This window comes from Zootoca vivipara, chromosome 7, assembly GCF_963506605.1.
Source record: "Zootoca vivipara chromosome 7, rZooViv1.1, whole genome shotgun sequence".
Taxonomy (NCBI): domain Eukaryota; kingdom Metazoa; phylum Chordata; class Lepidosauria; order Squamata; family Lacertidae; genus Zootoca; species Zootoca vivipara.
In genome coordinates this window covers 74,204,887-74,349,065 of record NC_083282.1, presented here as the reverse complement: position 1 = coordinate 74,349,065, position 144,179 = coordinate 74,204,887, and the positions used below count along the sequence as shown (strand labels likewise).

General features: G+C 45.2%; 2 protein-coding genes across 3 annotated transcripts; one reads left to right on the top strand and one right to left on the bottom strand.

Moving 5' to 3' along the window:
* Positions 1–33,646: 33,646 nt before the first annotated feature.
* MATN4 (matrilin 4) lies at positions 33,647–78,068 on the bottom strand. The gene is made up of 11 exons (XM_035121696.2): positions 77,997–78,068; positions 47,363–47,484; positions 46,204–46,776; positions 45,415–45,537; positions 43,678–43,800; positions 42,935–43,057; positions 42,016–42,138; positions 40,134–40,547; positions 37,256–37,408; positions 36,330–36,434; positions 33,647–34,541 (listed from the first exon to the last, which is right to left on the bottom strand). Exons 2-11 carry the CDS (start codon positions 47,436–47,438, stop codon positions 34,486–34,488), a joined length of 1,869 nt encoding a protein of 622 aa, XP_034977587.2. The 5' UTR covers positions 47,439–47,484; positions 77,997–78,068; the 3' UTR covers positions 33,647–34,485.
* RBPJL (recombination signal binding protein for immunoglobulin kappa J region like) lies at positions 62,422–103,908 on the top strand. 2 transcript variants are annotated; one of them, XM_035121697.2, is made up of 13 exons: positions 62,422–62,542; positions 77,965–78,082; positions 81,364–81,405; positions 84,813–84,938; positions 87,266–87,336; positions 89,256–89,365; positions 95,314–95,488; positions 97,308–97,445; positions 98,322–98,425; positions 98,990–99,130; positions 100,325–100,480; positions 102,031–102,134; positions 102,678–103,908. In XM_035121697.2, exons 1-13 carry the CDS (start codon positions 62,533–62,535, stop codon positions 102,949–102,951), a joined length of 1,569 nt encoding a protein of 522 aa, XP_034977588.2. In that variant the 5' UTR covers positions 62,422–62,532; the 3' UTR covers positions 102,952–103,908. The 2 variants fall into 2 exon arrangements, with proteins under 2 accessions (XP_034977588.2, XP_034977589.2); XM_035121698.2 differs by lacking the exon at positions 81,364–81,405.
* The last annotated feature ends 40,271 nt before the right edge of the window (positions 103,909–144,179 follow it).

Genomic DNA, 144,179 nt, shown 5'->3' with positions numbered 1-144,179 from the left:
TCCAGCTCCATGCGGCATGGGGCTCCCTCTATCTGTACCTCTATATAAATTTTCTCTGTGCTGGGATGGGGCAACTGGAATACCTGGTAGTCCGTGATCTCCGTCGAGTTGCCTTGGTGCATGGTGCCGTGTGACCTGGGGCTCCTGGGTCGGTCATCTGATGCTTGTCGACGGGTGAGTCGAGCCCGACACACCCGGGCGATGTGTCCCAATTTTCTGCACTGCCTGCACTCTGCGTTGCGGAAACGACAGGTCCTCCTCTCGTGGTTCTCCCCGCAGCTTGCACAGTTCCCTCCTTCTCGTCGAGGCTGCTGTGGTGTGTGTGCTGCTTGAGTGCGCCGCTGTACTCGGTGTACTTCCTCCCTGTCAGATTCGGATTCGTCGGTGAGGTCTTCGTGGTAGACCCTCGGTTGGGATGGCGGGGCCGGTCGTGCCTCTTGCGTTGACCTCTCGGCGGCTTCGGTTGCCAGGGCTTCCTCCAGAGCAATCTGGAACGTGAGGTCTTTTTTGGCGTAGAGGCGTCGTTGCAACATCTCGTCCCTCAGGCCACCGACGAGGCGGTCACGAAGCATGTTCTCCAATTCTGAGAAGTTGCATAACCGGGCGGCTTGGCGGAGGGAGGTCACAAACCCAGTTATGGTTTCCCCCGGGGCTTGCCGCTTTGCGTAGAAGGCATTTCGGCAAGCTACCACCGAGGGCTGTGGTGAAAAGTGCTCCTTCAGCCGTTCCATTATTGTTTTGTAAGAGACGGTAGCGACATCTCTAGGTGCAAGGAGAGCCCGGGCGATTTCAAACGTCTCCTCTCCACAGACGCTGAAGAATGTCGCCCTCTTCATGGCATCGTTGGTGACTTCTTTCGCTTGCAGGAGGAAGTTGAAACGGGCGGCGTACCCTTCCCAGTCTCCTGATGCTGGTTTGAATGGCAAGAAGCTGCTGTCGGTTGCCATTCTGGGTTCCTTGGGTCCTGGAGCTGAAGCCTGGATGCACGGTGCGATGCAGCGGTGCAGCGGTGCAGCAGGTGGCGGTGCTGCGGTGCAGTGCGTGGTGGCGGTCAGCTCAGCAGGATCCCACCTTCGTCGCCAGTGAAATATACTCGGAGTCGAGAGTGAATTTCATGCTCTTTATTCAGCTCATATTCATCAAGGAGAAGAACAGAAGACGAATCCCTCTTTTACCAAAACCATCTGCTTATATACAGTATTTACACAATGGGCCTTGCGTGATTGGCTACTTCAGGGCTACACCTGTGGGCCAATTATATTGTGGATTGACTTCTGCCTGCAGCCTGATTGGCTGCTCCTACAGGCCAATCAGGTAGCAGATTCACTTCTGCCAGCCGCCTGATTGGCTGCTCCAGCAGGCCAATCAGGTTGCGGATTCACTTCCACCTGGAGTTGGATTGGGTAGCTCCCGCTGATTCTGAATCCTATTGTTCTAGGATTCAGCTCAGTACATAACACTTTTATAAAGACTTTTTTCTCTTTTTCTCTTTGTTTTGTATAATAGGTAAGGTAAGATTGTATGTTATATTGTGTGTTGTATGATTGTATGTCTGATTTTTAAATAATAAAAGAATTTTTCAAGAAGAAGAAGAAGAAGCCGGAAGGGTCTGTCATGTGTATCTTTGCACAAACCAGATTCAGATCTTGCCATGTTGAAAAGTAGACAGAGCTACTATAGTAGGAGGAAGTGAAAAAAGTCAGACACAAATCAGGGCCTTCTAATAGAGGAGCATCTTCAAATAAGTTGGACGCATGGCTCCCTATAGAGCCCTCTCATGATCTAATGAGGTTTATTAGAATTTAGGTAAACAAGGGTTCATTTTAGTCACCTTTTCAGCCTTAGGAATCTTGAAATCAATTTCTGGCTAATACTTTTTATGACTATTTTGTTTAAAGAGTTAAAAGAAATAAATCTAAACCTGGCTCTGTAATCTGTTCTGCTTTTCCATAAATCAGTTCCATGTTTGCCAAAGAAAGCAGGGGAGAGGACAGCAACTGATAATTGGATTTCGTTGTACTGTCCTGGACTGTACTCACACAAATGGGTTTGCAGGTGGGATTTAATCTCCTACTGGCAAATGCAGTTTAAACGGATTTGGCATTATTGCGGGGGGAAACGCAGTTTCAGGAAAAACCCAACTGTTTGTAGAGAGGTAGGTGATGGAGAAATGTGCTGGGAAATTGCTTAGCAGGACCACCCTATAATAAATCTGAATGACTGCTCAATAAACAGTTGGGTTGGGTAAGTTTCACAAATCTAGCCAATAGTTCTTGTCTGCCCTCTGGTGGTGGTAATTACGGACTGAAGTTTTATCCACACTTCCATTTGTGCTTTGTTTTCTTCTGCTTGTCAAACTGCAGATGAGTTTTGTCCTGGGCCATCCACAAGTTTTGTCCAGGATTCTACGTCCTCATACCACACCTTACTGCTCACTATTTCAAGGAGGAATCCCTGAAAACATGTGGTACTCTGTCCATCACTTCTGTTTTTCTTCCTTCTTGCCCTACCCTTCCTCTGCTTGCTCCCTCACACCACAGCGTAGCTGCGCATGCCCTCCTTTTCTCTTGCTCTTTTTCGGGGGTTCTTGCAGTCCATTGTGTTCCTGCACACAAACAAACAATGCCATGTTGTCACTTCTCCAGGACCACCCCCCCCGGGTCAAACAGGCACAAGTTAAAAATGGACCGTGATTTTATTGCCATTAAAGGAGGACCATCCACACAGCTCAGAATGTCAAATTTTTGAGGTGGCAGCGGCATGAGCTGCTGACCGCCCCAATTCACACACAGGCATCTTCCAAAACCCCACCCCAAACCCCAAAATTCCCATGGCGACCAGCAAATGGTAGCGGGGGCACGACTGTGAAATCTGGATGCCCCTAGTCATGAACTGGCACATGGGTGGTGGATACAGATTCAGTTGCTCTGACTCAAGGAATGAGGCATTTGAGCAGCTCGGCAACTGTATCCATGACTGAGCTGTCCTATTTAGGATCCATTCTGCTCACCCTGAAAAGAGGGAGGGGCTAGAAATTACCCTAAACATAGTCTGCCTCCCTTTCCCCCTGACTGGATTACCACGCCCAGTGGGGCCACCACCCAGCGGTTGTAAAAGACCATTGAACTTGGGAGCATGGAATATATAAACACCAACAACTGGGAAACACTGGCCTGAGAGCGCTCCAATTGGAGAACAGCCTTTACCAAAGGTGTCATGGGCTTTGAAGACACTAGAACTCTGGACAAAACGGAGAAACGAGCTAAGAGAAAGGCACGCTTGGCAAATCCTTACCATGATCAACTTCCACCTGGAAACCAATGTCCCCACTGCGGTCCAGTGTGGATCCAGAATTGGCCTCCAAGTCACTTACAGACTCACTGTTAATACCGTGTTTATGGAATACAATCTTACTCGGCTATGAGTGAAGAAGAAGAGGAAGAGGAAGAGGAAGAGGAAGAGGAGGAGGAGGAGGAAGAAGAAGAAGAAGAAGAAGAAGAAGAAGAAGAAGAAGAAGAAGAAGAACAACAACAACAACAACAACAACAACAACAACACACTGCACCACAAGGGAAAGTGTATGCTTTTTCCATTCAAGAATCTGAAATAAAGATCGGATCAGGAGGGGAACAAATTTCTATTTGGGTTTTAAGGGATTTTTCATTTGTTCTGATACAGTGGCTTTTCCTATTTCTGTGCCGCACCATAAATGAAAAGCTTTTGGGCCAGTGCTACTGATCTGATGCAAATCCCAAGAAAGTGCAAGACAAATGAAAGTGTGTACAGGCCCCAAGATTCTCTCCATTGAGATCTAGCAACTTGCAAGGTCAGCCTACCAGGAATTTTCACCTGGCAGAACTGGTTGTGTGGTTCCTGCTCTGTAACAGATGGGCTGCTATTTTGGGAAAATAATATAGATTGCAGCTCTTTCACACTGTATTAACAATTTGCATATACAATTTGAACCATATAGGTACATTTATTTCTTCTCCAAGTAGAATTGTATGACTTTTCCATTTATAGTTTCAAAGAGAGAGAGAGAGAGAGAGAGAGAGAGAGAGAGAGAGAGAGAGAGAGAGAGAGAGAGAGAGAGAGAGAGAGAGAGAGATGAGTCCTGGATCCACAAGAGAAAAGCTTCCTATTTTGTGATGACGGTGTTTGTAAATACTGGTGTTGCAAGGTGATTTCTTGTTGCATAAACATTTCCCAGGTTAATGCAGGAACTGGAAATAAACTAAAAAAATTCCTTCAGTAGCACCTTAAAGACCAACTAAGTTTATATTTTGGTATGAGCTTTCGTGTGCATGCACACTTCTTCAGATACACTAGACTGACTTCTGTTTCTAGTGTATCTGAAGAAGTGTGCATGCACACGAAAGCTCATACCAAAATATAAACTTAGTTGGTCTTTAAGGTGCTACTGAAGGAATTTTTTTATTTTGCTTCAACTCAGACCAACACGGCTACCTACCTGTAACTGGAAATAAACTGTCAGAGTTATAACTGCAAGGAGTTTCTCACCCACTGGGATGAATCTGGAAGCTTGCTCTGTGTTAGAAGTTGTATATTCAATTTAAACAACCAATAACCTACTATGTAACACATTTTGCTGCAGATTTTGACTTCTTCACTGTCAACCACAAGAGCAAGGTCCTTTTTTATAGTCCAATAGATTAATGTACAGAAATGCTCCTGTTTCATCTGAGCTTCTTGGTCAATATGTGGCCCATGCAAGAAAATCTCCAAGGAGACGTTATAGCTGACCACCAATATTTTAAGCAACGAGTAAAAACATCTTCCTTCACTTCTGTTCTCCTCCCACATGATGTCCTGAGACTCAGATGAGAAATGCCGACAACAAAAACAAAAGACTATTGGTGGTATCCAACTAAGTCATACTCAGAACGGACCCACAAAAATAATTTGATTTACTAATAAAAGTCAGTTGGGTTCAATGGATCTACTCTGATTATGACTCAGTCAGATAAACCCTTTATTCGCATTCAGTTGGGTAGAAAGTGGTTTCCCTGCATGATGAATAATTGGGCGAATTTCAGGCACAGGTATTGCATCTCAGGTGTTTTGGGTTTTCTTTGGCATGATGCTCCAACAGGATGTTATTCTGGATGGGAAAAGGAGACGGAAAACAACAAGATTGGTGACGGAGAACAAAATAATCCTGGTCAATTGTACCTCCTCACTCCCAGTCATTTCCTAAAATGTTCTCGCCTGTTGTTGTCCTTACCTCCCTGGAAGAGAGAACTCAGAGTAGGTCCCTCCTACTAAATCCTTATAATTGGGAATCTTAGCATTTTGAATATCTTACCATGTTTTTTCTTCATTTGTCAGACATATAAGTGTCCCTTTGAAGCCCAGAGCTTAGCCCTTTCTGGTGTCCTAGAGAGAAGTGCCCTGCACTGGTGCTCAGTAGCCAAATTCTGATAAATTTGTCAGATCAAAATAAAATCCAAACTGATAGGGTGATATCTTTGAGTGGACCAATTCCTGTTGGTATAGGGCAGGCATCCCCAAACTCGGCCCTCCAGCTGTTTTGGGACTACAGTTCCCACCATCCCTGACCACTGGTCCTGTTAGCTAGGGATGATGGGAGTTGTAGTCCCAAAACACCTGGAGGGCCGAGTTTGGGGGTGCCTGGTATAGGGATAACTTCCCATGGCTCCCAGCTTCTCTGATTGCACAAGGCCCATCATAAGTCTCTGAACACAGGAAAAGACGAAGAGCCTGCAGGATCAGAACAACGGCCTGTCTAGTTCTTCATGCTGCTCTCACGGGGCCACCCAGATGCCTGTGGGGAACCAACAAGCAAGTCTCAAGCATCTATCTTATTCAGGCTCTCCCCTCCTGTGGTTTCCAGCAACTTGCATTCGGAAACATACTGTCTCTGTGGATACAGAGCATTGTCCTCCATGACTTTGCCCGCTCCTCCTTCAAAGCCAACCAAGTTGGCAGAGGTGCCAGCTTGCGAGGGTGTCATTGGGCCCAGGGTTGTGCGTGTGATGCCAGGACGTCAGGAGGAGCCTGGGGCAGAGCTAAATGCAGTGGCCATGCGGCTTCAATGGCCAGCAGCTGCTCCTCCTCCTGGCACAGCCACGGAGGAGAAGGGGAAGGAGCCGGCCGCTGTGCCAAGCTTGGACCCGCGGTCGGCCTCCTCTGCCCCCTAAACATCGGGAGTCGCCCGGCCCCTTCCCAAAATATATTGTGGGGCCCCAAAACAGCTCGCCCCCCCCAGGAACAGGCGCCCCTGCAAGTTGGTAGCCATCGCTGACCCTTGTGGGAGTGGGATCCATAGCTTAACAATGCACTGGTTTTATCTGTCTTGAATCTTCCAACATTCCGCTTTTATGGATGTGAAAAAAGTTCTTGGCTTGTTAGAAAGGGAGCAAATATTTCTCCATGCCGTGCATCATTTAATAAACTTCTATCGCAAGCATCCCCAAACTTCGGCCCTCCAGATGTTTTTGACTACAATTCCCATCTTCCCCGACCACTGCTCCTGTTAGCTAGGGATCATGGGAGTTGTAGGCCAAAACATCTGGAGGGCCACAGTTTGGGGATGCCTGTTCTATCGTGTTGCCGCTTACTAATCTTTTCTCTAAACTAAAACATTCCAAATGCTGCAACCTCTCCTCCCATCATACCCTCCAACTCCTGGATTGAAAAATCCAGGATCAGCAGCGGCGCGGCACCGGAAGTCGCTTCTACGCATGTCCAGACTTCCGGTGCCGGCGCTGCCCGATTTCCGGTGCCCAGATATGGGCAGAGCGGCACCAGAAGTCACTTCTACGCAGCCGGGAGCTGGGACATGGTTAAATCCGGGGGATTTACGGGATATTAATCAATTTGGGATGACAGTGGGAAACGGTAACAAAATACGGGGGTTTCCCGTGAAAAACGGGAGACTTGGCAGCTATGGCTCACATGCTCCATCCCCTTGATTATTTGGGCTGCCTGCATTTATCAAGATGATGTCCATTGGATGTCCTTAGCCGTCGATGGTTATACCTTATCTGCAGGACCTGCCACAAATATAGTAGCAACACCTTTGTCTTCCTGGGCAGTCATTGTCAGTTCTGCAACTATCAATTTCTAGGACAATGCACCTAAATGGATTTCGTGGGCAATACGAAGATATCACTGGGGAGGAAAAACAATGGGTGCATCATTAACCAATGTTCAGACACTAATGAATGCATTCTAATATTTCTTTTGACTGTTGTGCAGCCCTATTGGCTGTACCAAAAGCCACATTTTAATGAGTAATCAGCGAATTCGTAGCCTGAGCTGCAAGACCTGACAATCTGGTTCAACTTTCTATGTGTACTTTACAGACTCGGCGTCTCTTCAAATATGTGGTAGTACCATTGCTCTGAAGTGAGCCAGAGTCAGAGCAGTAATGCTAGCTCCCCCCCCCCATGCACCTCTGGGTGGGCAGATGGGTGGGGGAAATCTCACGCTTGGACTACTGCAATGCGTTCCACGTGGGGCTACCTTTGAAGGTCACCCGGAAGCACAACTAATCCAGAATGCGGCAGCTAGACTGGTGATTGGAAAGCTCATACCAAGAACAAACTTAGTTGGTTTCTAAAGTGCTACTGGACATTTTAAAAAAATATTTCTACAAGATCTATTGTTGAACTACCAAAGACTACTTTCAAGCACAACCAGTGGACTAGTCTTATCCGATTTCAGGTGCTTTGTAAGCACACCAAACAATAAGAAATGGGGTTTCCTTTAAACTTCAAAAATATTGTTGCATGCCCCACCAATCTTTGAGTGGTACAAGATCCAGTGGGGCTTGCTCCCAAGGAAATGGATATAGGACTGCTGCCTACCTCCTAACATCACCTGGCTTTCCTGTTTCTTGCTCCAGCTGATTATGCAGGATTCAGAACTCCTTCCATTAACTGACCACATGGAAGGAAGTGCTTTAGCTACTTTCAGTGGTTTTCCCATCTAATTCCCATTTCAAGCAGAAGCTGATTTTATGCCTCACCTGTTGGAATGTTCTGACAAGCTGTGAAAGGTAGTTCCACCCAAAGGGCTAGAAGTCCCACAAGGGCAAAAGTCGCCAGTGTCTTCATGGCTCGTCCAGCAATCAAGCACTACTGCTCAGAACTGAAAAAGGCTGGTATTTATGGAGTTGCAAGGCTACAGTTGAGTTGGAAAATTACCGTACATTTGCTAATCTTCCTCTAGTGTCACCTGCCCTGCAGGAGTTTTTTTTTTAGAAAAGTAAAGAAAAAAAGAAAAGCAACAACGGAAAATTCTAAGGCATTCCTTTGCACTGCCATCACAGACCGCTTGTAGTGTGGCAACAATAGCAAGTACAGTGGTGCCTCGCTAGACGAAATTAATTGGTTCCACGGGTCTATTCGTGTAACGAATTTTTCATCTAGCGAGTCCCAGTTTCCCTTAGGAATGCATTGAAACTTAATCAATGCGTTCCTATAGGCTCTGGGGGACTGGCAGTGGCATGCACCGGGGCTTCGGAGAAGGTCTGTTGGATTTAGAAGGAGGGCTCTATGTAAAAGAAGGAGGGCTCTATGTAAAAAAGATCCATTTTCCTTATTACACCTCCAGCATACAGATGATTTGTTTTTATAGAAGCAAACAACTCAGAAGGAATGGAGGATGTTTAAAGAGTATCTAACAAATAATGGCATAAATGGAATCCTAATGGCAGACTTAGACTGAACACAAAATAGAAAGGAAAAGGAAAAATTTAAGTAAAAAAACAGAAGTATAGAACTGTGCAATATAATATTGTTAAAAATCAAAATACAGTGAAAATAATTGGAAGTTTTTTTAAATATGTTGATACTTTATGTAATTATGGAGAAGTATAAAGATAAAGATGTATAAAGAACTGCCAACCTAGCTGTTCAAAAGCACGTCAAAGTGCAAGTAGATAAATAGGTACAGCGGGAAGGTAAACGGCGTTTCCGCGTTATGCTCTGGTTTGCCAGAAGCAGCTTTCTCATGCTGGCCACATGACCCGGAAGCTGTACGCCGTCTCCCTCGGCCAATAACGCGAGATGATTGCCGCAACCCCAGAGTCGGTCATGACTGGACCTAATGGTCAGGGGTCCCTTTACCTTTTATAAAGATTTATTTCTCTCTTTCTTTTCTTTTTTCTCTTTTTTCTCTTTTTGTTTTGTATAATAGGTAAGGCAAGATTGTATGTTATATTGTGTGTTGTATGATTGTATGCCTGATTTTAAAAAAATAAAAGAATTTTTCAAGAAGCCAAAAGGGTCTGTCATGTGTATCTTTGCACAAAAAAACTTCAGATATTGCCATGCTGAAAAGTAGACAGAGCTACTATAGTAGGAGGAAGTGAAAAAAGTCAGACACAAATCAGGGCCTTCTAATAGAGGAGCGTCTTCAATAAAGTTGGACGCATGGCTCCCTATTGAGCCCTCTCATGCTCTAATGAGGTATATTAGAATATAGGTAAACAAGGGTTCATTTTAGTCACCTTTTCAGCCTTAGGTACCTTGAAATCAATTTCTGGCTAATATTTTTTATGACTATTTTGTTTAAAGAGTTAAAAGAAATAAATCTAAACCTGGCTCTGTAATCTGTTCTGCTTTTCCATAAATCAGTTCCATGTTTGCCAAAGAAAGCAGGGGAGAGGACAGCAACTGATAATTGGATTTAGTTGTACTAAAGAATTGGGTTGGGTAAGTTTCACAAATCTAGCCAATAGTTCTTGTCTGCCCTCTGGTGGTGGTAATTATGGACTGAAGGTTTATCCACACTTCCATTTGTGCTTTGTTTTCTTCTGCTTGTCAAGCTGCAGATGAGTTTTGTCCTGAGCCATCCACAAGTTTTGTCCAGGATTCTAGGTCCTCATACCACAGCGCATAGCTGCGCATGCCCTCCTTTTCTCTTGCTCTTTTTCGGGGGGGGGGGGCGTTTCTTGCGGTCCATTGCGTTCCTACACACAAGCACACAATGACATGTTGTTGCTTCTCCAGGAAACCCCCCCCCCGGGTCAAACAGGCACAAGTTAAAAATGGACCGTGATTTTATTGCCATTAAAGGAAGACCACCCACACAGCTCAGAATGTCAAATTTTATTTTATTTTTAAAAATTTTAAGAAACTTTATTGGTTGTTGCAAATCGTTACACAAAATCTACAAATGTACAAAAGAAAAAATGAGATAAAAAAGAACAAAAAAACACACGGAAAACACATATATATCCATTCAGTTAATCAACATTTAAAATACATCAGATCCTTACCAATTTATTTTATTAATTTCCCCCCACCCCCCCACCCCTTCCCCTTCTTCTCAACCTTCACTAAACTGCCTTATCAATTTTTCTTCTTATTTATATCTACACCTTTTAATTTCTTTTCCAACAACATACCATTTATTTTGCTGATCTTCTACAACTTTTTGTACATTCTTTCTATCCTATTTTCCTATTTCTTTCCTTTTATGTCCTGTTCCTTTCTCTTCTCTTTTTCCTCTCTCTCTGCCATGTTATCATTTGAGCGTTTAACAGTCTTGTAATAGGTTTGGTTTTTCCGCCTGGCACTTAATATAGTCCATGAATGATTTCCAATTTTTCGCACTATCTTCTTTCTTTATTCCCTTTACTTCTTCATATTTCTTAGCCAAATTGCAATAATTCATTACTTTAATTTGCCATTCCTCCTTGGTTGGTACCTTTTGAGACTTCCAGTCTTTTGCAATTAGTAGTCTTGCTGCTGCTGTGGCATAACTTATCAAACATCTATCCTGTGGCCTGATATCTTCCCCTAACATGCCTAATAGGAAGATCTCCGGTTTTTTCTTAAATGAGTATTTCACTATTTTTTTTAATCCCCTGTAAACTTCCTCCCAGAACACCCTGATGTGTTTGCATCCCCACCACATGTGAATATAGGAGCCTGTCTCATTTTGACATCTCCAACATTGGTTGCTAACACCCGGATACATCTTTGCCAATTTGTCCGGGGTTAAATGCCATCTATTCTGCATTTTTAGCAGGTTTTCTATTATATCATAATTGGGTGTAAATTTTGAGTCCCTATCCCATAAGCTTTCCCATTTATTCATCGTTATTATCTTCCCCAAATCTTGACCCCATCTAATCATTGAATTTTTTGTTAATTCTTCTTCTGTTTCCCATGTCAATAAAATTTGGTATACATTTTTTATATGATTTTCCTTAGACCCTAATAGTATTTCCTCCAATTTTGATTTTTCTTTCTCGAATCCAATTTTTTTTATCTTGTTGGAACCTTTGGTTTACTTGGAAATGTTGCAACCAGCTGCTAAAATGGCTTTTGACTTCTGTATAATCTTTTAATTTTAATATCCCTTCTTTTTCCTCTAAGAGGGTTTTGTAGGTTGGCCACCTGCCTTCCATGTTGCGTCTTTTAACGACCACGATTTCTAGTGGGGATACCCACCAGGGGGTTCTGGGTTCGAAATATCTTCTATATTTCTGCCACACTTTATATAAAGATTTTCTTATAATATTAAACATAAAGGTATTTTTTTTGCTTACTTTGTCTCTCAAAAGGTACCAATGCCATCCTGAACGTATTCCTTCTCCTTCTAAATCCAACAGGTCATTATTTTCTAAATCCATCCAATCTTTGAGCCAAGTCAGGGCTGCCGCATCATGATATAACTCTATATCTGGTAGTCCGACCCCCCCCCCTCTTTCTGTGGTCTATCATAATTTTGTACTTTATTCTTGGTTTTCTCCCATTCCAAATGAAATTCGATATGTCTTTTTTCCAATCCTTAAAATAAATATAATTTATTTTAATCCTTAAAATAAGGATTATAATCCTTAAAATAAAAATAATTTACTTGGTTTATTGGCCCATTCGAAATTTTTATATTTCCAAAATTGGATTTGTTGTTCTATTTCATTATCGACCAGATTTTCATATTCTCCCCTCAAAATTTTTATTTCATGCATAATCTCTTTCTTATTTGTTTTGTACCAAAGTTTTTCTTTTCTCTTTATTTCTTCTTTTAGATCTTCCATCTTTTTATTTCTTAACTTTCTTATGTTCGAATTTGCTTGTATAAAGTAGCCCCTTACTACTGCCTTTCCGGCATCCCACACCACTTGAGGGTCAACATCTCCGTTGTTATTATCCACAAAGTATTCTTTCATCACTCTATTTACCTCTTGGATTCTTTTTTCATTGTTCAAAAGGAACACATTTAGCCTCCATCTTCTATCTTTAAGTTCGTCTTTTAAGATCATTTCTACAGGGCTATGATCGAAAATTCTTTGTGCTTTGATCACTACTTTTTGAATTTTTAATAAAGTCTCCTTTGGGACCCATATTGTATCGATCCTGCTCGCCGTTTGGTGGCGCATTGAGAAAAAGGTGAATTCTTTCTGAATTGGATTTTTATGTCTCCATGCATCAACCAGTTCTAGGCTTTCCATCATCCCTAAAAAAAAAATTAGGCAATCTATTCACTTTTTTGTTATGTTTGGCTATTGATTTGTCCAATTCCGGGTTGGTTACACCATTTAGGTCCCCCATTATTATAAATTTCCCTCCTATATGATTCATTAGTTGAGTTTCTACTTTTTTGAAAAAATTCACCTTTCCTCCATTAGGCGCATATAGTCCCACCAAAAACCACTGAGCCCCCTCTATTGTTGTCTTTACTATTATTATTCTCCCCTCTTTATCTCTCCAAATTAATTCTGTATTCCATTTGCTCTTTATATACATTACTACTCCCCTTTTTTTCTTTTCGCCTGCTGTAATAAATTCCATTCCTAGCTTTTCATTTTCTAGTACCCTTTCATGTTTGATGTTAACATGGGTCTCTTGGAGACATATTATATCCCAACTTTGTTTCCTTAAAATATGGCCTACTTTATTTCTGTTCTTTTTGTTGTTCAATCCGTTTACATTCCACGAAATAATTTTGAGATTCATATTTATTTTATCTTATACTATAACCCCTTTTTGATGTTGTTGTTTTGCTTTGTTATTCTTGTTAATATACTGTAATTGTCGTTAATACTATTTCGATTATAGTATTATTATTTTTTAAAAAGAATTTTATTGAATTCAAAAGGTCAAGTAAAATAATGTCTCGTTGATATAATATCAAGTTTAGACAAAGCCTGGAGGGAGAACGTAGGTAAGGGATAGATCAAGGACTAGAGAGAAAGGTAGAGGGAAAACAACAGCAATTAGTGATCATCAAATCAAACCCTCAAATTTTTGAGGGGGCAGCGGCATTCGCTGCTGACCGCGCCAATTCACTCACAGGCATCTTCCAAAACCCCATCCCAAACCCCCAAATTCCCATGGCAAATGGTAACGGGGGCAGGACTGTGAAATCTGGATGCCCCTAGTCATGAACTGGCACATGGGTGGTGGATACAGATTCAGTTGCTCTGACTCAAGGAATGAGGCAGTTGAGCAGCTCGGCAGCTGTATCCATGACTGAGCTGTCCTATTTAGGATCCACTCTGCTCACCCTGAAAAGAGGGAGGGGCTAGAAAAGGTACCCTAAACATAGTCTGCCTCCCTTTCCCCCTGACTGGATTACCACGCCCAGTGGGGCCACCACCCAGTGGTTGTAAAAGACCATTGAACTTTGGAACAAGGAATATATAAACACCGGCAACTGGGAAGCACTGGCATGAGAGTGCTCCAATTGGAGAACAGCCTTTACCAAAGGTGTCATGGGCTTTGAAGACACTCGAATTCTGGACACAAGGGAGAAACGTGCTAAGAGGAAGGCACGCTTGGCAAATCCTCACCATGATCAACTTCCACCCGGAAACCAATGTCCCCACTGCGGTCCAGTGTGGATCCAGAATTAGCCTCCAAGTCACTTACATACTCACTGTTAATACCGTGTTCATGGAATACAATCTTACTTGGCTACGAGTGAAGAATAAGAACAGCAACAACAACAACACAATGCACCACGAGGGAAAGTGTATGCTTTTTTCATTCAAGAATCTGAAAAAGGATTGCATCAGGAGGGGAACAAATTTCTATTTGGGTTTTAAGGGATTTTTCATTTGTTCTGATACAGTGGTTTTTCCTATTTCTGCGTCACACTATAAATGAAAAGCTTTTGGGCCAGTTCTACTGATCTGATGCAAATCCTAAGAAAGTGCAAGACAAATGAAAGTGTGTACAGGCCCCAAGATTCTCTCCATTGAGATCTTGCAGCTTGCAAGGTCAGCCTACCTGGAATTTTCACCTGATAGAACTGGCTGTGTAGTTCCTGCTCTGCAACAGATGGGCTGCTGTTTTGGGGAAATCTCCAATTGAAATAGAGCAATATAAAATAATATAGACTGCAGCTCTTCCACACTGGAATAACAATTTGCATATACAATTTGAACCATTTATTTCTTCTGCAAGTGGAATTGTATGACTTTTCCATTTACAGTTTCAAAAAGAGAAAGAGAGAGATAAATAAGTCCTGGATCCACAGGAGGAAAGCTTCCTATTTTGTGATGACGGTGTTTGTAAATACTGGTGTTGCAAGGTGATTTCTTGTTGCATAAACATTTCCCAGGTTAATGCAGGAACTGGAAATAAACTGTCAGAGTTATAACTGCAAGGAGTTTCTCACCCACTGGGATGAATCTGGAAGCTTGCTCTGTGTTAGAAGTTGTATATTCAATTTAAACAACCAATAACCTACTATGTAACACATTTTGCTGCAGATTTTGACTTCTTCACTGTCAACCACAAGAGCAAGGTCCTTTTTTATAGTCCAATAGATTAATGTACAGAAATGCTCCTGTTTCATCTGAGCTTCTTGGTCAATATGTGGCCCATGCAAGAAAATCTCCAAGGAGACGTTATAGCTGACCACCAATATTTTAAGCAACGAGTAAAAACATCTTCTTTCACTTCTGTTCTCCTCCCACATGATGTCCTGAGACTCAGATGAGAAATGCCGACAACAAAAACAAAAGACTATTGGTGGTATCCAACTAAGTCATACTCAGAACGGACCCACAAAAATAATTTGATTTACTAACAAAAGTCAATGGGTTTCAATGGATCTACTCTGATTATGACTCAGTCAGATAAACCCTTTATTCGCATTCAGTTGGGTAGAAAGTGGTTTCCCTGCATGATGAAATGATGAATAATTGGGCGAATTTCAGGCACAGGTATTGCATCTCAGGTGTTTTGGGTTTTCTTTGGCATGATGCTCCAACAGGATGTTATTCTGGATGGGAAAAGGAGACGGAAAACAACAAGGTTGGTGACAGAGAACAAAATAATCCTGATCGATTGTACCTCCTCACTCCCAGCCTCGGAGTCATTTCCTAAAATGTTCCCGCCTGTTGTTGTCCTTACCTCCCTGGAAGAGAGAATTCAGAGTAGGTCCCTCCTACTAAATCCTTATAATTGGGAATCTTAGCATTTTGAATATCTTACCATGTTTCCCCCCCTCATTTGTCAGACATATAAGCCCAGAGCGTAGCCCTTTCTGGTGTCCTAGAGAGAAGTGCCCTGCACTGGTGCTCAGTAGCCAAATCTGATAACTTTTTCAGATCAAAATAAAATCCAAACTGACAGGGTGATATCTTTGAGTGGACCAATTCCTGTTGGTATAGGGATAACCTCCCATGGCTCCCAGCTTCTCCGATTGCACCAGGCCCATCATAAGTCTCTGAACACAGGAAAAGACGAAGAGCCTGCAGGATCAGAACTACGGCCCGTCTAGTTCTTCATCCTGCTGTCACGGTGCCCACCCAGATGCCTGTGGGGAACCAACAAGCAAGACTCAAGCATCTATCTTATTCAGGCTCTCCCCTCCTGTGGTTTCCAGCAACTTGCATTCGGAAGCATACTGTCTCTGTGGATACAGAGCATTGTCCTCCATGAATTTACCCGCTCCTCTTTCAAAGCCTTCCAAGTTGGCAGAGGTGCCAGCTGGTGAAGGCGTCGTTGGGCCCAGCGTTGTGCGTGTGATGCCAGGATGTTGGGAGGAGTCGGGGGCAGAGCTGAATGCAGTGGCCATGTGGCTTCAATGCCCAGCAGCTGCTCCTCCTCCTGGCACAGCTACGGGTAGGAGGCTGCTTTGACCCTCCTTCCCCTCCATCTGTCCACTTTCGGATTTGAAAATAAGGGATCAGCAGCCTCACCTGTCCTGGGAACAGTCTACGGTATATCTAACAATCCAGGATAGCAGCGGGAAACGGCGCTGGAATAAGGGAATTTCCAGCAAAAAAAGAGAGGGTTGGCAGCTATGAGAAGGGGAAGGAGCCAGTCACTGGAGCTGTGCCAAGCTTGGACCCACAGTCGGCCTCCTCTGCCCCCTCAACATCGGGAGTCCCCCAGCCCCTTCCCAAAAGGTATTGAGGGGCCCCAAAACAGCTCGGCCCCCAGGAACTGGCACCCCTGCAAGTTGGTACCCATCACTGCCCCTTGGGGGAGTGGGTTCCATAGTTTAACAATGCACTGCTTTTATCTGTCCCGAATCTTCCAACATTCAGCTTTCATGGATGTGAAAAAAGTTCTCATGTTGTTAGGGAGCAGATCTTTCTCCATGCTGTGCATAATTTTATAAACTTCTATCGTGTTACCTCTTACTAATCTTTTCTCTAAACTAAAATGCTCTAAATGCTGCAAGCTCTCCTCAGGTGCTCCATCCCCTTGATCATTTGGGCTGCCTGCATCTATCAAGATGATGTCCATGGGATGTCCTTAGCCATTGATGGTGATACCTTATCTGCAGGACCTGCCACAATTGTAGTAGCAACACCTTTGTCTTCCTGGGCAGTCATAGTCAGATCTGCACCGATCAATTCCTGGGACAGTGCACCTAAATGGATTTCGTGGGCAATACCAAGATATCACTGGGAAGGGAAAACAATAGGAGCACCGTTAACCAATGTTCAGACACTAATGAATGCATTCTAATATTTCTTTTGACTATTGTGCAGCCCTATTGGCTGTACCAAAAGCCACATTTTAATGAGTAAGCAGCGAGTTCGCAGCCTGAGCTGCAAGACCTGACAATCTGGTTCAACTTTCTATGTGTACTTTACAGACTTGGCGTCTCTTCAAACATGTGGTAGTACCATTGCTCTGAAGTGAACCAGAGTCAGAGCAGTAATGCTAGCTCCCCCCCCCCATGCACCTCTGGGTGGGCAGATGGGTGGGGGAAATGGTGGCTGTTCTTTTGTACTTCCTTGAAATGGCCATCAAGTTGACATCCTACAAATGGGTGGTGAAATATTGACTGTCCCTCTAGGCACAAGTGTGCACAGGAAAACCAAGAGGTAACAAATGAATGCTGCTCCCTATCTCAGGGGTTGGCAACCTAAGGCTTGGGGGACAGATCCGGCCCAATTGCCTTCTCAAACCGGCCTGCAGAAAGTCCGGGAATCAGCATATTTTTACATGAGTAGAATGTGTCCTTTTATCTAAAGTGCATCTCTGGGTTATTTGTGAGGCATAGAAATTCGTTCATATTTTTTCCCAAACTATAGGCCAGCCCTCCACATGGTCTGAGGGACGGTGGACAGGCCCACGGCTGAAAAAGGTTGCTGAACCCTGCCCTATCTCCTTGCTCTTATCATTGTGTGCATGGTAAGAGAGGGCATTTGTTTGAATGAGCAGTGAGGAGCTGCCCAAGTGGCAGCAACAACAAGGAGTAGGGGGTGCAGAGCAAGGGGTCTCCAGGTATTGGCAATGTGCCCTCTGCAAGGGGTGGGCCTTGGCAGGTGCCCAGCAATGCCAGCTCCAGAATTACACATCTCTCAGAGGGGTAAAGGGAAGGTGAATTGATGCAGTTCATTATTAAAAAGACACACACACTTTATTCCTACTCACAGCCAAACACATCTGCTTCATAGAGAGGACTCTGAGTAGGTGCCTCCCACCTGGCCCCTAGAAAAGGGCTGGATGCAGAGGAATGGTGGCATCAGCTGGGGAACTCCCAGAGGAAGAAGGTTCAGAGCCAGGGGATTGATGGTGGAACACTGGTATGTGGTCAGAGGAACAAGGAGCAGGCTGGGAGGAGGAGGTGTTGGGAGCAGAAGAGGGAACAGGTCTTAGTGAACAGGAAGAGGCTGGAGCAGGGAGCAGTCCAGACTCAGAGGCGGGTGAGGAGGGGGGCAAGGAGACAGAGATGAGACAGGCTGCTGAAGAAACCCAGGGCTGTCTTAAGCAGTGTTTCTCAACCTTTTTTGGGCCAAGGCACACTTGTTCCATGAAAAAAATCACGAGGCACACCACCATTAAAAAAGTTAAAAAATTTAACTCTGTGCCGCCCTATATTGACTATATAATTATGACTGTAAGAAACACTTGCCAATTGCTGTGTTGGTTGCAATCTCCTGTAATAAGGCTTCACAAGCCGCTGATTTCTCTGCCAGCACAATCCTTTGCTCAGCAAGTTTCAGGTTGAGCTCATCCAGCCAGCTTCTTTAAGTTTGTCTAAAACCACCCTCCCGTGGTGGTGGCTGTTGAGAGCTGCGCTCGCCCTGCGTCGTGACCCAGCCGGCTTCTTTCCGGCGGGTCAGTGTTGTTTATTGGCGGCCACCAGGCACGTGACAATGCAAATCGCCCTTCTCGTCGCCGCACGTCGCGGCACACTAGCCGTGTGCCGCGGAACAGCGGTTGAGAAACACTGGTCTTAAGCATATGCGGCACCGGGGTGCAAAGATCTGCCCGACGCCCCCCCAGGTTGCCCAGTCCCAGGCACGCAGGAGGGCGGAGCCAGCCGGCCACCTCAGCGTCTCACTGGTTCGGCCGCCCCCGAACTCACGGTGCACAGCCACCTGCAGCAGAAGAGCCTGCCGCGGCGCTCCAACCAATGGGCGGGCTCTTCCCCGGACTCAACTCTCGGGCCCTGGACTCTCGGCCTGGTGCCCCTGAAAGCCCAACACCCAGGTGCCCTGCACCCCTAGCACCTATGGGTAAGACGGCCCTGCAGAAACCACAGAGTTTCCCCTTTCTGCTGTGATCCGCTCCCCTTCCTTCTGGTCTCCAAGAACACTGGGAGGAATGAAGAGGGCAGAGCAGAGACAAGACGAAGGCTTGGGCTGCTGGGGAAGGAACTGGGGGAGGAATCTTAGAGAGGGGTGGGAAGGCAGGGACCTCCAGTCCTTGCAACTGCCTCCTTGGGGCAAGACCTACAATACTGGGAAGAGTTCCTGTGATCACAAGGCCTGTTTTGGTTTCTTTGAATAAAGAGTTGACTTCGCTGACACTGGGTGTTTTATTACTGACCCACTCCTGACACAAGTTCATATTTTATTGAATATATTGTTGCACCTATACATTTGCACCCATTAATATCCTTTTCAATGGCAGATCTTAGCTGCCCCAGAGAATAAGGTGGACAATGGCGGCACATCTTGCACAAACTGGTTTCCCCCTTCCCTGTTCCCACTAATATGCATGCCCTAAGAAATTGTACCTTGAAATGTCAGTCATTGATGAATGAATATACCTGGTTGTGGAGCTCTGCAGACCCTGGCACAACTGTAGTTGCAGCACTGGAGGTTACGTGGGCAGTCATAGTTACTCCTGCAACGACTAATTCCTGGCATGGAGCACCGAAATGGATTTCCTGGGCACATCCCTGAAATATTGTTATTGTTATTGTTATTATTATTACTACTACCCACCTTTTTCATTGACAGGGAAAAGTGTGGGAGAGGAGAAACTCTCATTAAAAACAGTTAATCATTAATATAATTACAATTTTATACGTGTTTGTGTGTATGAATGAAATCAATCAAAACATACTAATAATTACAATAAAAAGAGCACAAAAATAAAAAAGAACAGCATCTGAACATCGAAATATGAACTTTCATGTATTTTAAAATTCTATTGACTATAGTACAACCATGTTGTCTGTAGCAAAATTTGCATTTGAATTTATAATTAGGAAGCTCACATTTTAGGCATGCAAGAGCTCACTATCCTACATTCTCTCCACACGTATTTTATAGGTTCCCCATCTATCCAACTTGAAGCTACAAACATGAGTTTGACCAAACTGCGGGAGGCAGTGCAAGACAGGAGTGCCTGGCATGCTCTGGTCCATGGGGTCACCAAGAGTCGGACACGACTAAACGACTAAACAACAACAACAACCTATCCAAATCTTATGTAGGCCAGAAACCCTGGAAAATGCTGCTAAATGACAACTTTCCAGTAGAATTTTCCAACATGTTTCTCCCCTCCATTTTTTGCAGTTAGAAAAGTGATGGGACGCCAGCCAAATCTGTGTTAATAAACAGCACGTCCGAAAGTCCCCAATTTTTCAGAATCAGCAACTTAATCTGTAAGTCAGGGGAATCCTTCAACTCACTATGATTTTGTGAAGATAAATGAGACACACAAAGGAATTTGCAATTTAAGTTCTATATAAACAAAGAATGGTTTGTTAATCTCTTTTAAGATGTTTCCAGCTAAACATTTCATTTGTAAGAAAAAGAAATTACAATTGTCATTGTGATCAGCTGATTCTCCCAAGATGTGAGAATCAAAAAAAAAAAATGTTGCCTATCTCTAAAGATGCAAAGTTGCCAGCAGGCATGGTAAGCTATGGTAGAAAGAAAGAAAGAAAGAAAGAAAGAAAGAAAGAAAGAAAGAAGAAGAAAGAAAGAAAGAAAGAAAGAAAGAAAGAAGGAAAGAGTAGATAGATATTGATATTGATATGTGGTTTGTTCAGCTCTTCTATTTGTTTAAAGCATATGTCAAAGCAGTCTAAAAATACTAAAATTAAAAAAATATAAAAATAAACAACATAAACAATTATTTCGCATTTAAAAACAATCCATCACTTTTGGCGACTTGAGTCTTTGTCACATATGCTCTGCTGCACTGCTACCTTTTTCACAACATTCCAATCTGTATTGTATACTTGAATACTGTAAATGGAATTCAATCATGTCCTCACTCACACACACAAAAATACAGTCTAGCTTTAGAGAGAATTAATAATTGCTCTTGGATTTCTGTATCCCTTATGCAAACTACAAAACTCTGTCCATGCCCACTGGCAGCCTTCTCCAGAGTGCCTAAGACACCACCAGCTCTGTTTAATTGAAGGTAGCCTGAATTTATTTATTTATATTAGTAGTACTGTAGTAGTAATAATATTATTATTAATATTGTTAGTATTGCAATGCTGTCCTAAATACATGCTTGCTCTAACTCCCACTATGCTCAATGCAACTTACTTCTCAGGCTACAATATTTCACACACTCTTGGGAATTGTTGTTGTTTAGTCGTTTAGTCGTGTCCGACTCTTCGTGACCCCATGGACCATAGCACGCCAGGCACTCCTGTCTCGCACTGCCTCCCGCAGTTTGGTCAAACTCATGTTCGTAGCTTCGATAACACTATCCAACCATCTCATCCTCTGTCGTCCCCTTCTCCTAGTTCCCTCAATCTTTCCCAACATCAGGGCCTTTTCCAAGGATTCTTCTCTTCTCATGAGAATTCTCTTGGGAATTAGTCTCATTCAACTCAACTTCTGGGTATAGACAAACATATGTTTGCCCTTAAAAGGCTGCAGCTCTAAGCACATTTACTACCTGGAAATAAGTCCCATTGGACTCACAGAGTTCAGGAACATAGAGCTGCAAAGCAAGCATGTGCAGAATTATAGTGGGGGCTGCCGTCTCTGTTAATGACTCGCTTGCCATTCCTGCTCTGCTTGCTCATGCTGCAGCTCACATTGCCGCTTGCTGGCAGTCACACAAACTACACCATGGCAACTTTTTCCCTTACAAAAATATTATATAGCAAGACAGCATGAATTCCATTTCTCTCTTCTGCAGGACAAAGTCCTGTTTATCTCAGGACAAAGTTACTTGCCCTGAAATGGCTTTGTGGATATAACTACCGATAACCGAGCCTTAGCTACTCCAAATGTTTTTTTCCCCTGTCCTGTATTCCAGAATCGCCTTTCAACTTTTTCGCATCTTACCTACCTATTCTGTAACAAGTTGCAGGGGGTAATTCTGTCCAAAGGGCCAGAAGCCCCACAAGGAGAAGGACAGTCGGTGTCTTCATGGTGCCTTCAGGAATCGGGTGTGAACACTTAGAATAGAACAAGACTTGTATTTAAACAGATGCGTGGGTAGGGTTAAGATTATATGTCTCCCCATCTACCTCATACTTAATATCAGCAGCATCACACTTTTCAGGCCCTTGGAAATAATTGCATTGCAGCATCTTTATAGATTGCATGCGTTGTTGTAGCAGCAGGGCCTGAAACCTGTGGGTGTTGACACCTGTAATGCGCCTGCATAAACACCCAAACTTCAAAGAATTCTCCTGAGTCACACCCTGATTATAGCTCCTTCCAGCACGTGAGGAAAACTCAATCACCCCTGGGAATGGTACCAGGGCAGGGCTCATGTTGTAAAAGAACCAGGACTTCCTATATTCGAGTTAATACCTGGTGATTGTGATGTTTTCAAAAAGACAGACAGAGAGAGAACTAAACAGCTCAATAGCACAGCACATGCTTTTTTATTTTTTTCTGAAGAAGCATGTGAATCACTATGTGGCATTTCTAATTAAAATGATCCTCAGATCTAGAGTGAAATGGTCAGCTCATTACTACATGGTGCATAGTGTTCAGTGGGGTTTGCTGAGAGACCCTTGGGGGGTCCAAGGCCCTCAGACCTGAAGAAAAACCCTGTTTGTGTCCTAAAAGCTGGGAGTGGATGGTGAGAGTGAGTGGTTGTCTGAATACTGTACTGTAGTGTGTTTTATTTTGTACATTCTGCTGCCTTGCAATGCTCTCTGACTTCATGTTGGTATTGTCAATATGAATATTGCTTATGTATCTTTAATTTTTTTTAATGCAAATTATTTGACATTGGTTTTATTTTACCTTGTGTATGTGTGTGTATCATCATCAATAATATTTATACACTGTTCAAAATCCAAAAGTGATTTACATAAAACATGGTAAGATAATTTAATTTTAAAAAGTAAAAAATGCATACGCAACATTTAAAACCAAAAAAATACAAAGAAACATATCAGCAAAACTACAGAAGCCATCAATAAAAAGTCAGTTAAATGCCAATAAATAATAAAACAGAACAATGTGGTGAATCTTAGGAGGGTGGGAATGCCTGCTTACAGGGGTGCCAACTTGAATAAAATATGGTGGGGGGCAGGTAAGGCCTGCCCCGTATAATCAATCACATGATGTGGCACACGCACACCATTTGAATGGCAATGCCCATCAACTCGGGGGGGGCATGCTCCCCTCAAATATTGTATTGGGGAGGCCGAAGGGACCTTGGCCCTTACGAGTTGGCTCCTATGCCTGCTTAAATAAAGAGGTGTAGTGTTTAAAGCATGTTTCTGCCTCATGAACAGCACATGGAAGGGTGTTTGACCACTGGCCATGTTGACTGAGGCAGATGAGAGTCCAAAAATAGCTGGTCACAGGTTCCTCATCCTTGTATATTATAGGTATACTACAATATACACCAGGGGTCAGCAAACTTTTTCAGCAGGGGGCTGGTCCACTGTCCCTCAGACCAGTGTTTCTCAACCGCTGTTCCCCGGCACACTACTGTGCCGCGGGACGCTGGCTGGTGTGCCGTGACGTGAGAAGGGCAATTTTGCAGCATCGTGGTCCCCTTTCGCTCTAGCTGCAGGAAGCCGGCCAGAGCCTCCCCCTTTTTTTTGCAAATAAATTTTGGGAGGGAAAACCCCCCGAGAGAGAGCAGCACCGCCGTACAGCGCCCAGGCTCCTTCCTCTCCCAAGGTAAAGGGATCCGGCGCCGAGAGTGGGAGGGGGAGGGGGGAGGGGGGAAGGAGGAGCGCAGGCGAGAGCTGGTGGGCAGAAAAGTTGGCCAAGTCGCGGCAAGGCAGCGGAGAGCTAGAGCGCGCGAGGAGGGAGCCCGCGCAGGCGCCGCCACCGCTCTTCCAGCCCAGCTGCCATTCTCCCAACACTAAGCGCTCCCCTCTCCCCTCCTTCCTTTTATCCCACACCCCCATCTTTGCCTCGCTTTCTCCCGCCCTGCCCGTGGCCGCAATGAGCTTGACTCACCGGAAAGCAATATTTGGCAAGTGTTTCTTACAGTCATAATTATAATATAGGGCGGCAAAGAGTTAATTTTTAAAACTTTTTTAATGGTGGTGTGCCTTGTGATTTTTTTCATGGAACAAGTGTGCCGTGGCCCAAAAAAGGTTGAGAAACACTGCCTCAGACTATATTTTGAAGAAGAAAAAGAACAAATTCCTATGCCCCACAAATAACCCAGAGATGCATTTTAAATAAAAGGACACATTCTACTCATGTAAAAACAAACTGATTCCCGGACTGTCCGCAGGCCAGATTTAGAAGGCTATTGGGCTGGATCCGGCCCCCGGGCCTTAGTTTGCCTACCTATGATATACACGTACACTACTGTAAAGTGCTTTGAGATCTACAGATAGTAAGCTATCTATAAATGGAATTCATAATAAGAACAATTATAGGACCATCACACACACACCCAACACAAAATCCACTCGCGGTGTCCTGGGTTTCTTTGAAGGCAGGCTTCTATAGTTCATAGTCATGTGGTCTTGCCAGGAATGTCTGCAGGCTGGAATCCTTTCTTCATTGTGTGCTGTGACGCTGCAAGTGGAAGCAGGATGTTGTAAACCTGCCTTAAAAGGATGAGTGGAGTCCCACAGCCACCTCATTACTTACACCAGGTAGTCACAAGCACATGCAAATTTCTTTTCTTTTCAAAAAAACATTTACTTTGTTCCCAACTTTTCTCAAATGGTCCAAAGAAAGACCACATTTGAAAGCTGAAACAGTGAGAATTTGTTGGAAAAGATGGACCACATGGTCTTTTTAGGGTCCACCAAGAAATTTTCACTCAGGCCCCATGAAGGGCCACCAGCCGTAGCCTCCACCATTAACTCAAGGTGGGAGAGAAGGTGGCTGCACAGAGGGAACTAAGGCTAGTTCCAGGTGGTAGAAGCCCCATCTCCCTGCAAACCATCCCAGCTAAAGACTCAGTACGTTCCCTCTTCACATTCCATCCAAAAGTGGGAAGCAAATTCCTCCCCATTTGCGCCAGTAGCGATGGGGCTTGAGCGAACAGGCCTTCAGACCAAGCGCTGATTCCCTATTCCCAGGAATGCCGATTGGTGTAGATACCTACACAGTTTGAGGCAGAACAACGAGCAGCCTAGAATCTTCATGACCCAAGGAATCAGGCAGTCCCTGAACACCAATCACATGCCACTGCTACTATAATGCCCCCCCACATTTGCTGCACTGTTTCAGTATTGTTAGGGGCAGCCACCAGGCCGCTAGACCACAGTGCTTTCTGTAACACATTGGGTGACTAGGTGACAGCCAAGCCAGGTCAGCAACAAGCCAGCATCAGCACCCCCAGGACACTAGCTCAGGTGGGTGTGAATGCCCTGTGCTGAAGGGCAACAGCTAGGGAAGTGTAAATACTGCCTCCAAAGTATCTGCCACCTGGGGCAGCTGCCTCACTTTACCTAATGGTAGAGCCAGTCTTGGAAAGAATCAGTTTTTGTTTTTATTTTAAAGCACATAACATGCATGGCCCTAAATATGGAAGTTCTTCATCCTTATCTGCACCTGGCCATTTGCCTGCATAGATGACAGACCTGTTTGGTACCTCCTTGAACAGAGTCAAGCACAGCAAGATGCCACATCAGGGACGGGGGAAGGGGGTTGCGGTGGGGGCAGTCCGCCCTGGGTATCACCACTAAGGGGGGTGACAAAATGCCGGGTGCCACTCACTGCAGGAACCTGCAGCGCGCCTTAGCCATGCATCTCTCCTGGGAGGGATGCAGTGGCTTGGGCGCCTGCAGGCTCCATGCTGCCCCAAACAGTCCACCTGCTGCCTCCCCCTCAGCTGCCTCCCCCCTCAGGAGCATCCTGCCCTGGCTGTCCCCACCTCCGTGGGCAGCTGTCCCCGCCCCTGGGTGCAGGGCATGTGCACTGCCCCAGGCGCCCGATCAGCTTGGTCTGTCACTGCGCCAAATGTCATAGAATCATAGAGTTGGAAGAGACCACAAGGGCCATCCAGTCCAACCCCCTGCCAAGCAGGAAACACTATCAAAGCATTCCTGACATATGCCTGTCAAGCCTCTGCTTAAAGACCTCCAAAGAAGGAGACTCCACCACACTCCTTGGTAGCAATTTCCACTGCCAAACAGCTCTTACTGTCAGGAAGTTCTTCCTAATGTTTAGGTGGAATCTTCTTTCTTGTAGTTTGAATCCATTGCTCCGTGTCCGCTTTTCTGGAGCAGCAGAAAACAATCTTTCTCCCTCCTCCATATGACATCCTTTCATATATTTGAACATGGCTATCATATCACCCCTTAACCTTCTCTTCTCCAGGCTAAACATACCCAGCTCCCTAAGCCGTTCCTCATAAGGCATTGTTTCCAGGCCTTTGACCATTTTGAACTCCCTTCCCTTTTAGTATTTCTGTCCATGGGATCTCACCCAGCGTTTCCCTAAGTTTTCTGAAGTCGGCTTTCTTAAGGTCTAGGATTTGAGTCTTAGTATGCTTGGTTGCTCCTTTCCGCTGAACAATAAACTCCAGAAGAGCATGATCACTCCCACCTAATGATCCTGCCACTTCTACCCCACTAACCAGGTCATCACTATTGGTTAGGACCAGATCTAAAATGGCTGATCCTCTTGTTGCTTCTCCTACTTTCTGGACAATGAAATTGTCTGCAAGGCCAGTGAGGAATCTGTTCGACCTTATGCTCTTGGCTGAGTTTGACATCCAACGAATATCAGGATAGTTGAAATCCCCCATTACTACTATCTCACCTCCTTTTGAATGCCTGGTCATCTGTTCCAGGAAGGCATCATCTGTGTCCTCAGTTTGGCTTGGGGATCTATAGTAAACTCCCACAATGAGATCAGTGTTATTTTTCTCTCCCTTCATTTTGACCCAGATACTCTCAACTTGGCTTTGAAGTTTTAAATCCTGGATCTCTTCACAGGTATACACATCCCTGACATATAACGCTACTTCTCCTCCTTTCCTGTTTGGTCTATTTCTCTGAAATAGATTGTATCCCTCTATTTCTACATTCCAATCATGAGACTCATCCCACCAGGTTTCAGTGATGCCTATTATGTCGTATTTAGTTTGCTGTACCAAGAGCTCAAGTTCATCTTGTTTATTTCCCATACTCTGTGCATTAGTATACAGACATTGAAGACCGTTGATCATTCCCCCATGTCTCTTATTTAAGGATATTTTCCTCCCATCACTAGGTCTGCGTGCTTTTTGCTCCATTTGGTCCTTGACATTTGGATGATCATCTTCAGAACTTGATAGACTCCTACCATCAGGACCACTGTCTCCCTCCCCCACATAAGTCAGTTTAAAGCCCTCCTGATGAGGTTTTTGAGTTTCACAGCAAAAACATTCCTCCCAACTTTTGTGAGGTGCAGCCCATCACTTGCCAGAAGTCCATCTTCAAGAAACTGCAGGCCGTGATTTAAGAATCCACACCTGTTTGCACCATTTGCGAAGCCAGTTGTTCACTTCCCCTATTTCTGGGCTGTGTTTCCCCTACTGAATCATCTGCTCCATATTCTTCAAGTCGGGCTAATACTAATGTCCATACTAAGTGTTACGCCAGGCTTGGATTAAAAGTTTCCTGTCACTAATGATGGGAAAACAGAGATGGAATTCTGACTGTGTTCCTGCTAATGCTCTGATCTTCCAGAATCACCCAATTATTATATGTATCTCTCCATCTGGACCTCGTGTCATTTCTGTTGCTTGCACGAGACCTTTACATTGGTCATTGAGTCTGTGCTCTTAATTAAATGCTGGGCATTCCCCATGTTGCTCAATGAAAGCGTTGTTGGCGTGCCATGTTTTCGTTCTTTTGGATGTACTTGAAAGCCACAGTCACATCAGTGTCTGTGACAAAATACTTTGGGTGTGCTCTTATAGATGTGCTCATATATATGTATTTATGCACTCACACAGAGAGACGCACATTGGTATTTATCTATTGTAAAATGTTTGAGATATTTCAGATAGTAAGTGGTCAATAAATATAAACAATGAGCAAACAAATGAACAAATGAATAAAGAAAAATGGTTTGGTGCATACAGATTCGTAGTATCTAAGTCTCAGAAACCTGGAAACCCTTTTTAGAGCAGATATCCACGCAGTCTCACCACCATGTGAGAAGCTGGCCATGGGTCCCACCTGACGTCATGTCTCATGTGGCTCCAAAATGCATCAAATAGGTTTTAATGAGTGTGGTTTGCCTTTGTGCTAGCTCTGATGCTGATTGCATCAGCTGCATTTTGGGAGTCAGGAAGCAGCTTGTCAACTTGGATCTGCTGCTGAGTGAGAAGCGGAGCGTTTGTTGTCTTCCAAAAAGTGCCCTGCCCTTCTTTGACACACCTATGTAATACTTCCGTTTCCCTCCACCTTTCCAGGGAATACAGGAGATGTTTTTGATACTCCCAGTGTTATCACTCCAGGTTGTTTGGAGCCCCAAATGAAATGTGATTTGGTACTATCAGGTGTGCTCGATTTGTATTGAAATAATTTTATTTTTAAATGCTTGCACATTAACAATATTAATTTAAATAGAGTGGTACTTCAGAAGTTGAACAGAATCCATTCCAGAAGTCTGTTTGACTTCCAAAACATTTGGAAATCAAGGTGCGGCTTCTGATTGGCTGCAGGAAACTCCTGCAGCCAATCAGAAGCTATGGAAGCCGCGTCAGACATTCGAGTTCCAAAGAACGTTCACAAACCGGAACACTCCCAGGTCTGCGGCGTTTGGGAGCCAAAACATACGACTCTCAAGGCATTCGGGACCAAGGTATTGCGAATGTTTTTGACAACCTCACATATACAAATAATATTTGCCTCCTTTGCAAATCCCACAGGGACTGCGCGCCAAAATTTGAGGGACCCAAAGTAAAAGAAAGTAGAGAAATCAAGTGCTACCGGCAGATTTACCAGGTGGCTGGCGAGACATTAAATAAAACAGAGGTTGGTTCACATTTGTAAGCTAGTGGTTCACCATTCTTTATGGGGAATGAAATGATCAGTGACTACTAGCTATTATGGCTATGCTCTGCTTCCATAGTGAGAGGTTGTAATAATTCTGAATACCAGTTTCTGGAAACCACAGGTGGGTAGGATAGTCTTGTGCTCAGGTCCTGCTTGCAAGTTTCCAGCAGGCATCTGACTGGCCACTGTGAGTGCAGGATTTTGGACTAGAGGGGCCATTGGCCTGGTCCAGCAAACTCTTCTCATTTTATTATGCCATAAGTCATGGATTGCCAATCTGGTGCCCACACAAGCACAGGCAACCCATAGAGACCATCGCTGGCACCCACAGGGTCCCTCCCCACTCCTCCCTCCAGCCTGTGTTGAAATTAGGCTTGAAAGAAGTATTCTCTTGTAGCCAATGAAGCAACATGTGCTCAGTTGCAGTGTGCATCTCCAGAATGCAGACGTGTCCATGGGCTCAAAAAGTTTGATGACTCCTGTGATAGGTGTTGGGGAAAAAACAAAGGCATTTGAAAGAAAGAGGCTCAGGTAAGCTGGCTGGTCAGTTTGGGAGAAGGGGAGGGCACATCAGGGAAGGGAGAGTTGGTGACGGTGCAATGAAAGCCCACGCGGAGCGTAGCACTCTTCAAGTATCTCAAGGGCTCTCACATGGAAGATGGAGCAAGCTTGTTTTCTCCTGCTCTGGAGGGTAGGACTCGAACCAGTGGCTTCAAGTTACAAGAAAGGAGATCCCTACCAAACATCAGGAAGTACTTTCTGATGGTAATAGCTGTCCGACAGTGGAATGGACTCTCTTGAAGGTGGTGAACTCTCCTTCCTTGGAGGATGTTAAGCAGAAGTTGGATGGTCATCTGTCATGTTGTTGTTTAGTCGTTTAGTCATGTCCGACTCTTCGCGACCCCATGGACCATAGCACGCCAGGCACTCCTGTCTTCCACTGCCTCCCGCAGTTTGGTCAAACTCATGTTCGTAGCTTCGAGAACACTGTCCAACCATCTCGTCCTCTGTCGTCCCCTTCTCCTAGTGCCCCCAATCTTTCCCAACATCAGGGTCTTTTCCAAGGATTTTTCTCTTCTCACGATCTGTCCTTCCAGTGAGCACTCAGGGCTGATTTCCTTAAGAATGGATAGGTTTGATCTTCTTACACTCCATGGGACTCTCAAGAGTCTTCTCCAGCACCATAATTCAAAAGCATCAATTCTTCGGCGATCAGCCTTCTTTATGGTCCAGCTCTCACTTCCATACATCACTACTGGGAAAACCATAGCTTTAACTATACGGACCTTTGTAGGCAAGGTGATGTCTCTGCTTTTTAAGGTTTGTCATTGCTTTTCTCCCAAGAAGCAGGCGTCGTTTAATTTCGTGACTGCTGTCACCATCTGCAGTGATCAAGGAGCCTAAGAAAGTAAAATCTCTCACTGCCTCCATTTCTTCCCCTTCTATTTGCCAGGAGGTGATGGGACCAGTGGCCATGATCTTGGTTTTTTTTGATGTTGAGCTTCAGACCATATTTTGCACTCTCCTCTTTCACCCTCATTAAAAGGTTCTTGAGATTCCTGCTTTACAGGGGTTGGACTGGATGACCCTCAAGGTCCCAACTCTACAGTTCTATGATTGTTCCTGCCATGGTACGTAAGTCTGTACTAATATGTACATAGCTGAGTAGGAGAATCAATGCCAGGTTCGGAACAAAGCAAGCAACAAAGAGTGTATTGTTGCAAAATAAGCAGATATCCACAAATGTTTATTTATATTATCCGTTCTAGGTTTAGATTTCATTTCCTTTTTTTTTTTAGTGCAAAGCCTCATTTTTTTTAAAAAAAATCATTATGTGCAATGTATGAATTGCTTGATTCAGAGCTAAGCTACCAAAGATAAATCTACACAGCTTTGATTCACTGGACTCCTTCTCTGCTTTGACCCCAAGTGCAGCTGTCAGCAATGTGTGCGGTATGATCAACCATTGCAATCCACCCCATTGGGAAGGCTTGGCGAGTTAATGCTCCATTCAGTGTTTCACCTGTGAAAACAAGGATTGTTCTGCTTGTGGGTAAAAAAAGTCTATGCCTCCAGCTTCCTACTTGGGGTGTGGGGGGGGGAGGTGTCTGCCTCCCTTCACAGGCTCCCATTCATTAGCATAGTCAAACACTCCAGTTGTCCATTCCCTCCATCCATAAGAATAAAGGCTGGGTTAGGGGAAAAGAGTTTATTTCTTGCCATTTCCCAGGAGAGGAGATTTCAGGATAAATGTATGAAGCTGCCCTCTCATTGCTGCTTGGAATACTTTGCTTGGGAACAAGCTGCGTTGGGAAGGAACAGGGTGTTGAGTTATTTCGCACATATGCGAATGGTGCCTGTCGGGTGGCCACCTGTCCTATATAATACAGGATTGTCCCATATTCCAATGTAAAATGTGAGGTCTTGTATTGATAGTTTTGTCCTGTATTGCCCCTACCCACCCACCCCTCTCTGCCAAGTTAGGGATCCTTTCCAAATCCATGTGTTTGAAAGGGTGTGTGGAAGGTCATGTATTTTAGCTCTGGGTAGCCAAGCACACAGATTTACAAATTCGTGTGTGTGTGTGTGTGTGTGTGTGTGTGTGTGTGTGTGTGTACACATGTGTGACAAATTCCAGAGGGGCCATCCTGCTGTAGATTGCAATGGATTGCTTTGAAGTCACTTCAGCACCAGATTTGGGGGAGGGATTGCTCCCCAACTGCCCCACCCTGTATTTTGCCAGAACAAAGATGGCAACCCTAGTGTATGTGTGAATTTTTAACAATACAAGTGGGACTGCATAAAAATGTTGCAGTGAGATATCCCTTTTTGAGATTCCAGCCACTCTGTTCTATCCCCTTCCCTCCCATCCACTTTTCGGCTTCATCAGAGAGACCGAAACAAAGAGGCAGGAGAAAAGATTAAGATCCTTTGTCCTATTTCCCGCCACAGGAAGTAGGGGATATGACATCAAACAGTCCTGTCTTCTACAAAAAATGCAGGAACTTGCTGAGTCTTAACCGCTTCATATGCTTATTTAGTAAACGTAATTGCGGGTGGCACTGTGGGTTGAACCACTGTGCCGCTTGGGCTTGCCAATCAAAAGGTCAGTGGTTCGAATCCCCACGACAGGGTGAGGTTCCGTTGTTTGGTCCCAGCTCCTGCCAATCCTAGCAGTTCAAAAGGACACAGTGCAAGTAGATAAATAGGTACCGCTCCGTCAGGAAGGTAAACGGCGTTTCCGTGCAATGCTCTGGTTTCGCCAGAAGCAGCTTAGTCATGCTGGCCACATGACCCGGAAAAACTGTCTGCAGAAGCGGACAAACGCTGGCTCCCTCAGCCTGTAAAGCGAGATGAGCGCTGCAACCCCAGAGTCATTTGTGACTGGACTTAACTGTCAGGGGTCTCTTTACTTTAATTGCCATTTTGGCAGCAGATTTCCCCACAAACCCTTTGCTCTGCCATAAACATCAGGAAAAACTTTCTGACAGTAAGAGCTGTTTGACAGTGGAATGGTCTTCCTTGGGAAGTTGTGGATGCTCCTTCTTTGAAGGTTTTTAAGCAGAGGTTAGATGGCCATCTGTCATGGATGCTTTAGCTGAGATTCCTGCATTGCAGGGGGTGGACTAGATCAGTGTTTTTCAACTTTTTTGGGGCAAAGGCACACTTGTTTCATGAAAAAAATCACGAGGCACACCACCATTAGAAAATGTTAAAAAATTTAACTCTGTGCCTATATTGACTATATATAAAGTAATTTTTCAATTTTTCCCATGGCACACCAGGCAACATCTCGCGGCACACTAGTGTGCCGCAGAACAGTAGTTGAAAAACACTGGACTAGATGACTCTTGGGTCCCTTCAACTCTACAATTCTATGAACCACTGAGTGAGTGCACAATCCTCATTGGGCTGTTTGTAGGGGAGATTCCCCTTGTACCTCTGTAAGTCATGGGCTTCCCCCACCAGCATGCCTGCCAACGACTCCCTCTTGAGCCTAGGCAACACCATTTTGGTTACCTAAGAGGCAACACTCACAGCCTAGCACCAGAAATTGATGGAATGATTATAGTAGCAGCTACTTTGAAGTAAGCCCCACTGAATTCACTATGACTTACTTCTAGGAGTAGTTTTCAATTTACTGTACAGTATTCACTTTACTGCCAAGTTTGCACAACTGGTGAGAGAAGGATTGAGCAAATACAGTTAAGAGACTTTCTCCTTTAACGGGTAAATGGGGAGTTATGATTTAGCAAGAGGCTAAAGGACAACATCCATCAGCCATTGCAATAGAATTTAGAATGATGAGAGTTGGAATCCAGCAAAATCTGGAAGATCTCATGTTCCCCTTTCCCTTGCTGTAGGTACCAGCTTACTTATTCTTTTCCAAGGGTCCACACTTGAAAAGACAACAGAAGTCAATTAGAAATCTTCAGCAAGTTTATTGGGTCCGTTTATTAAAAATTTACATATAAAAATGACTGTTTAAAAATAAGACTACCCTGCCCTGCTTTTCAGAAATATATATATATATATATATATATATATATATATATATATATATATACTGTATATATATATATACTGTATATATATATACACACAAACACACATATTTATATATTTAACTTTTTTTTAAAAAAACTTTCTTTTTTTTTAAAGAGGAGGGAAAACAACAAATTCTCCATCAATACTGTCAAAGTCAAGTTGGGGGGTGGGAACAGAGTATTCCAATCAGAGATGCTCCAGTTTGGTGGGGGTTTTCTGGAGCATCTCATTCTAACTTACATATTTTAAAATAATATTTCCTTTTTTTGAAAAGCAGGTATTTGTGTGCAACTGAAGCAGAAAGCTATAGACAAAGGAGCTGCTGGCGCTGCTTTTCACAGTAGAGAATAACAAGGGAGAAAACAGCATGGTCTTCAGCTTGAAAACGTGAAAAGCTGCCGATGTCTCTCCCTCCATAAGCAAACCTTACTTAAAAAAAATAAAAATGAAATTTAGCAAGGAAGAGGATTTCTTTTCTTTTTTTTGACCAGGCATGTTGATGTCCGAGCTCTTGAGTGCTCCGCAAAGCCCCAGGAAAGACTTCATTGGCTGCCAACTAACCCCAGTCACTCTTGAAAATAATGTCTGCCTCACTTCCTGCGTCTTCTCTGAACCATCCACCTGTTGGGGCTCAACCAGTTTCGACAAATGGCTCAGCCCAACCATCCATTTCAAGCCAAGGGAAGGAAAGTATTTCAACATAGGGTTTCTTTGTTTTTTAAAGGTTTTTTTTTTATCTAGGCAAGTAGGGAGCAGTTTCAGCTTCCCCTCAGGCTTGTGTTATATGAAAACCAACAACCATTTACAACAGGAACGCCAATGATGAGTTAACAGGATGTGTCTGCACCCATAAGGTGAGGTGTCTCTCAGCCCCGATCATTTTCTGCCAACCTGGTTTTCCAGCTGGTCAATTCTGGCAGTCATCTGAGCAAGTGGTTGCATTAAGGAAACTAGCACATGCAAGATCATGTGAACAGTCATTCACAACTCAAGGCAGGGGCAACTAACCTCCCAGTTTGGTGCCTGAGATACACACACACACACACACACACACACACACACACACACACACACACCGCCAACAATTTTTTCTGGCTCCCAACTATTATTTTTTTATTTGATGGCTGCATTTCTAGCTGACCGTTTTCTCCAAGGAAGGAAGGAACTAAAGTTGGCTTACTGTCAGGGGCTGGACTGAGGAGGAATGGTGGGGACCGCCCCCCTTCTCTCGAACCTTCCTGAGAACTGGAGGATAGTATAGATTTAGAACAGTGGTTTGCAGAAGGACATAGTTCAGAGTCTGCAGAGGGCAGAAGCTGGGAAATACTGGAAGAGGAACAGCAGGAAGAAGAAGCACCAGGCGAGAGACAGCTGATAGACTCAGTGTCCTTGGAAAGCATTCCTGACCCCCCCTCCCAGGATCAGGAGTGCATTGCGGGTAGTAGAATAAAGAGCTCAGAAGCAGAAAGCTCAGATTAACAGGGGTGATGTTGAATAGGAAAGACGTAGGGGGGTGGGACTTTACTTGGAGCAATGCCATTATTTAGGGAAAACTACATTCCTTCGTCACTCTCTGTGAATTACTGAATAAATTGCTTGGTTAGAACTTTTATTGTTTCTCTGGTTCTTGGCTGCCACCGTAGGAGGGATCTGATTCCCCGAAGCCTGACACTTACATGGTTATCTCACCCTCCTCATATAATCCCCACAACCTCCCTGTGGGGTAGGTTAAGCTGAAAGGCAGCAAGCCTGAACCAAAGTTATCCAGTAAGCCTCATGGCCAAGTGGGGATTTGAACCCTGGTTAGACACAGTGAGCTGATGGGGATGCAAATTCCCCCTTCTCTCTGGGTAATCAGATAATTATATGATGAATGGAGAGGCACATGAGGACTGTGTGCCTGTGTACATGTGCCTGCCTGAGTGTGCACGCAGGTGTGTGAAAGTGTGCCCATGAATGCAGCATGGCCACACCCACCACTGACATGTGAACTCTGCAGAGTTGGCCAAGGGTGAATGTTCACCCTGCAGGGGCTTTTCCCCTTCACGGTGGAGTCTTCACTGGCTTTGGGACAAAACCCTGAAGACAATTCAAAATCTCATTAGGATAGCATGCAGAAATCCATTACCTTGCAGAAAACTGCTTGCAAAAAAAAAAGTGTACATATTGGAAGAAATTCACACAGAAACGCTGGCAAATTTTCATGCCTTTTTAAAAAAAGAATCGACAAAATGAGGCAAAAATGTGGGGACTTGAATTTAAGGTTATAAAAATGAGAAAACTGAAAGTAACAGATTCACTCATCCCTAGTTCCACCCCAAGAGCACAATTTTAGCCTAACATCATCAGAATGAGTGACAATGACTTGCATAGGCCATCGAGTAAGCTTCATTGCTTAATGGAACTTTGGGCTTGGCTTTCCCCACACCCAAACTCATCCATTCTAGCCGCTGGACCACCTTCCCACCCCTGAAGTTATTGCTTGTCACAAAGGTGGCATCAAGAGCGCTGAACTTCAGCAGACACTTTGCACATGAGCTCTGGTGTGCACTTCCCCCAAGACTCTGCCCTTTTAGGTACAATTTGCCCTCTGAAACCCTGGAGAATGGGATACTTAAAATGAGAATCTAAATCCTTCCAAGAAAGGGGGGGGGGGAGGCAAAATACCAAATGTTCCTGCCCGCTTTCACTTTTCATGAAGGTTATACCAAAAAGGATATTTTTATCAGTGAGGTCTTCCAGGATTGCAAGACTGTTTGTCTGGAACTGTACCAGGGCTTCACATTCACACGGGTTGCGGAATTCAGTTTCTCCCTTGCCTTCCTCTGAAATAACATAAAATATAGTAGAAACATATTCAGATCAGCACTATCGACACTTAATAGCACCAGAGGCCCCTGATTCCATAGAAAATCTTCTTTGATCTGATGTGATCATCACCTTGCCACTGACTTCTACACAATGTCTGGGCGAAGTTGGTTAACTGAAGGCAACCAAAATGTGAAATGCAGTTAGCTTTCTGTGATTTAAAAAAAATTGTCCAAGGGCTGCAATGAAGAACTGAAAGGAGTCGGGGGAACAATTCTCAAATTGCCACAAATTGCAACCTTAATTGACATACTGCATGCAATATATGCAATGCTCTAACTTTCTAATAGGGAAAAGCCATTATTATTATTATTATTATTATTATTATTATTATTATTGAAAGTCTACCCCTTACCATCTCCAAGTCTCTGTGCTATGAGGCTTATTCACACATGCACTGAACAGGGATACAAGCTGTGACCAAGTATGTGCTTGTTGATTTGTACAGCTCAATTGTTGTGCGCATGGCCACACAGATTCCACATCTGTGGAGCACCACAAGTGAAGAACTGTACCGCAGCTCAACTACTAGCCCTGTTCACACGATACACACTGAACACAGGTTCAGGCTGTCTCTACACAGCTTCCCCCTTTCTTTTAGGGGGGATACTAAATCTAGCGTTAAATGACCTGGAAAGTGATGTAATGTGAGGCAGGACACAGGATCGTGCACAGAATGAGCTATTTGCTCACAGGATTTCCTGGAACACGTCATTCAAATACCCGACAGTAGAAGCATAGCAGTAAAGGTTGCCGCCAAGATTCCGCCATCGCTTACCAGGACAGATGTTGACTTTGAGGTTGTCGACAATGTTCGTCATGGTGTTGAAATCTGCGGAGTACGAGAAGTGCTGATCTACTGGCTCAGAAGCAATTGCTCTCAGTTCCTCTTCAACAGCTTTGCCGACTCCGACCGCAAACATGGTAATTCCTGCAGAACCGGCAACATGTAAAAGATACAAGGGTTTCAGTTTTTGGGAACTCAAGCAATTCGTTTGAATCTCAATAGCCAGTGCTATGGGATGCCATTCATACATAGTGCATGAAGACAGAACCAATAGTTTCCGAGAGAGGGAGGAGTTCCAGAGCTGGGGTACCACCACCAAGAAGGCTCTCCTTTACATAGCAAGCCTAGGCTGATGATGCAGCCAAGAGAGTCTTCCTGGCCAGTCTTCCTAGTTGGTCAGGTCTGCATGGAAGTAGGTCTCCCAGGTATTAGTAAATCACTATTATTATCACTATAATTTGTGGATTTCTATACTGCTTAATGCCAAACTAGGCTTCTACACAGTTTAGAAGTACAGAAACCAAAGGCACAAACATTAAAATGCAAAGATCCACAATTAAAATACATAATAAAACAATCCCATTAAAATATGAACATCCATCGCTGAAATATGCAATAAAACAATTCCATTAAAGCAACACAGCAATTAAAGCAGGAGACTCAGGTCAAGAGACCAAGGGGGGGACTGGGCAATGAGGTGCATCATTGATAGCTGGTGGAAAGCTAATAAGGATGAGGCCTCTCTTGTTTCCATAGGACATGTGTCCCATAACACCAGCGCTACCAGAAAACAAGCCTGCCTCTGCATCACCACAAGCTGGTCGTAATTAGGATGGGGCAAATCTAACCCCCTTCCCCTTCCTCTCCCACAGTAGTTTTAACCTCAGGTCTTGCGCCAAGCACAGAGCGCTCTCCCAGAACCTCCGCCCACAACATGAGGGAAGAGTTCATGACAGAAAACAACTGAAGTGGGAGAAAATCATGGGAGTTCTATGGGACTGCGTCAATAGTGGGGTCCAGATTAGGAGCCCTTGAGGTCCCAGGATACAAAATGGCTGATCCCTGTCATGTAGGCAATGAAGTGGAATACCATGCAAAAAGAGAGAGCTATAGACAGGAGAGCACAGGATTAAATAATATTGTGTGTTCAGTTGGATCTGCCCTGCTCTGTCCCATCATGACCGTGCTCTTATCCATCTATGGGAAAAGAACAAGTCTTGAAAACCTGGAACCAGATGACTGAAAAAAAATGAAAAAGACACAACTTTCAATGAGAAGTAAGCGGCAGCTTCCAGGCCTAACACTGGGAAAGGATGAAAACCTCTTTTTCCTCCCTTTCTTGTTTTGGGTTTAAGCTGCCTATCCTCTTCTGGGCAGGGATAAGAAAGGCTGCTTGTACCTTCCCTTTTTCTCATCTCTTGGGAGTTCAGCGACTGGCTAGAAAGCAGCATAACCGCCTCACTTTTTCTAGGCCCTGTAATTTGACACTCCTCTGCATTTTCCTTTTGGCAATAACAGGAGGAAACGAGAGAGAATTCGTTAATTAGCCACAAATTCCTGACACTGCCCAGAAACACAGAGGCAGAACAAACTGGCTGGAATGCTCCAGCAAACCTCTGGCTGGCCTGGTGCCAAGAGCAAAGGAGTTATTTGGCTCAAACCCTTAGAAGGCAGGCATTGCCATCCCAGACAGTCCGCCTACAGAGTGGCTCAGCCCCTGTCTGCTTTCAACCAGCTTTCAAACTGGTTTAAAATAAACAGGCATTCCTTCCCCCCCACGAGATCCTGAGAACTGTAGTTCTGTGATGAAGAGGTCTCTAACAGAATCCCCAGCAAGCCCAAATGGCTACAATTCCCAGCATCCTTTTAGGGAAACCATGACAACTCATGAAAGAAACCGTTTAGAATTTGTAGGTGCTAGAAGGAGAGAGAAGGGAGCATCTCTTGGTGGTACGGCATGTCTGCATGCAGAAACTCCAGGTTCAGTCCCTAGCACATGAGTCAGGAAACTTTTCCTGCCAACTGGGTGGATCCCACACTCCTCTACCCTTGAGGGACCATGTTGCCACATGGGAGAGGGGCTGCCCATCTGTCAATCACCGGGCTTCACAAGGACATCAAGTAGCAACTTCTAAGGGGCTAGCTAGAAAAAAATATTACCTCAACCAGCTTCAAAATTTCCAGAAATCTTACATCTCTCCTGGCAGTGGCTTTCCAGGGTTTCTTTCAGACAGCCCTATCTGGAGACAATGGAGACTGAACCTTGGACCTTCTGCATGCAAAGCAGGTGTCCTACCACTGAGACACAGCGGCAATTCATAGTCCAACCTCTATGGCCAGAACATACCTAGAGAAAAGAGTTGTATGGCAAAATGCATACAGTTGGAGATCAACTGATTTAACTGATTGGAGAAATTCAGAAGCAACCTCTTTTCAGCTCCTAACCCATGAATAAAAGCTCCACAATACCTACAGATGAAACTTGGAAAATTAGAATATCGTCACATTTATTTCAGTAATGCAACTTATTATTATTATTATTTATTTATTTATTTATTTATTTATTTATTTATACAAATGCTTTCTTTTGGAAATTCCACAGTAATAAAACCAATAGTTACAATAATACAAAAATAAACATGGCTATTAAATTTCAGTATTTCCATTCCATTTATAATTGACCCGCCTAACGACAAATAATTACAATTACAACAAATAAAGGATTGCATATCTTGCTTTGCATGTCATGCATCTATCTCATATATTGGTTTCACCTTTTAAGTTGCGTTACTGAAATCAATGCACTTTTCGATGATATTCTAATTTTCCGAGTTTCACCTGTATAGACAGATCCCAGTTACACCCTCACCTGACTCCTTTGCTCTTCTCGCCCACTCAGAGATGTCATCTTGAGAGCGGCCATCTGTGAAGACCAGGCCCACTCTGGGCACATTCTGGGAAAGGGGCCGGGCCCCTTCGGCCTCCGAGAAGCTGTGCTCCAGCATGTGCTTGAGAGCCAGGCCTGTCATGGTCCCCTTCTCCATGTACTGCACCCTCTGCACCGCTTTCTTGACGTCAGCCACCGTTGTGTGCTTGTTGAGAGGGAACTCAGTGCGCACACGGCTCGAGTACTGGACCAGCCCCACGCGCGTGCCGTGAGGGGACACATCGAGGAAGTCCACAATCTGGTTCACAAACTGCTTCACCAGCTCGAAGTTCTGGGGCCGGACGCTCTTGGAGCCATCGATAACCAGCACCAAGTCGATGTGCCCAGCTTTGCACTCTATAGCCCAAGGAGAAAAGGGGAGGCGAAAGGAGACGAGTGTTAGCCTTGTCTTCTGAAATAGCAGCAAAGTGAGATATATGGTGGATATTGGACCATCACCCTCAAGTTGCTGAAAAGTCCAGACTGGGCACCTCCAAGCTGTGAGGATCCCAGCTTCACACAGTTGGAGAATTCCCTCACAATCCTGTAGCTCTTTACAAGACCTTTGGAAACCCAATCCCAGTACTGTTTCTAGACAACTACAATGTACCTCACACACACGATTTTCAGTAGGCAATCTCTTGTGCCTTGCCTCTTGCATCACCAACATTCTGCTTCCTCAGCAAACCACACAGACAAACTGTGGGTCAACAGTGCCCTCTTGCTACCAACTGACACCACAGCCTAATTAGGACATGCAAATCCCTCTGTAAGATTGGGTTACAACCTGACATCCTGGATATTGTTATTATAATTATTTTTCCTTTTGAAGTTACTTTTTATAACATCATAAAAAAAAACTTTAAAATGAACATGAAGCAAATTTCTTACAAATACAATACTGTTCCTCTCTACATTTTATCCAATGTTTTTCAGTAAGAGATTATGGTAAGCACAACTTTAGAAAGTTCAAGCCAACAGCTCCCCCAGAATTTGTTCCTATAATCATCAGGTACTCCTCCTCTTAGATAAGATGTTAATTTCGTCTTCATAGCAAAATGCCAAACTTTGATAAACCACTCTTTCCGAGGGGGAGTACTATGTCTTTTAATCTTTGGGCATATAATTTTTGTGCAGCTGTTAAAATATGAGAAGCAAGTACTATGTGCTCCTTCTATATAGAAAGTGGTGTGTGTGTGTGTGTGTGTGTGTGTGTGTGTGTGTGTGTGTGAGAGAGAGAGAGAGAGAGAGAGAGAGAGAGAGAGAGAGAGAGAGAGAACACAAAAGTACCAATGCAAGAAGTGGTGGTACTTCATGATTCAGGATTCTGCTTAGTATTTTAATGATCTCACTATTCTGAACACCTCTTATTAACTTTTTTTATTTAATCTTTTGCTTCCTGTCACACATTTTTGCAAATAATACACAAACTCCTCTGTTGTAACCTTAGATCCCACGATACAGGAGGCACTCTTTCTTCTCTGAGGCCATTGCCACCCACCTCGGCAAATCCAGTCTAATAACACACAGCAACTAATGCATCCCTCAGCTCCTCCTAACCAATCATGCATTTCTGTTACGTGCCAACTGGGACACTTTTTGTTGTATTTTTAAAAGCAGAAACAGTATCTCTGAATGTGTGTCCATCTAAGAGATATCTGGAATAGTGATCAGTCAGGATCAAGACATCGCCACTTACCTGCCTGCCATCTATTTGAAATGCTCTGTGTCATGTGAGATGTCATGGCTGGGAATCTGTTTTAGGTATCAAAGAGGAGCCATGCATGAAGGACATTCCATAGCAAGGAAGACCCCTAATACTCACTGTTGCATGTCTTCTTGTCTGCCTGGAGCTGCTGACCCTCTGGGCAAAGACAGTGGTAAGAGCCTGCAGTGCTGACGCACTTAAATTCACATCCATGCTCTACGCTATTGCAGAGGTCGCTGGCTGAAACACAAATCATGGGGATAATTTCATCTAGCTACGGAGTTCAGTACGCTGCACCAGGCGGAGAACCATTAGGACCGTATGGTGAAGAAGCTATAAACTATGTTTTCTGCTGCTCCAGAGGGGAGGACCCGAACCAACGGAATCACATGACCAGAAAGGCAATTCCAACTAAATATTAGGATTTACTTTCTGACAGTAAAAGCTGTTCAAAAGGGGAATAGGCCAGCATGGAAGGTGCTTGACTCTCCTTCATTGGAGGGTTTTTTAACCGACTGGATGGATTCTTTGGTTGTAATTCCTCCATTGCAGGAGGCTCATAGCTGCCAAGTTTTCCCTTTTCTCGTGAGGAAGCCTATTCAGCATAATGGAAAATCCCTTTAAAAAAGGGATAACTTGGCAGCTATGAGGAGGCTGGACTAAATGGCCCTTGCGGTCCCTTCCAATTCCACAATTCTATGGTTCTAAGGCAAATTAGAAAGGCAATATTGCCTTTGGTTATGTTGATCACCAGGATTCTCCAGCACTCTTAGGAACATGTTTTATACTGAAGTCACAGACCATAAATCCAGCACATCAACATCCCTTCCACCGACTCTATGGGTGTCTTCTTTTGAGACATCCCAACTCATTTTCCAAACAGTCATTTGACAAACCTAGTAATGAATCATAGCCAGATGTTGCACTCTATGTTTTAGCTCACTTGTTTGCTTTTCTTTTTTGCTTCCCCTGCCCCCACCCCCCTGCACCAATGCATATGGTGTCCTCCGCCACAGCCACACAATGCAACACTTACCCTGGCATGTCTTGCCATCAGCCTGCAGGGTGTAACCATCACGGCAGCGACAATAGTACCCATTGAGGATATTCACACAATCATGCTGGCAGCTGTGGTTGCCGAAGTTGCAGAAATTGATCACTGGAAGAAAGAGAGGGGGAAATGCTTTCGAGGTGATCAGGAAACCATTCTTCCCTCCTGCAAAATGCCTCTATTCCTCCAACTCAGCCACCCCTTCCCTAATATTATAAATAATGATAATAATTCATTTATATTCCACCCATCTGGCTGGGTTTCCCCAGCCACTCTGGGTGGCTTCCAATAAAAGATTTAAAATACATTAAAACATCAGTCATTAAAAACTTCCCTAAACAGGGCTGTACTATGGCATACAGAGGCAGAAAAGGGCAGCCAAAATTAACAGGGGGCTGAAGAAACTACCCTATTAGGAACGACCACCATAGCTGCCAAGTTATCCCTTTTTTTAAGGGAAATTCCCTTATGCTGAATAGGCTTCCTCGTGAGAAAAGGGAAAACTTGGCAGCTATGACGACCACAATGTTGGTGACTAAGAGGTGACATGATGGCTATATACTAATTCCATGCTTCTTGATACCAATTGCTGGGGGGCGACAGTGGGGAGAGTTCTGCTTGTGGGCTCCGCAGGGGAACCTGATCAGTCACTGTGTGAAAGAAGATCCACATCAAGAGAGGTTTCTTATCTGATCCAGCAGGATGCCCTTAGATGCAAGATTACTCACTGCTACATGTCTTCTTGTCCTGGTTGAGCTGGTAGCCTGTCCGGCAGCGGCAAGTGTAAGAGCCGAGAGAGCTGACACATTGATGCTCACAACCGTGTCTCCCATCAGCACAGGCATCGATGACTGCAGAGGTTTTAAAAAAGGACACGTCATGGTCTGGGCAAACAAAAGCCGTAGGTAAGGCTTGTCCACCCTTACTTGTCCACGCGTACTTGGGCACTGGGAGTGCCGCCAGAGGATATCAGGTACAGCGATTCATGTGGACAAGAAGCTAGGGGGTAGGCAGATCGGCTGGCTTTTGGCTTCTCATTTTTCCAGTTCAGCCCTCCACATTTCCTCTTCATTTTGCAACTCATTTTTTTTCGAAGTCTTTGTGAAAATTTACCTGCATTTTTGCTAGGATTTCTCCTAATATATGCACTTTTGTATGCAAATTTTGCCCAAAATATGCATTTCTGCGAAGCAATTTACCCAAATCCAATGCACATTCGTATGCTATTTCCCCTTATACTCCAGGGCATGCATTTCTGTACACATTGCTTGGCCAGAAAGCTTCATTGCAAAATCCAGAAAAGTGCAAACGTTGAAGGATGGCTGTGTTTTCATTTATACGTTGTTTTGGAAACTGCAAATTAGATAGGTTCCTCCTTAAATGTTAACTGAATCCAATTTCTCTCACATCCTCATAAGAGGTCACAGGCACAGGCACATTCTCACTTTCACAGAATCACAAAATTGTGGGATGGGAACCCAGGTGTCATCAGGAATCTTTAACCCTTTCAGACTCATGACCCACTTTTAACCAAAACATGGATTTGTGAAAACACTTCTCAGTCTTTTACCATATATTTGCATGTTACGGTAGTAGCGCTGCTGTTGCAACCCGCCTTGGATCAGCCAGTGATCCACTAGAGGGTCCTGACCCATCAGCTGAAGTCCAGGGATCCAGCACAACAACCAGCAATGCAGGTATCACAGCTGTTTCTCTTATTTATTTCCTGCACTAGATGATAAAGAGTCTGGAACCCAAGCCTTGTGAGGAACGGTTGAAGGTGTTGGGGATGTGTAGCCTGGAGAAGACTGAGAGGTGGTATGATAGCCATCTTCAAATATCTTAAGGGATGCCGCATGCAAGATAGAGCAAGCTTGTTTTCTGCTGCTCCAGGCCCAGGACCCAGATCAATGGATTCAAGTTACAAGAAAGGAGGCTCCAAGCTAAAGAGGAAGAACTTCCTGACAGTAAGAACTGTTCTACTGTCCACCTTAGAAGGTGGTGAACTTTCCTTCACTGGAGGTTTTTAAACAGGTTGGATGGTCATCTGTCAAAGATTCTTTAGCTGTGATTCCAATATTCCGGGAGGTTGGATTAGATGACCCCTCCAACTCTACAATTCTATTATCTATGTAGAATCTATATTATCTACAGATCCATTTCTGAGTCTTCCTCCCACCCAGCACTGTTTGTTTTACAAGGGATTCTTACCCAGAATAAACAGTGTCGGCTAATGTACGCCACTCTATTCCAATATCGGCAAATGTTCAGCTTGCATCCACATTATACAGATGGTTCATTGTTGAACCTTATTACTCGTTGGCAGCTCAGCAATGACACAGTTGCAAAATAAAATTCATCCAGTGTGTAAGTTGCATTGTAATCTAGGCTTAGGAACTGGGAGAATTACTGCCTGTCTCATGAGCCCTAATAACTGTCTGACTGAACGAACTGATCTTACTTACTGGAGCACGTCTTTCCATCAGCATTGAGCTTGTATCCTGGGTTACACTGACAATAGAAGGAGCCTGGGACACTGACACAAGTGTGCTGGCAGCCGTGATCCAGTTCTGTGCACATATCAACACCTGGAAGATGCAAGATGGCACAGGGTAAATAGGGGTTACGCCCACTTACATTACACATGAGAACGGATATATCAGGGTGGAGACAGATAGTTTTTAGTTAGTGGGGCCAATTTAGAAGTTTGGAAGCATATCTCTCTCCAGGCTAAGCACTGCAGTGCGGGTGGGGGATGGTATTACAGGCTGGTAGCAGAAGCTGGCTGTGCACAACACTGATTGGCTGGTGCCTGTGACGCAACCAGTTTTGTCTCTCGCTCCCTTGTACATGCAGCAATCCCCAGAGCATTATGTACACTTAAACATGTTTTAAAAACTTAATAAGAAAGTTGCTCGCAATTGCTTTAAATTCACATTTATAAAAGGGGCAGGCAGACTGTCCAAAACTCGCAGAGAGCGGCCAAGACTGATGGATGAACCAGCATTTGATTAATTGTGAATCAATTCACGGGCTCACATCCACCCCATCTCCACCTCCATTACAGGTTGCAGGCAACACAAGAAGCAAGAACGCATGTACAATGCTTGAGCTATCTTCTATCCTGGTTTCCTCGAAGGGGGAACATGCCACCTTTCCCCTCAATGTTCTGATCTCACACTGAACCACTTTTGAATGTTGACAATGGCCACGGGAGGTGGCTTGACTGCCCTGCCACTGGCGCCATAACTCACCACACAGCTTGTCCTGGAATTGCTTGCCGAACTGTTGGATGAGGTCAAAGGACTCCACCAAGAACACATGCTCCTCCAGTGGGGGAGAAGCCATGGCCCGGAGGGAGTTCATGTCTGCCCGCTGCACGCCCACGGCATAGATTTCAATGCCGGCCGCTCGTGCCTGAGCTGCCACGTCTGTCACGCGGTCCTGGGGCCGCCCATCAGTGACGATCACTGCCACACGAGGGATCTTCTTGTGCAGCGGCCGCGCCCCCTCCTGGGTGGTAAAGGCCACGTTCATGGCATACTGGATTGCCAGCCCTGTCATGGTGCCTTGAGCCAAGGGGACAAAGGCGTTGATGGCCTTCTCCATGTCTGCCCGGGTGAAGAAGGACTTGAGGGAGAAGACGTTCTGGACCTGGCTGGAATACTGGATCACTCCTACCCGGGTGGCATTGGGCCCTATATCCAGGTTGTGAATGATGTCAATCATGAAGCGCCGCATGGTCTCGAACTCAAAGGGGCGGACGCTGCGTGAGCTGTCAATCACAAAGACAATGTCCAGGGGGCCAGTCTTACACTTTGTCGTCCCTGGAGGAGGGAAATAAGAGAGATCTCATTTCACAACTTTCTCTACCAAGGTGGGGGAAACCTCTGGCCCTCCAAGTATTTGCTGGACTCCAGCTCCCATCATCCCCGACTATTGGCCATGCTGGCTGAGACTGATGGGAGCAACATTTACTATTTACTTATCCCATTTGTATGCCACCTTTTTCCTCTAAGGAGCTCTGGGTGGTGTACATGGGTTGCCTCCTCATTTAATCCCCACGAAAACCCTGTGAGGTAGGTTAGGCTAAGGGGCAGTGACTGGCCCAAGGTCACCCAGTGAGCTTCATGGTCTCCCATGTGTGCATGGTCTAGTATAAATCCAACACTCATGCACTTTTATTATGTCAAGGACATGCTGCAGAATACCCCCACAAAAAACCCAGAAGTGATCATGTTCCTTTCGTGAGAATGAATTCACAGGCTACTCCTTGCTATCCTTAATACAGCTCTGATTCAAATGGTATCTGCTGTCTATATGCTCAGCAGGGGGTTGGACTGGATGGCCCTTGTGGTCTCTTCCAACTCTACGATTCTATGATTCTATATATCTTTTGGACTGGCAGCTTACCTAAGAGTTTCGGTCGGGCTTCCAATGCTGTAAAGGCAAGGAGGAGGAGAGGGGCAACGTATAGCAGCTTCATCATTCAGTTTTGAGACTGCAGAATCCCAGGAAGAAGTATAGAAGATTTTCTGGGGGGAAAGAGAGAATGTCCAATGAGATTCTGCAACGTTTCCTTCACTTTTTTGTTTTAGGCTGCAATCCTTACCATGTCTACTTGGAAATGAATCCTATTCAAGTCACTGGGACTTGCTCCCAGGCAAGTGGAAAAGTAAGGACTGCAGCCCAACTCCCAAATCAGAATTTTGAAGGTAAGTGTTCCAAATTACTATGTGAAATAGTGAACTGGGCAAGTACAAACAACAGCACAGTCCTAAGGATGTTTTACTCAGAAGGAAGCCCCACTGAGTTCAGCAGGCCTTACTTCCTGGTGAGTGTGTGCTTAGGATTGAGACCACCACCACCATCTGCTTTTGATCTGTGCTGGGGAAAACAAGCAGACACCGATCCAGTGCCTGGATCCATTTTGGAACACAACATAAGTCTCCATGTCCTTTCAGCAACTTTGCAAATTTCAGCATGTTGAGCTCCAAGTTACTGAACAAAGTACTCTTAATGCAAGGGCATTTCACCACCACCCCACCAATTTTGTGGTTTAGTAGTATTGCTGCAGAAATACTGTGTTACAGTTCCACATCCATAAGGCACTGTAAAACTGCAGTCTGCCTTTCAGACACAGAGCTGTCCTGGCAGCTGGACAAACCTTGTTTCAGCATATAAACCGGGAACAATTTATTGAGGACAGGCACTCTTTTCAGCCTTCTTTGAGCCAAGCATCTTGCTTATGCCTCTGAAGGGCAGAAGAAGACACTGCAAAAAGGAAACGTCCAACTGGCAGCCCTATACTCAAGATGCTATTCTATGGAAGGAAGTTGCCACCCTTGAGTATCAGAGCCAAACTGCACATAATGTTGGTCACATGCTCTTAAGTGCAGGGGCTGTTGGTGTTTTGGCAAATAGCTAGCATGGGTTACCTGATCCAGATCGGAACCCTGGTGTGGGGAGTAAGGTGATTTAACCCACCCTTTGCAATCCCCTTCCTCTGCTAACATTGTGCGATGCCAGGCAGATATGACCCTGGCCAAAGCCATGTGGCTTGCATTTGGCACTAAACTTAAGTGGCACTGAACACAAGCTGGGAGCACACTTTGCCTGCCCCACACCAGATCTCGTATGAACCCTGGCAGGCCTAATTTGGTCCATGGGCTGGTGATCCTTCCCCATGCTGTAAATCAAGCCACAGAGCAACCCAAAGCAAGGAACAGGATCAGCATCGGACCCTTCCGAGAACAGGAACATTCAGTGGGAAAAGAAGGGCTAGCAAGGGGAGCGATTTGAGACATACCAAGGTGAGGACAATGCAAGGATGGGCACTGTTATGTACTGAGCTGAATCCTAGAACAATAGGATTCAGAATCAGCGGGAGCTACCCAATCCAACTCCAGGTGGAAGTGAATCCGCAACCTGATTGGCCTGCTGGAGCAGCCAATCAGGCGGCTGGCAGAAGTGAATCTGCTACCTGATTGGCCTGTAGGAGCAGCCAATCAGGCTGCAGGCAGAAGTCAATCCACAATATAATTGGCCCACAGGTGTAGCCCTGAAGTAGCCAATCACGCAAGGCCCATTGTGTAAATAATGTATATAAGCAGATGGTTTGGGGAAAAGAGCCATTCTTCTTCTCCTCTTCTCCTTGATGACTATGAGCTGAATAAAGAGCATGAAATTCACTCTCGACTCCGAGTACATTTCAGGCACCGTGCCCAGCTTGGCAAGAGTAGATAGGTTATCTGATCTGGAGCAGCAGAAAGCAAATAATGAGCAGAGCTCTGGAGATGAAATGTGACAGAGATAAAAGAGAAATTGGATGGCCCCAGCTCTTTGCTTTCAAAGATACAACTCTACCTATTGTTAAGGTCATGCCACTGGGCCAAGAATCATACTCTCCCCACCACAGAGGCATAGCTCTGCTGTGATCAAATTCAGGACAAGCTTCTAAGTATCTTGCTAGATTACCTTGGATGGTTTTCATCGGGTGCCTCTCTCAATGGACTCACAGACAGCAACCAAACATTCCAGGCTCTTTTGGGGATAGAAACAGACAGACAGCCATTCTAAGGCCCAGTTTGTTGGGCCCAAGAATGAGCTATGTGCCTGCATGTAGCAGCTGACTACTAGACTTTACCTACCTAAATTGCAGAGTTGGGAAAGGACAAGCAAAACGATCAAGGGATGGAGCTACTCTCCTATGAGGAAAGGTTGTAGTGTTTGGAACTTGGAAGGTTAATTACAGGCCCCTGGTTGGCCACCGTGAGAACAAAGTGCTGGAGTAGATAGACCATTGGCCTGATCCAGCAGGCTCTTCTTATGTCCTTATGTAATTGTTCCACAGCATGGTGAACAAATTCATTTGGGTTGCAGCAGCTTGGGGGGGGGGAGCATTGCATTTTCACCAGAAACAACTTTTGATATCTAAGAGCAGGGGGGAATGCAGTTTTGCTACAACAGAAGCATCTGGAGAAATGACCCAGATTGTTCCCCACAAAAGCTGCTAATATTTAGGATGACTGCAAACTGTCCCCAAAAGACCCCCAAAGTTTAATGACATTGTGGAAATAGTGGCTTTGGCCAAAAATCATGGCTGAAATTGCTTGCAAACCCATGAGGTTGGGAAACGGTTTTCCAGCTTTCTAATAAGAGGGACAAGCTTTCAATTCTTAAAAAGAAAAAAGAAAAGAAAAAAGATGTGGTGTTTTGATATACTGTATCCACCAGGGGCCACTGCAATGCAAAGCAGCCTAGCCTGCTGGTTTCCTTTGCTGGCTCTAGGGAGGATTTGTGAATGGGGGAAGAAGAGTGACACCATGGCAAAAGGCAGTCAAAGGGAGCTTCTGCTTTCCCTCAAGAGGAGATAGTTGGGAAGGGAAGGTTTAAAACACTCCTCCTGCTGCAATCTTGAAAACAATTGCATACACCCATCCCCATGATGCATTACCATCAAAACAGTTACTTTCTGTCTCAGAAAGTAAACCCATGGGAATTAGCTGTGCATCAAGGGCAGAGGGGGAGAGAACAAGAGAAAGGAGACAGCCCCTGTTCCTTTCCCTTCTGGAAAGGAAAATAATGAAGAAAAGCAAACTTTCTTTGTATTTGCTTGGAAATGGGGGTGTAAGGTGGCTATCTGGCAGGCCTGGGCAACCTTCTGTGGATCTTAAACTAGGTCCCATCTGCACTATACATTTAAAGTAGCACCATACCACTTTAAACAGCCATGGCTTCCCGCCAAAGAATCCTGGGATCTGTTGTTTTATTAAGGGTGCTGAAATATTGTTCTAGGATTCAGCTCAGTACATAATAGGTGCTGATGAGTTGTTAGGCGATACCACCACCCCCCTCCAATTCCCCTCAGCGAGCTACAGTTTCCAGAGTGGTTTTACAATCAGTCCCTCTTCCCCCAGGGAACTCTTGTGAACTGTAGCTCTATGGGGGAAATAAGGGTCTCCTAACAACCCTCAGTGCCCTTAACAAACGAAAGTTCCCAGGATCCTTTGGAGCGAAGCAAATTCAATGAAGCTGTCCTCTGTGCACTTGCAATGGCTGTCTGAACTGTACACGCCTCACTTTTAATTGCAGCTTTTAGATGGAAAACACTGGAACATTTCTCAAGAAACTGCAGGATTGTAGCCTACAGATTGTGGCTAACACCATGTCTTTACGGCTTCCAACAGTAGTGATGGGAGCGCACTGAAGCCAAAGTAAATAGTAATGTGTGCGCAGCCTGAGAGAAACCAGAACTAACAAAAATTTGTCCATCCCTACACTGGTCACCTGAAAAGGGGGAGCGATCAATTCTTTAGACTGCAATCTAAATGTATTTACTTTGATATAAGTACTGTCACTGAGCAAAATGGTGCCTACTCCTTGCTTCGCTAATCTTTCTCAATGTTCAAACGCTGCCTGGTCACCAAGAGGTGAATTTTATCCTCCACGGGCAATTAGGCTATTAACTCCGAACAAGGAGGAACAGTGGCCCATTCTACAGATTTTCCCCTGTATCCATAAAACAGCATTCAAAATTAGCCTTCAAATGACCACAAGCTAAACAAGATTTTGTTCACTGCTCCTAATCATTTTACACCTTGTCACTTCATGCCATTTCCTCGTTTCTAAGAACTTGTATTGAGCACCTACAGTTAATCTAAAGCAGGGGTCAGCAAACTTTTTCAGCTGGGGGCCGGTCCACTGTCCCTCAGACCTTGTGGGGGGCCGGACTATATTTTGAAGGGGAAAAAATGAACGAATTCCTATGCCTCACAAATAACCCAGAGATGCATTTTAAATAAAAGGACACATTCTACTCATGTAAAAACACCAGGCAGGCACCACAAATAACCCAGAGATGCATTTTAAACATAGCTGCCAAGTTTTCCCTTTTCTCGCAAGGAAGCCTATTCAGCATAAGGGAATTTCCCTTTAAAAAAGGGATAACTTGGCAGCTATGATTTTAAATAAAAGGACACATTCTACTCATGTAAAAACTTGCTGATTCCCGGACTGGGAGCGGGCCAGATTGAGAAGGCGATTGGGCCGCATCCGGCCCCCGGGCCTTAGTTTGGGAACCCCTGATCTAAAGGCTCTCTATGTACGCATACAATATTCTCTCTTTGCACCAGAAAGCTTTCCTCCTTCATGCGTCTTCAAAGTTTGACACAAATTTGTCTCTGAGCCAAAAAGCAAACCCAAACACCTTCATTCATACAGCTGTCAGTTAAGAAAAGTGGCAATTTTTCATTCATTGGGAACTGAATACTCCCCAAGGAGATGCCAGGTAATCCTGGTTCCTTCTGAGCATCAAAAGATTCTAGTCAAATGGGGTTAAAAATGCAAATATATGCTAAGGAAAACATGCCAAAAAAGCAATTAAGGAAATCACATCTGAACTATTCTAACCAGGCAAGCTGTTTTTGAGAAGAAGAAAAACTGCCTTTGCAAAAAGATTTTTTTTATTATTTTTGAAGTCTTAAGGTCTCATAGACACAAAAAGAAGCAGACAAGGTTGCTTACATTCATGATCTGACCCCCTATCTATTAGTGGATCCAGTGACATTTATCAGGACTCTTGAACTACAAGCAGCAAGACTAAAACAGACATTCACAAACCAATCCTACCCATGTTTACTTAAGAATAAGTCTTGTGGCTAATTAAATACTTATGCTTAGAACTGTATTTTTATTACTCTGTGAATGAAGCTGCAATCCTAAACATCTTATTCCATTCTTCAACAGAGTTTCCTTCTAAGTTAGTGTATACAATTGCAATCATATCCCCACTTACCTGGGAGTAAGTACCTTTGCATTCAATAGGACTAATTTCTGAGTGGACATAGTCAAGATTCTGCTATCTTAGGCTGTGATCCTAAACAACAGTAGGGCCCTACGCATGCCTGCTCAAAAGTAAGCCCCAGCAACTTATTATTGGGGCTTATTATCATGTAAATTTTTATAAGATTGCAACCTAAGTCCCTTTGAAATCAGTGTGTTGAGTAAGTCTCTATAGAACCAAGAAGTTCACAAAATATATTGTCCAGTAATCAAGGATACTCTAAGTCTATGTGACTTCTATCATTTAGGTAAAGGTAAAGGACCCCTGACAGTTAAGTCCAGTCGCGAACGACTCTGGGGTTGCACGCTCATCTTGCTTTACTGGCTGAGGGAGCTGACATTCGTCCGCAGACAGTTTTCCGGATCATGTGGCCAGCATGACTAAGCCACTTCTGGCGAAACCAGAGCAGCACACGGAAACAACGTTTACCTTCCCGCCGGAGCAGTACCTATTTATCTACTTGCACTTTGACGTGCTTTCGAACTGCTAGGTTGGCAGGAGCAGGGACCAAGCAACAGGAGCTCACCCCATCGCAAGGATTCAAACCGCCGACCTTCCGATTGGCAAGCCCTAGGGCTCAGTGGTTTAGACCACCCGATACAAGGTACAAATGATAAATCATTAAATTTCCCCAGCCCCCTTGGGGCCTCATTTACTATTGATACTAGCACCATCCATGCAGGAAAAGTCTCCCGTCTGCCTTTGATTCTTCCTATCTCTTTCCTTCCCCATATCTGACTGGTCATCAGGTGTGGTGCTTAGAGTGTTAAACCAGGACAAGAGGGGCATGACTTGTTTGTAACTGGGGGGTGGGGGGAGAACCAGGAACAGCTCTTTGGAAGAAAGGTGGGACATAACATAATAATAAATTTTAAATATGGTATGTAATGTCACTTGACTCCACAGAACATGGCAAAAACCTGTCTCTTTCCTCTCTGCCCCTTCAGTTAAAAAACCCTGGAATATACTCTAGTTCTGCCCTGAAGTCAGCAACTCTTAAACAGTTCTACCCACTAGACCTGCTGCCCTTCATGCCTGGAATTTCCTCCCGGAATACCAACTTGGTGTCACATCTTTTTTTCTCTGTTCAAAGCCTTCCTCCAAGCTCCCCTCTTACATGAGGCCCTTTCTTACTCCTTACTGTTTCTTTTATATCCCTCTGTTATCTCTCCCCCCCAATCACCTAAATTCACACTCTTTGAGCCAGATTCTTGGTATGCTGAAAATAAAGGGCCAGCAGATCATTTGGACTGTGTGGTGACATTTCTAGGCATCCTTGTTCAAATTAACACATGTGGAAGTTTCCCCCGTTGCAAGCCGCATCAAAGCACATCCACATCTGCTTTGTGTAAGTACCTAAAGCGCTATTCGGACATTTGTCTTCTGGGTTAAATCAACATGCAGGCAGGGAAGAGCATTCTAGATTCCCCCATCACCACCATCCTTCGGAACATCTGCTGGGGAGCGCCTGGTCATGGAGGGACACTGAAAGGATGTTGAACCCTGATTTCTCATGATTCGATCTCCTCCAGAGACTCTACCTAAGAACAGCAGGCTCCCTGCTGCAGTCACCCTCCATCTCAGAGGGCAAAGGGGGCAGTGATGAAGGGGGACAGAGCTAGCACAAGCCATACAAAGTCTTCCTCTCACCTACTGATTTAGCCCTGGGGTTGAATGTTTCAAAGGGACTCTGAGGATCATCTAGTCCAACCCCCTGCAATGCAGGAATATGAATGAATGCAGGGGCAAAGGCATTGTTGGCATCCCCTGGAGAAAGTACCATGAAGGCAGCTTTGCTGCTTGCACCTCGAAAGGAGTTGTGCCCAATCTCCGGCGCCACCCTGGAATATTTATTTACTCTTTTTTTTTGCTGCCTTTCCCTTCAAGCAGGGCAGGGCATGGTTCTCCCCTCTTCTTATCCACCCAACAACCCTGAGAGGTAGGTTAGACGGAGAGGCAGGGAGTGGTCCAAGGTCGCCCTGCGAACTTCACGGCTGTGTCGGAATTTGAACCCGGGTCTCCCATTTCCTAGTCTGACACTCTAACCACTAGACTGTGCTGACTCACTGAACAGCAACAGGAGCGGGACTCTTAATCCTGCTCTTATGTGAGTGGTGTGGGGAAGATATATGCCGATCCTCTTCATGTCAAACAACTAAAGCTGTTCTCAGAGAGAAACCGTTGCTAAGCAGAGGAAGAGGGAGGTTTACATTCACATATGAGGCTGAAGGTTAAAATCCCACCGAAATGTCACAAAATAGCAAGCAAGTTTTCGAATCCAGCGGAACTCCTTGTCAGACTGGATGTCAAGGAAAGCCAGGGACTGTAGGGACATGAGAAAAGGCTTCACTTCCTGTTGAAGACATAACATCTCTGCATGGACAGCACCTTCACAATTTACCACTACCCCTCTGTCCCAGACACTCCAGGGATGGAGTGATGAGCCACAGAGCCAGTTGAAAAGTCATGTGGATTAGCTTAATTTTGGAATCACACACGGTGAGATAAAACCTCAGCTGCTACAAAAGCCATTTGCGTGGAACACTTTCTACTTAAAAAAAAACCCTGCACTGTTTTTACCACTTCTTAAATTATTATTATTTCTCTCTCTCTCTCTCTGGCAATGCAGCAATAACCACAAAAATTGTTTTGGGCAGCTGTGCCATGCATAACATTTCTTGCATTCTACATGTCCAAACCTTGCTTCAATGACAGGGTGGCAAGCAGCCTGATTCTGTCTGGGTCCAGGCCATTTCAAAAGCTCAACTAGAGAAAGAAAAACTCGAGAAAAAGAAATGAGAGAAAAAGCGAGAAGTGAGATGCTTATTTTAAAAATGAGGAGAGAACCAATTGATTTTAACCAGAGAGGAATCACATAGTAATACTGCTGACCATCCCTACAGGATTATAGTAAGGATTACTGTGAGTGTGTGTGTGTGTGTGTGTGTGTGTAATGAAACGGAATACAGACAAGACAGAGGTGCTGTGTGTTGCAGGCTCTCAAGTGTGCAAAGTGAGTGGACAACCTTTTATGAATGGAGATTGCGCTCCCCAGACAGATTAGGTCAGTAGGCTGGGCATGCTTCTTGGCCAACTAATGTTGCTTGAGGGTCAGGTGGCTTCAGTGGCTACGAGTGACTGTCTCAAACTATGGGCCTTCCTTGGCAGAGAAAGCTTGGCTGTAGTGCTCCATGCTCAGATAACCTCAAGAATGGACTACTGCAATGCACTCCATGTGGGCCTGCCCCTTGAAGACATTTCATTTCGAAAGCTGCAACTGGTGCAGAATGCAGTGGCCGGGATGCTGGCAGACAGGACTGGTCCCAAATATCTCAAGGAGTGCCTCCTCCCATACAAACCTGCCCCAGAATCAAGATCTGTAGGGTTTCCCCGTGACAAGGTCAAGATGCACCTTTTTCAGCAGGCCTTGGCAGGGGTGAGGAGCGAGGTTGGTATATCCCTCCCATTTACATGCAACCCACTCTAGAACCCCATTACGAAGTGTGAGCTATAGATGTCTATGAATGAATGAATGAATGAATGAGAAAATAAATCGATTTGACCGCTCAGATGCACCATACAATATTTGGGGAAGGGCCATAGCTCAGTGCTACAACATTTCCTGGCAGGCAGAAGGTTCAGGTTCAATCCCCAGCATCTCCAGGTAAGGTTAGGAGACTCCTTCCTGAAACCTTGGACCGCAAGTTGGCGTACACAATGGGGATGGGGGAGAAACTCGACCCAATTCCCGTTTGAAGATCAATTTATTCAATTCGCACTTTCGAAAAGATGTGGAACTTGAAACCCAGCCATCCTTTAGCCCAAGGGACACATCCCTTGCAGGCGGGCTGCATGCAGGTGATGGTAGGGCTCAGATGCAAAAGTGGGAGGCGTATCAGACATGACTCTGACCTTTGCAATGGGCAACCTTCCAGCCATGCAAAGACCAGAGGTTTCTATGCATATTTGTTTCTAAACACATCTATATATACCAGAGGTGTCTCTCAGTCCTGGCGAGCAAGGGACTCCACAGTTCAAGTACACACTCAAGCCAGGAAAAAAAGCATTCAAGGAGGGGATAGCCCAAGGACAGTTGCAAGGGCCAAATAGGAAGTCCTGGAGAGCCACGTTCAGTCCCCAGGGCACTCCACCCCTTGTCCTAAGCAGCAGGGAGATTTGGGCCCAGAGGCAGAGTGAGTGGGCAAGAGGGGGAACAAGGAGGAGACCCGCTTATTGCCCACAAGCCTGCTAAAAAAAACCAAAAAAACCCAAACAAAACCTGGAACCAGCGTTGCCCTCAACTCCCCGCCCCCATCGCTGCAGCCGGTTGTTCGGTGGTAGTGGGTGTTGGGCAAAATACGCACCAACCTGAGTGGCAACAGCGGCAGGGTCGACGAAATAACAAAGTCGTCTTCAGTATCTTTGCTTGCTTTTATTTACAATTATATACAACACACTCCTCTACTCCTTTCCTCTCATTTCACAATACATCACCACAACCACACCCATGAACCATTTGCTTAAATACAGAATTCAAAATAGTCAATTACCCAATCACATTACAGTAAGCAAACTCTACCTTCAATTATTCAAATTAGCAAAAGCTCACAGGTGTGTTAACATTCAGAACAAGGTTACAAACACACATCTCTGTGTAGCACCATTGACCACATCAGTCTTAAAGGAAAAACCTAACAACCCCCTGCTGGTCAATGATGCATAGCAGTAACATTCAGCATCTTCTGTGTATGTTTAAGATGCGTAGCTGTTGGCAAAGCTTTTGTGAAAATATCTGCTATTTGCTCTAGTCCAGCTACATATTCAAAAGTAATAATTTTTTCATTAATCATTTGTTTTTCAAACTCCAAACATAACCGTAACTTTCTGGTACGTTGGGTATTGCCTTCTGATGTCAAAATGGCTATTCCACTTTGGGAATCAATGTGCACGGGTATTGGTAATTTCACTTTTATTTTTAGGTCTGCAAACAACTGCAAAAACCATTCAATGTCTCTGATGGCTTCAGAACATGCACAAAGTTCACTTTCTGTGGTTGACATACAAATTATATGCTGCCTGCGTGTTCTCCATTCAAATGGACATTCATTGTATCTGTAAACAAAACCGGACACGCCTTTATATTTGAAATGTTCAGACGCATGAGATGCGTCACAAAAAATATCGAACCCTGTATCATTATGCGCCTTAAAATGTAACCTGTAATGCAGCGTGTGTTTAAGATAAAGCACCACTCTTTTTAACGCTCGAAAACACTGCTTGGTTGGATTCTCCACAAATGTGGAAAGAAAATTAAAACTGAAAGATATGTCTGGTCTGGACACGCGCTGAATAAAGTTCAGCTTTCCTAATATCGACCGGTAAAGTGTTTTGTCATGAAAAGGTGTATCCTCTTTAGTAAAAGTAAATCCACATGTTAATGGGGTTTCTTTTCCTTTTGCGTTCTCCAAATTTAGCACTTCTATTAAATCCTTAATTTTTGCAGTTTGATGTACAGCAAAAGAACCATCTGCAGCCCTGTCTATTTGCATGGACAGGTAATTCTTAACTTTCCCCAAATCTTTTACATCAAAGCGTTTACAAAGTTGAGAAAGAAACAACTGGTATTCCTTTAAATGTTTACATGAAAATAATAAATCATCAACATAAACGGCCAATTTGACAACAGAATTATCACATTGTTTGGTAAAAATGCAATTATCAGCTTTCCCCTGCACAAATCCAAATTCAATCAAGGTTTGTTTTAAAGTTTCATGCCAATTCCTGCCACTTTGATGCAGGCCATACAGAGATTTGTTTAATTTACAAACTACCCCAGGTACAGCATCTACACCATCTGGAACTTTCATGTATATGTTTTCATGCAAATCAGCATTAAGATAAGCTGTGGAAATGTCACAATGGTACAATTCACACCCATTTTTAACAGCGTCTAGCATCATCAACTTTATACTTTCAAACTTCACACTCGGAGAAAACACATTCTCATAATCAATGCCTTCCAATTGTTGATAACCCCTTGCTACTAACCTAGCTTTATATCTCATTACTTTATTTTTATCATTGAGTTTTGCTTTGAACACCCACCTTGAGTCTATGACCCGCATATCAGGTGTTTGCTTCACAAAAGTCCAGGTGTTATTTTGATTTAGAGATGCAAGCTCAGAATCTATCGCTTTCATCCATTGTTGAGCTTGTGACTTTGGCATGGTGTGTATCTCTTTAAAACTTTTTGGTTCAAAATTAACTTGGTTACAGTATACATTGTTTGCAACTTCTTCTATTTCCTCATCAACAGTAGCAATATTTTTACGTTTAAACAACTGCTCCTGTCGTTTCTGCCTCTGTAGCTGTTGTTCATTGATGTAACGCTGTGGCTGTCTAGTTATTCTACTGGAGCGTCTAAGCTCTGGTAAACTTTCACTGTCAGCTTTTAAATTTCCTTCCAAAACTTCAGAAATACGGCTAGTAGAGGGTTTTGGACTTACAGTGTGGTCTGAGTTGTCCATTGCCTCTTGTTCCCCTTTAAACTCACATTCTCCAATCTCTGACTGATTACTGTCAGGATCGGTATCAACTGGCTGTTCTTTAGCATCAGCTGTACTCTCTGGGGATATTTCTTTAAGACCATCACTATCTTCAAACTCAGCTACACCATCCCAGTGTACTGATGGTATAATGCTACGGGTAAGGTGAAACTTTTTTGTGTCTGGTAAATAAATGCGATAATTCCCTTGTTGATATCCCATAAATTTACCTGGGATACCTCTTTCCTGCAGCTTCCCTTTAGCTGGGTAATGCATCATAACATCACTGCCCCAAACACACAAATACTTTAGATTGGGACGCTTTTCAAAAAGCATTTCATAAGGTGTTACTGTTAATGCAGAATGATAGGATCGATTCTTTATATGGGTATAACAGCTCAAACATTCAGCCCAGAAGCTATCAGGAAGTTGAGCATCATGGAGCATTGTTTTTATCCCAGATTGTAGGTTTTTGTTAACAACTTCAGCAATCCCATTCTGCCAGGGACTCCTAGGTGATGACACTTGGTGTACTGTCCCCTGCGCATTTAGGAACTCTTCAAAATCCTGTGACATAAATTCACCTCCAAGATCAGAGTACAGATTTTGTATATTTTTACCAAAATGAGTCTTAACCCAATTGCAAAACTTTTTATACATTTCTAGTGCTTGAGACTTCTTAGAGATTGCATATGTCCAAACATATCTGGTTTTCTGGTCCACAAGTGTTAGCCAGAATCGGGACCCTCCAAGTGATTCTGGCAATGGTCCTACTAGATCACAGTGAACCCTTTCAAAAGGCTCTGCTACTTCTCTCATAGTGCTTTTGCCCTTTCGTGCCACCTTAATTTTATGTTTGCAGCATGACAGGCAGTTCATGTAAAATTTACACGGTTTAATTTCTAGGCCATGCACTATATCCCGTGTTTTCAAAACATCTGCAAAGTTTTTATGACAAAGCTTGCGGTGAGCTTCATGTAGGCAGTTTTTATGTGGCTGGCAATTTGCCAACCCCTGCCTGCTCCTATTGGCTACACCACAACAGCTATTGCTTCCTCCTGAAGAGGAGTGAAACTTGAGCCTGTAAAGCCCATGAGTCTGTTTTGCATAGAGAACCTGCTTATTGGCCCGATAAAACCGGCACATTTTTTCAGTAAATTTAGCTCTAATACCTTGACGTGCAAACTGATAAACTGATAATAAGTTCCCACACAGTTCAGGGCAATAAACAACATCTGATATAGTAATATTCAAACTGTGCAGTTTTATAGTCCCCTTTCCAAGTGAGGGCAAAACTATTCCATTCGCTAAATGCACATTTCCAGTCTCTGGTGTGTAATTTATGAAGAGACTGCGATTGCTGCTCAAATGCTGCGATGCGCCACTATCGATGATGAAAAAGTCCCAATTACCTCTTTTAACCTCACAAGGCTGTGGTTCTGCAAAGAATGCTTTCGGCTCGGGTCGACTACCTCGCTGCGGTCGCTGTGAAGGCTTCCACGCCTGAGTGACTGTGTGTCCCTTTTGCGACCTAGAGGAAGTCTTTTTACTCTTTGCTCTGCATTCCGAAGCAAAATGTCCCAAAAGGCCACAGGCAAAGCATTTCTTGTTGGCTCTTAAAGCTACAACATCCCTATTGTCATTTGAATGCACATTATGCTCTTTGGGAACCGGCATGACCGAGGCGTCTCGCCTGTCCAGCTCTGCCATCAGTTTTGCAGTCACGCCTTCAATACTCAGCTGGTCAGGAGGGACCAAAGCGAGCTGGCTTGCGACTGCGTCATACTCTTTGTTTAATGAGCAGAGGATTATAAAACAAAATTGATTAACAGGAACCACAACGTCTCTTCTCAAAAGCTCCAACCTGATTTCCTGTAAATGTCTCAGGTGAGCTGCCAAGTCACCGCCAGGTTGCAGCTTTGCCTGATAAAGCTGGCGGTAAAAAGCCAAGGCTGACGCGGACTCTTTTCTCAAATGGACCGCAGCCAAACTCTCCCACATTTCTTTAGCCGACGTTTTATCTCTGATATACACAACTTGCTGGTCGGACACTGCCATGTTTATAAAAGCTTTGGCTTTGTTATCCCCCCGTATCCATTCAGGGGTGATTATCTGAGGAGGGGTGTCTGTGGCGTAGTTAAACAGGTCCTTACATTCGAGTAATCCTCTCATTCTAAAGGACCAAAGACTATAATTACCATCAGTTAGTTGAGGAAAGGTAAGCGCCGTCTTTTCGCCGTCATCCATCCTGGATATACTTCTGGCTCCTTTTCGACTGGCAGACAGCTCAGCTTCGCAGCCCTCTTAGCAAGCAGTTCAAACACCCATGCGCAGTTTCTGGGCCCATAACCGGATGTTGGGCAAAATACGCACCAACCTGAGTGGCAACAGCGGCAGGGTCGACGAAATAACAAAGTCGTCTTCAGTATCTTTGCTTGCTTTTATTTACAATTATATACAACACACTCCTCTACTCCTTTCCTCTCATTTCACAATACATCACCACAACCACACCCATGAACCATTTGCTTAAATACAGAATTCAAAATAGTCAATTACCCAATCACATTACAGTAAGCAAACTCTACCTTCAATTATTCAAATTAGCAAAAGCTCACAGGTGTGTTAACATTCAGAACAAGGTTACAAACACACATCTCTGTGTAGCACCATTGACCACATCAGTCTTAAAGGAAAAACCTAACAGTGGGAGGTTTGTGAGAAGCCAGGAGGAGGAAAGCAGCTGGGGAAAGGGTGTGCAAATATTGAGCAGCAGTGGAAGCATTTGAGCAGGAGGCCTTGGAGATTGTGGGCTGTTTTTTTATTATTATTAAAAAAGAGCTCTGCTGCAAAGCCAAGGATATTCCAATGGGTTGTCTAAAGCAAAGACCTTCACAACCTGTGCAGAGGGGATAAGGGTATTTGTGTTTTGGCAAAGCCGGACAAGAGATAAGTGGCTCTACTGGAAAAGCAGCCTACGATTCCTAATTTTTGAAAGGTGTGATGCAGGGTTGGGGGGGGGAGGGGACTCCACAGAACTAGGGAGCAGCCAAAAAAGCTTATCTCAGCCAGCAGTCCCCTTGCGAGTGCATAAAAAGAAGCAGAGCGAGAGAAAGTCAAAGAGCGAATGGAGGCTGCAGGCTTTCAGTTCCTGGAATGATCAAAAGCTAGAAGAAGGGGTCCCTGATCATATAATGGAGCCAGGTATGTCAATGTGAAACCCAATAGGAGTCCTGGCTCTCTCCCTCTCACTGCTCTACCCAGCAATGTCTTGCCTGTGTTCCCATTTTGTACTGTCTGGACTAACAGCCAAATCCTGAGTTTCAAGAAAAGCAGCCGCTTTGGGTTTCAGTGTGGCCTGCCTGGTCAATCCTTTATTTAATCTTTTTTCTCCCCTTTGCTGGACGCTGGTTAATAGAAATGCTTTGAATATTCCAATTTTGAATCACATGGGTGCACACACTGTCTGCCCCAGAGCAGAGCAGAATAACACACAGCAAAGTTTCTGGACAGGATTCTCTTCCAAGTCTACCTGAAGATGCCAGGGATCAAACCTGGGAACATCTGTTTACATGGCAGCTGCTCTTCCACTGAGCGATGGCTCTCAATTCTTTGGCAAAGAAAGTTACAATCATAAAATCATAGAGTTCATAGAATCATCTAGTCCAGGCTTCCTCAACCTCGCCCCTCCAGATGTTTTTGGTCTACAACTCTCATGATCCCTAGCTAGCAGGACCAGTGGTAAGGGATGATGGAAATTGTAGTCTCAAAACATCTGGAGGGCCGAGGTTGAGGAAGCCTGATCTAGTCCAACTCCCTGCAATGCAGGAATCTTTTGCCCAATGTGGGGCTCAAACCCACGACCCTGAGCATGAGAGTAAGAGTCTCATGCTCTACCGACTAGGCTATCCTCCGTCAAAACATTCCACAGTATATTTTGCATGGAAAATATACTTGGACATTGTCTTGGACAGTGATTCTGATGCAGAAGAATCCTTTACTGTGGTGGCACCCCAATTCTGAACACCTCCACACATGCTTTTTTCCAGTGCCGGCTCAAAATTCATTCATCAGTTTACTAAAGGCATCTTTAGGATGCTAGCTGTGAAATTATTTTGAAGTATGCAGCCGCTTCAGTGCTTTTGGAGAGTGCTGTTATTTACTGTGTTTTCAATTCCTGGTGACATTTATGGTAGTTTCTGGAATTTAATGCATTTATGGTTTTATGTTCTGTATTTTACTCTGCTTCGTAGCCAGCTCTGGTAGTTTGAGATGGAAGACTAGGTTAGAAATAATTTAGCTACACAAATAAATACATAAAACCCTCAATGCATATCCAACAGAAGGAAGAGGGGTGGCCCAGATTGAATGCCCAATGACTCAGTGGGAGGGGTCCCTGCATTCCCCACAAGAAGAGCCAGCACTGTTTGTAGCCAGCCAACTTAATACGGAGCGAGTGGGAGGGAAGGGGGCAGTGGGGGCACACAGTGATGGAGGTGGGGCTAGCCAGCAAGGCCCCACTCATAGATTTCATCAAAGCTTCTAAAAAAGGCTTGATGAGTGCTACCCAGAGGGTTGACTCCAGCAAAGTCAATGCCTTTGCGCATTGAAATTGTCCCGCAAACTCAATGACTTCACTGCATACAACCCAGAATCACCTGCTGCAGGTCACCCAACTCCTGCTTGGTGGCTTCCTAGGCTGTGCCAGTTCCGAGTGCCTACTCTGAGTGCTGAGGACCAGGCACACCGGGCTGGCTCACCTAGACGAGTCTCCTGGACACAGGACAGCTGCATTCCTAAGTACCTCCTGTCTCATGCTAGATAGTGTGGCCATATCTTCTTCTGAGTGTTACTGTGCTTTAACAAGGTTAGAATGTTTCAGGAAAAGCTGGCCAGGGGCTGTGCTGGGCGCACAGCTTGAGATGTTATGTAAACAAAGAGAAAGGAACAAGCACCGTGAGGATGGCCAGCAACGGCTTTGCCTCTTGACCTCTAAAAGTGCCACAGTGGGGAATGACAACTAGCTTAGCCCAACACACGGCACTGAATGCTTCCCACCAGGCATGGTAATTATTTTTCCATACTTCTTTGCTCTTTGCCCCATCCCCAGCCAGGCAAACCCACTGCAAACGGCTGAAACATGAACCTGCCTTTGCCTCCCTGACAGTGACAAATTGTTTCCCACGTGGAAAGCCTGAGTTAGGCTCCCCGGCTCAGCTCCCTCGCAGCCCAAATCAGCAGCGAGTGAGAGAGCTGAACAAAAAGCTCTTTATTAAAACAGAGAGATCGTTTTACCTTTTATGTTCTGCAGAGCAGGAGCTGATTTCTTCTGATTTCGAGCCAACCTGTTTTAACTTGCGCCAAATTATTACCCTAGTGAAGGATTAAAAACGGTACTCTGTAACCGCCAAGGCATCTGCATGTGTGTGACACCAACGTTGAGGGACCCAGGTCACATCCACAGCATTCATTTATTGCATGTGGTTCTCCCCACCCAAAGAATCCTGGGAACTGTAGTTTGTGGGGGGCTTCAGAGGGCCTGGAAATGCTCTGCTACCATAGCTGTTCAGTGCTGTTTCGTGTGAGTTTCCCATCAACCTTCTTCCTATCCACAATGATGTAATCACACAAGCAATCACCATGTAGCTAAGTTGGCCTTCCCCATCCTAGTGCTATCTAGACACAGCTGGGTTCCAGCTCTCATCAACCCCAACGGTCACAGATGCTGGGGGTTGTAGCCCCATACCATCCGGAGAGCATCTTGTTGGAGAAGGCTGGGCTATGTGCAAATAGAAATCCTTCTGAATGATTGTGTGCTGGTTGGAAATGCAGCAGGGAGAGAATATCATGAAAGCCGCAATCAACAGAGGCTTCAAAGAGGATCTGGAGAACCCACATAATGCCAGGCACATGAGAGAAGAATGCTGAAAGGTGTTAGGGGTGCAGAAAAATGGACACTTCTGCAACTTGTCATACACACCCCTAAAAATTGGGTGAAATTGGGAAGTAGCTATTTCAAGAGGTGTTCACAATATGCACACCATATGCACACATGCCTGCTTCAGCTCAGAGCTCAGTATTTACTTGAATTGCCTTCTGGACTCCCAATATACCAGCATGCAGGAAGATGTCTAAAATGCTTCTCGCATGTGTGAAGGTTTCACTCTCCATGACACATAGCCAGGAACTCCAGTCTGATCCTCTCTTCTGTTGAGATTATTACAAGCATTGTATTCATTCAAGGTCTGCTTGTGGGTTTTCCCACAGGCATCAGCTTGGCTACTGTAAGAACAAAACACTGAACTTGATGGGCCTTTGGTCTGATTCAGCAAGGCTCTTCTTGTGTTCTTACAATGTTCAACAAGGCTGCAGTCCTAATCCCAATTACGAAGAATTGATGCTTTTGAATTATGGTGCTGGAGGAGACTCTTGAGAGTCCCATGGACTGCAAGAAGATCAAACCTATCCATTCTTAAGGAAATCAGCCCTGAGTGCTCCCTGGAAGGACGGATCGTGAAGCTGAGGCTCCAATACTTTGGCCACCTCATGAGAAGAGAAGAATCCTTGGAAAAGACCCTGATGTTGGGAAAGATTGAGGGCACTAGGAGAAGGGGACGACAGAGGACGAGATGGTTGGACAGTGTTCTCGAAGCTACGAACATGAGTTTGACCAAACTGCGGGAGGCAGTGGAAGACAGGAGTGCCTGGCGTACTATGGTCCATGGGGACACGAAGAGTCGGACACGACTAAACGACTAAACAACAAAAGACCTACCAAATTTAATGGGGTTTGCTTCTGAGGCTACATAGTTAGGATTGCAGCCTTAGGCCCAAATGTGCCAAGGAGACACATAACAGTAATGTAGTTTGGAAAAGCACTCTCATGTGTGTTCTATCAGCTACCATAAACTGCCAACACCAATATCCTGTCATCAAATCTTTATCATTCCCATGATCACTTTGTACTGATTCAATGAAATTTGCTTTATGCCATTTTGATTCTGTTAGCCATCTGGAGCAACTTAATGCAAAGCTGGGATATGTAAATATGGATTTTGGATAACGTGCATACAAGCAGGTGTCAAAATTCAGCACAAAGTCTTGTTAGGGAGAACCATAATCATTCACCTTTGGCTTCCCTAAACCAAAGAATTAAGCTTCCATGTGTATCTGGTGGAATGATGTTGGTTCTCCAGAAGAAGATGCAAAGAGACTTACAGCACAAAACTATGGATGTCTACTCGAAAATTATGTCCCATTTAGCTCAATGAAATTTATTCCCAGGTAATACTGGGAATGGTAGCTCTGTGAAGGGTAAAATAGAGTTCCCAAGATTATCTGGGGTAAGCCATGTGCTACACAGTAAGGCTTACTTAAGAGTAAACATAGAATTGAACTGCTTACTCACAATCTTTATTAAGGCATTCAGGTTTCAGATGGTTATCTTTCTCAGTCCTACCATAGGTCTACAAAGTCATAGTTCAACACTCTAAATCACTATTCCAAAGCAGCTCTAGAGAAGCATCAGGGAGATAAGGTGCTCAACAGTGAAATATGCTGCTCTTTGGGAAATATCTACCATATGGTTTAATGTTTACCAAAAACCCACCCTAACTTGCACATTTTGATGGACACTGCCCTCATTGATTTTCTGTTCTGGGGTGTCACTAGAACTGGCTGCTTTGGTCTTCCCACGAACATTTGGATTTTCCATTTGTGTACACATCTCTGCTGGTTAAAGGGATCAAAAGCGTGGCGCAGGGACCCTGTGCAGTAAGCTGGTAGGAATGCAGGCATCTTGTCCAAGTTCCTTTGCAGACTGAGAGGAGTATCTAAATCACAGTCTCAGGCCAGCTTTGTGAGCGAATTTACTGTTCTCTGTGCCCTTTAGCTTTTAAGTAAAGGGTGAAGTTTGCAGCGCTTCTGGAAAAGGGAATGAATCTCAGCAGGGTGGGTGGGTTTCCTCTTCTGAGCTTTTGTGGGTTTTGCCTAAGATAAAGTTGCTTCCCAATCAAATATCTGCCTGTGACCAAGCTAAGCTGCTGCATGACTCTTGTCTAACCCGTGCAGTTTTGGAAACACACATGCGCAGCAACTGAAAGCCTAAATTCTCTTTTAAGCATTTCTGAGGTTTCGAACAATTTGAACAAAGAGGATTTAACTCTGCAAATGTTATACACTGCTAGACATCAGAATATCAATTCCCTTGGGAACAACCTTTGGTGATCAAGAGGTGATCTTGCACAAAGCGCTGCATCCCCAGGAGCCACAATGGGTACCAGAAAACGGCCTGCTTGGGCAGCCCCATAAGGTCTCACTGCTGATGTCTGTCCTGAAGGACCCTTTTAGCTGGTGCTCAAATCTGAGTGCCTGGCAGCTGAATCTAAAGTCATTTTAATCTCTCACAATGCCCTGATGTAATGTTGCTCTGGGGCCTTGCGGGAAATGTAAATGGCAACCCCACTGGAGCACTGCTGCTGTTAGCAAGTAAGCCCACTGATGTAGGAGAGGGCCAATCAGAAAGCACATTGCTAAGAGCCCCCCCAGACCCGGATCTGGCCCTATCAGTGGCTGCACAGTTTTCATTCTCCATCTTTGCCTTACATAATGGCGAGAGGCCCCGGTCAAGATTTCTCTCCCACCTGCCTCCACTGAATTCCTGAAGATGCAATGGAGCTCCATGAGAAAGCCCTGCAGGCCTGAGGCATTTTTCTATACTCCAGTGCCAATGTATAATCAGGGGTTGCCAACTCCCAAGAGACTGCGATCTACTCACAGAGTTAAAAACTGGCAGTGATCTACCACCTTTTTGGGGGTTCAGGTCAACGTTTTTGAGCTTTTTTTGAGGAAAGAGGAAGGCCCATTTTGGGGGGGGGGTCGGGTCAAAGTTGTTGAGGTTTCCCAAGGAGTAGGTAAAATGTTGAGCTTTTTTAAGGGGAGCCACAGTTGTTCAGCTTCTTTGGGGGGAGCCAATGATCTACCAATGATCTACCACACAGACGTCCAGTGATCTACCGGTAGATCATAATCTACCCATTGGACATGCCTGCATTAGATATTTGGTATGGAGGAAAGGGAGAAGAAGTTAGGCAATCCCAGTATTGCACTGAGAGAGCTGTCAAATCAATTGGAACTAGAGCTGAGCCAAATGTTCTCAGAGGAAGTTTTTTAATGAGAAAATTTCTGCTTTGTTTTTCTCTCTACCCTTCCCCAGAAAAAAGGCCACTTTAAAAGGATTTTTTCATGTGTGTGTGTGTGTGTCTGGTGTGTGTGTGTGTGTGTGTTTTCCCACCCCACCCCACCCCCTCCACACATGGACATCCTTAGAATAACAGCAGGTCCAGGGCACTGTGGGAGCATTTGCCGGGGGGGGGGGGTGTTACAAAATGATGGCCTGGTTGCCAACACCATTGTCACTACTGTCTCTTGCAACGGCAGGCAGGCAGGCAGGAAGTTATAGTAGGAAAAGAAAGCTGGGCAGCTACCACTGCTAATTAGAGTAGCCAGTTATGCATTGATGATTTACATGCATGGATGCAAATTTAGAAATAACTACTATTATTTAAAAAGAAACATAACAGACAATGTGCCACTCTGCCACTTCCTTGCAGAGAAGCTGACTGGAGTGGCAGCAGCTGAATCTTACCTCTCTCATAGCACTAGGACTCGGGCATAATTCAGGACAGACAAAAGAAAGTACTTCTTCACGCAGTGCATATTTAAATGATGGAATTTGCTCCCACAAGAGGCAGTGATGTCCACCACCTTGGATGCCTTTAAAACAGGACTAGACGCTTCTTGCCTATTTAGCTCAGTTGGTTAGAGCATGGTGCTGATGCTACCAACACCACAGGTTTGATCTCCGTATGGGACAACTGCATATTCTATCATTGCAAGGGGTTGAACTAGATTGTCCTCAGGGTCCCCTTCCAACTCTACAATTTTATCTATATATATAAAAATGTAGAAGGTGCGTGTTTGTTATTCCACACCTTTCTCCACAACCGCTTGCCCAATTGCCCTCAACTTTGCCCACAACATCACAGTCACATGTAGGGGTGTAACCATCCACTTACATTGACCAGATGACACACCTAGGACAGGTAGAAACCTGGATTTCTGTACAAAAAAGTGCTCCCTCCAGTGGACATCCGGGGAAGCTGGGAAATAGATGGCAGAAGAGGTTGCAACACAGCGCCCTCTAGCTACACTGGTACTACAGCTAGAAAACCTTGGCCCTCTATCGGAGGCCACACTGGTACTGCAGCTACTAGGCCGAATGGAGGCTCGCCTTTACGAACTAGGCCGAATGGAGGTGGGGACTCGCCTGGGTGTGGGTTGGGGCAGGAGGGGACGGGATAGGTCATAGATCGGGACAGGGGGGGGGAAATCACAGGGATGAGCCACAGCAATGCGTGGCCTGGCCAGCTAGTGATTCTATGAAATTCATGGAGGATGGCAGTACTCTGCCTCCACTGTCGGAGAGAGGGATTATGCCTCTATAAGTACCAGTTGCTGAGAATTATAAGTAGAGAAAAAGAACTGTTATATTCAGGTCTTTCTTGTATGCTTCCCATCCTGTGAGAACAGGATGCCCAACTAGATGGGCCATTGGCCTGATCCAGCAGGCTCTTATCTTCTTTCAATCCTTGCAGCATGATGCTGTCCTTCAGCACATTTGAGGACAGCAGAGTAGCTTAGAAGGCATGGGGCTGTGTGGCACACATATCTGCCCTCCTGCAGGTTACCACCACTCCCCACGCCCTTCAGCATCTGCTGTCTGAGGCAGCCACCTTGCTTTGCCTAATAGTAGGGCTGGCCCCAGGAGAATCTAATTTTGGGAGGGAGTACTTAATGTTCTTCTTGCCCACCGATTCTCCCCTTCCAACATCCCCTAGGAAAACAACCTAGGAGGGAAACGGGACTGGGGTTGGAGGGAAGGATCCATGGCATTTCTCCCCTGGGAATCTGTCTCCTGACTTGTGCATTATCTTGGCAAAAGCAGGTCTGAAAGCAGCCATTTGCCAGGTAGCATGCAATTCTGTTCTTAGAATAACTGTTGTACCATGTTCATTTGCTGAAAGAAAGGGGGGGGTCATGAAGCTCTTGGTATATATGTAACACCTCCTACACCCATTTCTATTCCAAGCCCTGTTTTAACAAGGCTATTTCAAAACAATCTGCCCATTTTGCCAAGATGCATGAAGGCGGGAAGTGGGGAGACTACTACATATAAAATGTTATATGATACTTAAAGCTATGTCTGTGTTGCAAAAACCCACAGAAGACTGATTCTTCCACCTCACAAGCGGGTAACATAGAAGTGTGAAGGGCGAGTCGTAGGGGTAAGCCTCTGAATGAAACCTTTATGAAGTCCCTGATCCAAATCTGGGTGACAGACATGCAGTGGTTTGAACCCACATAGTCAAAGCTCCTTCTGTCTGGAGGAAGCTGGAAGAAGGCTGAGGGAGAAGCGGGGAGAACTTAATTGCTCTATAATAATTGTAGATCTATATCTGGGGGAACCCTATGTTGTTGTTTAGTCGTTTAGTCGTGTCCGACTCTTCGTGACCCCATGGACCATAGCACGCCAGGCACTCCTGTCTTCCACTGCCTCCCGCAGTTTGGTCAATGCTTCCACAAAAGCTCACCCAGGGATTTGGGAGAGTTCCTCAGTGAGATGATAACACACAGCAGATGCAACTTTCCTGAAAACCATTAACAATATTCTTCCCCTGCAATCTACAACTACAGGAGGTTGTATTGGGCTCAGGGCCGGCCCTACGGCCAGGCTGGGTGGCACAGGGCACCACGGCGCTGGCCCGCCAGGGGGGCGCCGCGAGCTGCGCCCGCCCACTGGCCGGCCGTGCAGCTACGCCCACGGCAACCGCGCTGTGCCTGCCCGCCCGCCGTGCAGCAGTGCCTGTGACAGCCACGCTGCGCCCGCCCGCTGCGTTGGGAAACGGGGCGGGGGGGCGCCGGAGGGATCCGTCGCACCACCATAGCTGCCAAGTTTTCCCTTTTCTCGCGAGGAAGCCTATTCAGCATAAGGGGAAATCCCTTTTAAAAAGGGATAACTTGGCAGCTATGCGCACCACAGCGCCAGGGACGCTTAAGACGGCCCTGATTGGGCTCATGGATTGCCTTTCTTCAGATAAATCATGACCTGTAACCAAGGTCTGTTCTTGGTTTTCACCTCACGGTTTGTCTGGGGAAGACAAAGCACGAGTTTGCATTCAGACACAATGCTAATCCAAACCATGGTTTAGCTCACAGCAGTGTGGCAGAAGCAAGACCAGAGGAATAGGAGCAAAGCTGCTACAGACAATCTCTCAGTTAATCAGAACATTTAGCCTTATGGGTAAATGATGTCAGTGAGGGCCACCAAGCTTTGCAAGTGCCTCTCCTAAGAGCATGTCCTCACCAGAATGCACCTACATAATCCTCTGCAGCACAAAACACCAGGGGTTCTGGAGCAGAGAAATAAAGCAGACCCACAGGCAGAAACCTTGCAATGAGGAAACCTGAGGCAACAATATTTCAGGAAGGGAGAATCAATGCAGAGCAACTGGAAGCTAAATATTGGCATTGTTCGCACTTCACATTAAACCATGGTTTGGCATGATAGGGAGGTGCCCAGAAAAGCCTTACGCTTGCATGATTCCCACCCCCATCCCAACCCGCTCTTCCAGTACAACCACAAGGAGACTGGAAGCTTCCATTCATTTTAAATTAGCTACAGGGAAGTGTTAACGTCTGATCTGTGACATTAAAACAGGGGTAGGCAACCTAAGGCCCGAGGCTCGGGTGCGGCCCAATCACCTTCTCAATCCAGCCCACAGATGGTCTGGGAATCAGCGTGTTTTTACATGAGCAGAATGTGTCCTTTTATTTAAAATGTATCTCTGGGTTATTTGTGGGGCATAGGTATTTGTTCATCCCCCCAAAAATATATATATATATAGTCCAGCCCACCACATGGTCTGAGGGATGGTGGACCGGCCCACAGCTGAAAAAGGTTGCTGACCCCTGCATTAAAATATCAAATAAAATGACCCAGAATAAAACACATTCAAGCTTCAAGTAAACTATTTCAGATCCTTCTCTAAGCGGTATTTTGCTTTTCCCATATTTAGTTGCCTAGTTAATTTATAGAGCAGAATCACTCTGGGAAACCAGTGTGGCATAGTGATTAGAGTGTTGGACTAGGACCTGGGAGATGAGGGTCCAACTCTTCATCCGTCATGAAGCTCACTGGGTGACCTTGGGCCAGTCACAGCCTCTTAACCTACCTAACAGGGTCGCTGCAGGGATTAACTTGGTGTGTGTGTGTTTGTGTGTGTGTATAAACCATGTACTCCTTGGAGGAAAAGGTGGTGTATAAATGCAATGGCTAAGCTCTTCTTCTTACCTGTTTAAGAAAGCTGGAGGGGCCAGCCAGATAGAGATGTTAGTTGCCAACCTGGCATCCAGAGATCTTCATGTGGTTGCAACTGGACCTGTGCCAGTTGCAAACAGTGCCTGGGGGATTGCTATCACTGGTCTGACTCAGTATAAGACAGCTCCCCATTTCCCAGCCTTGTTCTGCACCCGCTTCGAGAGCTTTTGCCCAGTAGCGTAGGAAGATGGGGGCGGTGAGGGCGCACCGCCCCGGGCAGCGCGATCCCTGGGGCGCTATCGCGGCTGCCCCCGCAGATGCCGCACCACGCCCCCAAAACGCACGCCACGCCCCTGCACACGGAGCATCACGCCCCCAGAATGCACGCCACGTCCGTGGGGGCAGCACGCCTGCTCTCCACCCCCGGTGGCAGAGCATGAAGCTCCGCCACTGCTTTTGCCTAACTGCAACATGTGCTTGAAAAGTGGTCATCCCTCTTGCTTGTCTAGATGGAAGTTGGAGGGGGGCGTATGCCACCCACTTTTGCAATAGGTCATGGAATACCTGCAGTGGGACAGAGGCAAAGAAGAGGGGCATAGGAAGATGTCTTATTCCAAGCCAGACTGTGCCATTGGCATTTAAAAGATGCCATCAGAAGCCTGAGACTGCTATTCTATGTGCACTTACCTGGGAGTAAGAACCACCAAATATTATGAGACTTATGCCCAAGTCAATATACATAAGCTTTGCACCATTAACTCACTCTAAATCAGAGCACTCCAGTCTAAGCGCTTGGCAGATCAAGTATCTCTTATTTGTTCTCCCAGCAGCGGCAGACTATAATTCATCTATGCCAGCTACTTTCTTCAGATGTTGCAGCCACACACTTGAGAGCTGAGCAATCCCCCTCCCCCCCTCTCAAAATGAGGTTAGATGCATGCATACCCAGGAAATTTTAGCAAAGGGCCCCTGTTGGAGACACTGAGGAATGTTTTAAGCTTTGCTTGAGAAGCCTTGCAGGAAACCTCAGGAGACGTATTGAGTTCTGAACAACCAAAGGACAAATTCACACAGAATTCTATTTTAAAGAAATACAATTGTCTGGGGGGAAAGGAAACCAAAAGAAAAGAAAAGACTCTCTCACCAAATGGCGTCTGATGAAATAATAATTATTTTTTTAAAGGAGGGGAAGATATCTTTCTTTCTTTCTTTTGTTATGAAAGATTTGAACAACAGTTCTTCCAGATGGCTTCAGTAAAAGCCTATTAGTTTAGGTAGATAGTGTCATTTTACTTTTTTGGGGGGGGACAAAACACCAAACTCTCCTGCCCGGATTCCAGACAGGAATTCATATTTCATGCGGGGCCAATTCCATCTCTGAAGCAAATCCACTTACTGTACAGAGCCACCCTCTGAGAGGCAAATACCAAAGCTGAGCTCTGCAAGCGAACCATAAAGATTCGCTTCAGAAAAGTTTTCTTCGCTGCCAGGTCCTAAACTCCATCCTCAAGGCAGCTTATTCCCCTGGCTTTTACAAGATTTCATTCTTAGAGGTTTGGCGATTCCAGTGTGAGATGCTGGCAAGGTTTTTCGAAGGATAATTTATTGTGCCGCTTTTAACCACTGGGTTTATGGGACAAAAGTCCCATTGACTCCACCAATATGGAGCCATGCCTTTCCTGTCTGCCTTCTCGGCACTAAAACCACTAGAATTTTTCTGGTAAGCAAGGCCCCTATAGAACATGCTTCTGCCTCTTACATAGGAGCTCTTTCTGTGCTGCCATTATACATGCAATGGTTTTCTTCCAGGAACAAGTTTGCCCAATTACAGAGAATTCTTTTATAGGTCCTAACCTCGTCAAAATGTTTCAGGTCTGCAACATTTATAGTCTTGGACACTGCACACTGACTTGTAAGGAAATCCCACTGTGTTCAACTGTAAATAGCAACACTCCATTACTTGATTGGTTATTAATAAGCAATTTTTATGATGGAATAATACGATTTTAAATATAAATACATACAAAATAACAGGTGCTATGTATCGTCTTAGAAGATGCAACCCTTCCTCGTCATCCCTACACAACAGAATGAAACTGAGTACCCCCTTTTCAGAACTGTTTATACATATGCAAATATATGCAGATTTATTGGCCCCAAACCAGAGATTAGTTGTGCTTAAATCCCATTGCAATAAACTAATTTGCAATTGTAAAAGTTCTGTCCCATCAATTCCAACGGGTCTTAAACACAATTAACTTACCCTGGGTTTGGGTTGCTGCAAAAATTGATTAGTTAAACCCCACATTATGAACTGGCATGTTTTGAGTAACAGGGTAGGAGCCATACAGCAAAATCCTATACATGTCTTCTCGGAAGTCATGTGTGCATTAGATTGCAGCCCTAGTCATTCTTGGCTGATTCCACAGCTAAAGATCCCACTGTATCTGCTACAAAGGAAATAAATAGTGTAGGGCACACGGCCCCCTGCCAACACCAGCTTTGGTCACAATGCTACACATAAGAACAAGAAACTGCAGTGACATATGAGCTGGATACAGCAAACAACCCCTTACTTACAGCTGCTTAACTGATTTCGCCTGCTCACATACCTAGGCAGCAAATGACTGCCTGTGCAAACTTGCCTACCACGTGCATTGTACCTTGATTGCAGGTACAATTTCAGCCAATGTACAGCAGATGTAAAAGCTAAACAGTCAGGCATGGAAGAAGACATGATAGCCTTGGACAGATCTTGTCGTGCTCAGAGCACTGCAGTGAAGCATGCATCAGTCTTAACAGTCATGTGTGGAGCAAAGCTACGGAGTTAACAGCTGCAAAAAGCATTCAAGGTCTCAGACAAGTTGTTACCTTCAAGATTAAGAGCAGATTGCTAACCACTGCTGTAAGCAGCTCTAGATAATCAGGACCATACTAAGAAGTAGGTACCATTTCTTACAAGGACCATACAAGAAGTAGGTACCATTTCCTTAAAAGGAGATGTTAGGAAATTCCTCACCAGCACCACTGGGCCTTGGGTGATAAGGAAAACTTTCCAGATTGCAACAGGAAAAATGGCTGGAGAAAACAAAGGTGGCTCAAAACTCTTAATGCCTTTTTTATACAGTTACCATTTCTGTGGGAAAGTTTACACTGCATGTGCACCAGCATGTGCAATGCACAGGTATGCATTTATTTTACAGAAGGCATGTGTGCATTCATGGCATGTGATGGTGCACACATTTCCTATTCATGTGACATACCTGTGCAAGAAAATCACCATGCATGAAGCATCCCTGAGCCAAGCACCTGCATTTCCAAATTTACCCCCAACAACCCTTGGGATGTTGCTTGAAGATCTGAAATGCCCAAGGCCAGAGGGAGCTTAGAAGAAGGGAAGGGAAGGGAAGTCTGTGCTCTGTAAGGAGCCACAGTTCTTAGGAACCAATCCCCTGGTGCTGTGTGAGGAACAGGAGTGGTCAAAGGGAGCTTTATTTATTGGCAGGATCTCTATGCTTTATCACAAGGTTGTAGCCGAGTGATTTATGCACATGCTTTGCATATAAAAAGTTCCAGGTTCAGTTTCTAGCATCTCCAGGTAAATTTAGAAAAGCCTTAAAGTATAGCATACTAGGCTAGATGGACCAGCGAACTGACCCCATTCTTATTCATAGCAGTGAACAGCATACCTGGCTCGAGGCTTGCTCCTCTGAGCAGATCATAGCACAGCACTGGAAGAGACCACAAGGGTCATCTAGTCCAACCCCCTGGAATGCAGGAATTTTTTGCCCAATGTCAGACTCAAACCCACGACCCTAAGATTAAGAGTCTCACATGAATTAGTAGATAGGTGAGAATAGGGAGTGAGAGGATGGGCAAATAAGAAGGCAGTAGGCTCTTCTATCCCAATACTGCCATCCATTTCCTGGCAAACAATGCCCTATACAAAAACTCAGAAGGGAGCTACAGATTTCTGGGTATTACAAATATTTATTAAATTGAATTTCTGCACCACCCTTCATCCAAATATCACAGGGAGGTTTACAATATAAAAACACGAAAAGGGATGCCATAATAACAAGCAAAAACCACACACACACACACACCAATACACATGCTGCTGCTAATATTATTATTTATAAAAGGATATGAAAGGCAGGAACTCATTACAAGAAATCTGCAATTCTGATCTTCTACCTGATAAGATGGGATAGATTTTATAAACAGAGGTGCAGAAATTTCCCTAAAAGATAAACAAAAATATCTGAGGAGTAACTGGGATGAAGCTGCATGGAATTGGATAGGGAGGGAAAGTCCTGCTCAGAAAGGTGTGCAATCTCTTTTTATGGAGGTTTAAAAGGCTTGGGTGTTTATCTATATCCCATCATGGTATTTAAGTCAAGGAAAAGTAGAATGCCTGGGGTAGGGGGAGAGACGATCCCTTGTGTTCTTTCCAAAAACTTCTCTGTCTGTCTGACTAACACACAACCCTCTTCCTACGCATTAACATGACCTTGGGCCAATCACCATCTCTCAGCCTAACCTACCTCACAGGGTTGTTATGAGGATAAAACAGGGAGACGAACTATGCGCACCACCTTGAGCTCCTTGGGAGAAAAGGTGGCGTAGAAATGCAATTAATAAAATAAATAATATGTGGAAACCCCAAATGGCTTCCGGACCCCCACCTTGGCGCACACACGCATCTCCCCACTCCCTTTAGTCTTCCAGCTGCACTTGATCAGAAGGTCCGCGGTTCACACCCAGCCTCTCCCAACCTAGCAGTTCGAAAGCACACCAGTGCAAGTAGATAAATAGGTACCGCTGCGGGAGGAAGGTAAACTGCGCTTCCGTTGCGCCAGAAGCGGTTTAGTCATGCTGGCCACCTGGCCCAGAAAGCTGTCTGTGGACAAACTCTGGCCTGAAAAGCAAGATGAGCGTCGCACCCTATAGTCGCCTTTGACTGGACTTAACCGTCCAGGGGTCCTTTACCTTTTACCTACTGCTAATATGCAATAAGCAGAGGAGATGCTCCAGCTCGGCTTTGCCTTCTGCCAGGGGAGCGGCGGGAAAACAGTTTCTCGGGGGATGAGGAAGAAAAAAAATCAGGATTGAAGGGACTCGCCTCCTCACCGCCCCCCCCCCGCGCCCCGTTATCAGCAGGATACCCAGCCTGCCCCCTTGCCCGGGGGAGGTCATGAATCCTGGTGCCATGCGCTCCCTCATCCCCGCGCTCTCTCGCCCTCAGGTGCCCGGCTCTCCCCGGAGCCCCTCACTCACCTCGGCCGCCTGGAAGGCGAAGAGGGGCAGCCACGCGACGCCGAGGAGAGCGGCAGCCGGACGACGCCTCCCTGGTCCTGGAGCAGGTAAAGGCGGTGGGGCGCAGAGAAGGGAGACCGCTGCTTGGCGGTGCCGGTTGCGCTCTGGCCGCTTGCTCGGGACTGAGAGGAGGCAGAGCGTCGGGCGCCTCATTTAACCGGGGCGGCGTGGGTAGAGACTGGGGGCCGAGCCCTCCCCCTGGAGGCTGCAAAGAGTGGGGCTGTAGCCCCATGGCGAGTGGCGGGGCTGCGCGGGCCCGGCCCCACCCACGCCGCCTGGCAACGCGCAGGGGGGGGGTGGCGCCGTCTCCTTCCCGCCCTCTCCCACGAAGATCTTCGGGGTGGGGGTGGGCGGGTTCCCCGAGGCTGTCTCGCAAGGTCAAGGAAGGCGGGAGAGACAGGAGCCCGAGTCTCCAAGGAAGAGACTGGTCAAGTCAGGCTGACAGATCATAGAATCGTAGAGCTGGAAGGGAACCCCAGGGGTCATCTAGTCCTGCCTCCTGCGACGGAGGAATCTCAGCTAAAGCATGCATGACAGATGGTCATCCAAACTCTGTTTGGAAACCTCCGAGGAAGGAGAGCCTACCACCTTCCCATAGAGTTTCCCCTGTCCGACAGCTCTTAACTGTCAGAAAGTTCTTCCTTGTGTTTAATTGCTCCTTTCCTGTAGCTTAAAGCCAGTGGTTTGAGTCTTACACTCCAGAGCAGGGGAAAACAAGCTTGCTCCATCTTCCACGTGACAGCCCTTTAGATATTTGAAGATCATTCAAAGGAACAAGAGTTTATAATTATTATTGTTATTATTTATTTAAAAAGTGCATGCTGCGCTTCATCGGTGCCCAGCATAGATCACAAGATAAAAACACAAAATACATAAAATAAAGTAAGAAAAGAAAACAGTAACCCCCAACCCCTCTCAGAAACACATTTAAAAGTATGGCATGTAAAGGGAAATGCATGTTTTCACACATGTTCTCTGCCTGGGGCAGTCAACCTGGGGCCCTCTAGATAAGGTGGACTTCAACTCCCATTCCCATTGGTCAGTAGTTCGGTTGTCAGGGGAGCTGATGGGAGCTGGCATCTAATAACAACCAGAGGATGCAGTGTTGGTTATCTCTGGTTTCTGCTCTCCCCAACCACATGTCCTCCAGATTTCTAGCTCCCATCAGCCCTCACCATTGGGATGTGCTGGAAGAGGTAGAGGGCACCAGGTTGGAAAAGGCTTAAAGCAGGCATCATTATCCTAGCTTCCATCACCAGATACTTGTTTCATTCCACACACCCCATTTTGCAAATTTGATGGATAGTTTGAACATGGGACCTATCCCTGTCATAGAATATCTTAAATGTGCATCCATGGATCTCATCGCCATCACTCTGACACAGGAAGTTTGGTGAATGGGCACTGACATTCTACATTTCCCCACAGATTATTTAAAAAGCAACAGTAGGGACCCCTTCCCGCAACACAGACATAACAGCATGACAAACATCTGGACTGCCTGCCCCTAAATTCGACCCTCACACCACCATAGTCTCTGTTGTTAATATCCTTATTGTTGTTGTTATGTGTGGATTTATATTCCACTTGATACCAATATGGTTTCTAAGCTGTTTACAGTTGCACAGCATTGTTAAAATACAGAATAATTAATATTACACCCTGAAATACTCCTTAATATATGGGAAAATAATATCTGGAATACAACAATGTCTCAGCATCTCACCAAACACAGGAGGGCGATTAAAGACAAAGCAAAAAGAGGTACCTTTCAAGAAACATGGACCCCTCTCTTTAACTATGTTATTGACCAGAATCAAGATCTTGTTTAATAATAATAATAATAATAATAATATATTATTATTATTATTATTATTATTATTATTATTATTATTTATACCCCATCCATCTGGCTGGGTTCCCCCAGCCACTCTGGGCGCTTCCAACAAAATATTAAAATACAGAAATCCATCAAACATTAAATGCTTCTCTAAACAGGGCTGCCTTGAGATGCCTTCTAAAGGTCTGGTAATTGTTGTTCTCTTTGACCTCTGGTGGGAGGGCATTCCACAGGGTGGGCACCACTACCAAGAAGGCCCTCTGCCTGGTTCCCTGTAACTTGGCTTTTGGCTTCTCGTAGCGAGGTAACCGCCAGAAGGCCCTCAGCGCTGGACCTCAGTGTCTGGGCAGAATGATGGGAGTGGAGACGCTCCTTCAGGTATACTGGACCAAGGCCATTTAGGGCTTTAAAGGTCAGCATCAACACTTTGAATTGTGCTCGGAAACATACTAGGAGTCAATGTAGGTCTGCTCAGTCTTCTGCTTGGATAGATGACGTTAAGTAATGTATTTGACCATTGAATGTATAAGCCTAAAGTCTAAAGTCAATGGACAGAACAAACAGCATTAGATGTGATGCTGGATAAGTGTTGAATGGTTCTTGTTTTCATATTTATCTGAAACCAATTTTTAAAATGTTTTAAAAACAATTACACCACACACAATAAAATGATCCCATCCAAACATTAAGATATAAACACCCATTATTAAATCTACCGTAAAACAGCCCCATTAAAGCAGCTCAGCAGTTAAAATAGGGCAAGAGGCTAAAGAGATATTTGCCCAAGTCTTGGCTGATGTTGGAAAGAGTCAATGGGTGTTGTCAATATTGCAGCTCCTATTAAAGATTGGGGGTTACCTGCATATGATGTGATCAGGCATTAAGCTATCCAATCTGTATTGGTCTTTTAAAGATTTAGGGCCTTCTAGTACACCTTCTGTGCAAAGAATGTATGACCCACATTTGGCTCTGGGTGGCTTTAAGCTCCACCACTTAAATTGGGGTAAACAGGAGTAATCGAGTGTAGACGTGTGAAGGAAATCAGGCCCAGGACCTGCTGGAGTACATGTGACTCCTACAAACGTAAACAAGAATCTTGGCACAGGTTAGACTCGTACTGTCCTGAGAGTGCTTGACTGGCCAGCACATGAACTGGACATTAATAGCATTTCATTGCTTTTTATGTTAGCGATGTGTTTAATTGCATGGAATTTCCTTGGCAGGACAGCAATCATGCCTCCATTTAATTTGTCTTGAGCGCTTCATGTTGCTGCCTGTCCAGAAGAGGGTGGTAAGGACAGCTGTGTTCAGGTGGAAATATCAATCAAGAAACATGTCCATCAAATTCTGACTTTACATAATTGAAAAATTATTCACACGTTCTGAGGCTTTTTATCCACAGTCCTCAATAGCCAGGGAGGGGTTTTGTTTTTCTCCTTTATTCCACTGTTGGTATGTGTTTGGAAACATTCTTTCTGTTTGGTGCAGAGCTGGACCTGGCCAGGGGGGACGGGGACGGAGCTTAGCCAAGTGAGTAGAAACTGGCAAGGATGATACTTTCAGATGTCAAATAAACTACCAGAATATAAGAAGAGTATCTGCTCTAAGGAAGTTGTCCCTTTGACTTGGTACAACCTGATTCTGATATGACCAGGTCTCACCTGGAGGTATAATGTAAAGTTCTGGGCCCTGCAGTTTAGGAAGGATATTGACAAACGAAGAGGTTCAAAGGAGAACAACAAAGAAAGAAGAGATGATAAAGAGGTGATACGATAGCCACTTTCAAATATTTGAAGGACTGGCACATACCTGTAGATGATGAAGCAAAGTTGTTCTCTGGTGCTAGGGGGCAGGCCCTGGACCAATAGGTTCAACTTACAAGATAAGGAATTTGAAGTACGGTAAACATGGACTGCCTTGGGAAGTGGCAGATTCTCTTTCATTAGATGTTTTTAAGCAGAGACTGGATGGCCAGCTATCAGGAATCTTATAGCAGCAGCTTCCCTGCAATGGCAGAGGGTTAGACTAGAGAACCTTTTGAAATATCTTCCACCTCTACAGTTCTATAGTTAAAATTAGCCGTTTGCGAATACCCTTTAATACTGATAGTGATAATGGCTTGCAGCTGCAGAAATCCCCACTCGTGTGTTAATTATCAGTTGGCATACCATTCACGTAGGACCATAGAGAAGAAAAATGGTGGAGCTGTGCATTTTGACCAAAAGTGGCAGTTCCACATTAAGTTACATTATGAATTAATAAATAGGTCATCAGATTGATCAATAGATGTATAGATAAATATCACGTAACATCATGTGAATTATAGATCCATGAAAAGAGCCAAATGGTTCTGAACCCCCTGTAGTCACTGGCCAAGATTCATGGAATAGTCATGGCTGAAAAACAATTGTCTCATCAGGAAGCTAGCCTGGCTTACATTTTAACACTTGCTGGATCCAGGGGTTAGACCCTGGATGCAGCCTACTCTACATGCAGCCTACTCCTCCAAACTCATAACATTATGTTTCCTAGCACTGCTTTGCAGAGCCATCTGAATCCTGGATGGGAGCTCAAGCACTGGAAGAGAAGTGCTTTAGAGACATTAAAGCTCTATCCCAGCTAACAGCGCAGCACATTGGTGCAGACATGACCAAGTAATAAATATGACACAATACTCAAAGCCTTGTATGGATTGGCTATAATCAATGTCAGAAGGAACAAATACTTCCCTGTAATCCTAAACATATACCATGTGCCAGAAAGCCATTGCCCACAGACTTTGACAAATGTAAATTTAAACCAGCTGATGGACGTTGGGTGGTCTCCAGTAGATTTGAAATCTGAAGATGGAACATGGAAATAATTCAGCCAACAAAAATTTTAAGAACAATAGACCGTTGTGGTGTAAGAACAGGGTAGATGTGGTCCACTGGGTTGAGCATGCCAAGTGGCTGGGCTTCCAAACTGCATTTCAAAAGGTAAAACAAAGAGCAGAAAGAGACAATAGTTTTACAGTGAGGCAAAGGTGGTGTGATAGAAGCACAAGGAATATAAGAAGCTTCCTTCTACTGAGTCAGACCCCATGGTCCATCTAGCCTAGTATTGCTTCCATAGGCTGGCAGTGACTCTCAGAGCTTTCAAGCATGAATTTTTTCCAGCCCTACCTGGAGATGCTGGGGATTGAACCTGGGACCTTCTGCATGCAAAGCAGATGCTCTACCAATGAGCTATGGTTCTTCCACTAATACAGCCTTCCCTATCCCTGTCTTATATAATCAACACTGCTTTCGCTGTGATTATTTTACAGACCTTTAAGCCAAGGATAAGGAACCTGTTTTCATAGAGCACGGGCTGTTTCTGAATTCTATTCAGGTGTCACAGAGTTCTAGGAATGCAGCAAAGAGATAGAGCTAGGATCAAAGCTGTCATTACAGGAACTGAGATGCTGGGTAATTTGCAAAACATACCAAAAAGAGTTCAGTCAATTTCTGTGTCCTTGCATAATTACCCAGCTGCTGGCCGTTTAGGCTTCTAAGCCCTCTCAGATCAAAGTGCATGCTTATGAGTGTTTACTTGGAAGCAAGTCCCATTGTGTTCAGCAAGGTTTTCTCCCAGGTAAGCATATACAGGATTGCAGTCTTATTGCAGGCTTTCTTTTCCCTCCTTCCATCAATGCATAAAATAGACAGGCAAAAGAAACGTCAGTGCTTATAGCTCTGTACCAGAGCGATCTGCAACATGAATTGTTTTTCCACCACCAGGCGTCCCAGTTCCTATATATATCAGGAGAAATGTGATCAATGTTGAGCTTCTTCATAACCTGCTACCCTCAAATATACCCACCACACCACACTGTGGCTGTCAGTTTTAAAATGCAATACCTAGGTAAAGGCAACAGTTTTGCACAAGTACATGGCATTTTCTTGGAAGGTATAACATGCTTTTACAGTAAATCTCCTGGTATGGATTGTCCAGGATTCGAAAGGTTTCAACTTCAAGGAGTAAAGAATTGTCAGCATGTTGTCAGTCCAATTTATGTGAGGGCAAGCATCATTGTCAGCTTTGCTTGGGATAAAGCAGGCAGAGGCAACCTTGGCTCTCCAGATGTTTTGGAACTACAACTCCCATGATTCCTGACCCCTGGCCCTGTTAGCTAGGGATCATGGGAGTTGTAGTTCCAAAACATCTGGAGAGCCAAGGTTGCCTATGCCTGGGATAAAGCCTCACACTGGCCCAAAGGACAGAAGTGGTTTATGAGGAAGTTAGAGGATTGGAAGTAGGTCATAGGAGACAGGACAGTTAAGGAGAAGGAAGCCCAGAGGAAGAGATGGCTGAGAAAGGGAGTACAAAACAGACAAGGAACCTGGAACCTGGGGAAAGGGCAGAGGAGGCAGGGGACTGAGCAAAAAGAAAACAATGAGAGGAGATAACCAGCCAGTTGGCTGAAGCCTTTGGGTGGCTTAATAACATTGTTGGATGTTGCAAAGAACAGTGTTCTTTCCTGTTGGATTTATGTTTCCTTACCAAAGCATATCCTTGGTAGATGAGCCATCTTAAAGGGATTCTCATTTAATAGAGTACAATTCAGCTATTCTTCTTCTATTTTTGCCAAGATATGTTATTCAACATGCAACAGGAGGTTTATATAACCACATCTGGAATTTAAGGGCTGAATCAAAGAAATAATTTCTCCTGGGCCTTTTGACACTATAATAAATTATTGTGGTATACCACCTTGTTATTTCACACTATGGAAGTATCCCTGGAGAAAGAGAGGCAGGTATGTTGCTGAACAGCGCAATATCACAGGCCAATGGAGGAATCCAGTAATCAATGTGATACATGAGGCTGCTGATCATGTGTTCTGGCTTTTCAAATGATACACCTGAGCTCCCTTTACTTATACCTGTGGTTCTACTCTACTGCCTCCAATGCAGATCCAATCCAGAGGGAGCTGACCCTCTCCAAAATGGAGTTCGCAGGTACCTTCAGCTCCCATCTGACCGGACTGTGCTGATAGTCCATGCAAAAGTTGCTCAGAAATCGTATGGCAGTGAAAAGAGGTAGGAAATCACCTTGAACTTCCTGTTAAAATCAGAATTTTCATGGGGCTCTCCACAGTAGAGAGACTAAATAGGTGGCGTGTATGCGTATGTGCTCTGCGTGAAATGAATTGTGGGTCTCGTGGTGTTCCAGTAGTTTTTCAAGCACACCCAGCTCTGCTTCTGAGGTATCCGATTCCCTTTCTTAGGTCACATCCACACTATAACATATAAGGCAGCGGTGGCCAAACTTGGCTCTCCAGCTGTTTTGGGACTACAGTTCCCATCACCCCTGACTAGCTAGGGGTGATGGGAGTTGTAGTGCAAAAACAGCTGGAGGGCCAGGTTTGGCCACCACTGATATAAGGTATGTGGCTTCACCCAAAGAATCCTGAAAGTGGTAGTTTACCTCCTCATGGAGCTACAATTCCCATCACCTATAACAAACTATAGTTCACAGGATTCTTTGGTGGAATCACCATTTCCAGGAAATGCATAGAGCCAGAATTCACTTGTGTTGCCAATGTATAACTTTTGCGAAGATTCCCCCACTTGCGTTTTTGCTTAACACTATTACACTGTGTTGCTGAAACCTGAATTGTTTCCACTAGCAATGGAGGATAAATTATTGTTTTATGTGTCCTTTCATACACATCGGAAGACAGCCCTGTTTCAGTAAGCTTTTAATGTTTGCTGTTTTGTTTTGTTCCTTTATATTTTGTTGGAAACCACTCAGAGTGGCTGGGGTAATCCAGTCAGATAGGTGAGGTACAAGAAATAAACCATCATTAATATAAATTATTGCTATTATTGCTATTATGACTCTGTTTTAAATTTTAATGCAAAACTCCCTAATTTGTGCCACCAGTAACAATATATGAACGGAAACACAGCTATCCTTCCAAAGAACTGGCCCTAAACTTGTTAGGCTAAAGTCTAAATGAGTCAGATAATTAACATCCTCAAAAATACTATTATGGCATGGGAGTATAAAACCACCCATTCTGGTGTGTTTTATTACCAAGTTTTTACGCACTACCAATGCAGCATGAATCCTAGCCATTCACGTGAGTTTAAAGACAGCGGAAACCCAAATAAAACACAGGAAAACACGTTTCCAAACCTTTGGACCTCAATTTATTTGTGTTGGTCTAAGGATCTCACTGTGAATGTAAACTCTGTTCCCAGCCTGTGAAACTTCCACATTCCAGGCTGAGACAGTCACAGGGACAAGTCCTCAAGGAGAAGTGAAGAAACGAGAGCGTTCCCCTCTATATAATCACATCTTCCACGGTAGGGGGGCATGTTGAGCTCGCTGCGCCTCTGATAGATGTGGCTACTCCATATTGATGTCTGGAGCCCAGATCATAACAAGAGACCCCTGTGCCTGTTCAGCACTATGGAAAGTAATTTGGTAAAAACATGAACAAGGAGAACAATTCCGTATGTTGGAAACAATTAAAAACAGTTCCATATACAAAGTAATGACCTGTCCAAGGTTATCCTGCGAATGTTACGGCTCAGCAGGAATCGGAACATGTGTGTACCAGATTGAACCATGACAGCTTAGTCATTTTCCCATGCCACTGCTCTTTAATAGGGGTGATCATTTAGTTATCCAGAAGGTTATAATAGGAATTCTGTGTGTATATTGTACACAAATCCTTGTACAGTATACATAGTAATGCTATCTTGGTATTAAATCTTATATAAATTAATAAGAAAAAAATATTTCTGAAAAGTTTTATTTATAGGTGCCCCTTTATATTTTATTTTATTTAGTTTATTGATTTGGTTTTTCAAATTAACATTTCAGAGATATATCAAACAGAAATCATAAAAACAAGATTCCAAGGAATCTCCTGGACTTCCACCCTCCCCCTTTGTGGGTCCTATTATTAATAATTTCCTCCTGCATCTTTTACGATGATCCAAATCTTTTACATCTCTATTGTGTCCAGAATTCACCCTTAAACTGCAAGTGATATTCCAATCCTACTAACGATTTTACCAGTTTACCTGTTTAAACAGCCCCTTCACATTTTCTAACCTTGTGGGTGTTCTTAGGAAAGGAATTACAGTAATATATGGCCCTCTTTGTTTGCTTTTTGTTGTTGTTCTTATCCCACCCTGCCCCATTTTGTTGCTCAAAAAAATTATTTCCACACTTGCCATTTTTTTCTGCGTGTTGCCTTGTACAAGCCTTCGTTGGATCTTTTTATAAAATAATGGTGATGTGTTTTGTATCATAATTCTCCGGGGGGGGGGGGACCACGTCTCTTGTCAGAGAAGTGTTCTCAGCTTAATCATTTTCACTACTGACAAAATACTTTTTCTTTTCTTCTCAGGTTTTTCTGCCCCCCGCCTTGCGTTTACCTGACTGGACCAGGCTGGAAGTTGAAGAAGGAAGACATGAAAGGTATTGCCCAGCTGTCACTTGTCATCTGAAGTCTTCTCCGCTGTTGCCATTAATTCTTCTCTGAGTGATCATGGACTTGGGGGACACTGAGTCCCTTGATGAGGAGTTGGGCTGGACAACCCCCAAATGTTTCTATATCACTGTATTTCTATTTAAATTATAGTAATTATTTCTAAGTTTGCCTCTATGCATAAAAGTCAATGGGCAAATTGTTTTTCTCTTTTTTGGTGATGTAGCTCCTCCTTTTTTGCCATTGAATGAACAAGTGCCTACTTTAGAATCAGGAGGTGCCCAGTTTGGATCTCACCTCTGCCCTGAACTCACTAGGTGTCCTTAGGCAAGTTCAGCCCCAGTTGCTTTCATCTGCAATAGGGTGTGTGTGTGTGTGTGTGTAATAACATTTACTCAAGTCACAGGTCTCTTGCAAAGATTGCAGCTAGATAATGCACGAGGTGCTTTGAATGTTGAAAAGCACTACAGTATATGCTCAATGCCACCCATTCTCAACTGAGCCACCACTATGTTCTCATGCCATGCAACTATGTTTTTCATCTGGAGCCATGCAGAGTCCCTGTTGCCACCTCCTTTCTTAGCCTAAGGGTGTCCCTGCTCCTTTTGATCACTCTTTGCCATAGGACACCGAAGGGAATCAACAGGACATGTGTCTACGGTACTTAGGTCAAAGTTTACCTTGGCCCTTGCTTCCTAGTAGACTTGACAGATTATTGACTGCAGTGGCTACAGAGAAGTCCACCACCCCCCAACTATCAGCCTGTAAAAACACCACAAAATATGGAGCAGTTGGGCTGCAGGTTGGGCTGCCAACTACAGGAAATGTGTCCAGACCACAGGGAGAGTTTTACAGCCTCAGGATTTGCTGACGCATCAAGGGGCAGAGGAAGGTGATCACACAAAGACCGGCATTGCTTTGAAAGGGGAGATCTGGGTCTGCATTTGAACATTATTTAGCTGTTAATCCACTTTCCCTTCCTTCAGATTAGACCAGAGCAGTCCACACCTGCATGTATTTGGAATTTGTATATGTGAAGCAACTTCAATGTTTCCTGTTCTTACCTGCAGGTTTTCACTTTTGTGATCAAATCATAGAATTGTAATGCTTTCTAATTCTTGATTCAGTTACCTGTATGTCAGTTAAGTATGAACAGGGCATGCACACAAATAGCTGTATGTACGTGTATCTTGGGGGGGGGTAATTTTTTTTTAAAAAATCCCCAGACAAGAAGTGTGCAAAGGCACCCAGTCAAGCAATTGTAAATGTGCTTGTGCAGTTTTCTGGGTTTGTGCAAATCAGAAGGGATCAAAATAAATACATATATTCCTCTGTCCAGGAGCATACTGGAAATAGGCTAGTGCACAATCAGAAGAGAAATGAAAGCATAGAAGGAGGAGGAGCAGAAAGTGACAATTGAGGCACCCACTCAAAAGCACTGGGGGGGGGCATCTGCAATGAAAATGGAACCCCATTTCCCCCAATTTGTCAGATTTTTCCCATATCAGATGACGAATTTACAAGGGGGGAAGCAGTCAGATTTTTCCCATATCAGGTGACGAATTTACAAGGGGGGAAGCAATGATATTGGTGAGATTGAGGGTAATTTCTTGAGGACTGTGCAAATTAAATGGGAACACAAACAGCTGCAAGCACACAGTAAACTCCAGTGTGAACAAGCCCTGCTATGCTGGAACATAGGAGGTCCTGGGCTCTCTTTTCAACACCCTCTTTTTAGATGGAGATAAAAACTGACCACAAAGAATTCTTTGAGAATATCAACAAGCATGTGGACCGGGTTGGTTTTGCATATCAGGTGTAGCTAGTGAGGTACTCTCTGCGTATGTTGCTGCTTCCTAGAGGTCATCATGATATCTCTGCTTCACTTCCTTTCCTTTTCCTGCCAAAGATCCAACAGACTTCAGTTCCAAAGTATGTGGCTATATAGGACTTGATGGCACAAGCAGCAGCCACGTGGAGACCCAGAAGCTAAACTTTGAGGAGCAGCTAGATTCCAAGGTAAGCAGCAAATGAAGGCTCAGTGGTAGAACCATAGCTGTCAACTTTTCCCCATTTTTTAAGGGAAATTCCCTTATTCCGAATAGGATTCCTCACGAGAATAGGGAAAAGTTGACAGCTATGGGTAGAACATCTGCATTGCACACAGAAGGCCTCAGGTCAATCTCCAGCATCTCTAGGTCGGGCTGGGAGAGAGCCTTGTCTGAAACCCTGGAGAGCCTCTTCAGGTCACTGTAAACACACCTGAGCTAGATAGACCAATGGCCTGAGCTAGATGAACCACATCTGATCTAGATCTGATTTACATCTGCTCTACATCTCATCTCAGCTACATCTGAGCCTAGATGGACCATCTGAACTAGACAGACCAATGGTCTGACTCGGTATAAGGCAGCTCCCTATGTTCCTAAGGTGGATCTGTTCAGGGCAGCTATGATATGTATTGTTAATAAACTCAGCTCACGCTTTAAAAAAAAATGATGATGATGATGATGGATCTCAAAACATAACAATTGTGTCTTGCATTGAACATATTTATGCTCATTCTTTTTTAATACTGCTGCTGCTTTTTTTGCAGAGGGGGGGGATGCTGTTTCCTGATTTTTCCCCCAGTAATTTGAGGCATGGCCCAGTCAAATTAATTGTTTTCAATGGGAGAATTCAGTTTAAACTGAATTTAACCCACATGCGACACTTGCTTTAATCTTTTTGGCTTTAAGCCTGCCGTCCTATACTGTACAGTTACCTGAGAATAAGTCCCATTGAACTTTGAGCTTACTTCTGAGTAGGTATGCATTAGATTGTGCCCTCTTTGCCCTGCCCCATACATGCCATTCTTTTTCTCTGTTTGTTTTTACAGTATTTTAAATACTATAGTTTAGAGTGTAATCTTTTATGTCTTGCAAGGGCAATTACATATTAGAAATTGTTCCTTATCAACTGATCAGTACCGAAACAATCCAAAAGCAGCCTTGAGACATGCTGAGGAAAGAAGATGTGGAGCATGGCTCGAGTTGTAGTGAGAGTTCAAACAAGTTGAAGCCTCATAAACAGTGACATTTTTCAAGAAAACAGAGCTCAAAGGGGATTGTTTGAGCCAAGGACTCAGGTACAGTCTTCCAAATCCAGCAGGTGGTGTTATGCGTACAGCCATTCACAGGGTTCCACTGTGCACAGGGAGAAAGGCAAGGTCCATAACTTGTGTAACTTGGCACTATGATTTAGTTACAGGTAGGTAGCTGTGTTGGTCTGACGTAGTCGAAATAAAATAAAAAAAAATCCTTCCAGTAGCATCTTAGAGACCAACTAAGTTTGTCATCTGAAGAAGCGTGCATGCACATGAAAGCTCTTACCAATGACAAACCTAGTTGGTCTCCAAAGTGCTACTGGAAGGAATTTTTTTTATTTTGTTGGTACTATGTCGTCATCTTGTCATCATGATGGCCATCGTGCATGAAAGGTATAGATTAGCAGGGATCAGACTCAGATAAGGTACACCACACATCACACAACCCAGCCAATGTGATCCTCACTGGGACTGCCAGTGAGTTGGAAGTTGGGCCTTTCCATCTACCATGCAATGGCAGTTAGAATCTGTTTGTTTGTTTGTTGTTTGTTTGTGTTTTATAAATTCTACTCCTCGGCCAGATAAGGCTCCCAGATCAGATTATTATTAAAACAAACAAACCCAATTCCCTGCCCTAAGGCTTACAATTTTAAAAGGCAAAGCACAAAAGGAAAATGAACAGGAAGGGAGGAGGAAATAGGCAAACTCCAGATCAAGTTTTTAGTTGTAAGTTCTAATGACGAGATGGGATGGAAAGGAGAGGGGACATCAAAAGTCACTGGTCTCTAATATAATAGCTCTGAATACCTTTTTTCCCCCTTCCCTAATGCTGCCAGGTTGTTGGCAGTCTCATTGAACAAGCAAACTTTGTTGGTATTTTGGGGGGTTTTAAAAAAGATTTTCTTGAATGTTTACAGTTTTATATTCAATCAAACAACACAATGTAACATTTGTCATATAAAAGAAACACACACACACACCGTGACTTCCCTTTCTGGTTCTTTAAATATTTACTACTACTGCTTAATTATTGCCTTATTTTTATAATCTTATACCTTGATACTCTTATTTTCTTATCAGTTTTATACCAAATTTTCCTTCATGATTACATCTTATAGTGAATTTCATTCCATGTTATCCTTACTTAACCTTTGATCTTATTTTCTTACTTGTAAGTGTTTAATCAAACCCTGCTAGTGAGTCCATATCTTTACAGTATTTCTGTAAATACAACAATAAAAGGCTCCCAGTCTTTTTTAAATTCTTCATTATCATTGTCTCTGATTCTTTACATCAGTTTTGCAATTTCTATATATTGCATAAGCTTGCCTTGCCTTTCTTCTTTTGTTGGTATGTTGTTGTCCTTCCATTTTGGGGTTAGTATAATCCGAGCTGCCGTTGTAGCATACAAAAACAACTTCTTCCGTTCTCTTGGTAGTTCCTGTTCATATACCCAACAGAAAAGCTTTTGGCTTTTTAACAAATGTTATTTTAAACATCTTCTTCAGTTCATCATATATCATTTCCCAATAACTTTTAATTATTTTACAGTTCCCACCACATGTGGTAAAACGGACCTTCTTTCTCTTTACACTTCCAGCACTTATTAGCACTTGTTCTATAGATTTTTGCCAGTTTGACAGGAGTAAGCTTTGTTTCTTTTTAAAACTGCAAATCCCCTTCTGTGGTTTTGATAAAAAAAACCTCCTCTGAAGCTGGTGTTTGCATTGGGAGAGAATCGGTCATTGGCATCAGACAACAGATGATGCCTGCCACAGGGTTATACGGCCCCACAGACTGCCGGGACACAGGCTCACGCCTCCTTCCTCCAAGCCCTGGAAGTGTTTGCCCAGTTTAGGGAAGGAGGCGCAATGCTCTGACGGACTCCAAGAGCCCTCCTGCTTCCTTCCAACCACCACCACCCAAAAAAAGGTGGTGGTACTGCGTACCATTGCGTACCGCTAGGAAGAAAAGGCAGTGCCACAATCCAATATGAAATCTGAATGTTGTGAAATTTCGACACAGTGCTCGTATTTACCATCCTTCCCAGTTCTGATTCTTTATGAGCTGCGGAGCCTCTTTGGAGCCGAGCCACCAAAACATAGCCACCAGATTAAAAGGATATGGGGTCAATTCCTATAAATAAATGTGTGATGTTATTGGAACACCAAGTGATTTCCCATTACCACTCCTTTGCCATTGGATAAACAAGCATTGTGACATCTTAAACATGGCCTCAGCCAAGAGGCAAATGAAATGCTGGGCTTGGTATGGGGGCATTAAGTCTCTAAGGAGATCAGCTAGTGCCTTGAGCAGGAAGAGGCAACACCCATCTTAGATCGTAAAGTCTTGGTAACTTGATAGGAGAACGATCCCTCGGGGCACTATTGCTTGAGAGACTAAAAGGCCTTTGATTTGCTCGAATGTCTTTTGCGTTCCTGTAACGGAAAGTTGCAGGAAGCCTGCCCCCAGACAGGCACACTGCCCTTGGATGAAGTCTAGTCTAGCATCATGCTACAGGCTGGCATGTGCCGCAAGGGCATATATGTCAGATGACATACAGACTAGCCTACAAAATGTCAGGGCCCTAGGACAGGAGCCTCCCACTAGGAGGAAGAGATGGCAATTCACTTCCCACGCAAACCACAGCAGATGCCAACAGCTTAGGTCATTCGATCAATCACATGAGCTAACAGAGAAAGGGCCTTACTTTTTTTTGTTAATCATTTTTTTATTGAATTTTCAAAAGTTTAATATGTATACTTCAACGCATGGCACCTTACATTTTTGCACACCGCTCCTTTCACACGTATTTGCTGTACACCAAAGATGATTTAGGCACGCACCTTAAAATAAGGGTGAAATGAGACAACTGTGAGTTCACCAACACATGTATCAGGCAGGTAGAATCATAAAGTTGTGGAGTTCAAAGGAACCCCAGGGGTCATCTAGTCTAACCCCCTGCAATTCAGGAATCTCAACTAAAGCATTCATTTCAGATGGCCATCCAAATTCTGCTTAATAAACCTCCAATGAAGATGATTCCACAACCTCCCGAAGGATAGCTACAGGTATCCACTTAGAAATGCTCAAATGTTGACCATTTTCCAGAAGACTTGATCAAATATATTGGTTCTCCTCTACCTTCTTCTGCAGCATTCGCAGTTTCTTCCTCCATAAAAGTCAGTTTTGTTTACTCCTTCACATCACTATCCTCTTGCCAGACTCTCCGGAGCTTCAAAGAAACCCATCTGCCTTCGTCGCTGCCTTTGTCCTTCCACAGCTGGTTTTCCGTGGCTGGTGATCTGCCAGGGATTACGCAGCTTGCAAAGCTGTAGGTTTCTGCTGATGAACATAGATATTGCTCGCTGCCAAGCGAAAGTACCTTCTTTCGTTGGCAGATAAGCGGTGAAAGAAACCCCTAAATGGTCCCAAAAGATCAAGAGCGGGAGCGATAGCTTGGCACCTTTTTATAGAACCAAAATGTCTGTGGCATTATCTCCAGCCTTGGAAGAATGCTGGGGCCAGGAGAAGGGCCAAGAAGGCTACAGAAGGGACCTTTGTCTCTGCAATGCTTAACTCATTGTGAAAGCAAAGCCTATCAGAAGAGAGAGAGGGGGAGAGGGAGCGCCAAGGTGACTGGGAACTGTAAACCTAGGAGATTCCTTGTGCTGTGCACAGCCAATTGCACGTGAACATTAATTTTCCATTTGGATTTCCCTAACCCCAAAATAAATAAAGCCTTCCCCATCCCCAAGTTTTTCATCCCACCTGTAATAACATCTCTAATCACATTCCCCTTTAAATGAACCTCAAAGGGCTGTGAATGGTGACCATTATGAGTTCTGCTGGGAGTTGCTTCGTTCCACATTTCATTCTTGCTGGTGACAAGCTGAGCTAGTGATAGTTCACACTGATGCGATTCCCTGAGAAGGCCAGTTTGTTTTTCTGCTCACTGGTCCTGGAGACAAAACAATGCCCTACCATCTCATTTCTTTATATTTCTTGCTTGGAAGGTTCCCCCCCCCATCCCTTCCTTTCATCTTGTTAAAACATTGCTGCTTTTTTTCCCAGGGGTTGTATAACCTAATCTCTCTATCAAAGCAAGATGGTTTGTAATCCAATTTACACAGTTGCTGTTAAAGTCTTCCTGTTCTGCACATTGAAGACACTAACACAGGGGTCAGCAAACTTTTACAGCAGGGGGCCAGTCCACTGTCCCTCAGACCTTGTCGGGGGCCGGACTATATTTTGGGGGGGAAATATGAACGAATTCCTATGCCCCACAAATAACCAAGAGATGCATTTTAAATAAAAGGACACATTCTACTCATGTAAAAACACCAGGCAGGCCCCACAAATAACCCAAAGATGCATTTTAAATAAAAGGACACATTCTACTCATGTAAAAACATGCTGATTCCTGGACCATCCGTGGGCCGGATTTAGAAGGCGATTGGGCCGCATCCGGCCCCCAGGCCTTAGTTTGGGGACCCCCTGCACTAACAGTTCGATCATGTTTGTGTCCACCTGTAATTAAGACCCTTTGAGTACAATGGGCTTTACATCAAGGTAAGTGTAGTCCTCAAGCTTTTTTCCCTCTGGGCCCCACTTTCAGGATAAAAAAAACAGTGGATTTTTTTATTGATAAGAAATGCATTGGAAAACAAAAAGAAGCAACTCTTAGCACTGCTTGATTTATAACATAGAACAGGACTGATTTATAATACGATTGTGGGATGTCCAGAAAGTATAAAGCAATGCAGCTACATAAGAACATGCATCATTCACAAAATATAATTATAAACAAGCCTCTTCCACCCTTTGAGAACCACTGGTGTACAGGATTGTAGCCATAACAACCCCCCCCCCCTTGATGCAGGTGTTCAGCTGTGCCAAAGCTCTGTACATTTCAGACTCAGACAAGAGGAAGCACTTCCGGCTGGTCGTCAACCTCTTCTTCAGCAACGGGCTGGAGATCGGCACATTCCACAGCAAGCTGATCAAAGTGATCTCCAAGCCCTCCCAGAAGAAGCAATCCCTGAAGAATACGGACTGTAAGTGGACATGGGCTCCTGGGTGCCAGCAAAAGGAGCCTTCCTTGTGTCTTTGGAGGCAGCCACCTTGCCTGGAAGCCGCAAGAAAGGATGGTAGACTGGTTGTAGTTGGAGAAGGTAACGCAACAGGCTAGGAAGGAGGCATAGCATGGAGGTAGAGCACATGCTTAAAAAGAGCAGATGGGAGAAGCTGGTTCAGACTCTGAATCTGAGATCCCAGATGGCTGCTACCAGTAAATAAGAGTAGTCCAGAGGTTGGGAACCTTTCTCAGCTCAAGGGCCACATCTTCTTCTGGGCAGTCTTCTGAGGGCCACGTGCCAGGTAGGAAGGCCAGAGACAAAAGTGAGCAGAGCAACCAAATGTTCCTTTGTTCAGTAGGATAGCTTCTACACTTACTCTGTATCCTCCATCCCAGACCCTCCAAGTATCTCTATTTTCCAGGGACAGTCCCAGATTTACAGAAGCTGTCCCAGTTTCTGATTTGAACCCAGAACATCCCGCTTTTCCTTAGGATGTCCCTATTTTCATCAAAGAAATGTCGGAGGGTGTGGAGTTACCTGACCCCCATGCCATCTGAAGGCAAACCTGTATAGGGAAGCATTTTTTTATGTTTAATGTTTTATTACATATGTTGGCTGAGTCAACCCAGTCAGATTTTTTTTGGGGGGGGGGGACAAATAGTAAAGCATCATCAACAACAACGGAATAGGGCATCCCTGTTTTCAGCGGAGAAATGTTGGCGGGTATGCCATCCAGAAAAGCAAGTGGCATTATCAGAGCTCAAGGACTTATTTCCACCAGGCAAAAACTCTCAAGGAAGGTGTGAAGCAGGGATGTTGAGGGGTGTGGCCTGGGAAGAGGTCCAAGAGTCAGATGGAGATGCCTGGAGGGGCCACCATCAGCCATCAAGCCTGAGGTTCCCACCCCTGGAGAATAGATGGACAAATATTCTGACCTGGTATTAGGCAGCTTCCTATGTTAAAGCAAGAACATGTCAGCTTCAGGGAATCGGATCCCTCCCCCAGTGGCAGTAATTAATCAGATCAAACGAAAGGAGCGTTATTACCAGTTACAGTAGTTTATTTAATACAGTGAGAGACAAAGGAAAGCATATCCCACCCCCTCCATCCTCATTAATCTACATCACTCCTACGTTGGGTAATCTGAGCTTGTTACCGCTGTGCTTTCTGTTCTATCACCGTCAAAGCCCATCTAGTCCTAGGCGAAGGGGGGTCAGGAATGCTGTCCAAAGACACTGAATCTGCCAGCTTTCTCTATCCTGGTGTTTCCACTTCTAGCTGTTCCTCACCCAGTATCTCCCAGCTTTCCCCCTCCCCCCCCAGGACTATGCCCCTCTGAAAGTGTGGAGCCAGTGTGGTGTAGTGGTTAAGAGCGGTAGACTCGTAAGCTGCTTTGAGACTCCTTCGGGTAGTGATAAAGCGGGATATCAAATCCAAACTCTTCTTCTTCTTCTTCTGCAAACCATTGTTCTAAATCAATGCTGTCTCCTGCCCTTGGGAAGGTTCAGGAAAGGGGGGGGGGGCTCCCACCATTCCTCCTCTGTCCAGCCCAACAGAACACCTGGCAAAGGAGGAAAATGCTACTGGAGGACAAAATATCTGGGGTTGCAGAAGTGGAGTCTTCAGCAACAGCTTCCCTAAATCCTGCACATGTTGACTCCTTGCACGAATCTCACTGTGTTCATGGGGCTTGTTCCTATGTAAGCATGTACAGGGCTGCAGCATTAAACCTGGACTTAGCCATTTACATTGATCTCTTCCCTGATGCTCTCCTTCCTATCCCCCTGCCACCCCACAGTGTGCATTCCATCCGGGTCCAAGGTCTCCCTCTTCAACCGCCTGCGCTCCCAGACTGTCAGCACCCGTTATCTTTCGTTTGAGGGTGGCGCCTTCACAGCAAGTGCCAGGCAGTGGGCAGCCTTTACACTTCAGCTGGGTGAGGTTTGCTAACAACATCTTCATTTTTAATCACTAATAATGTGGGGACGTTGGTGGTTCTGACCTCCCAGCCAGTGGCATTGCAACATTCGGCGGCACTGTGCCCAGGAGTGGGTGGCAGCCTAGCCCAAAATAAAAGTGGCTAATTAAGGCTTGGCAATTAATCAAACTAGGAAAATTAGCATCCGTTGTAACGTCCCTGTTGAAGTTAATAAATATGTTTGGGGCCAGGGTGGACTGCTGCATAGAGTTAAAATGACCAAGGGATGAGAGTTTTGTGTAAGGGATGGATAAAATATGGTTTGGAAGGAGACACTGTTTTGTGATTGCTATCTGGGTACTGCAAGTGAGTCTATATCAATGGGATTGCCTTAAAACAGGGATGGGGAATGTGTTTCAGCTCAAGGGCCATATGCCTCAAAGGCAGCATTCTGGGGGCCACAGGCCAAAGGTGGGCGGGACCAGAAGCAAAAGAGGGAGGAGAAACAGGTGTGACTCTTAGGCTACATTCCAGCCACACAAGTGCCAGAGGTTTACACCCCTCCATCTAGGCAAGCAAAAGGCATTATCGCAGCTCAAGGGTGCTTTGCAGCCAGGCAATAGCATTCAAGGAGGCCATGGGGCAGGGCCAGTGAGGGGTGGATCCTTGGAAGAAGGGGTGTGGCTTGGGGAGGGGTGTGGCCTGGGGGCTAGAAAGAAAGGTCTGGAGGGCTGTACTCAGCCCCCAAGCCTGAGGTTACCCACCCCGTCTTAAAACCTTTTGTCAAATAAGGCGCTCCTGTTAAGTCTCTCCTTCTTGCTCTTTGCATTTAGCTTTTCACCCTTTTCTCACTTTTCTTTCTTTTCCTTTTCTCCCATCCTTGTCTATATTGAGCGGGTGAGTCCCAGGGTGAGTTCCCCCTGCGAGAAGGATACATTCACTATGGTTCCACCATTCGCCTCATCTGCACAGCCACCGGCATGGCCCTGCCCCCTCTGGTAAGGACTGGCAGTCAACTGGAAGGCAAAAACCAAGAATCCATCTTAACTCTTTCTCACTGTCACTCTCTTGCGTTAACTGAAATTCAATACACTATGCCGTGCATCCTGTGCCTCGCCCAGAATTTTGTGATGGTTGCCTCCTCTTCTAGGTCCTCTCCCTCCCCAGGAATTTGCCATGGTTGCCACATTCCACCAATTAGTATATTTTCAGCCCATCATGTGTGTTTCACATCCTATGTAGTCCATGTCCTAAATACATTCCATCCAGGTTCAGCATTCATTCTGCAATTAAAAAAACCCAAAAACACCCTTCATGAAAATCCATATTACGTTTAATGTCATATTCCACAAAATATGTGTTGTGCACTAAAGTACAATTTATATGCACATTTTATGTGTCTTTTGAACTGAGAACCGTACAGCAAAATCTGGAGATAACCTTCTAGCCCCATCCTGATAATTCAATAGAGCAGTATCCTAAGGACAATACCAGAATCAAAAACATGAAGGGTTCCCCCCCCCCAAGCTGTTGTTAATCCAGGCATATATTCATCTCCCCAGATTATTCGGAAAGTTGCTAAGCAATCAGTGATGTTGGATGTGAACGAACCTGTCTCCCAGCTGCATAAATGTGCATTCCAGCTTCATGGCACTGACCGGATGTATCTCAGCCTCTCCACAGAGAAAGTGGTCCAGTTCCAGGTAACAGAGATGACGGGCAGAACTGGGGGATCAAGTGAGATAGAGCACCCTCCACCCCAGCTGTATCAAAATATTGCTGTATTATTTAATTTGGAATTTGTGCCACAGGGCTAGAGCAGAGCTGAAATTATTTCAGAATTCCTTTTTTTTTAGTAGCAAGAAGGGGGAGAAACTTTTGGAATTTTCAAAGCCCCTCAGAAAAAGAAGACCATTTTGCAGAATTTTCTGTGAACATTCTCAACCATTTTAATGGCGGTTGCCATTCCTACATGTAGTGCCCCAAATAATGACAAGTCCCAGACATTGTGGAAGATGCAAAATGGTGGCCTGGCTGCCGCCACTGCTGGTGGTGTTGCTACTTGCAGCAGGGTGGTGGGAAAATGCTTAGAAAATAACCTATGTCACTGCATCTGAAATAACCTATGTCACTGTATCTGAAGAAGTGTGCATGCACACGAAAGCTCATACCAAAATATAAACTTAGTTGGTCTTTAAGGTGCTACTGAAGGAATTTTTTTATTTTGCTATGTCACTGCCGTTGTTAATGGTGAGTGAACCCTAGATTGAGAAACTGTTGGAGAATTTCTCCTCCCCTTGGAATTATTTTTTTTTGAGAAATCCCTATTTCTCTGTCCACAAATATAGTGTTGGACAACAACTCCCACATGCTATCTGGGGCTGATGGGAGTTGGAGTCCAGCAACGTTTGTACGAATGTAGGAACCTGCCTTTCATCGAGCCAGCCCATTGGTCCACTTCACTTAGCATTGTATACACCAGAACTGGATCTGGTCGGGAGAACTGGATCCAGAAGCAGCCAACTCTCTATGGGCCACTCTGACAGGTGAGCAGGATCACCTACCTGTCAGTGGCATCTGAAATTGGAACAGTTTCCAGACGGCTAGCCTTGTTAGTCTAATACACTAAACTCAACATGACACCTTAAAGACTGACACATATACTGTGCCATGAGCTCTTGGGAGTGCTACAGACATAAAGCCCCCACATCAGAAATGCACCTCCTTGGGGTGGGGTGGGGGTCACCAGCACTGATGTGGGAACTGCCAGTGCGATCCTTAATAATTCCAAGTAGAAAGTTGACCACAACCACACTATTCAGGTAGCATGAACTGGGGCTTAGTTCAACTCCTCTTTTTCAAATATGCAGTGAGGTTGTTGTTGATGGTTCAAACAGGCATCACCATGTCCGAAGGAAGTGAACCGGGAGCTGCTGAACGACAGCTCTTGCTGGACCATCATTGGGACGGAAACCGCAGAATACACATTCAGTGACTGCCTCACTGGCATTCAGGATCCTGTGAGCCCAGTCCCTCTCATCACGGCTCTGGAAGTGAGTCAAGTTATTCTGCCTGGTTGCTTTGTGAGGGAGAGGGAAAAAATCTGGCAGAAATTTTGGCGAACCTGCTGTAATGAAATACGGAAATATCCCCATTTCCTGGGATGTGATTACTTGTAGGAGATTAAATCACGCACCCATCTTCCCATACTCAGGATACTCAGAAGGTGCACTTCTTTCACTCTTTCAGTGCATGCTGATGGGTGCCAGGGGGCTTCTCATCTGGTTTGTCATTCAGACTGTGAAATTGGAGGATAGCAATTCTTCTGGCTGACTTAATGTAGACCACAAGGGTGTAAACTTGGGTATGTAATATGGGAGCCTATTTGAGAAAGGAAGATTCTGTCCCTAGAATATCCCCAGATTTGCAAATCTGTCCCCGGACAAATTCTGGCCCCAGAATGTTCCCAGATTTGCAAATCTGTCCCAGGGAAATGTGGCAGCGGCAGCCTCAGCAGCCCAGAGCCAGCCTGGTAGCACAGTTGGCTCTGGCTGGCTTCAGGAGCTGTTCGCTGCCGTGGCACCCACCATTTTTCCTCTCCAGAAGTCCCCATATGATGTGTCTTGTGTGCAGCACAATGTCGGGCGCCACAGCAGTGGGCAGCTCCTGAAGCCAGCCAGAGCCAACTGCGCTACCAGGCTGGCTCCGGGCTGCTGAGGCTGCCGCTACCACCGCCACTGCCAAAGGGGAACTGGGGACATCCGGCGGTACAGATCCCCTGCCCCTTGCCCCCTTGCCCCCTTTGTTTTGACTGATCGGGGGAGGCTCGGGAGTCATGGCCATCCGGCCGTTGCCCAGTTTTTTTATTAAAAAAACTGCGCATTTATGTTTCACAGGGTGTGAAAGAAGTGCTTTGCACCTTGCCTGGTAGGGAAACCGCACACCTTGCGCCCCTCTTGGGCAACAACAGCCCACCCGCAACTCCCGAGCCTCCTCCCCCCAATCTGTCAAAACAAAGGGGAGAAGGGGGCAGGAGATCGGGGAAGCCTTGGGAGTCAATGGCGGGCGGCACGCCGTTGCCCAGTTTTTTAAAAACTCTGCGCATTTATGTTTCACAAGGTATGAAAGAAGGGTTTTGCACCTTTATACAATATGCACGTGTGCTTGGGCCCAAGGTCTTCTGCCTTGCGATCCCCACTACTGACTCCCAGTTGCTACTCAGTTTTTTAAAAAACAAAAACAAAGTGTCCCCGGATTCATTGAAAAAAATCTGGTAACCATATTATAGGCCCTATGTCAGATAAGAACTGTCCCAGGAATTTACGCTGGAAATGTGAGATAACAAGATGTCATGTAACCTCCACACCACCTTATCAGGATGAATGCTCAAGGAAAAGGCAACATTGTATAACCTCCACACAGTCTTGTCCAAATACATCAGCAGGAATGCTCCATTAAACAGCCAGTCTGGAATCTCCCATGCTTGCTTTAATGCCAGAAGGTTCAGAAGGTGGAAGGGGAAAAGGGAGGCGAGGCTGTGCTCTAACTTCATGATGAGATGTGTATAACCTTTTCTCCCTGCGACTGGGTCTGCTTCTCACAGCTGGCAGGTGGAGGGGACGTGGCGATGCTAGAAGTGCAGGGCGAGTACTTGCATGCAAACCTGAAGGTTTGGTTTGGAGATGTGGAAGCCGAGACCATGTACAGGTAAAGCAAAGAGACAATCTGTTGTGCAAACAAGGTATGTTAACCTGGGCAGTTTCGCAGCTGCCATTCTTTGGGTATGTTCAAGACAACTGGGGTGTTCACAGGTTACATTCAACAAGTGTATACTTGCTGTAAACTCACAGGGAGGAATTCAACATAGCACTAAGCAGATCACTCCATCAGCGAAAGCATTTCTCCTTCCCCTGTGTGCTGTTCCAAAGATTCTCCTGACCACCACCCAAGCCAACTGGGGGGGGGGTTATGGGGCATGCAAGGAGAGGAGGGGGGAAACCCCCTTGTTCTTGCAGAAGTCTTTGAATGGAAGATGTACTGGAATGTGTGGGATAATTGCTGGGTGTGGAGTTGTATAACTGTATAACAAACAAATCTAAACAAATGTTCAATAAACAATGGGCATCGTATAACTTTCCTGCAAACCAGGATGAATGCTCAATGAAATGGGCTGATGTAAACCTTTGAGTCACTGCAGGAAGGGAGAAGAAACCCCATTTTTCTTGTGTTGTGCATTCTTTTCCTCCTTAGGAGTCCCAAGACCTTAGTATGTGTTGTTCCTGATATCTCTGCATTCAGCTGTGACTGGAGGTGGCTGAGATACCCCATCACTGTCCCTCTCCTACTGCTAAGGAATGACGGACTGATTTATTCCAGCACTTTCAGTTTCACATACACACCAGAGCAGAGTTTCTTCACTGGACAACCAATCCTGCCAAAGGTGATGCACGATTCCGACACCTTGCTTGATACCATCCATCAGCAGTTCACAAAGACCAACTTTCACCTCTTCATGCAAAGTTAGAGCTGGTGCTCTGTATATGCCAGGATTCAACAGGAGTTGGGCGACGCACAGAGCAAAAGATTTGGCTTCCTGTGAATCTTAGCTTTAATTCTCATGTCTTATTTAGGGCTGGGCAATATCTGGTTTTCAGCGTCGTGATATATCACCAGCTAAACATCACAATATACCAGTATATCATGATTTCTGAAATAGGGATGGAGCTATGTAGAGGCATTGACTGACTTCACAGTTTTTTCCTGCATTGTGATTTTTGCATAGCACACACACACACAATCATGATTCACAATATATTGCCCGGTCAAAAATTATGACACAGATATCACAATATGGACTTCAAACAAGTTTTGTATGATACATTGATATATCGCTCAGCCCTAATGTATATACCTGAAAGTATGTGGTGAACTATATCACTTGTAAACCGCCAACACCAGAGAGGTGGCTGAATAAGATGGGCCTGTTGTGACTATCAAGGCTGAAAAAAATTGTGCAAAATAGCATTCTATTATACATTACGCGGAAATCATGCAGTATTGTTCAATGCGCATAACTTATACAGGTTGCAGAATTTCAACTTTTCAAAGTGCAGAATCTGGATTTCTTGGACATTACGAGTGGGGGGGGGGATAGCGCTTATTAGACTGCAGTGGCAAAAGAACATAGTTGCAGAGCACCAGCATCACATGCCTGTATATGAAAAGACGCTTTCATTTGATGGTCACCTGGACTTGGACTGTTTCTTATGGAGATGATATGCTGCACTATCTATGGAACGAGGATGCGGGGCTGTGTAAGTTACGTTGCGTTTATTTGAAACTTAAATAAAAAAAGATAGTGTACTGTACATACAGCAATTGTTAGAAATTTTTCAGATGGCCAGACACCTGCATTTCAAGATAAATGTTAATAAATAAATAAAAATTAAAGTACTTGCAAGGTGACTTGAGGGCTGCAGTGTTGCCTCTGTCCTTTTAACCATTTCCTAGGAAAGCTCCTAGGTGCTGGAGGAGACTCTTGAGAGTCCCATGAACCGCAAGAAGATCAAACCTATCCACCCTGAAGGAAATCAGCCCTGAGTGCTCACTGGAAGGACAGATTGTGAAGCTGAGACTCCAATACTTTGGCCACCTCATGAGAAGAGAAGACTCCCTGGAAAAGACCCTGATGTTGGGAAAGATGGAGGGCACTAGGAGAAGGGGACGACAGAGGATGAGATGGTTGGACAGTGTTCTTGAAGCTACCAACATGAGTCTGACCAAACTGCGGGAGGCAGTGGAAGACAGGAGTGCCTGGCATGCTCTGGTCCATGGGGTCATGAAGAGTCGGACACGACTAAACGACTAAACAACAACAACACAGGAAAGCTCCAGCACAGGTCAGCCCCAGGGGCCACATGGCTTGTTGCTGCCATGGGCTTTGAACTACAAGAGCAGGATCTGCCTGGATCATCGTGATCTGCCTGGATTGGAACAGGCGAGTCTGTTTTGCAATCCAATTTCAGGCGATTCCTCTCTCATTCCTGGATGCACCCCCCCCCCAACCTGCCACCTAAGGTGGGGCCTAACCCTACATCTTCCCTGTCCAGTCCCACTTATAGGCAAACACACACATAGCTGTTTTTTAATTAATGAGTCCCCTAGCGGTTTTGGAAGGGCCTCAAGAAGCATCCAAATTCCATGGATGCACAAGATACCCACTGTACACATGTTGCGGGCTTTGAAGATTAATTTAGAACCTTCGGGCGAATGCAGCATCAAAGGACCAATCATATATTCTGAAGCATGTTGCTTTAGCATTAGGAGCTTATTTAGAAAGCTGTGCGGTGCCAAAACCACACACTGGCTTTTAACCTGTGTTGAACTCCTGAAGGCCTACAGAGGAGCCTGGTGGAAAGAGACCGCAGCCCAGCGAGCGTCAGCATCCTCAAAGTGCCAGATGAGTCGTGCCAACAAGAAGCCCTTTCTCTGCCTCCCCCGATCACGGCTCCAGAGCTGGAAGAGTCTCTTGTACATCAGTGTGTCTTGTGGGAGCCGCGGAAAGCTGTGGCTGGCGCATTTCGGGTTATTTTGTGCCGGTGGTTTCAGAGAGATGGGCTTCCATGCTGCTTTGTGTCAAGGTGGGTGTTGTCATAGAGTCGTTTGCTCAGAGGAAAAAATGAAAATCCGACCTTGTTAACACCTGACCCACCCTTTCAACTCCAAAGTGATGCCCCATAGCTAGTTTGTTGCCAACTGTTGCCCAGTTCAACAGCAGACCCATGACCAAAAAAATAAAAATAAGGAACCTGACATTTATAGGAGGGGGCTGTCAAAATCTTACTTATTAGAGGTGATATTCAAATAAATAATTGAACCTGAACAGGTTACTACTAGCACAATGGTATTCACACACACACCCTTTGCCTATGTGTAATGCACACCATCCCTAAATATGGTCCAGAGGATTGGGGGAACCTCCAGATCAGATTTTAGGGGGCACACGGAGGAGAAGGGAGAACATGCCACTTCTTAAGGAAACTTCTTGTACTGCAGGAATGTTCGCCTCAGGTTGAATGCAACCCTACATTTTTATGTTATATGTTCAGCATAAGGGGCTCCAAGAGCCAGATGGGGCTTCGCCAACCTGGGAAGGAAGCCCATCTAGAAGGAAAACTCTGATCCTAGACTTTCGCTGCCTTGCGGGATATCTTCAGGAGAAGAAAAGGCTAAGGCAGGCACCCCCAACCTTCAGCCCTCCAGATGTTTTAGACTACAATTCCCATCATCCCTGGCCACTGGTCCTGTTAGCTAGGGGTCATGGGAGTTGTAGGCCAAAACATCTGGAGGGCCGAGGTTGAGGAAGCCTGCCCTACACAAATCCGGAGTGGGGTCCCTAAGACGGTTGGATGGTGGCTTATACGCCTCCTTCTGGCAACTCCTGCACCCCAAGCTGGTGCCAAACATATTGCTCTGCTTTCCTTTGGAGCACATCAGCGAGGCCGAGATGGGGGTCTTGTTGTCTGGGCAGCCCAGAACCTCCATAAACACTGTTGTGCCCCAGGGAGGTCACTCCAGTGTTGCTAATGCAGCTGTTTAACTTCAATGCTGGAGGGAAGCTCCATTGTCTCTCGAGACAGACAGTAGTGGGACAAGTCTGGCCCCCAGACTTAACTGGGTCAACCAGGCCTCCCCATTAAGCTGCCTTGGCCAAATCACCCCCACCTAAGTATATGATGTCAGATATTATTTCAAAACACATGAAGGGGGGAATAGGTCAACTGATGGCCTTCTGCTGACTGGTGGGTGACTGTCCACATGCCAATCTAGCCAGATGTAGGGGCAGATCCAGCCCATCTTTTCGATCTACTTCCCTACCTCTGTTTTGAAGGAACCAATGTCGTAGGATGGGGCTTTAATGTCAGCTGACTGAAGGTTGACAGGCAGAACACTGGACCTGACAGCGGAAAGCCCCCTTCAAGATCTCACTGCAATACGCAGAGACTCACCCAGCAGCTCACATTAGTATTTTATTCACTGACCATCACTGAAATCCATCCATACCCCATAGGAAATGATGGGCTATATAAATCAATCTACAATAAACCTAGGGAATGTTGCCATTCCAGGAGGCTGCTGTTCTGACTCTGAACTCTGTGAATCAGACGAGAGTGTCTCCTGCATTTTGGCAGGGGTTGCGGCCCCCCGAGACTAGTTCCCTGTACTCTGCCCTACATCATGGTGTGTTCCATTTTTAGCTTATAAAGTGAAAATAAGGCCACTCTCTGCTCACCAGCTCTCCCAGCCAAAGTTGATTTTGCTTCAGATTCAAGGACAGATATATAGCAGAGCAGAACTCCAGAATATGTTGGCTGTTTGGGGAGCCCCTTGGGCATTAGCCATGAATAGTACCATATACAGACTTGGCCTGTTGAGTAGCAGCAAATATAATTGCTAGTTTCAGTTGCCGGACAGGGGCAAAATAGATGAACAAGCAACATGAAGTAAATTAAAGTCCACTCTGTTTTTTCTTTATGGGGAGTATGTTGGCAGAACAATCTACCTTTCTGTACAATAATGCAAAGTGGGTTTTTTTAGGCACCCGAGTCCACAAGATTTCCATTCGGCTTCCTTCAACCTCCATGTCTATGGGTGGAGACAGATGTATTACTAAAACATGAGTCACAGGGCACCTCCAGACAGCCATTTTACTGCAAGTGTATTGAGCAATGTTAATGACAACACGTTAATGGTGGATTTATTCTGCTTTGGTTTGTTCTGTGACGCTTCCCCAAACATACCACATTCACCAATCAACTTTGGACCTTTAGTGCAACAAAAGCGGAACAAAAATCACCCTAAAATGTCCATTCGGGGAACATTCTAACCTAAAATAGACCCTATATGTGCATTTGGCACATTTTGTGACCAGAAATCTGTACTGCAAAATTCAGAGAAGGGTGGAAACAGGAGAATAACTATGTTCCAGTCCATTTATTAGTCCAAAGTGTGCAGAAAAGATTCTCTCAGGACTTGCTATGAAAGAGGAAAAGGTACATTGGCACCGAGCACAGTAGAATTGTTTCCAAACAGGCCTCTACCTGTCCCATCTGTGTTCACTCACTATTTTGCTCTGGAAGAGTTGCCTTCCGTTTCAGGTGGTATCATTTCGTTGTTTGCTTTAAATGTGAACAGGCAAAACAATAGCCATGCACAACTTAGACATCCGCATACGGCTGTGAAATACAATAGAAAAATACCTCCCAGCATATGAAACAGAGGCTGGATCTAGACACAACGAAGAAGCGTTTCAGTTTAAAGCAGGGGTCCCCAGACTTACCGAGCGGCGGGCCGGTGCCCGCCGCGCCGACCGCGCGGTGGGCCGGACGGCAGGGGAGTGCGCGCGCAGCGGGCCGGAGGGCGGGGGAGGGCGCGCCCGTGCGCATGCGCACACGCACACGGGCGGGAAAAAAATCGCCGAAAATCGCTTGTGCGCATGCGTATGGGCCTCCCCCGACCCGGAAGTGCACCAGAAATGACCTCTTCCGGGTCGGGAGAGGCCCGTACGCATGCGCACAAAGGATTTTCGGCGATTTTTTGCCGATTTTTTAGATCGCCGCTGCGCCGCGCGCCGCGAGAGCGGGCGGCGGCAGCGGGCGGCGGGGGTCGTCGCGGGCCGGATTGGAAGGCCGATTGGGCCGCATCCGGCCCGGGGGCCGTAGTTTGGGGACCCCTGGTTTAAAGCATTGCAAATTTAAACAGGGAAAACAGGTAGAGAGAAACGGGACTCCACATCACCATCTGGGGGCGCAATGTTATATCACACATACAACGCATACAAATCGCTTTTTCTTTACCAGTCTAGCCGAGTCCCAGTAGGGGTATATATGTGACAACTACACATAAAGAGCTACACTGAAAGTTACAACTCCCTGTAGTGAGCTTGGTTTTTGCAACATCCCTAAAATGAGTGCAGCTCAGCTACCGGGCACTCTGAAGCCCAGAATAGGTTCTTTTATTGCCCTGATAATATTTCCAAAACCCCTAAAAAGCTGCTTTGCTAGCATTTATAGTTAAAAGCTATACATGCTTCAAGAAATTGGCTCAGATGCTGTGGCCAGCTAAATCAATATTTGCCCATTGGGAACATAGACTCCATGTGAAAATTATGTTCGGAGAACTTTTCAAGGCGGTGCCCCTTGGGAACAACTGGTTCAAATGGACAGGGGGAGGCCAAGGACAGCAAAAGGAAGGCTTTGTCTGCACACATACCCCTGTTCATTTCTCTCTTCTTCTCGTTTTGTTTGTTCATCATCTTAGGCAAACAAGAATGGCAATATTATGTTGGGTCCTCATACTATCCAGTTGAAGAGTTTCAGTTGAAGCTTTGTACAGATAAACTTCATCTGTACAACCTGCTCCAGAGCACACATCAAAGGATGATCCCATTGACCTGCATCATTTTTTCCGTGTGAAGTTCAGAAACTACAGGTATGTTGTTGTTGTTTTTAAATGAAATCAAATAATTCAGAGAACATCTTGTCCTTAGTGGACAAGTCAGAACTCTTGTTTAGTTATGTATGCACCAGCAACCCAATCCTATTTATTCAGAGATAACTTTAACTGGCTTCAATATGGCTTACCAACTACTGTGCAGGATACAGCACAGATTAGATTTCCTTCCCACATTGTTTCCACATGATGCAAGGCATCTTCAGCAAAGGCTACATTTGGGGGAAAGTGGCTATGGTGACCCCTTTGGGCAGTAGACTTCAGACACAGACTTCAGAGAAAACATGTCAAGTCCTCTACTCAAATATCCAACTACAACACCCATCATCCCTGACCATTGTCGATGCTGGCTGGGGCCGGTGGGTGTTGGAGCTCACCAACAACAACTGGAGAGGAAAGCAGCCCCCCCCCCAACCGCTTTAATAGTTTCATAATGGGACAGAAGTGAACCTTTTTCAAGCATGAAGATGCAGCAATGAGTAAAACCTCTTTCACTGCCTGTCATGTACTTGCATGTGCTATAGCTTGTGTCTTCAACATAGCTGCCAAGTCTCCCGTATTCCCCGGGAAACCACCATTTTTCCAGCTGTTTCCCGCTGGCAGCCCGGATTTTTTTAAAAAAACGTAAATCACCCGGATTCTTACCGGCCCGAGGAGGCTCCTTCTGTGCATGTCTGGAGTCTCTGGACATGCGCAGAATTGATTTCTGGCGCTGCGGCCATTTTGGAAATGGGCAGAGCATGCCCAGAAGCGACTTCCGGTGCTGCTCTGCCCAGTTCCAAAATGGCCGCAGCGCGACTTCCGGTGCCGATCCCAGATTTTTCAATCTGGGAGTTGGCACCTATGGTCCTCAACAAGCTTATGAGTGCAGGATCAGGACATTCTTGGTGGGCTGTGTCCATGGGATTGTCTCAGAAGATACCTGCTTTTGCTTGGAAAACTCTCCACATTCTTGGCTCAGTATTACAGCTCTATATGTGGCTAACATTTGAATATGCTCCAGGAGTTGAGAATACAGTTGTTGATCCCATGACATGATCCTTTTTCTAGAGGCAGGTTCCGATACATCTTCTGTACGCATCTCGTCCTCCCCTCTCTTTTGGAATCACTGCAAGTGGATAAAGGGATGGGGAAATAGATCAGTGGGTACCTCCCTTGCCTCTTTGGCGCTATCATAGTCACAGGCCAAATGGATGGAATGAAAAATTGCATTCTCCGCCCTCCTGAAGAATGCCCAGCTGAACCGTTTGCAATTCTAATTTTATGAATGAGGGCCCCCCTCTTTTTCTTTTCCCCGTGTCTCGAAGTTCAAGCGGAGGAGGCAGCATTTCTTTTCCTCCCATTTCGATCGTCTGAAATAAGCAAACGTCTTTTGTTTACTGCAAAAAACTATTGGAAGGGAGGCAAAGAGTGTGACGTCCTTACAGCCTGATGGATTAAGCAAACATCTACAGTAATTTATATCACATGCTGAAATGGAGTAAAAACAGCAGCTCCTTCTGAGTTGGAAGGAACCTCAAATGGGTCACCGGGTCCTTCCCCCCTCCCCTGCCTTGTGGCAGGATCGATTTCATTCTTCTCTTAAAACCAGCCGGAAATGCCAGCAGCCTCTGTACATTCTGGCCTCTTATTTGATTTGATTATTGTTCTGCCAGCCCCTACAGATGGGCTGCAAATATAGATCTGCAACTCACAAAGGGATTGACTCGACCCTTGCCGCTTTCTAGATTACGTGCCTGGCCTCTCAACAAAGAGACCGGCACGGCTGGGAGAAAAGTGCAAAGTGTTTATTTGCACAAGGAACAGCCAACACAGGATCCCCCAGCGGACATCTTCGTGCCAGCCAGAAAACTTCCTCGCTCACAACACGTTGTACTTCAGCAGCTCTCTGTCATTTCCAGCCTGAATGCCAAATCGGCAGCAGGATTCAAGGAACATCAACAGATGTGCTATCAGAACATCCCCTCCCCTGCCCATATCCATGGGCGTAGCCAGGGGGGCAGGAAGGGGAAGCTGCCCCTCCCAAATCAATACAAATCAATAAAAAGACATAGCTAACTGAGGTTCTGCCCCCTCCTGACAAAAGGCCTGGTTACATCCATGCCCACAGGTTGTGAGCACCATTTCTGCTTTTATAGATGAATAAAACAAGCACTGTTTTCCATGGCACATCACACTGGAACAAGTGCAGAAGCTGTAACGGGGGTAGGCAATCCAAAGAAAACTTTGCAGCCTGACTTACACTGAAGAAAATACCGCAAGTTGTCCTGTACTCAGTGATCTCCAAGGATTGTGAGAACAAAATTCCTTCTTTCGATTCACAGCCTCCCCTATCCCTATCACGCTGATTGCAAATCTCTGGCCTGGAACAGTTGTGGGACAAAGGCACGGGGTCGTTGAACTATTTAACCCATGGCATTTCCCAATGAAAATACCTGCTTGCCTGCAACACATACAAGCACACAGGCTTCTATGGGGGGGGGGGAATACATTTTCAGGCATCCCCATCGCAGTGATCATTTGTCCCTGGTGTGTGGGTTAAGGCTGCAATCCTACACACACATACCTGAGAGTCGGCTCCATTGAACTCAATGAGTCGTACGTCTGTTTAGGCATGCGTAGGATTGTGCTGTTTGCCATTGAATCCAGGCCTGAGCTGGAATGAGGCCTTGGAAAGCATCCGCTGAGGTGATTCCTCCTCCCTTGCAGAGGTTTCCTAGGATGAAGAAGAGGAACAACTAGCCAGAAACAAGCTTCCTCCATCTCCCAAATCTGTGGATGCTTCCTTCCAACATCCCGTAAGGGGTGCTGAGTCTATTCTGGAATCTGCAGCTGGTGCAAAATGCAAGGCTAGGCTAGACTACTTTTCTTGGGCCCACGTTACACCTTACTGTCTCTCTTACTCCTTTCTATATTCTCTGAACCTGCTACTAGAGCATTGTTGCTTCAGTTTGCACAAATAACAGTAGGTGGCTATTCCTGCTGGATGGGTGGTAGAAGAGGACCTCAATAAGGCATCCCAACAATAGACCTTTTCAGCTCAAAGCATTTTGCAGCGGCCATCTCAGTTGCACCATAGGGAAGACACCTGTCTGGTTCAAGCTGCCAACGTCACACAACCCTTTCCCATTTATTCTCCCATCAAGCACGGCTAGGGAAAGGCAGAGTAAGACATACTGGGAGGTGATGATCTAACAAGATTTGCAGACCAGCTTCTCTTTCTGACCAGGGGCTCTTCAAACCATACCAAGAGGCAGCTTTGGAACTAACATAGGAAGCTGCCTTCTACCAAAGCAGGGACACTGGTCCCTCTAACTCAGTTCTGTCTACACTGACTGGCAGCTGCTCTCCAAGGTTTCAGGTGGCCATCTGGCTGGATAATGGTAAAGGCAAATTTCAAAGGATGGTTGTGTTTGTGTTCTCACATTGTTTCAGAAAGTGTGAATTTGACAGATTTTGGCTTTAAACAAGGATTGGCAAACTAAGGCCTGCGGGCCGGATCAGGCCTGATTGCCTTCTGGATCTGGCCCGCGGATCACCACATGAATCGCCAGCACACACATTCTTTCCCTCTCCCTCGCCCTGCCTAGAGGAGGAAGAGGGCTGGGCTTTGTTGATGCCAGCAGCAGCAGCAGCAGCAGCGCTCAAGTGGCCATTTTAAGCAGCCCCTCTCAGGAGCCCTTTCGCGCGCCGCTCATCATCCTGCCGCCAGCCCCTGCCACCCGCAAGACACAGGTAAGCAGCCGCCAGGGCTTGTGGTGCTCTTGCATCATTCCCCCACCCCCCAAAAAATATAGTCCAGCCCCCCTGCTGGAAAAGGTTTGCTGACCCCTGGGTTTTAAGGGTGTACTGAAACGAATTTTTGTCCCATCCCTTACCAGCAGCTACTGGCATATGGCCCCCTGAAGGTTACCCTTGAGGAAATGTGGCCCTAGGGTTCAAAAAAGGTTTCCCACCCCCCCAAAACTCTTTATAAAATCGTAGAATTGTAGAGCTGGAAGGGACCACGAGGATTATCTAGTCCAACCCCCTGCAATGCAGGAATCTTTTGCCCGTTGCGAGGCTTGAACCTACAAACCCTGAATGATGATGCCCTCCATGATGTGAGCAATGCAAGGGGCAGGGCTTTGAAAGTGCAACAAGGGTGGGTGTGTCCCCTTAAGGCACTAGGCCTCCAGGAGTGTTTTCAAAGTGTTGCTGGGCATGTATCTTTGTTTTAAACAGAGGCATATATACGTTGCCCTGACTGCCAATTCATACAATTTACCAGAACTGCATGGGATCTGCTTTGCCCATTCGGCCCTTATGGTTCATGTTTACGTTGGCGAAGGCCGGCCTAAAGTTCCCTCAGTCATAGCCCACAGCTGCTGCTGATCCCAAAGGAATTCAGCAGAAGACAGCACCCCTTGGCAACCGCTGAGGCTTTTTTCCATGGAAAATGTCACAGTCGTTTTCTCGGCTGAGGGGAAGGAAAGGGATTTTGACTTGCTTGCTTAATTTCTCTGACAAAGAGTGAGCGGTTCAAGAACCAAAGCTATTAGTATAGGAGTGTCTTCCTCTCCCCACCACTGCATTGCAAGAGTTTTCTCCAGAGGCAAAGGAGGCCCCAGAGAATAAAATCTTGGGACGTTTTGAGCACATACTGTGACGAGTGAAGCATTTCATTTGCCTCCCAAGGAATTCCACGTATTGGTCAGTGTTGAGAAAGGAGAAAGGAAATGACCAGCATGTGACACCATGTGTTTTTCCTATAGAACATGAAGCCTCAATCAAATTGAATACAAGCCAATACTTAGCTTTCATCAGTGGGACATGGCCTTGCCTCCTGCTCTTAAAATTGCCACTTAGGAAATATAGGTCAAATAACCAAATCTCCCACACATTACAAATATGTATGACACTCAGCTCATGAACTGGAAGCAAAATGGCTTCTCCTAGCTCAGGTGAATAACAAACAAGGATTCATGTCACCAGTATGTGACGCCACCCTTGAAACTGCCAGGTGATCTATCCCAAGGTTAATTTCCCCTTGATCAGTTCCATGGCCCCAATCCAATTCTGCCCATGTCCCTGTAGCTGCTTCTATCGTTTTCTTAAAAGCATGGGAAATTTGGTCACAGAACTCTTGATTTCACATCTCATTTGTCCCTGATTCAGGTAATTTCTCAATATAACTGAGGCAATTCAATTACAGCTTCACTGTCCTGCACCCAAAAGGGCAGGTAGGTCCACAGCCCATTCATGTAAACAGAGTAATACACCAGGGAAGCCTGTGATTATATATGTATCAACCCCATACCAATCCATCACTAGTTTGTTTAATAATCTGAGACGGCTACAACTCACTCCACGCAGCCTGCCTACACTGTGCTGGTTTTGTTGTGTAAACAGCTGCTGCCCTCTAGTGTTTCCTCATATGTTCTGCGGCGTCTGCCTGCCAATTTACTGAGCGTCCGTCTTGTTTTAATAAGCGCCTGTTTGTTCTTTGTGCCAGATGAGAGCATAAAACAAAATGGAACCATGCTGAAAACTGGAGCTTTTAGTGGTTTTTGTTTGTTTGATGTTGTTGTTTTGCTTTAAAAAAATCTCTGTGTGGTGAAAACCTAGTATTCATGCTCTAAATTTGTTTCCTGTGCACGACAAAACTGTATAGGGGAACCAGCCTCTAATTTTTGTGATTTTCACAGCAGTTTCATCTGCAAACCTGAGCAAGTGATAATGTTTGTTTCCATTCTCTGAAAGCTCCACCTGCTGATTTCCTCAGATTGAGCTGCCATCAAAGGCACAGGAGCAGGCCAAGTTAGCTTTTCTTCTTCTTCTTTTTTGTCCTTTTCCATTGACAAGTCTACTGCAATCCATGCATAGGAAAGTCTCTGTGGTGCAATGCAGACGGGATCTAGACTTGTGAAAGAATCAGCTTGAGACTGAGGCTTGTTTAATAGAACTTGGTTAGAATTAAGGCCTGCTTTTAGGGCAGAGGTGGGGAACCTTAGACTCAGGGGCCAAATGGAGCCCTCCACCTGAGCTCTTGTCACTCTCCCCAGGCCCTACTCCTTATCACCCTTGCCCCATTCTCTCCCATACAATCCAACATTCCTCAGATGAAAACAGGGGCATTCCTCACTCCACCACACAACTAACCCTCCTCAACCTCCCATTTTGCCCCCCCCCGAGCATTTCCTATCAGAAGAAGGACACCAACAGGACACAACACACACACCCTCCACCATCCTGAGAAAACCCCTTAATCCCAATTTTATTATACAGTCGTGCCTTGGTTTTCGAAAAGCTTAATTCTCAAACGTTTTAGGTCCCGAATGCCACAAACCCAGAAGTGACTGCACTGGCGGAGGAAGAAGAGTGCGGGGGGAGCGCACTGCCCCTGGCATCATGATCCCGGTGGGGTGTCATTGTGGCTGCCCCCCCCCGCAGGCCATGCTGGGTGCCACACCCCCGCAGGCGGTGTGCTAGGCCCCCAGGACACACACCAGCCCAGCCCCCCGCCTGCTCCCCGCCCCCCGGTGCCGGAGCATGAAGCTCCACCACTGAGTGACTGTTCCAGTTTGTAAACTATTTTTGGAAACCGAACATCCTATGGGGCTTCCGCAGCTTCCGATTGGCTGCTGGAGCTTCCTGCAGCTAATCAGAAGCTGCACTTTGGTTTCCGAACATTTTGGAAGTTGAACGGACTTCCAGAAAACGGATTCTGTTTGACTTCCAAGGTATGACTGTATTTTATTCTTTGGTAGATTTACAAAGAGAAAACAAACAAACAAACCAATACATAAGTTTTAGGAAGGGGAAAGATTAGACACGTAAAGAAAAGAAAAATTAAGGCTCCTTGTACACCGCTCTGCTTGCCCTTTCTCCCCGCCCAGGGCCACCATGCCCTCTGCCTGCACCTCAGGTGTACTTGTCTAGAGACAGAGTCAGCGTCCAAAGTTAGGTCCAGTCCTAGAGTTGGACGGACAGCAATCCGCATGGTCAGACAGTCCTGGGGTCAGGGAATCTGATGATCATGGAGTCAAGGGTCAAGACAAGCAGGAAGCAGCAAGATGGGGCCAGGAATGACAAGCATTGTTGCCAGCATCTGACTGCTGCTGGAAGCTCTGCTTAAGAAGGCTGAAGGCAGCTGGTTCTCATCAGTGCCTTCTCCTCTGTGTCCTTGAAGGCTGATCTGCTGCAGGTGGAGTCACTCTGCCTTCTCCCCTTTCAGGCTGCTGTTCAGCAGGCGAAACTGACTCCTGGCCCATGACAGTCTAGGTCATGTACATGAAAGCTAAGGCCACACGGGTTGAACTACAGGTTGTATCCAGTGGTGAACCCCAATGCTAAGAGAAGGCTCTTGGATCTAGCAGAAGTTTCTATCAACAGAAAGGGCAAGAGGTGATTTTGACATTTCTGCTTGCTGAAGCAACCTCTACCATGCACTCCCAAAATCTGCTGCAGGGGGTAGTGAGACCCTTCAGAAGTGAGTGGGAGGGTGGCATGGAGAGCTACACAGGGAAGGGGAGATGCCGTGGACATCATCTCTCTTCCTGTTACACCGACAGAAGCCTCTGATGGATCAAAGAGCCTTCCATCAGTACAATGGAGACCATTGGAGACAAGCCACCATCTGAATGTCCCATTCATGCTAGTTGGCCATTAGCCTGGTTGTGTTTACACTGAAGTAAGTTTAGGTAATGTCACTGCCTGTCCAGCCAAAAGGGATTTCCACCCTCCTTTTTAATATAACAGCTATAATCAGCTTCCCTTGGAAATATACTATTACACAGCCCAAAACAAGAAGGATTTTGTTGCTTTCAACAATTTCAATTTATCTGATTGGAATAAAGTGCCCAAGAACTTTTTAAAAAATAACTGCAAACCAGAATCAAACATAAAAAAGCATTAAGCATAAAGTCAGGAGGACAGTATACCAAAAGTAGTATTCCAAAAGGGGAGGCTTACATAACCAACCTATGTGGTTGTCGGTGTTGTCTCAATGAAACACCCTTCTGTATAATAACTACAGGAGTCCTGTGAAGAACTACCTTATATTAGGTCAGACAACTAGGTCCATCAAGCCCAAATTTTCTGCTCTGTTGCTGCCCTAGATAGATTTACCCAGTTCTGCATCCTGAGATCCCGCTAATTGGAGAAAGCAGGGATTGAACCCAGGACACGGGGGGAGAACCTTTAGCTTCTCCAGATGTTGTTGAACTACAGTTCAGGTCATACCTGCCCCTTGGCCATGAGGGCTGAGGCTGATGGGACTTGGAATCCACCAACATCTGGTGAACCAAAGGTTCCATAGCCCTGATTTAAGGCATCCTGCTTGTGAAACATCTGCTCTGCCACTGAGTTACAGACCTTGCCCATTCTCATCCAATACAGGATTTGTCTGCCAACCACATAGGAATGGAGGAGTTGCTATGTGGCCCATGGGATGCATCTAAATTAAACCTCTCTGAGACAATATTATTTTTCTCCACTCACAACTTCTTTTGCAACTGCTACGTGGAATACAACTGTCTGAATGCCACCCACAAGCCCACAAGCACTTATCGGAAGTGCTGCTGTGCTGTGGGAGTGCAGGAAAACCCTGAAGAATCATTTTGGATGAAGACTTCTCTTTTCTGAGAATCTTATCTTACATTTTGAGGTCACACTCTCTAATAAAGAACTTGGGATGTGGGTGCTGCTGAGATTACTGAGAAACAAGAGAGAAGGATCAACATGCAAGTAATTTCCCCTAATATTGTGCATTTTATATGTTATCTTTCATTTATGCACATTTCCCCCACAATAAAAACATTTTTTCACACTTTGCTTGGTCGAAGTACTGCATCGCAAAATTCAGAAAGCACGAATTTTGAAGGACAGCTGTGCTTGTTTGCTTATTTACTCAAGAAGTGTGAATTAAGCAATTTCTCATTAATATGCAAACAAAAATTAATTTCTTCCTCATCCCTAGCCAGGAATAATTGAATATTCTGTGTGAGTCATAAAGGGAAAATGCAGGGAGGGGAGGAGCATGACTGATTCACTGGAACTCTGAAGAAAAGTTCTGTTAGGAGATTAGGATCCACTGCAATGTTTTGCTACAGATTTCAAAGGCAGAATAAAAAATCTGAGCCAATGAGTACACAACCATGTGTTTCCATACTGTTCTTTCCAATATTATGGGATCGTTCCAAAGCTATTTAGCATTGCCTGTATCGAGGGAAATCTTTTTATTCACATAAATGGTTCAGCCACCATCTGACCAGAGGAGTTGTCTCTAAGGTACCCAGGTCCTAAAGGCCTAAGCCATGCATGACTTTAAAGCTTATGACCAGCTCTTAGAACAATGGTTTTCAACCAGTGTGCTGTGGCACCCTGGGGTGCCCTGAATGGTGGCCTGGGGTGCCGTGGGCAACACTGACCTCTGTCCCTCTTTCCCTCCTCTTATGCCCTCTCACATCTCTGCCTCCCCAAGGCTTGCACAGTTGTTTGTTGCAGCAGCCCTGGCTACAAGCTCCCCAGGTGAATGGTGCCTTTGGGGCTGGCCAGGGATTGATTCCCAGGCCCCTGTGGGGCAGTGTGAGGAGCCACCTCTCTTTGGGGTAGGGAGGAGCAGCTCAAAGATCAGGATCAATGGCAGGTGCTGCATGGAGGACTCTCCCAAGGAGAGGGGAGAGGAGAGGAGGTTGAGGGAACACTCCACAAGGGAGGGTATTTGAAAAAGGGTGAGAGGCTGCCAGCTCTGCAGGCAAAAGGTGGCATAACTGGACTCCTGAGCCCCACAGGGGTGCCGCAGAAAGAATGTAGCTGATCAAGGGAGCCATGAACTCAAAAAGGTTGAAAGCCTCTGTCTTAGAATCATGTTCTGAAATTGACTCCTCTATTTTCCATTTTAAGATACACATAATTTTCCGAGCTTTTCGATCCTGAAAGGGCAGCTCTTTTTCATTTTTTTTTCTTTTTAGCCAACCCTCAAAATCTGTTTTCATTTCCAGGGTTCAGTCCTGGAATATATGAAGTCAGTGTCCCTGAACACGTGCAGAGTGCCTTTCCTCCACATTTCCACATCAGTTTGCAGCGTGTGTGTTAAAGTCAATCTGAATGTAAATGCAAATTTCGCCCGATGTTTATCTGTGCTTGATCTATTTTTATTTATTTATTGGGTTTATAGAATGCCTTCCTGCCTAGGCACCCAAGGCTGCTTACCATTTTAAAACACTAAACCAGATCATTGTATAAAGTGAAGAGTGACGCAGTCCTCTCAGGCCAACCAGGAGCTCCCTTGCCTGAGTTCCCTCACTTCTCCCTTCTTTCAGGGCATGCAAGTCTTCAACAGCCCCGGGGAAGTTGCAGGAGAGGCTTCCCCAAACACTCTATTGGGTTGCTGATGGTCCTGCCAGGGCCTGATGGCTTGAGTGCTCCCTTTATGCACACTTTAACCTCAGTGCGTGAATTTTCGTTCACATCTTTTGGCTGGAGAACCGCTCTGCAAAATTCAGAGAAGTGCAAATTGCACATTTCCATCTTCACATTTCTTTTCTTTTCGGAACCTTGCAAATGAAGTAGTTCGCCTTTAAATGCAAATGGAATCCAATTTCTCCCCTGCTCCAGCGTGAGCTCAGTTATAACGGCTTTTTCACTCCGTCACCACACTGAGCAGCAGCACTAAATATGCCTTCAGAGTAAACACTGGCAGGCAGGCGTTGCCAGCTCTGCTCGCCAGCAGCCTCTCTTTAGCCTCATTCACAACAGAGGTTTCGCCAGCACTCTGATGGCGCCTTGGTTCCATTGCATACCTGTCTGCTAAGGCAGCAATGGGCAACTCACTTGCCAGGTCTGTCATTTGGCTCGTCGAAAAGAGGTTTGGGCAGATGATCCCTTTCCACAATCTGAATGTGTGCTCATCTCTGTGCCTAGCATTCAATAGCCACTGTTTTGCTATGAACACACTGCCCTCTAGGAAAGCAACGGATTCAAGCAACCCCAGGGACACAGTTGAGGTCCAATTTATCCCAATGGTTTTCTATTAACTGCCAGCTTTGGAATGTGGAATGCCACAGGAACAAAAAAAAATGTAAAACGGAGGCTACATCCTCTGTGACGCCATAAGCTCTTATGACAGTCACCTTAAATGGCCAGCATCAGTCAGCAATGTCAGAAGCCATCTTAGCGTGAGATCTCTGTGCATGATACGGGCAAAGGGAGGGTCAAGTTAACTTTCTAGGGCTGCTAGAGAAATGTTTAGTCAATGGACGAGCAGCCAATGAAATGGCTTTCTTGCATCGGAAAGATGCAGCGGACCTGCTCAGTCGGCAAAGCATGAGACTCTTAATCAGGCATCCCCAAACTGCGGCCCTCCAGATGTTTTGGCCTACAACTCCCATGATCCCTAGCTAACAGGACCAGTGGTCAGGCATGATGGGAATTGTAGTCCAAAACATCTGGAGGGCCAAAGTTTGGGGATGCCTGCTCTTAATCTCAGGGTCGTGGGTTTGGACTAGATGACCCCCTTCCAACTCTACAATTCTATGATTCTGCTAATTCTAATTCCCCTCAGAAAGCGTGAAGGGTGTGTGGGGACCCACTAGCCGTGCCCCCAGCACTGATGCCCCTGTTGGGCAAGTCCTTCACAGACTGCATGTCCAGCATTAAAAAGAAAGATCCTGAAGTGTATACAGTGGTACCTCTACTTACGAATTTAATGCGTTCCGAACGCACATTCGTAAGTCGAAAAAAATTGTAAGTCGAATTCCATAGGAATGCATTGGGAGAAAAAATTCGTAAGTCAAAGCAACCCTATCTAAAAATTCATAAGTAGAAAAAATCCTATCTAAACTGCATCCAAGATGGCGGACAGAGCTCCATTTGTAAGTAGAAACATTCATAAGTCTGTTGCTTCACTGTTTTGAATGCTCCCCCTGCTCCTGCCCTCATTCTCCCTCCTGAGACCACACCCACCCAATATCCATGTAATTAGCACAATCCTGCCAATGCAGATGTATGTGCAAAGGCATATATAGTCCCTGCTCATGTGTGTCACACCCAGAGCCCTCTGTAAACTGTACCGAAGCCAAATGTTTAGATGCTTCAGAGAAGCCCTTTCCGTAGATGCGTCATTGAGGTGGATGTACACAAAGAGGTGAAATCTCTGAAACACCCACATTTATAAGTAGCAGTGGCCAAGTTAAATACAGTTAGATCTAGCTGAGTCTTCCTTCTTGGCTCAGAAACGATTATACCTCGCAGCGCTTGGGGAGTAAATAATTAGCCCTAATTTGGCTATATTTAACCACACAAACCGCAAACCTGTCTCTAATGTGGCTGCCTTGATATGTGATATAGCTTGAATGGGAACATTTTGTACAAGGCACTGTTCAGAAAGTAGCTTCTGCGGTTTTCAGGTGTTATGTCATACAAGACCTCTCCGTTCGTCTATTTTGACAGATTTCGGTGGTGTTAAAATGGGATGGTCTTTATGCATCCAACAGGGGGAACGGGAAAGGACCCCATCATTTGCTTGTTCATTTTTGTACGCTATTGCGACCACACAATTTCTATAAGAAATAAATTAAGTAAAAGGAATCAAGAGGAAAAGCAGTGGGATTACTAGAAGAAGAAGAGTTTGGATTTGATATCCTGCTTTATCACTACCCGAAGGAGTCTCAAAGCGGCTAACATTCTCCTTTCCCTTCCTCCCCCACAACAGACACTCTGTGAGGTGGGTGGGGCTGAGAGACTTCAGAGAAGTGTGACTAGCCCAAGGTCACCCAGCAGCTGCATGTGGAGGTGCGGAGACGCGAACCTGGTTCCCCAGATTACGAGTCTACCGCTCTTAACCACTACACCACACTGGCTCCGCAGAAAGGGCTGCAGAAAGGAAGCAACTAATTAAAAGAATTTACTGTATATAGGAAATACCTGGAAATGGCGAATTAAAGGGGCAGTAGCCACGATCAGTTGCTGAACTGAACTTATTGCGGAGTAAGCATATTCAGTGTTCTACTTTTGGATTATAAAAAAAAGTGAAGTGCTGGTACTCTTGTATTGATAAAAGTGCTGCGGGTGACAGCACAAAATGGTCGCTATGGGCAGCAAAAAAATAGGTGAGTACAAAAAGAGTCACGAGTATATTGGGGCCTTTCCTGTGCAGGCAGGCATTTCAGGGATCATTATGAGGCCCCCTCATGGTAAATGAAGGGCTCGTCCACACCAGAGTGGAGGAATCGGGATTAAAAATTACTTGTTCCAGTTTGTTGCGGTGGGTTGGCCAATTGTCACTTTCTTTCACTCCCCTTTCCACACACATTACTTCCTCAGTGCTTTAGTTTCTTCACCGGTCTTGCTCATAACTATTTCCTGAATAAAGAAATGTAGGTGTGTATATATCCCCGCCGCCCCCTTTGGATCCCTCTGATTTGCACAAAACCAGAAAACCACAGTCAAACCTCACTAAAAATGTCTACACCAGATACCCCAAAAGTGTGTGTGCTGAGAATTTACAATTGCTTTAATCATTTATAATTACCTCGCACTGTCTGTACACAAGCCCTTATCAGTACAGTGGTACCTCTACTTACGAATTTAATGCGTTCCGAACGCACATTTGGAAGTCGAAAAAATTTGTAAGTTTAATCCCATAGGAATGCATTGGGAGAAAAAATTCGTAAGTAGAAGCAACCGTATCTAAAAATTCGTAAGTAGAAAAAATCCTATCTAAACCACATCCAAGATGGCGGACGGAGCTCCATTCGTAAGTAGAAACATTCGTAAGTAGAGTTATTCGTAAGTAGAGGTACCACTGTATTTAATTGTCATAATATAATCAACAAATCAGAAGGGAGGGATAAACACAAAAGGGTGCAAACCTACTGGTACAAACAGGAAAGAATGAAGTTGCTCCTCATATACAAATTCAAATACATGCAGGTGTGGTCTACTCTGGTCTAATTCTAATGGGCAAAAAATGGATTAACAGTGAAATCATGCTAAAATGTGGGCAAGGCCAAAGATCCTTATGGAATCATTGCTTTAATTCTGTTTTCCAGCTGACTGCAGAAGAGCAAGGCATCAGCGTCAATAAAGAGCCCTAATTGTGAACCACTATGATTCCCGTCAAGTGATATTCAGAGAGGCATACTTCCTCCAACAGAGGAAGTAGAACGTAGACATCCTAGCCAGTAGCCATTAATGCCCTTATCCTCCTTATCCTCTTAAGACTGTGACTACATGCAGACTTAATTCATGACTTCAGCACCAGCCAACCTTTGTTTACCGTATAGCCCAATGAAGAGTTCTGGAGAGCTCTAAAGCTTGAACATCATTTTGTAACATGTTGGTTGGCCAAATAAATCTATCACCCCAATGTGGATTTTGGAATGTTAATTAATGGCAAGAAGACCTGCTTTCAAATGAGCTATAACCAACACAGAGAAAGCTTTAGGTTTACTGAGTAGCAGTGAATTTTACTTCTCCTCTACTTTTTTTAATTAAAAAAAAGTTTGCATTTGGCTGGAAAGGTGTAGGAGAGGAATACCATTGAGATGCAGATTCTCCAGCCCAAGGAAAAATAGCTGAAAGAAGTGCTACCTTTTTAATTTATTTTATAAAGGGGTTTTTTTTACTGGAGATTTTATTTCCGCAAGCACTCGTGCCAAAATAATAAATCCCAAGAGCAGAAGAAGGGAGAAGCCTTTGGTTCATGTGTTGTCTTTTTGTCCTGGCTCAGGTAGGGATTGGAGCCAAACAGAGACCGAGCCAGAAACTCACTCCAATGGCTAATTAAGTTTCCAAGGAGCATTGCACCATCCTTCAGGTAGGAGCAGAAGCAGGCTCTCTATGACTCTAAAGCCACTTTCATGGAAATAAAAAGCCATGTGGTCACAAGGGGTACCTGCCTGAGCTTTGCATTAGGTAGAGAGGGCAGGGCAAGGGAGATGTCCTTTGGCTGCCTTGTTTCCATCTCCAGAGATTTCTCCCTGAGTCCTGTCTAGCCAAATCAACAACACATTTGACACCAGCTTGGCTGCAGGAGTTGCCAGAAGGAAGTGTACAAAGTGCCATCCAACCGTCTTAGGGACCCCACTCTGGATTTGTGTGGGGTTTGCTCCTTCGCCTTTTCTTCTCACAAACGAGTATAGCCACAAGGCACCAGAGGTTTGGGATCAGAGTTTTCCTTCTCCTAGATGTGCTACCTTCCCAGGTTGACGAGCCCCACCTGCCCCTCATTTCCCTCTGCAGCTCATGCAGAAACTGGTTTCTTTACCATTGGACTCACTCAGTCCACCAGAACAGAGGAATTCCTTAACTCACCAAGGGTTTGAAACCCATTGGCTACCCTCAGTTGGTTTAGCCGGCCAGTTAGAATCATAGAATCATAGAGTTGGAAGAGACCACAAGGGCCATCCAGTCCAACCCCCTGCCAAGCAGGAAACACCATCAAAGCATTCTTGACATGTGGCTGTCAAGCCTCTGCTTAAAGACCTCCAAAGAAGGAGACTCCACTACACTCCTTGGTAGCAAATTCCACTGCCGAACAGCTCTTACTGTCAGGAAGTTCTTCCTAATGTTTAGGTGGAATCTTCTTTCTTTAAGTTTGAATCCATTGCTCCGTGTCCGCTTCTCTGGAGCAGCAGAAAACAATCTTTCTCCCTCCTCCATATGACATCCTTTCATATATTTGAACATGGCTATCATATCACCCCTTAACCTTCTCTTCTCCAGGCTAAACATACCCAGCTCCCTAAGCCGTTCCTCATAAGGCATCGTTTCCAGGCCTTTGACCATTTTGGTTGCCCTCTTCTGGACACGTTCCAGCTTGTCAGTATCCTTCTTGAACTGTGGTGCCCAGAACTGGACACAGTACTCCAGGTGAGGTCTGACCAGAGCAGAATACAGTGGTACTATTACTTCCCTAGATTCCCTAGTTAAAGACATTTCTCAGGGTGTGGCCACCTGTCGCATGCTGCCAGCTTCTAGGAGCCGCAGGTGAGTTACTAAGTGCAGGGTGGAGGCCAAAATGGACAAACTATTCCAGAAGGAGCACAGCAGGTCCCCTGTCAGGTGTACTACTCTTCCCCTAGCCCCACCCCCACTGTGTGTGTGAGTGTGCATGCGTGCATGCATAAATACAAAATAACCTCCAATCAACTCTACCATCTATCTATTTCATATACACTGAAGTCCAGCGCAGAGGGCCTTCTGGCGGCTCCCTTGCTGCGAGAAGCCAAGTTTCAGGGAACCAGGCAGAGGGCCTTCTCAATAGTGGCACCTGCCCTGTGGAACGCCCTCCCACCAGATGTCAAAAAGAAAAAAGTCTGCCAGACTTTTAGAAGACATCTGAAGGCAGCCCTGTTTGGAAGCCACCCAGAGTGGCTGGGGAAACCCAGCCAGATGGGCAGGGTATAAATAATAAATTATTATATTATATTATATTATATTATATTATATTATATTAATTATACACATTTAAAAAATAATACTAATGTATGAATTACTTCCAAAATGATCAAATTCTTCAAAACATAAAAGTAAGCTATTATCAGAAATTTATAAAATACTAGCTGACTCGGCCACGCGTTGCTGTGGTTTTTTTGGAGGGGGAGTATTGATGTCATTTGTGTTTTGAATGGTAATGGTTGCATAACTTGTTTTTGGTTAGTGTTTTGATGTAATATGCTTTTCCAGATGTATGAACTTTGTCCTTGGATTTGTTGTCTTAATTATTTTTGGTTTTTTATGATTATTTGCTGTGCCTGACTTAGGGTCCTTGTTTCCCAGGAAAGGGGGAGGATGTGTCCGTCCCCCCCCCCCGGACTATGTGTTTCCCCCCCCCTCCCCGTTGTTGAGTCTCATCCCTGTGATTACTCCCATCCTGTAGCGACCCTTGAGGTATCCCGTACCCCCTCCCCCCCACCCTGTGGATCCCCCCACCCTATGTCAGCCCATGACCTATTCGGGCCCCTCCTCCCTCCTCACGCAGTGTCTACATTTTTATATACCGTATATAGACAGTGGTACCTCGGTTGAGGCAACCCAGTCAGATAGGCAGGATACTACTACTACTACTACTACTACTACTACCGTACTACTACTACACTGGCCCTGAGTGCAAAATGTCAATAAAGAGACAGTGCTCTTCTCTTTGAGAGAGGTCAGCCTGTTCATAATTAACTGGTAGTTCCTGACGTTTTTGATGGCAGCTGAATGAACTAATGGTGCATGAGTTGTAATTTCCTCTTTTCTGTGCTCCCTGGGCACTGTGTAGCACACAGAGAGCCCTTTGCAGAGATGGGCTGCCAGGAGCCACCTGCCTGAATGGTAAGAAGAATGCTGTGGCCTCTTCCACCTAAAGGTTCAGATCAATGCGGTGAAGCAAAAGAAAGAAAGAAAGAAAGAAAGAAAGCATTTCAGAAGCAGGAGAAGCATGAAACCACCACACGTTGCGGGTGAAAGGAAAAGGTGCTTCATTGCACATGGCTTGATTTAAAGCTTCACTCCCCCTTCCTTCCTTGAGATGCATTTCGGTTACTGCAGGCTAAAATTTCTGAAGATCCTGTACAAGAATATCCTGCAGGGCAAAGGACAAGGAACGAGGAAAGGTTGGCAGGCAGCCTAGCAGAGTATTCTCGTCTAACAGAAGCAATGCAGTCGTACCTCGGAAGTCGAACACCTTGCATGTTAACCTTTTGGCTCCCAAACGCCACAAACCCGCAAGTAAGTGTTCCAGTTTGCAAACGTTCTTTGGAACCTGAACGTCCAACGCGGCTTCCGATTGGCTGCAGGAGCTTCCGGGAGCCAATCAAAAGCCACGCCTTGGTTTCCAAATGTTCTGGAAGTTGAACGGACTTCCTGAACAGATTCTGTTTGACTTAAGAGGTACAACTCTATTGAGGGATATGTAATAGATAAGGTACCTAACAATGACAGCATGCAAAACTTCCGGGATTCGCATAACTGTTTATATGCAGAAATTCCACAGCTTCAAGCAAAAAGCAGGAGATATTTCCAACGGAGCGAAAACGTCTCTTAGTTCCACAATACATAACCTTCTGGGTTCCACAGAACTCTTTGCCAAGCAGCACCACTTAGATAGATGGTTTCAGTGGGAGCTGGCATCTGAAATACTGCACTTTGGAACTCCCTGCCTATTGAGGTCCCTCCACTGTACTTTTTTGGCACCTGCTAAAAATATTCTTGCTGAGACAAGCCTACGCAGAAGCTGAGGTAATTTTAATCTGTTTGGTATTTAAACTTTTGTATGCTTTAATGTACGGTTGTTGATTTTTCTTATTATTGCAGGGGCGGGGGAAGAGATCTACTTAAGTTCATCCGTGGGATTACAGACACTCTGGGAGCCTACAAAGAGATGTTTGACAAGCTCAAGAGACAACAGCAGCAGCTGCCCATGTTCCTCACAAAGAGACCAGCACAACCACCACCAGATGTGCCCACAAAACTCACCTGGAACAGGTGCTTGCCCAGAACACTGTGCCCGTACTAGCTAAGGGTGCTTCAAGATGGTGTATGTGGCAATATTGCAAACAAACCATTCAGATATCACAGGTACTTAAAACAAGTAGTGACTGGGAAAAGAACCTTTTTCACTCACAATACCCCATTTATTTATTTTTTAGAGAGTCCTGCTCAGGGAGACTCATATCAAGAGGCAACTGTCACTTTGTCCACATGCCATCCATTTAAAGCACGTTCTTCCCTCAAAGTATCCTGGGAACTGTAGTTTGCTGCTCCCACATACAGCTATATTCACAACACTCTTAAACTACAGTTCCCATGATTCTGGGGTGAGGGGGTGGTTAGTTATGTGCTTTAAATGTATGGTGTGCATGCAACTTGTGTTGTTGTTTTTTTGTAAAGCTAGAAATACAGCCCAATAAAATAAGTTATTGCATGGCGCGCCTTGTAAATGGGAAATGAGAGGCTTTACAACACCCAATAACGTCCTGTGCCTTTCTTTGTAAACTGGGGAAAGGGTGCCCAAGAAGTTGGAGACTTGAGCTCACTCTTGTTTACTAGATGTAGGGCTGTGTCACCTGATACCTTTGCTACCAGGTACAGGTGCCACGCCCATCACCCCACACCCTCGAGTCCACCTCTCCCCTTCCAGGAAACACTTTGCTTAGACCTCACCTGACGGCTCTGTCAGAATCAGGCCCGCCCTTCTCAGCAACGGGAGTGAAAGGCTCTTTGTTCCTCTGGGCAATTATATTGGAGAGTGGGAATAAAAATGTGTTGAAAACTCCTGACTGAAGGGCAGCCTCTAGCTGCTCGCGAAGGTTTCTGAAACAAATAGCCCAGTTCTTCAAACATTACACTGAAGACTTTGTTTCCCCCCACGCCACGCCAAAGCTCTTTGGGGGCTGGTTTCCCTGCTGGCCCACAGGAGCCGATTTCAAGAGTTAACCTGGAATAATCAGTTGCGATAAAACAGGCCTTGTCTCCTTCGCAAAGAAAACAAGTCAATCACAGGGCAAATAACATCTTGAAACATTCTTGTTCATATGCCACTGAGAAACAAGCTACACAAAGGATTACCGAGAGTAACACAAACATATTCCTCCCATCCCTGTCCCCAGACTATACCTGTGCCAGAAACACAAAAGCTATATTTTCTGATTATATGTCAGGAGTTTGCACCCAAGCTGTGCAAAAGAACCCTTTGGTAGTAGGTAAGGTCTTTGGGCGCATGATCCACATGAGTGCTCCAGAATTGAAATGCTTACACATTAAACCAGAAGGGCAGGAAAACATGGAATTTAGGAACACAGAAAGCTGAGTGAGGCCAAGTCAAACCATTGGTCCATTCAGGCAACAACCATTTTGCAAGGGGGTTGCATTCCTGACGCACCCACACACCCACACCGAGTGCATGCAAGCTCATTCCACCACCTTTTCCAGCCACTTCCAGGGCCAGTGTGGTGCATACACAGTCGCACATAAATTGGACGCACCTAAAATGTTCGTGGTCTGTATAGCTCAGAACACACTCCTAAACTGTCCCAATAAAACCAGGACTACCCGTTTCTTCGCGAGAGAGCCCAGCTACCATTTGGGGCACTGTGATCTCATGGGGTGCCCCAAAACACGCGTTTTTGGGTGGGAGCTGCAAAAAAGCTAGTCTTTTGGGACTGTGATCTTGCATGGATCACATGACTTGCACAGGAGCATGGGCCTGGTATGCAGCACCCCCAGATTTTCGCCTTAACATGTTGGAGGATATGTCAAATTTGTTGACACTGACAGGCAGCAGATCTCCAGGGTTTCAGGCAGAAATCTCTCTCAGCCCTACCTAGAGATGCTGGGGACTGAGCCTGGGACCTTGTGCATGCAAAGTGGGCCCTCTGCCCCTAAGCTACAGACCTTCCTCTTTTTATTAGTTAGTGCAGTTTTTATAGTTTTTCTCTTTTTAATGCACACCACTCTGATCTCCTTAACGTTGCAAAACATTAAGTATTGGGTTGGATTCGTTTTTTTAATTTTTAAAACTTGATATTCTCCTTCACCACAAAGGAACTACTCGGAGCGACTTGCAAACAGAAAAACAAAAGCGATCCAGCCATTAAGACACGAATTATCCCGTTAAAAACAACAAATTACAAAGAGCAGCCCCAGCAATCAGCACATTAAGCAGTGACAGAATAATAAGAGGGAAAAAATGCTTTCAAATGCAGTGGAGCACAAGGAAAGAGGAAGGTAACCTAACCTCTTGTAAACAAATAAATGTAACTGCATGTATGTGTCTCTCTGTGTGTGTTCCATTGTAGTGCAGCTGAATGCTAAGTAAATTTCAGGGCCTCATTGTTTCTACAAGATCTGCCAGCCACCTACTGTGTGAACAACAGGTTCGACACCTGCTGCCTGAGCTGTATCTGAACCACACATTCAAAGTACACCACCCAAATCTCCGGGCAGTGTGAGATTCCAGGGAAACCAGGTGCACTTTAACCCAGAGTCTGTGTTTCCTAGTGGGAAATGAGGGTAGCCAATGGGTCTTAAACCCTCCGTGAGTTAGGGAATTCCCCTGCATGCAAATATAGAATCTGGTGATTAAGCAGATGACACCAATAGCTGGTCCAATGGTCAAGAAGGAGATGCCTCTGTTGCAGAAGGAAGTGACGGGCAGATGGGGCTCATCAACCTGGGAAGATATCCCATCTGTTGTTGTTGTTTAGTCGTTTAGTCGTGTCCGACTCTTCGTGACCCCATGGACCAGAGCACGCCAGGCACTCCTGTCTTCCACTGCCTCCCGCAGTTTGGTCAAACTCATGTTCGTAGCTTCGAGAACACTGTCCAACCATCTCGTCCTCTGTCGTCCCCTTCTCCTAGTGCCCTCAATCTTTCCCAACATCAGGGTCTTTTCCAAGGATTCTTCTCTTCTCATGAGGTGGCCAAAGTATTGGAGCCTCAGCTTCACGATCTGTCCTTCCAGTGAGCACTCAGGGCTGATTTCCTTAAGAATGGATAGGTTTGATCTTCTTGCAGTCCATGGGACTCTCAAGAGCAGGCATCCCCAAACTGCGACCCTCCAGATGTTTTGGCCTACAACTCCCATGATCCCTAGCTAACAGGACCAGTGGTCGGGGTAGATGGGAAATGTAGTCCAAAACATCTGGAGAGCCGAAGTTTGGGGATGCCTGCTCAAGAGTCTCCTCCAGCACCATAATTCAAAAGCATCAATTCTTCGGCGATCAGCCTTCTTTATGGTCCAGATCTCACTTCCATACATCACTACTGGGAAAACCATAGCTTTAACTATACGGACCTTTGTAGGCAAGGTGATGTCTCTGCTTTTTAAGATGCTGTCTAGGTTTGTCCCATATCCCATCTAGGAGACAGAAAACTCTGATCCTAAACCTCTGCTGCCTTGCAGGATACCTTCAGGAGAACAAAAGGCTAAGGAGTACACAAATCCAGAGTGGAGTCCCTTAGACGGTTGAATGGCGCCTTGTATGCCTCCTTCCGCCAACTCCTGCAGCCAAGCTGATACCAAACATATTGTTCTGCTTTCCTTTGGATCACATCAGCGTGGCTGAGAGTCTTGTTGTCCAGGCAGCCCAGGCCCTCCATACAAACTGCTTAGTGCCCAGGCTTGCACCCCAGGGTGGTCCCTTCAGTGCTGCTAACGCAGCATTTTTACTTCACCCTGAAGACGCACTCCATTGTCTCTTGACAGATGCCTACATACAACCTGAGTCTGCCATGGAGGGATTTGCAGCAGTCCATTTCAAGAAGCTCTGGCTTTTCCCATAGCCACAGCATTGGATTCAAAACAGACATCACCATCCTGCTTTTTGACTCTCTCTCCAGCCCACTGCTTAACGGTAGTAGTAGCTCTGTTGCTTAACTCCCAGCTGCCATTTCAAACCCTAACCTTTCCTAAAACACTGCCATTGTCTTCTAAACTAAACCCTCAGTTGAGGAAGGGAGGAAATGAGGTTCGCTTTTGAGCCTTTGTGTTGCCTGAATGGCTCATCCGCAGGCACCTCGAAAGGAAATGATCTGAGTTAATTAGCTTTTACACTAGGCTTAATTAAAGAATTAACAAGGTCTAGTGCATGACTTAGATTCACACCGGGTCAGGCTTAAATTAAATAAATTGAATTGAATATCATCTCGAAGGAAATTGGCTTCGACACCCCAAACCTTAATTAAATTCCAGCACCATAAACCTATAACATTACTATTAAAGGTAAAGGTAAAGGGGCCCCTGACCATCAGGTCCAGTCGTGTCCGACTCTGGGGTTGCGGTGCTCATCTCGCTCTATAGGCCGAGGGAGCCGGCATTTGTCCGCAGACAGCTTCCAGGTCATGTGGCCAGCATGACAAAGCTGCTTCTGGCGAACCAGAGCAGCACACGGAAATGGCATTTACCTCCCGCCGGAGCGGTCCCTATTTATCTACTTGCACTTTGAAGTGCTTTCGAACTGCTAGGTGGGCAGGAGCTGGGACCGAACAACAGGAGCTCACCCCATTGCAGGGATTCGAACCGCCGACCTTCTGATCAGCATGCCCTAGACTCTGTGGTTTAACCCACAGCGCCACCTGGGTCCCATAACATTACTATTATGTTGCTTTAATAGTCATAGCTCCCTTCCCCGCACAGAATTCTGGGAGCTGTAGTTTGTTAAGAGTGCTGAGAGTTGTTTGGAGACCCCTTTTCCCTTACAGAGCCCCTCTTTCCAAGGGACCCTGAAAATTGTGAAATCCTGGAGAGTCAGTGTAGACAATACTGATCTGAGTCAGAATAAGGCAGGAATGCAATTCATGCATTGATCACTGAGCAAACATGATGTGTGGACATTGGGCATATGGAGAGGGAAAGCAGAGCTGGACACCCGAATCATTACAACACCCCACCTCCCTCTATGCATACACTTAATGACACCGAATATCTGTCCATCATTTGCGTATGGAAGAAAGGAAGGCTTAGTTCTTGTGCTGCATCAGTGATAGCTTAGCCTATTCCGCTCCTAAGTTTCACATTTTCATGAACTTGGCTTAGCAAAATATGTTCCTTTTGTCGGCCAGATATCAGCTTTCCTGATCAACAAGCTTTTCTGGTAAACAATCAATGTGTTTGTTCATGCCTGCAACTGTCTTTTTAAAGCACTTCCCTTTAATCTACCTTTACAGGCTGATGATAATAAGTGCAACTCTTTTTACACATATTATTGGAGAATCAAGAACCAGTGAATGGCATTTCTTTGTTCAGTCTTGGCCCTAAGCCATAACAAAATGATATTATTTTGGACATTTCCTCTTCCTTTATAGACAACTTGGCTGCTTTTCCCTCAACCTAGCGCTGGTTTTCAGGGAAAGGACTGGCTGTACACTAGGTGCTTGCTTTTGGAATGACCACACTTTTGCTTACTTCCTTTTTGTTGGGCATCCTCCAAAATTTGATTCATCATTGGATTGTTTGGTCTGTGTTTCTCCCCATGGTCTCTTTCAAATGTCAGAAAATCTGTTTTTTCTAGAAAGGATCAGAGCAATTGGGCAGATCCACACCAGACTTTTAAAAGCACATCGAATGCAGCTTTAAAGCACATGATTCCCTCCAAAGAATCCTGGGAAGTATAGTTTGTTAAGGGTACTGGGAATAGTAGCTCCAGGGGGAAATCCCTGAGGATTATCCAGTCCATTTTCACGGTAAGCCATTCTCTTTAGCAATGAATTCTGTGGAAGTGCAATATTTAAAAGGAAATGTTTGAAGGAACAACACCCCTAAGCTTCCTACCGCATCAACTGTGGCAGAAATGCACTGCAATTTTTACATAAAGTTATGCACCACTTTTAGTCTCTGTGGCAGAAATGTTTCAAAACACTGGGGGTCATTTACAGGGTTGCCAGACTTAATAGAGGACAGGACTTCTGTGCCTTTAATTGCCCTGCTCTCTTTTGAGTCTGGAAACCTTAAAGAGAAACCAGCAGACCCTTTGCTTGGAAATTAGACAAAGGGTCTGCTGGTTTCTCTTTAAGGTTTCCAGACTCAAAAGAGAGCAGGGCAATTAAAGGCACAGAAGTCCTGTCCTCTATTGAGTCTGGCAACCCTACTGGCACCATGCTCTTACCAACGGAGTTATCCAGTGCTCAGAACTTCCAGAACTCTGCTCTCTGTTTTTATTGTTCTTTAACCCAGACTTGAACCAGCCAGTCCTTCAAACAGAGGACTGTCTTCTATAAAGTAGAGCAGATGACCACACTAGTTTTCTATGTTTCCCCCCCCTCCTTTTTCTTCATAGCTGTCCATTTTCAGATTTGAAAATAAGGGATCAGCAGCCTCACCTGTCCCGGGAACAGTCTACGGTATATCTAACAATCCAAGATAGCAGCAGGAAACGGCGCTGGAATAAGGGAATTTCCAGCAAAAAAAAGGGAAAGTTGACAGCTGTGGCTTAGATTAAGGGAGTTTCCCACAAAAAAGGGAGGGTTGGCAGCTATGTTTTTCTTTAGAAATGCTGCAGCTACGGTAATATATCCTTCAAAACTCAAGTGTACCTTTTACTCTATTTCCACAGAACACAGAAGTACATTTTCCTTTCTTTGGAATACAGTACATATATTTATATGGAGGAGCAACTCAGTCAAGCCATTCCATAGTTATAATTACAGCAGTTTGCCCATGTGATCTATTGTTTGCAAACACTAGCTCTGAGAGGCCATGGCCCTTTAACTGTTGTTAACATGTTTTATGGATTGCCCCAGAATAACCCTCTGTCCGTGAGATTGTCTCTTGACCGAGACAGGCTATAGAAGCTTGAGGACAGGGTTTGGCTGCGTTCCTACAAGATGCAGTGAATGTTTACCAACAATAGCAGGTTGAGGCACGCACAGATGCCACAATGGTCTTTTCCACCCTTGTGGACAACTGGGTAATAATTAACCAAGTCACCCTCCGATGACAAACTATCTGACACCACCCAGCACTTAACATACCTCGTTCAAAGACAAGCTAGGAGTTACATTTCAAGGTGTGCCTGTTCCCTTTTTCAAAAAAAAGTATTGTAGACTCTTCCTCTTGTTAAATGTAACAACTTGTAAAAGCTGGGGGAAATAAATATATATACCAGGCCCAACAGCTTTTCAGCCAGCAATGTTATTAGGATAGGAAGCTTTTGAGTTGGGAGAAGACTCTTTTTTCAGGCGAGAAGAATGTCCTGAAGATTTCTGTGCAATGTGAAAGTTTCCTATCTCAGGCTACAACTTGTGACAGTCTGTTTCTGAATACCAGTTGCCCAAAATCATGTCTGGGTGTTTATAGCGGGGTGGGGTGGGGGTGCTATTGTGATTGACTCCTACTTGCAGACTTTTCAGAGGCAACTGCTTGCCTATTCTGGGAACATAATCCTGGGCTAGATGGGCCTTTGGTCTGATCTAGCAGATGGCAGAAAGCGAAGAGGAATTAAAGAACCTTTTAATGAGGGTGAAAGAGGAGAGCGCAAAATATGGTCTGAAGCTCAACATCAAAAAAACCAAGATCATGGCCACTGGTCCCATCACCTCCTGGCAAATAGAAGGGGAAGAAATGGAGGCAGTGAGAGATTTTACTTTCTTGGGCTCCTTGATCACTGCAGATGGTGACAGCAGTCACGAAATTAAAAGACGCCTGCTTCTTGGGAGAAAAGCAATGACAAACCTAGACAGCATCTTAAAAAGCAGAGACATCACCTTGCCGACAAAGGTCCGTATAGTTAAAGCTATGGTTTTCCCAGTAGTGATGTATGGAATTGAGAGCTGGACCATAAAGAAGGCTGATCGCTGAAGAATTGATGCTTTTGAATTATGGTGCTGGAGGAGACTCTTGAGAGTCCCATGGACTGCAAGAAGATCAAACCTATCCATTCTTAAGGAAATCAGCCCTGAGCGCTCCCTGGAAGGACAGATTGTGAAGCTGAGGCTCCAATACTTTGGCCACCTCATGAGAAGAGAAGAATCCTTGGAAAAGACCCTGATGTTGGGAAAGATTGAGGGCACTAGGAGAAGGGGACGACAGAGGACAAGATGGTTGGACAGTGTTCTCGAAGCTACGAACATGAGTTTGACCAAACTGCGGGAGGCAGTGCAAGACAGGAGTGCCTGGCGTGCTATGGTCCATGGGGTCACGAAGAGTTGGACACGACTAAACGACTAAACAACAACAAAAGCAGAGCTCCTTAGAATCATAGAATCACAGAACTGCAGAGATGGAAGGGACCACGAGGTCCTCTAGTCCAACCCCCTACAATGCATGTTCTTATACAAATCGTCTATGTTCACACCATGCATTTAAAACACATCTGAAGCACCACCACCTTGGAAATGGGAATTTGCCCTCCTCAAAGCTACAATTCACGGCACCCTTAACAAACTACAGTTCCCAGGATTCTTTGCCCGGGCAGGGGGCTTAAAATGTACAGTGCATACAGAGTTCTGACTTGGGTGAGATCATATATTGTATTTATGTTTAAATCATAGTAATCATTTCTAAATTTGCATTTATTACACATCAGCTAGCATATAAAATGATGTGAAGATTCGTGTTCTCTCTCTTTTTTTGGCCGTGTCCCTGTTTTAAACAAAACATAACACTGAGCCAGTTGGCAAGGCCTGTCGTTCCACTGCAGAGTGTCTGCTTTGCATGCAAGAAGTTCCAAGTTCAATCCTCAGCATCTGCCGTTCGGACTGGAGGAGACCCTCATTGGAATTCCTGGAATGCTGTTGTCCATCATGCTAGAGACAGTGCTTCACTAAATCCCCAAATGATCTGACTTGGCAAAAGGCAGCTTCCTGTATTCCGACATGTAGATTGTAGTAAAATCTGACATTTTCGGGGAAGGAGAAGAGTATTAAATTTTACAGGAGGGCAGTGGGGTGATTTTAGAGAAGTGAGAGCATGGCATGGCCCACAACTCAATGTTCCTGTGAATTCCCATGCTAGCTATTCTTTGCATTGCTCATGCAATCTTCTCCTGAAAATAGCAGCGAAAGGTCAGGGTTGGCTGAAGGTATTTTGCTGCCTGGGGCAAAGGACAAGATGGACAAACAGACACAAACACAAACACACACACACACACACACACACACACACACACACACAAATCCATGTGCACAAAAACTGGACTGGCAGCTGAATCCTGCTCCAATGCCGGCTGCAGGATTAGTTTAAGGCAGGTGTAGGGAACCTTTGGCCCTCCAGATATTACTGAATGACAACTCCCATCATCCCTGGCCTTGCTTGCTATGGAGCTGCGGCAGTTTGGGGCTGTAGTTCAGCAACATCTGGAGAGCCCAAGGTTCCCTGCGCCTGGATTCGGGGATGCATGACCAGCCTTAGCACACATAGCTTTGATCTGCCACTGAGGGGAGTGGCTAGGCAGCTCAAGAACAGCGTCTGCCACCTGAGGCAGATTATAGAATCGGGATTCAAAATGACCTTAACAGATTGGAGAACTGGGCACAAACTGACAACATGGATTCCAATAGGGACCAATGTAAGGTTCTGCACTTAGGCAGGAAGAACCAGATGCTCAAATGTAGGATGGGGGACACCTGGCTTACTAGCAGCACATGTGAAAAGGCTCTAGGGGTCTTGGTGGACCACAAGCTTAATATGAGTCAACAGTGGGTTGCAGAAGCAAAAAAAAGGCTAATGCTATTCTAGGCTGCATCAACAGAAGTATAGTGTCCAGATCAAGAAAAGTAATAGTCCAGGGGTCCCCAAACTAAGGCCCGGGGCCCGGATGCGGCCCAATTGCCTTCAAAATCCAGCCCACGGACAGTCCGGGAATCAGCATGTTTTTACATGAGTAGAATGTGTCCTTTTATTTAAAATGCATCTCTGGGTTATTTGTGGGGCCTGCCTGGTGTTTTTACATGAGTAGAATGTGTCCTTTTATTTAAAATGCATCTCTGGGTTATTTGTGGGGCATAGGAATTCGTTCATATTTTTTTCCAAAATATAGTCCGGCCCCCTGATGAAAAAGTTTGCTGACCCCTGTAATAGTCCCACTCTATTCTGCCTTGGTCAGACCACACCCGGAATACTTTGTCCAATTCTGGGGACCACAATTTAAGATGGGTGTTGACAAGCTGGAAGGTGTGCAAAGGAGGGCAACCAAGATGATCAAGGGCCTGGAAACCAATCCTTATGAGGAACGGTTGAAGGAGCTGGAAAAGAGGAGACTGAGAGGAGATATTGCCATATTGGTATCTCAAGGGCTGTCACATGGAGCATGCATGTTTTCTCTTGCTCTGGAGGGTAGGACTCGAACCAATGGATTCAAGTTACAAGAAAGGACATTCCGACTGAACATCAGGAAGAACTTTCTGACAGTACGGGCTGTTTGACAGTGGAACGGTCTCCAGGGCCGTCTCAAGCAGGTCAGGCGCCCTGGCACCATGGTGCGGAGATCGCTCCAGTGCCCCCGCCCCAGTGGGTGGGCGCAGCGTGGCGCCCCCCTGCTGGCCTGGCGCCCCGCACCACCCAGCCTACCCCTAGAGCCAGCCCTGACGGTCTCCCTCAGGAGGTTGCGAACTCTCCTTCATTGGAGGTTTTTAAGCAGAGGATGGATTGCCATCTGTCATGGATGACCCTTGGGATCCCTTCCAACTTGATGATTCTAAGACATTCATTAAATATAACTATGAAAAGCAAAGATTGCAAACAAATAAGACATAACATTTTATCAAAGTATAAATAAAAGCAGCAATCTATGTAATAAAATACATAGATTTGGGGGACGCGGGTGGCGCTGTGGTCTAAACCACAGAGCCTAGGGCTTGCCGATCAGAAGGTCAGCGGTTCGAATCCACGCAACGGGGTGAACTCCCATTGCTCGGTCCCAGCTCCTGCCAACCTATCAGGTTAGAAAGCACGTCAAAGATAAATAGGTACAGCTCCAGTGGGAAGGTAAACAGAGTTTCCGTGCGCTGCTCTGGTTAGTCCTGCTGGCCACATAACCCAGAAGCTGTCTGTGGACAAACGCCGTCTCCCTTGGCCTATAGAGCAAGATGAGCGCTGCAACCCCAGAGTCGACCGTGACTGGACGTAACGGTCAGGGGTACCTTTACCTTTATGTAATAAAATGGCATGTTAAAATTGCATGTTTGGGTAGGCTTGCCAAAAGAAAAGAAAAGAAAGTTTTTACCAGGTGCTAAAACAATACAGCAAAGATGCCTGCCTAATGTCAACAGGCAGGGAGTTCCACAGAGTAGGTGCTGCCACTATGAAGGATTCATTTGTTGCAAAAGCAGGGTGAACATTATGGGCATTCATAAAGGTAGGTGCCACTGAGCACAAATGGCATACAGTGACCCTTCAAGCAAACTGGTCCCAAGCTATTGGGGGATATGCATACAGAGAGAGAGATCCCTGCCCCAAGGAGCTTACAGTTAAAGTTTTATAGAGGAGAGGGCAGGGTTAACGAGAATGGGTACTGGGAACTGCATGTGAATATGGTTCTCCTGAAGCACGGAGAGAACTCCATCTACCACTTGTCGACTAAGGAATATTCAGAACCGGGTAAACTTCGGGGTTTGCTTCGTTTTTCCTACGGAAAGGCCCTGGAGATAACAGTTATTTAGAAAAGGGAACCCAAACGCCTCTCACTTCTTTATTCTCCGTTTGCCAAAAGGGCACGACCGAGACGCTGATCAAACACTAATACTCCCGTCTGGAAAGTACCCCTCCCGCCTTCCTGTCCCTCTGCATCACCTAGTAGAGAATCTGTGCGCTGGGGTGCAGCATGGGCGTAGCCGGGGGGTGGGGCAGATCAAGTAAGACAATGGAAAAACTTAACTAACTGACCAATCATGTCGGATCCCCCCCCCCCAAAAAAATCCAGGCTCCGCCGACGCTGGGGTGGGAGTAGCACCTTGGCGTGGGAGAGAGATATTTGCGTCTAGAGACCGGCACCAACCCGACGCTGCAAGAGGCTGTGATCTGCGACGATCAGGCTGATTCCAGGTCCCGATGAATGAAGTGGGAATAGCCTTGCCCTTCCCTCCACCACCCTCCCTGGGGGGTCATGATGAAGCCGCGAACATGCAATGGAAACAGAATGCCAAACGCGCGCACGCGCCTCTCCCAAACCTCCCTTGTCCAGTACACCTTCCTGGGATGCAGGTGATGAACCTGGCCAGCAGGTGGCGGCAGATTACAAAACGAGCGAGGCAACTGGGGTCTGTCCCTATATATGCAAAGGATTTTCGGGTTCCTTGGGGAAGAATAGGCGAAGAGCTGCTTTCGCTGTTCTTCCACGTGGTGCGGTAGGTGGGAGCCTCTCGTGCCCCTAGGGACACAGGGCTGGAGGCTATCGAGTTAGGGAGCTCTCTTGGGCATCTCATCCAGATCTCTCTGCTAGCATAATTTAGGAGGAAGGGCTGTGGCCCAGTGACAGCAGCAGCTGCCTTGCATGCAGAAGGGCCCAGGTTCAATCCCTGGGATTTTCAGAGCACTGTCTGAAATCCTGGAGAGCTGCTGCTCCACAGGGCAAATCAGACAGTTCTGAGGGAGGTGGACCAATGGTCTGGGGGCTTAGCCAACAGCTACCTATGGCCTCTCTCTTTCCAAGCACAGGTCCATGCTTAAAAGTTCCGCGTCAGAGCATTTTATTTTATTTTATTTTATTTTATTTTATTTTATCCCAGAGCTTTCCCCACAAAAACATGCTCTTTAATGCTCAATCAGAACAAATGTCAATTCTGGTTTTCTGCAGATTGACATTTGTTTCGAGCTTTTGTGGGGGAAGGTCTGGGACAAAAAAAAGGGGGGGTGCTTACCGTAGCTCCGACACAGACCTTTAAAACATGAACCGTGCCTGGAAATAGCAAAGGAAATTTAAGTGTGGATAATCAGTATAAGGCAAAGTTTCCAATGTATACTGTACATAGTTTCTAGGAGGTAACACACATGTTAAATGCAAAAATGTGCAATTACTTGTTAAAAGAATTTTCATTTAAAGAATTGATGCTTGTTTTCCTCTTCTCTCCTCCCTTTCCTCCCTTTCCCTTTCCTCTATTCTCTCCAGCCTAATAGGGTCTGTTTCTTATGGATCTTAGGTAAGCCACTTTCAAGAGCCTTTTTAACTGAAGAGGGTGGTTTTTTAAATGCTTTAAATTAAGAGGTGGGCATCAGTACATAGGAAGCTGCCTGTCCATGCTTGCTTTTAGCAAAAAACAAACACAGGGAGAATTAACCTCCCTTCCCTAGCACAGCTGGCCACTCTGATCAAACTCAGAACTTCCACGGCTCCCACTTGTTAGTTTTTCTTTTTAAAAAGCCCATTGGGGAATCTTATGACTGAGGGGGGGGAGGGAAACCTAATAATGCTGCTCATGGAACATAATTTGTCTTGGAATTCACGGTTGCATAATAAGCCTTTCATCTGCATTGTTTTCAGTTTTGGCCCTAAGCACTGCCTGCCAATACATGATGCTGATTAATTTATAAACCTGTAAAGGTTTTGCACTTGAAAGGAGAGTTGCTTAAGAGAAGGCTGGGGGATGGAAGGACCATTACTTTTGTACCGCATACCGATTCCTATAACGGCAAGCTTAGCTGGTCCAATGCAACTTGTGCTCTGAGTTCCTTGGAGAAAGTGCAGGAATTGCAACATGAAAAGAACTCCAGGCTATTGAGCATCACAAGGTCTCTCTCAGATGAAGACGGTTTTAATTCCATGAGTCCCAGGAGATGGGAACCTAGGAAGCTGCCTTATATTACTCAAACCCTTGGTCCATCTAGCTCACTGTACTGGCAGTGTCTCTAGTACAGACAGTAGTCTCTCCAAGCCCTATCTGGAAATGCCAGGGATGCTCTGCCGTTGAACAACAGCCTTTCCCTTTTAGAATACAGTGGTACCTGGGTTTAAGTACACAATTGGTTCCGGAAGTCTGTACTTAACCTGAAGCATACTTAACCTGAAGCGAACTTTCCCATTGAAAGTAATGGAAAGTGGATTAATCCGTTCCAGACAGGTCCGCGGAGTACTTAAACTGAAAGTACTCAAACCGAAGTGTACTTAAACCGAGGTATGACTGTATAAGGAAAGCCCAGCTGAATCAACCCAGTGACCGATCTAGTGCAGCATCCTGTCTTCTGCAGTAGCCATGAGAAAGCCACCAGAAGGGTTTCAATGAATCCATAGACTTTTATTCCAGTTTTGATCTGTGCACAGCTTCATTTTCACCAAATAACAGTCAGGACCGGCTGCAGGGAGTGGTGAGGCTGTAGATTTGCCTGGATCCCCATGATGGGCAAAGGGAGCCCATCCCTCCTACAGTGCTGCCATTATTACAAGAACCTCTATGCTGCTTGCTCATTGTCAGGGTTATTAAAATTTGGGGGGGGGGTTAGTTTCTCATTGCCCTTGCAAGGGTCTGTCTATGTTCCTTCTTGGCCTCCTGTCTTTGCCCACAACAATATCCAAGGCCTACTACATATGGTAGCGCTGCAGTGCCCACAAAGCAGTGAAAAAGCGTTAGCTCAGCTGCTTTGAATGGCTACTTAAGAGTGAAGAAAGAAAGGAGCTGCAGGCCAAAATGATGGTGGCAGGACCCTGGCACAGACAAGAGGCCTGGCTTCACAGCAGCTCCTTCATTTCTGAGTAGTGCAAACAGCAACCTCTCCTCGCACATCTCTGCTCTCCTGAAGAAAGATCACCCTCCCCTTCCCTTATCCTTTTGATATCCAAGGAGGTCCAATGTCCTGCAGTTATTACAGTGGGGGTGACCAATCTTATTTTCACATGAAGACGGCAGTCACACTTGGCCAACCCTCCACCCGCCATATTCCATGATACCACTTTAAACAGTCATGGCTTCCCCCAAAGAATTCTGGGAGCTGTAGTTTGTTCAGCATCCTGAGACCGCAATCCCAGAGTTTCCTGGGGAAAGTGATTGAGAGTTAAACCACTCTGAACAGTGTACCTCTGTATATCTTCTTTAGAGTATATTGGTTTTCCTGATCAAGGCTGTGCGCACATGTACCTTTAAAGCACATTCAAACCACATCTCCCCCGTCAAAGAATTCTGGGCATTGTAGTTTACCCCTCAAAGAATTACAATTCTCAGGAACCCCTGATTAACTACAGTCTTCTGAGGGGGGAGGTGCGGTTTGAATGTGCTTTAACAGTATAGTTGTGTAAAGGTAAAGGTAAAGGGACCCCTGACCATTAGGTCCAGTCGTGACCAACTCTGGGGTTGCGCACTCATCTCGCATTATTGGCCGAGGGAGCCGGCGTATAGCTTCCAGGTCATGTGGCCAGCATGACAAAGCCGCTTCTGGCAAACCAGAGCAGCACATGGAAACACCGTTTACCTTCCCGCTATAGCGGTTCCTATTTATCTACTTGCATTTTGACGTGCTTTTGAACTGCTAGGTTGTATGCAGCCTTAGTTAAACTCGCTATAGTTGGACAGACTTGCGTAAGCCCTGGATGTTGCAAGATCTTTTTCAGCTGGATCCCTCGCTTTTCAGTTCCTCTAATTCCGAGCTTGCTTCAATCTGGGCTGCTCACAAAGCCTCACTGCCGGTGCCAAGTGGAACAGAATAATTGCCAGGCTTGGCACCCACGTGATCTTCAAGCTGAGGCCTTGCCCTTTTTGGCAGCTGCCTCCCCTTGACTCACAGGTTCATTCAGCTGCTGGCGCAGGAGCAGCGAGGCAAGAAGAAAAGGTCAGGATCGGAGCAGGAGGGAACGAACGAAAGGTTCCTCAGAGGCAAAATGTGCAGGGTTAGCTGGGCAGGAGGGGAAATGAATGCAGACACCAATGACACTCTTAGATAACAAAGTATTACCGGTAGTAGAAACAAAGGTTTGCCTCTTGTGATTTGTGGCTCTGTCACATCCAGAGGCAGCTTAGCCCCAGCAGGAGCTAAACCCCGGCAGAGTGTTAGGTCTCACCTAATCCCCATCACTGGAAATGTCCCAGGCTTATAAACACTGTTGAAAAGAGATAATTCAATCAACCCCAGCCTAGAGAGCAGGAGGTGGCTGTAATATCACAGGTAAGAGAATGTGTGCAAAACAAGCATCTTGGGTTTGTTTTGTTTTTTTGTCCTTGCATGGGTCCATCAAAGAAAACCTGCATTGTTTTTCTGCAGGCCTCACCTCCTACCGGTAGCACAGATTCCCAAATAGTATTTGCATAAGTCTGCTGAACGAGGGCTGGAAAAAATTGTGCAAACACTATACTCTCTGGAGTATGATATCCCATTCAGTACTGATCCCCTGCTTCTACTTACTGATTATTTTACTTTATTTATAACATTTATATCTCACCTTTCTTCTAAGGAGCTCAAGTTGGTATACATTATTCTCCTCTTCTCCATTTTATTCTCACAACAACCTTGTGAGGTAGGTCAGGCTGAGAGCGACTGGCCCAAGGTCACCCAGTGATCTTCATGGCTCAGTGGGGATTTGAACCCTGGTCTTTCAGGTCCTACTCTAACCCCGTGGTGGCCAAACTTGGCCCTCCAGCTGTTTTTGGACTACAACTCCCATCATCCCTAGCTAACAGGACCAGTGGTCAGGGATGATGGGAATTGTAGTCCCAAAACAGCTGGAGGGCCAAGTTTGGCCACCAATGCTCTAACCACTATACAGCACTGCCTCTCAGATATACATGCCTAAGATGGTCAATAAGGGGTGGCCTATATCATATAAGCTCTTTTGGCTAGTATAGCCACTGGGCAATGCAGCGTTTTCACTCAACTTTGGAATAGTGTTTATGCTGTCTACTGCTTTTTCTAATACT

Excerpts from the sequence above, each read along its gene's own strand:
- MATN4 (XM_035121696.2), bottom strand. The coding sequence starts at position 47,438 with ATGATGAAGCTGCTATACGTTGCCCCTCTCCTCCTCCTTGCCTTTACA. Across the intron at positions 42,139-42,934 it reads TGATGGCAAGACATGCCAGG|CCAGCGACCTCTGCAATAGC; the intron begins GTAAGTGTTGCA and ends TTTGTGTTTCAG. Across the intron at positions 40,548-42,015 it reads AGACAAGAAGACATGCAACA|AGTGCAAAGCTGGGCACATC; the intron begins GTGAGTATTAGG and ends CTTGGGCTATAG.
- RBPJL (XM_035121697.2), top strand. Across the intron at positions 78,083-81,363 it reads CCTCCCTGGTCCTGGAGCAG|AGCTGGACCTGGCCAGGGGG; the intron begins GTAAAGGCGGTG and ends TGTTTGGTGCAG. Across the intron at positions 102,135-102,677 it reads GAAGCCGAGACCATGTACAG|GAGTCCCAAGACCTTAGTAT; the intron begins GTAAAGCAAAGA and ends TTTCCTCCTTAG.